Genomic DNA, 144,179 nt, shown 5'->3' with positions numbered 1-144,179 from the left:
ATGGAGGCATATGGAGAGAAGTATTACAAATGTGGCTTGTGTAGAGTTTATATTTTTCTTTTTCTAAAAAATTAACATTATATCCTGGATTATTTCACCAACTCTTTATAAATTCTTTCAAAACACAGTTTTAACAGTTGCACAATCCATTTTTGTATGGATATGCCTTCCATACAAATGTCAATGTGAGTCAATGTTTAAATTGAATTATTAAATTAAATTAAATTAATTAAAAAATTAAATTTAGGTTGTTTCCATTTAGAGGTGGTGGCAGGGAGGTGGCACCATATTTTAAAGTGGATCTTGACAAAGTAGCAAGCAATCCAGGGAGGTCAGCCAGTTTAGTGAAGGGTCTTAGAAATCATGTCATGAGAGGGGCAATTAGAAAAACTGAGAATGTTTATCCCAGGCAAGGGCAGACCGAGAGAGCTCTGATAGCTGTCTTGAAACCCTTGAAGAGCTGTCAAAGGGGAAAGGGAGTGAATTAGTTTTATGTTGTTCCAGAAGGTTGAACTAAGACAAGTGGGAAGAGGTTGGAGGGAGTCTGATTTCAGCTCCATTTATAACGATTCCTGCTTCCGCCAATGAACTGAGAAGCTTTGTGAGGGAGTAACACCTCCATTATGGGAAGTGTTCAAGCGGAGACAGGATGGCCACCTGGGGCAGGAATTTGTAGAGAGGATTCCTCCGCTGAGTGGGAGACTGAAATAATAACCCCAAACATTCCTTCCACCTGGAAGATTTGCTGTTTCTTTCCAAGTTATAAAATTGCCCTTCTTTGACCTTGCTCATACGAAGAATTTACGGCAGATAAGGAGCAAAGAAGTCAATGTCATTAATTTTACTGCTACAGTACGCGCCGTAGCTCAGAGATACAATATACATCTTTGTACTCCATGTTGGCTCACATCTAGATAGCATTTTACAGTCAACAAAGCATTTTTCACACGGACCTTACAATTTAAATCTTGTAACAGCTTTGTGAAGTAAGTATTGTCATTATCCTACTTTTAAAGGTGAGAAAATCGAGGACTAAAGTGCTAACGAGACAAAGCCCAGTCCTCCAGCTCGAGTTCCCTGACACTTGCCACCATCCGATGTTGTTCTTCTGGTGTGAGTCCCTGGGTGTGCTCTGTTACGGGCTGCCGTATGAGGGGCCTCCGTCCTTTACACTGAGTGTATTTAGTATCTGTGCAACTAGATTTGTAAAATCCTTTAGGGCAGGATTATGTGATGCAGATACATATCATATCACGCTGATGTGATCAGGCCAGCCGCCTGCTTAGAATTCTTGAGCTTTGCATTGCCTCCCACAGTAACTCTTAACCCAGTCGGGAGGGAACTCGGGAGAAGAGACTGGTGCATGTAGCAGAATCTTGGGAGGAAGAGAAGAATGGTTAGAGGCATCAGAAATGATACAACATTACTTGAAAAGAAAAATTAAAGCAATTGGCTCATACATACGTTTCCTGCTTGGTAGAAATATGTAGGCAATACTATAGTTCTCAATCCTTTCAGGAGAACATGTTATTTTGAGGGTGCGGAGGAGTGAATGATATTTTTATTTTTAATCAAAGGGAGCCACAGATTTCGTCGTTGTTTGAGAAACACTGATGTAAGGAGCGAAATAATTCCACCTCTGTCATATGTCAAATTTCCAGAGATGTACGGGCCTGTGTCTGGACTGTCTGTCTTCTATTGGTCTGTGGTTTCTGCATCGAAGCAATTCCGTCTTAATTATTATGACTTTATAAGATATTTTGATCCCTAGTAGGACAAGTGCCCCCAATTTTTTTTCCTCCAAAATCGTCTTAGCTCTTCTTGGCCCTTTGTTCTTCCATATTAATTTTAGTATAAGCTTTTTTCAAGGAACTTGAAAAAACTCATTTCCATTTTGATTCTAATTGCACTGAATTCATAGATTTAAATGGAGGAGAGCTGACAACCTAATGATATTGAGTCTTTCCATCCATTTATTTGCCTGTGGCAGGGCCTGTTGATCACCTGCTCTTCAGCAACCTGCCCTACCCCATCACCTTTCTTGTTGGTAGAGTAAGCCTCCATGATAGAGATTGAAATTATGAGATACTTTCCCAGCATCCCTTGCTGGTGGGCATGGCCTCATGACTCAATCCTGGGCAGTGGGACATGAGGTGAAGTTTTATGAGAAAAGTTTAATAAAAATGGATGTCTGAAAAGATGCTGTTTTTACTTCCTTCAGAACAGGGCTGTGTGAAGAGGACTTTACACATAGACTGTAGCTAAGACATCTAACCTCCAACCATGACGTGACAAACCGAGGATGAAACCTGGGCTAGAGGTGATGCAGCAGAGAGATGGGAAAAGCCTGAGAGTTTGATGACATCTTTGAGCTATGGCATTAACCAGCCTTGGGCCTGCCTATGTTGGACCTATTGTTATGCAAAATAATAAATATTTTTATATTTAAGACATTTCTGGTTGGGTATCTGTTACTTGCATGTGAAAACATCCTAATTAATATAACGTCTTTTTTAATTTCCTTCAATAATATTTCATCATTTTCTCCCCAGGTATTCTATATATTTTTATGAATATGACATTTTTAAAAATCACACTTCTAGTTGTCTATTACTGGTGACTATTACTATTACTGGTGTCTATTACTGGTGTCTATTACTGGCTACTGATTTGTTACTTGGTCTTATATCCAGCTGAATGATCACTCTTGTTAATTCCAAAAGTTTATCTATAAAATCTCTTACAGACCATCCTATCATCTGCAAATAAGGACAGTTTTCATTTTGCTTTTAAATTCTTATGTCTATTATTTATTTTCTTCATCTTATTGTATTAGCTAAGACTTCCAGTACAGTATTGAAAAGAAGCAGTTATGGTGAGCAGTTCTGTTTCCTCCTGCCTTTGATAGGAGTGCTTATTAACTTTCATTTTTCAGGCCTCAGCATGGCACAACTCCAGGGGGTCCCACACACATTACTTTGTCATTATGTGTGATTTTCTAATATATTTTTAGAAATTTTCTTTATTAGGTTAAAGCGTTCCTTTTGTGTGTGTGTGTTTGTGAGGAAGATTAGCCCTGAGCTAACATCTGTTGCCAATCCTCCTCTTTATGCTGAGGAAGACTGGCCCTGGGCTAACATTGTGCCCATCTTCCTCCACCTTATATGGGACGTCACCACAGCATGGCTTGACAAGCAGTGCATAGGTCCACGCCCGGGATCTGAACCTGTGAACCCTAGGCCACCCAAGAAGCGTGCGAACTTAACTGCTACACCACCGGGCCGGCCCCTAAAGTGTTCCTTTTTGTGTAAGTTTGGATTAGGTTTGGATGCAAGTAATACCAAAAAAAACTAAATAGCAGTGGATTAAACACAATAGAAATTTATTTTTGATGCTCAAGATGTCCAGAGGTATTTCAAGACACAAATAATGCACCACAGTCTGAAGGATCCAGGTTCCTTTGTCATGTTGTTCCACCATCTTACCAGTAAAGGTAGAAGAGACAGGCTTTTCTCAATAGATGAAGAAAAAACATTCAATAGAATTTAACACTGACGTGATTTTTTAAAAACCTTAGTAAACTAGGACTTGGACGTGTGGCTGAGATTGTTATTTCACCCCATTATTTGTTCTCCCCATATTCCACTGCAAAAGAAACTTCAATCTTTTCTTCTGAATTTTCAAATTTATTTGCATAAATTTATCTATTTCTATTATGATTTATTTAATCTTTATTCTAATGTGGTGTGGTCCTGTTCTCTTTTTTGTTCTTAATATGTATTTATTTACACTTGTTTTCTTCATTAGCCTTGCTAGACATTTTTCTTTTATTCAAAAAATCAAGTTTTCATTTTATTGATCTTTTGTATTGTTTGTTTTCTAATTCATTGATTTCTGCTTAACTTTTATCATTTCCTTCCTTCTACTCTTTTTAGGCTCTTTCTGGGTTTTCCCCCCTTGCTTCTTGAATTGATTGCACACTTATTTACTTTTAATTTTTCTTTCTTTGTATAAATTAACTTGAGGTTCTGATTGTACCTTTTAATTCTACTCTAGCTGTATCACATGTTTGTATATGATGCTTTCATTTTCACTTAGTTTAAAATATTTTGGACTTTCCATTGTGATTTCCTCTCGAACCCCAAAATTATTTAGGAGGGCATTTTTAAGCTTCTAATGATGCTTTTTTTTTCTTTTTTTTTTTTTAAGTAAAAAAACCCTCTCCCCTTGGCTTATATGTATCTAATTTAATTGCATAGTGATCAGAAAATGTGTATGATATAAATTCTTTGAAAATTGTTAAAATCTTCTTTGTGATATGGTCAAGTTTGCAAATGTTCCATGTTAACATAAAAATAAATTATAATCTTATTTATGGTGTGCAGGGTTCTATATAAAGCTATTAGATAAATTTATAGATATTTTCTTCAAATATTCTATAGTCTTACAGAGTTTTATTTTTTGTCCATTTGATTCATCATTTTCTGTTAGAAGAACGTTAAAAATCTACTATGTACATAAAATCATCGGTTTTCTCCCTTTATATAACCTGAATCCATGTTGTTTGGTGTGTGCAAGGTCAGGAGTGCTGCATCATCTTAGAGGATGATTCATTTTATTATTACATAGTGTCTCTTTTTCCGTATTTGTTCTTTTTGCCATAAATTCCATTTTGTCTAATATTAATATTACTCCTCAACATTCTTTTGGAATTTGAATGATCTTTTATTTCCCACCCTTTATTTTCAACCTTTTGGATTGGTGTAGTTTTAGACATATCTTTCCTGTCAATCATATATCGTTGGGTCTCTGTCTCTCTCACTCTCTTTCATTCATTTTGATATTCTCTGCTTTCAATTGTTGGTTTCAATCCATTTGCAAGTATCGTGAGTTATTATTACCTTCTTTTGTCTTTTTTGTTTACTATATTTTTTATTTGCTTCTTTTTTTCTGTTTTCCTATGTTCTTTTGGATTGACAAAGTTTTTATCATTACTTGTGTCTCTGCCTGAATTGGAATCCATAGCATGCATGTCTATCCTTTAAATGATTATACTTATCCTTAAACATTCAACAGTCATACACTTTTTTTTTTTTTTGGCAAGGAAGAGTGGCCCTGAGCTAACATCTGTTGCCAATCTTCCTCTTTTTGCTTGAGGAAGATTGTTGCTAAGCTAACATCTGTGCCAATCCTCCTCTATTTTGCATGTGGGACACCCCCACAGCATGGCTTGATGAGCGGTGTGTAGGTCTACACCTGGGATCCAAACCCGTGAACCCCGGGCCGCTGAAGCAGAGCGTGCAAACTTAACCACTGTTCCACTGCGCTGGCCTATACACTTTTTATTAAAATGAATAAATCTAAACTTTTTCAGTATTTTTATTCTCTCCCTAGCCACACTTATACTTTGTCTATGAAACTCCTCTCTCCTCTATTTTGTTATTTTCTCTAATTCTACTTTCACTTTTTTATAAACACAAAAAGTATTCTTTCTGTAGTCAATAGTTAATTACATTTAATAACATATTTTAATTTCTGTACACTCCATTATTTTTTCCTTTGTTTTTTTTTTCTTGCCAAAATGTAACTTATAATAAATTCTTGTCATGAGGATTAATTGGTGGTAATATTTTTAGCCTTTTTATATCTGAAATTTTTTTATTTTACACCTCATTCTTGAATGAGGGTTAGCTGAATACATATAAATTTTCCTTAGCACTTTGAAGATATGACTCTGTTATCTTTTTAGTTTCTACTGCTACTGATGAAAGTTTAAGTGAAACTTCAGTCTAATTGTTAATCTTCTGTAAGTAATTTAATTTTTCTTCTCTGGTAGCTTTAAAGATTTTCCTTTTATTGATGAAGTTGTGCCATTTCCCTGTGCTGTAGATATACCTTTATCCTGCTAGGTACTCAAAGTGCACTTGTGATCTGAGTTCTCATGTTTTTCTTTAATTCTGGAAAATTCTAATCTACTATCTTTCAAAAAAATGGCTTCTCCATCATTCCTTCCAGTCTCTTTTCCTTTTTCTGGTACTCAAATTAGAAGTGTGTTGGCAACTTTCAGTTAATCCTCCATGTCTCCTAACTATTCTGCTTTTTTAAATTTTATATTTCTTTGTTTCTTTGTACTAGATCTGGGTGAGTTTGTCAGTACTATCTTCCAATTCACTAATGATTTCCTAAACTGTGCCCAGTCAAGAGTTTATCCTGTCTATTGAGTTTCTTACTTCAATAATATATTTTTAGGTTCTAAGGTTTTCAATAGATCCTTTTCCATACCCACAGGTGGTGGTTTGCAAAATGGCCACAAATTTGTCCCATTCTCACATGCATATGCCCCTTTGCAATGTGACCTTGATGCTCTCCCCATCAAGAGAAGAGAAGGGTTTGAGAAGAGCTTGTACATTGGAGCTTGCCCTTTTTTGGCTGCAGGAAACCTTCTACCACTGTGTAAACCGCTGGACTGGCCTCCTGGAGGATGAGAGACCACAAAAAGAGAGATCCTAGCTGTCCCAAAGGCCCCAGCTGAGGTCCCAGACGTGCAACTGAGGACATGCTGGACCACTGACCTCCAGCCAAGCCAGCTCAGTCAGAAAAATTGTCCAGTTAACGCAGAATCATAAGAAGTAATACAGGTTTGTTTTTTAAGCCACTAAGTTTTGGATGGTTTGTGATGCAGCTGAAGGTTATTGATATGCTACCTCTCTGGTTCAATTTCTCCCTGTTTTGTTTCACAATTTTTGTTCATTTTAATGGATCTAATTCTTTTTTCATCTTTTCAATCATCTTAAACTTACTGTTTAAGTTTTTGTCAGACTGCTTCATAAAATTTTTTTAAGCTGGAGTGAGTTACTGATTTTGTTGATTGTCTTTCTCAGCACTCATTCTCTACATATATTCTGGAATGTCTGCAGGCTCATTTGAGATGGGAGGCTTTTTGTTCTGTTTGTTTTGCTCTTTCTTGCAGCCACTTGAGTAGGTTTGTGGATGCTTCCACACAGCACCCTGCACGCTCAGTCCATAGCCAGGTTTACGATGGTTTTCTAGGCTCCTGCCCCACAGCGATAATGAGAATATTGCAGTAGGTCACAGAACCTGGGTTAGTTTGCGCTTAGGAGACTGGGTCTTTGATCTCCCACGTCCCTAGTCCCACAGCTTCTGAGAGAGTCAGACCTGGTCTTCAGACAGTTTGCCCGCTTCTATCATCTTTTGCGTAGACACTCACTCTGTCGCCCCACAGGAACCAGGCTCCTTTGAGCTACTGCTTGATTTGGGCCCAGAGCCCTGCAAGCCCACGGCTTCAGCCCCCCTCACTTTTATCTTTCTCGTTTTTGAGTTTTGCTTTATCTTATAAGGTTTGTTTTTTCTTTTTTTACTTTGTCATTCATCGATTTGTACTTAGAGCACAAGAAATATCTAGAAGTATAAAATTAAGGGGAGCCAACTTGACTGGAAGTCCATTTCATATAATTATTTTTCCTAAAAATTAAAATATAAGCCCCTCAGGCTGGCATGCCAGGTCTTTCACAATTCAGATCTGCTCCCAGTCCACTGCCAGGAGCCCTGCACTTCACTCACGTGAAGTTACCCGCCGTTCCCTGCATGTGGCACGTGCTTTCATGCTCTTATGCGTTCACGTATGCTGCTCCTTTGTCAGGACACCCTCCTGCCACACTGTAATCTTCAAGACCTCAATCAAAAATGTTTTCAACTGGGAAGTTGGCTCCCAGATCCTACAAGCTAAGTTATTTATTTCTTCTCTATGCAATGCACTCAATACACGTGGACTAGGGAAGGAATGAATGAATCCTGGTGTGCAAGACTGAGCAAGCACACAATACATGTGGTTTACTGCCTATTGTTACCTGCATTGTCAATCGTTGTTTATGTTAAGTGTCTGCTCTGAGCAACTGTAATGAATTTTATTTATCCAGGGCATTTAGAAATAAGCGGAAAGCAGTGGACACAGTTTTTCCATGAAATTCGTCTTATATCACGGCCGTTAAGCTCACTCTGCGTGAAGCCAGTTAAAAGAGCCCAATATACTTTTTGTAAAAGTGTGGCTTTTACAACCATTAAGGCAAGGTGATTAGAGACAAACGGTCTCATTTCCTTCCTCAATTTTATGGTATTCTTTTAAAAAGAAGAGAAGAGACGTCAGCATGAACTCTATTTTTTTCCTTTTAGAAAAGTTAAAAATATGATGGAAAAAAGCTCAATTACTTCAAGCTCTAGTATGTTTAAATGCTTTAACATCTATAAAAACCCAATTGTATCTGTCTATTCATTATGATTCTATCTCAGAAGGGTTACATTTTTTGGTCCCTTTTTGACAGGGAGAAGATAATTTATCAGGGACAATGGTACCAAATGGCATGTTTTTTGACCAAAAATATTTACTGAATTGTCCAACTTTTCTGGAATCCCTCAGGATACTATTTCTTCCTCAGGAACAGAATGAAGGCTCTGTGACCTGGAAGAAACAAAAAGGGTTTCAGCCTGGTGGGAGTTACTTGTGCTTTCTCTTCCTTCAGCCCAGTTGCACGGCGATGACAAAACCAGAAATTCAACTGAGTAACATTTTTGTTCTAAAAACATCTAAAATGCATCTCAAATCTGTATCTTTCTGAAGAGAGAAACTAAATCCATTCTAATGGGTAATTAAAGAAATAAATCCCCTAAAACCACAGCCTCCCCTGACACCTGTCTATACTGCCTTCCTCCCAATCCCCCCACCCCCAAAGCCCTGTCAGTGTGCTCTCTTCCTCCACAAGCCCGCTCTCATCTGGTCAGGTCATTACCACGGGAGGGCTCGTGCTGCCCCACACATGGGCTTACTGGGCAGAAGCTACATAGGGAAAACATGGGTAAGAGAATTAGAGTGAATAGGAAGTTATCAACCCATTTAACTTCAGAACTTTGCTCCTTAATGCCAGTAGTCATCACAGATTTCTGAAAACTCGAAATGTAACTTATGTGAGATTTCTTCTCCCTAGTGAGTCAGTTGAAAAAAGACAAAAAAAAAAAAAAAGCCTGAAAAGCCCTACCATTTTTGAACTCATGGGCCAGTGGAGGAGACAGAAAGTATGTGAACCATTTCAGTTCAGGGTGCTAAGAGCCATGATAAGTCCTGTAGAAAGAAAACACAGCCACTAACTTTAGCTAATGAAACTGGGGAGGTTTCATGGAGAAGATTTTTGAACTGAATCTTAGAGAATGAACAGAAATTAACCAGGTGGGAAAGTGAGGGAAGACAATTCTAGGCAGAGGGAACAGCATGTGCAAAGTGCCAGAGAGAGTGTACTGGATGTTGTATAGGGAGATAGACACCATTCCTCCAGGACACTTCCTCTCCATCTGAAAACCTGGGAATTAAAAAGACAAGTTATCTATCCCCTCTCCCCCACACTCAACATACAATGGCAAGACAGGCATAGGATAACTGCCATAGACACTTCCATCCAAAAAGGGGAAAAATAGGAGGGCTACGGGAGTCCCTGATCTACAGCACTTCTGAAATCTGGTGGGGCACACAGGGTCAGTTTCTTGGTTAAAGATCAAGCCCTGGGAATTATTTGCTATGGCTCTTGGTTCTGCCCTCTGTGCCATTCTTCCTTTTTCATAAAAGGTAGCCCATATTCGCAACTAAGTAGTTTTCTCAGACTATTTTCAGCTTATGGAAGTTTGGGGATCCAAAGATCTTATTTTTTTGTACTTTCTCTGGTGGTCCAAGCTGGTGGTGTTTCTGCTTCTACAACTCTCTTAAAACCTTTGGGAGCCTCCTATGAATCTTATTGTGGTTCTTGCCATTAGGAAAAAAAACGCCACATCCACAAATCTCATCATGATAAACAATTCTCTTTCTTGGGCTTCTGCTGAAGCTGCCAATGATTCCTAAAAGTCCTGTTTTTTTGTTTGTTTTCATTTGTGACTAAACAGTTTTCTAAAACATTACTTTAAATCTTTCAAAGGTCTTGACAAAGGATGCTATAATCACACTCTCAGTTTCGTCATTCCACCACGTTTTCCTGACTGTTCCCTGAAATTTATTTTCATCTAGAAATCATTCTTCTTTTTTTTTTTTTTTTGGTGAGGAAGATTAGCCCTGAGCTAACATCCGTTGCCAATCCTGTTTTTGCTGGGGAAGATTGGCCCTGGGCTAACATCCGTGCCCATCTTCCTCTACTTTATATGGGATGCTGCCACAGCGTGGCTTCACTGGTGTACACCTGGGATCCAAACCCACGAATCTTGGGCCACCAAAGCTGAGTGCGCGTGCTTAACTGCTGGCCCCTGGAAGTCATTCTTAATTTAACATTGGTTTTCATCTGGAGAAGCAGGGGATTTTCAAACCCTGCAGATTCTGCCTCCTTTATATTTAACATTTTTTTTCTTGAGCTCATCCCTCTGCCCTCAAATTTTAATATAAGCAGCAAGAGGAAGCCAGGGTAACCTTTAACTCTGCTTGGAAATCTCCATTTTCTATCTTTCACATTATTGCAGGTAAGAGTTTTGCTAAGCTTTTTGCTACTGCATAACGGATCTTCTTCTCTCTAGTTTCCAGTGACATTTTCCTCCCTTTTCTTTAATCTGTGACAAATAGCCTTCTCGAGGAACATCAGGCTTCTGCTATCAGTCTCTTTGAAGCACTTTAGATTTTTACGAATACTCTCCTGAAGGTCCTTCCAGCTTCTGTCCTCTACTGTCCCAAAGCCACTCCCAGATTTTTAGGGTTTTTTTGTTACAGCAGCACCCTACTTGTCTCTCACCTTCTGCACCCCCACTTTTGATTCCCTCGCTTATTTACATCTCCAGCTAATGCCCATCAGCCTGCTTCTGATCCCCATCCATGCAGCGCGTAGGCAATTTTCTTCCAGAACTTCTGCCCCTGGGAAATAATTTTAACATATCACTCCAAAGATCAGTTCACCAGAATAGTTCTCTTGGGAAAGGGCTGAAACATAGGGTTAGTGAAAGATTTTATTACTGTCTTCAGAAACAAATGAACAGAAATCTTTTCAGGATACCAAATATTTCACCTGGAGAAAAGTATTAAATTTCTGTGGGAACCATTTTTAGTTCTCTGTTTGAGGGGAAAATCGAGAGAGTGAGATACACCTCTAAGGTTTTAGGAGAGAGACAGAAAAAAATATGGGATTAAACTTATGTTAGGCTAATGTGGGTTATTATTATTTTCCTTTTATTTTGAAACAACATTAGCTTGACAGTGGAAGGCATGCATGGAGAGTGGGAAAGGCCGTAGGCTGAGGACTCATGCAGACCTGGGCAAGTTTCCTAATCTGCATGAGGGCCAGTTTCTTCATCTCTAAAGTGGAATTACCGTCATAATTCCCTCGTAAGGTTGAGGTGAAGTCACAGGAGAGTCACATGTAGGTGAAGGAGCCATTCTGAGCCTCCAGCAGGTGATCAATAACCTGCTCTGGACTCACTAAACTGGAAACCACAGACGAACTCCTCACGGTTTCCCTGCAGGCTCCGTCTGTCTTTCTTGAAGTGTCTGGAATCAGGAATCTACGCTCCCACTCCCTAGGGAGGGTGCAGTGGCCAGGAAGGGGTAGGGGGAAGGGCAGCCTCCCCTGCCCTCTGAGGAACTAGGTTCTCTCCCATACTAAAAAAAAATCCCAAATTTAGGACTATGGAATGTGGAAATCTCCAGGGACCACATTAAATCTATTCCCACTGGACTATTTCAGGGAAGAAACAAAACCAATTTAATTTTACTTCTGCCTTAAATCCACCTTTGATCTGTCTCTCTGGGTTTCTCTCCTCCCCAGCCCAAGATCCTGCATCTCAGAAGAATCTTTCACCTTTTCTCCCAAGCAGGCCTGAGGCAAGAGGCTGAAAGCGTTCATTTCTGCAACCAGAAAGAAGCCCCAGCTCCCACTGCGGTGTCAAGCTGGGAAAAGCATGAAATTGGAAAAAGGAAAGAATATAGAAGGTGAAAATGAGATTTGGAGGAGAAGGAATTTTAGGAGATTAGAGAGGAAAAGTTGTTAGGAACCATGGTGATGTGTGTATGTGAGAGGAAGGTATGAGAGGGAGACTTGAACGTGAATGAAAGGATGAGAGATGCAAGGAGAGGGAGTCGGAAGGAGAGGAGGTGGAAGTACACTTCAAGGAAAAGAGCTGTGGAAGGAGTGCATTGGAGGAGGGAGTTCATTAGACTTGCGAGAATTCTGGCGGCTTCCTTGCCTTGCTTTTCCCATGCCTTCCTTTTTAGATGATGCCACCTTTTTAGATGGTTTGTCTTCTTTGACCCCTTCTAGCTTAGCTCAGGCCAGGTTGTCTCTTGCCCTGGAGATGACAACAGCCTCCTAACCAACTGACCTCTCTACCCCACACCCCACACCCTTGCCCACCAATCATTCATCTCACAGCCTGAGTGACCTCTCTTTAATCTGATCTTGTCCCGGACCCACCTCGTACTCCAAGCTCTTTGGTGGATCCCTGTACCTTCAGGATCAAGGCTGAACTCCCCATTATGGCATATCAGGCTTTTTGTGAGCTGGCCCGTCTACCTCTCAGCCTCATCTCTCTCACATCCTCTGCTCCAGCCTCTTAGGTAATGTCATCCCCAAAGCTTGGCTGGCTTCCTCACCTGTTCTGCTTTTGCCCTGGCTCTCACTCTGTCCTTTCTCTCTCATCAATCCAACTTCTGTGCCTTTGAACACGGTATTTCCTCTTTCTGTCAGATCCTTTTCTCTTCTTCTCCGTCTAATTCCCATTTGGTTTTCGTATTTCAGCTCAACCACTGTCTTCTCCTAGAATCCTTCCCTCTGTTGCCACCTCTCCACACACATCACAATCTCTTCCCTCCCTGCCCCCACTGGGAAGCTGACCCACGCACACTGTGCTTACTCTATATTCGTCCTTGTCTCAGCACCAGTTGTCCCTGACGCCAGGAGAAGAACCCTTCAGGTCACAGGCCCCACCGTATTAGCATCTAGAACACGCTGCAGCTTTCTGGAAGGTGGACAGAGCAGGAGTTCCATGATGTCGACTGAGTGAATGGATGAGTGGATGGATGCTTACCTGGTGGCAGAAAGAGTTAGTCAGAAGTGATCCAGTAAAAGAAAGAGGTTTGGTGAGGAAGAGGGATATGAGAAAATACGGAGAAGAAAACAAAGTGTCTGGGTAAAAGAAACATTTATTTTTGCTGGGGGTGGTAACTCCTATTTCGAGGGGGAAAGTGCCACATCCAAGCAGCACGTTGGGTTCTTTCTGCTGCCTGTGAAGGAAGGATGGGGGTGGGGAGGGGTGTGGGTCCCAGACGCTATAACCAGCAGCACTCAGCCCCCTCCAGGGCCTCACTTCCTGGGCCTCCTGATGTCTAACTTCCTTCCCTTGATACTAGCTCTGTTTCTGTCACTCCTTTCACTGCACCCCCAACTGTCAGCCCACCACCAGGAGTGAGCGTCCCGGTCTTCTCTTGCTCCAGTGTCCCCACTTTCCTCCTCCACCTCCACCCTACCTTACTTCACATGCTCACGCCTCCTCACCCCAACGACCCCAATTCATCCATTTTTCCATGTCCTAGGAGCTCACGTTATTCAACCACTTGTCCAAATCCCCCACCCGAGGTCTGCTGACTGCACTTTTCAGCTTCCTGACCCTACCAAAGGCTCCCAAGTCCTATTAAGACAATCAGAATATTTATGGACAATTATTTTTTAAAACCTCCAAGGCACTAAATTGTATCTATCCAAGATACCACTTTGACTGAACTTCTCTAATGTTTCAAGGCTGCCTTGTGGCTGAAGATTAATGTCCCTGCTTGTGGAGGGTCAATTACTCATGGGGTTTTATCAGCACAGGCAGAGTGGAAAAGGTAATGGAGAACCAGATCAAGGGACCCCCTTCCCCTCCCCTGCTGCCTCTGCTCCTCTCTCCTTCGGGGCAGATACTGTCCACAGAGCCGGAATACCACGGTGTATTTTTATCTGTTTATTTTGCAATTAACAAAGAGAAGGAGCCTCTTTTTTGATGTGCTGGTTCAGGGGTTCAAAGTGTCTAGCTACCTTGACCCCTTTACCAGCCTCCGACGTCGCAGTAGGGCTGCCCAACTGGGAAAGATTTATACTTATTTTTATATAATGGAAAACTCATTGCTGGACATTGAGTTCCTCACTTTGATTTGTTTTCTTTGGAAGAAGCGCTGGCGGCGGCGGCAGCGCCCCAAGCTGGGTCATTAACATGGCAGCAACAGCAACAAAGACCTTTACAGCCGCTGCCTGTAAACCGTGGATAAAGTTCAAGCATTTATTCTGTTTGAGGCCTCCCAGTGTCTATAAAAGCCCAGCACGATTATATGATCAGTGTCAAGACCCACTTTCCCCTCTTTGTGCTCCGGGATGCATTTCCTTGCCCTGTCCCTCCGTGTTGCCACCGCAGCTGCTCTGGCTTTAATAGCAACCCAAGGCACACACTATTGGAGTGTTCCTTGGGCTTTGTTTTAAACATGGTTTTTGCTTGTGTTAACTACCGCCTGGCTCTCTGACACCCGTGAATGGGGCTATGCGGGGCTGTCAATCAACAACAATAATAATGCCATCTGGGTTTGAATAATACTAATGAGAAGAAGAAGAAGAGGGATACTGTGTATTAACATAGCACCTTTGTCCCAGAAGCTCCGAGGGCGTTCAGGATAATAATTCATTCATGCTCCGAGCACTGCTTGGCGGTAGATATTATGATCCCACCGCAGGGGACTGAGACACAGAGAGGGCAAGTGGCTGGCCCCAGGGTCACACAGGAAGTCAGAAATGGCATAAGACTTCGTCGCTGTGAGTCCCCCAAAGCAGGGCCCCACGGGATCACACCGAGCTCTAACTCTCTGCGTTTGGTTTTTAAAATCTAGCTGTAAAAGGAGCTATAGGACCTAGTTGTTCCATATCTTATGGGATGAAGAAAAGGAAGAAATGAAGAGAATGTTCTAGGGTCGAGGATATGGCTGAAGACACCAAGAATTGCCGTGTTTGGTCTAAAATCCCACTCTGCACTTTGCCAGGGCCCTGACTCTCCCTTCTTAACCCCCTTAGTGCACAGGGTGGGGTTTGCATGTGTCACTTCACATCAATAGAATCTAACCTAACTTCTCTGTGCCTCAGTTTCCACCTCTGAAAAACCAGTTAATAACATTCTCTTATTGGGTCACCTAGCACATTGCAGTAACTTCCAAATTGATTTCCCCAGCTTCAGCCTCTCCCTGATATCTATCATTGGGTTGTTCTGAGGATTACGTGAGTTAATATAGCAAACGTTGAGAATCTTGCATGACACATAGTGGCACCTCATAAATGTTGGCTATTGTTATTACAAGTAGTAATAGGATTGTGATTGTTGTCGTCCTCCTCTTCTTCCTCCAGTTTGCTGGCCGCTTACTCCTGGACACATAGGGCATGAGCAGGCTCTGTGAGGGAAGAGGTCAGTTGTACAAAGACATGTAATTAAACCGCCCAGGGCCTCTTCCCCTTTTCTGTGCTTGTGTTGCTTTTGGGAACTGCACCCTGCAGACTAGCACTTCGTTATTCTCACTCGCTGCATGTGTTAATTTTGTCTCCTCCAATAGACTAAACAAATGCACAGCGACACATCTAATTCTGCTCTGTTTCCCACCGCACCCGGCACTCCCCTTGACAAGCAGCCTTTGCTCAGAAGATACAGGTCACCTTTCCACAATTTCTAGAACACCTGCTGTGTGCTACCCTCTGAGCTGAGGGGCTACGAGGATGGATTAGGGAAGGATGTATTAGGGAGGGATCTTGGTAGAAGAGACAAGCCATAAGGGAATACTTCACAAACCTTAGCAGGCCTCAGAATCACTTGAAGGGCTTTTTAAAACTGACTGCAGCTATAATGACTTTGAATGCCTATCGAAATTTTACTTTCATTCTTTTTCAGGGGAACTATTGAAAGTCTGTAAGAAGAGGAGAAACGTGATTAAGCATTGGATCAGGAAAGCAACCTCGCGATACTGTGGAGGATAGCGGACACGAGGGAGAGAGTGCAGTTGGGGAAATCAATTCGGAAGTAGTTGTAACATGCTGAGAAGAGAGTAAAGTGCTGAACTAAATGATTAATTGATTTATTGGTTTTGAGGTCTCCCTACAGCGCTCATCAAATCATCACTTTCCCTCTTCCCTCTCCCTCGCAGAGAGCCCCTGAATGCTTGCACTGACGCCTCCTGCCCTATAAGTTCGCGGTTTGTGGCACTGTCCATCCTTTGTTTTTGTCCCTGACCCAGTTTAGAGACACTTTATCATGGGGCCTGAACCTGAGGCACTCGCTAGTTCCCAAGGCAGGCATTCTTTGGCCATAAACAAATATTTGCAGTTCCTCCCCAGACCTTCAAGGCAGAGAGACCATGCTTTCACATCTCCACAAGCTGGGGGAAGCGCTCCCTCCTCTCCATCTCGCATCACAGGTAGGATTCTGACCTTGTATTTGATGTTCTGGCGCATGTCTTCTCTTTTCCTGTAGACCCGGAGCTTCTTGAGGACAAAGCCCACATCTGCTCCCATGTCTGAGACACAGCCTAGGTGCTTGAGGAATCCTTATTGAAAAAAAATAAGGACAAATTTGATTAAAAGAATCTAACATTCCTCATGTATTCAAATATGTAATGCCACATCCCAAGGAGATATCTTGTGAAAGCATCTGGCTAATAGGGTTTCTCTTTCAGACAGAATTTATTATAGCCACATGAGAAAGTAGTATTTGTAAGGTCTGCCTTTAAAAATAAGAAATCACCTCATTAAACAGAGTAGTCCTCAAAAAATATATAGGAATTCCTCCTTCCTTACTTCTTTCCTTCCTTCCTCCCTCTCTCCCTCCTTCCCCTCCTTCCTTCCTTCTTTTTTTTCCTTTCTTCCACCCACCTGTTCTCTTTCCCTCTCTCCTTCCCTCCTTCCCTCTTCCTCCTTCCCTTCTTCCAACAGGCACATGATGACCAAGTGGGAGGCACTTACACAAGACTCTGGGGGAGACTGGTTCCTGCCCTTAAGAAGTTTGACCTCCAATGAAAGATACACAACCATCCATGATTTTATTTTATAAATTGAATTTTGTATTAGATTAAAATAAGGTACAAAAAACACAGTGCAGTCATGTGGACAAAAGGGATCATGGCTTAATGGTACTAGAATGGGCAATATGTGCGTCGGCTCTGGTGGGCAGGCTGTGTTTTCAACTGAGAAGGAGGGAAGGGCTGTGGCGCTGGAGGCAGCACCGCGGCTGTGCTGAGCTCAGGGAGGGTGGCGAGCAGCCTGCGGGAGCCAGAGCAGGCCGAGAGAGCGGCAGGTGAACTGCGGACGGCGGAGAGACGGATCTAAATAAGCCACACGAGGCCTTCAGAGTCTACTCCCAGGCAGGGGCAGTGATGGAAACGTCTGGAACAGTGACGCGTACCCCAAATCCAGTTTGGACGCCATTGTGCGGGCCTCGGTGGTCAGCGGGCGTCTGCCCTGTGGCTTGAGGTCACGGGTCCTTCCTGCGCCTTTCCCCACGGCTGCAGGAGAAAGGAAGACCCTAGCCGGAGACGCTGGGCACTGCCCTCTGCGGCCTAGTGCCTGCGGATTTCTCTGGCTTAGGGGCAGATTTATTTGTCCTGGGAGGGTTTTTCTTGAGGAAGGGGTGGTCCCTGAAGATCCTCTCTCCCTTCCCTCTCCTCAGCCTGGGGGTTGTCCTGACATCCAGCCAGAGACTGAGCTGAGAGGTCTCCAAACCTCTGTGGTCTCTCGAATGGATTGACCACCACAATGGGCAAAGGGCTCCAGAACGCTGCCCCCTTCTCTGGCAGACCAGGCTGGCCCGTTCCTCACCATGTCGTGAATTTTCCTGGAGGGAAACAGTGGATGCCACACGGTCATGGCTTGAAAAGATTCCATGCTGTCTGCACAAACAGAGCCTGGAGCCTCTGGGCACAGCCTCCCTCTCTCCTCACTCCCGGAGAGCCTCCCTGCCCTGGCCCATGCGAACAGGCCGTGGATTGTTGCTGCTGCTTCTGCACACTGATGTACTGTGGGATGGAGGCTTGGGGTTTTTGCCTTAAAAAAATAACTCTCTCCATCTCCTCTCTACCTTGGGCATGCTTGTCTTTGAGGATCTTTCCTCCTCAGACCGCCCCAAGCAGCACAGACAAGAGGGTTCTCAGGAGGGGCCTGGCCTGACTGCAGGCACCCAGGCATCTCCCGTGGGGTCTGAGAGCAGAGAGAGCCGACCTCCAGCAGCCACCCCGCCACGTCCCCCAACACGTAATGAACGTTCACCAGACACTTATGCCTTTCCACATTCCGGCCCCTCTGCCCAGAATGCCCTTTCTTTCCTGCTCTGCTTGGGGAACTCCTATTTATTGTTCAGTGCTTAGCTTTAAGGGCACTTGTGCTGTGAGGACTTCCTCAGCTCCCAAGTAGAGAGGTACTGGCTTCCAACTTCCTTGTACTTTTTGGATGTGCCTCTGTGACAGTGCTGATGAGACTGAATTATGGTTGTTTGCTTAGATATCATTTCCCTAACTAGACTATGAGCTGCCTGAAGGAGGGATAATGAAGCCCTCAGGGGACAGTTGTACAGGTTGTACACTGCTCAACCCTCTGGGGTGCCATTCACATAGTAGTCTAAATATATCCCACACAATCCTAAGCAGCAGCTTTGAGGATAGTTAGATCTTATTTTTAATGGGGCCTGGCATACAATAAACATTTGTTTATTTAACCTAGGGCCACTGCTCAGATTTTTGCTCTTTCTGCCCAGGTCCCATAAAAGAGGGAAGAAATACTAGTTAGCCCAACAGCCTTGCAGTGAGAAAATGTCCAGCTCCCCTTGGAGACAGTATACCGGTTCTGGATCTAGGAGGGAACTGAAGGCCCTCTTTGCCTTTCACACAGCTAATGGGGGGTTAGGGATGTCAAAAGGGTTTTGTCTCATGGATCAAATCAGATTAAGAAGTAGTGACTCCCTGAAGCACCAAATGGAGAAGTCTTCGGAGGCAGCATCCAAACTTTGTAGGCAAGAAGGCCCTGATGGGTCTGTGAGGTCTGTCCTGGTGTGTGCACGGGAAGTGGAGGCCTGTGGGCCATTGGCCGCCGTCCCTGTCAGTCTAGTCCTGGACTAGTGACACGGGCTGTGTGGTTGGTCCGACTAGATAACAGGAATCCCTTTCCTGTCTTGCTCTGATGTTCTCAGGGTCCCATGAGTGCTGCACAAATTTTTGTCCCAGTGCCTCAGTTTCTCATCTACACAATGATATATCTTTCTTGCAGAGTTTGGAGATGTGAAGCAAAAGGTCAAAGGGGAGCTTGTAATTCCCCCACTAAAAGAAAAAGACTATGTGGGAGATGGAGATGCCCAGAACCCCTTCAAGTCATCAAACAATATAGGATACTACCCCATCCTAGCTCTGATGTCCGTTTTTTCTCTGCCAGTCCCATCCCTATTCTATCCTGAGATTAGGAAAAAGTGAAGATGGGAGGGTAGGAAAGGACCTCTGAAAGGCAGTTGTAATAATAACAACAATGCTTCTTATTATTTGAAACGCAGGAGATGCGCATCGAAGGGGTAGGAAAAGGGTTCTGGTTTGCCCTGTATCACTGAGGAAGACCCAGAGGGTCGTCACCAGGATCCCAGGCTCTGAGACCGCTCCACCTGGGCTCAACTCTGATGACCATTAGCTAGGGGACCCCGGGCAAGCTGCTTGACTTGCCTCTCTAGTTTCCTTGTCTATAAAAAGGGGCTGATAATTGCACTTACCTCGTAGAGTTGTGAGGATTCAGTGCGTTAATAGATATGAAGTGCGTAGAACAGAGCCCGGTGCACGATGAGTCCCCATCTTCACCGTTGCTGTTGTGGTTACTGTGATTGTATTATGTCACTTCTCCAGCTCAATGAGGAAAGGAAAATGGGTGCAGATGATGTAACACAAACTCCTGAGAGCAGACCAAGGGCCGCTCAGTAGACGACACGACTCCCTTTCATTATATCAGCCCCATGCCCCCTCCTCTGGTTATTATTCTAGCTTTCATGGAGTCAGCTAAAGCATTCATGAGCTCACTTTGGAACCTCTTTTCTCAGAGTGGTCTGTGAACATGGGAATGACCAGTGCCCTCAGCAAGCTGGGCACTCTGCTGGGACCTTTCAGACTCACCATCAGTCTCAGATGTTCTGTCTTGGGCGCCAATCAATTAATAAAAGACCCTATGGGCACTTGTACCTGTAAGGTTTTCAAATCCCCTGGATAATTCTGTGAAGTGCTATGCTATTTATATGTTCATTCATTCATTCACCATTCTTTTAGCATATGTTAAGTGGGCTTTATGAGAGGAAGATCTTGGAGGAAATAAGACGGGATGCTTGTCCATCCTTCATGCATTCACACCTACTGATCCCTGTGCCTACAATGCCAGTTCCTCCCTTGTCTACCTGGCAAACTCCTATTCATCCCTCAAAGCCCAGCACAACCATAATCTCCTCCATGAAGCCTTCCTTACCATCTCCCAACACCCAAGCAGAGTTAGTAACTTTCTTGTGAATTCTTTTTGCGTATATTTTATAATAGACTTTCTGATATTATGCTTTAATTGCTTACTTCACTGTGAGCAACTTGAAGGCAAGAAAATCCTAATTTCCCTCTGAATGCCAGGAGCCCGACATAGAGCCTAGCACACTGTGGGCGTTCAGTGTGTTTGCAGGGTGAGGACCTTTCAGCCTATAGCACCTCTTAGGGGCCGTGGGTTCCATAAGCTTGAGACTTGCTTTCAGGTTGTGAACACCAGGCTGCCAGAGGGATTAAAAGCAAATACGATGGAAAATTTGTTGACGGTTATAATCAGAAAATTCCAGAACAACTTACCAGAGATTCTGGAATCTTTTTCTTGGGTAAGCTTTACACACGAGAAAAGATGATTTATCTTGTTGTGATCCCGTTTGGAGATGGGGATAGACCAGTTGGCTCACCATTGGCCTTCTCAGCTCCAGGAATCTTTAAGTAGACTTCTGGACAGATGTGGGATGCGGGTAGGTAAGAGAGAGTGGCTCATCCCACCTCTGCACTCTTGTGCACCTTTCACTCCATTGACGGTGCTCAGCCCTCACCTTTCTGCCCAAGATACATCCTCTCTCCCAGCCAGCTGAAGTCCACCTTCGCTACAAAGCCTCTCCTGACCAGCCCCATCCAAAGAGAATTCTCCTTCCTCTGGGTTCTGGGCACTGTGACATTTACCAAGCCTTTAATTGGTTCAGGAATATGTTACTTGACTTCACAATGGGAAATTCCTTTGAGAGAAAAAGTTATTTCTCCTAGGCCCCTTGTTCCGTGCCCAGTGCAGAGCACAGTTTGGGATATCAGCGTGTGTGTGTGCGCGTGTGTGTGTGTGTTGGCATGGCAACACAATATGTATAATCCGAGTCAGAGATCCTGGTGTCATACATCTGGAACAAAACAAACTCATTTATGACATCTTCCAGCATGCACAATGTCTCTGAAACCTTGAGATCTCAAAGAAACAAAACAGCTCCCAAACAGGGTAGAGAGCCGGCATTCTTTCTCGGCTGCCGGCTTGCCCTCCCCCCTGCCCACCTCCCCATATACAGAATGGAAACTTTCAGGGGAAAAGAATTCTGAACAGCTGTTGTGAGAGACCACACAGACTTCCCCACATCTGCTAGCATACAGCCGGTGAGCTCATTTCCCCGGGGCTCGCAGTCTGAGTCTGTGGGGTCCACTTAAGTACACCTTGGGAGGGGCTGAGGAGGAAAGAGGAAGTGGCCCCAGGTGGAGGGGGAAGTTTCTCACGTCAGAAAATTCACAGGAGACAGCCTACAGGGTGAGTGATCCCACAGAAGCCTTCCTTGACTGGGAGAGTTTGCTTTCTAGAAAGTCCCTTTGTCCATTATGGTTAGAAGGAAGTATTATCAAATTCACAATTGATTTTAAAAAGAACCTTGACTCCCATCAAGTACTTCTCCCCTCCTCCAAAAAGTCTAAGTCAAGAAGCAACTGCTGGTTAGAAATAATCCTACAAAGGAATACAGCCCCCGGGCCATGACAGCTTTCCCCAAGCTTTCTAGTGTTAAAACTAGTACTCTAATTTGTACAGTGCTCTATCGGCTACAAAGATCTCTCACTCCTGGTGTTGCATTTGATCTCTGAGTGGCCCAAGTGGTTAGCACCAGAGCTGCTGTTGTTGAGGATATTGACAGTGGCATTAGCATGATTCCTGACCTTCCAACATTGAAGCTGAGCCTTGTGGAGGTTTCATGGATTGCCCACGTTCACAAGACAGAACAGAGGACTTGCACTCTTACACTTGACTTGTAAACCCATGTATTTTTCCTTTTGCAAAACCATGAAGTAAATGGTTTGTTTCTCACTAAATAGCAGCTCGTTTGTCAGCTAGCTTTTACTTCCCCATTTCTTGGGGTGCCAGTCTCACAAAGCCAGCTGAACCCTGGGATTCTCACGCGTATGGCAGTGAGAATGACTCACGCGTATGACTTGGGAACGGTCAATTCCCAAGTTGAGTTCTGGCTCCACACCCTGGCAGAGCAGCAGGGGGAGGTTCTGTGAGAATATCTAACCTCAGCTGCGGCACCAAAGGTGTAGCAGACCAGGAGGTGGGCGACCCGGGCGCGCAGGCAGCCTGGCCTCCACAGTCAGGCTGCGAAGTGTCCCCTGTCCGGAGCCTCCCCTATCCGGAGCCTCAGCCTTTTTCACCTGCCAAGTGAGGGAGTTAGACTAGGTGATTTCTATGGACACTCCCAGCTCTAGTCTTCTATAACTATGACAGACAGGGGACAAGGGTGGAGAATTTCCCTGGAGGGCACCTGTGCTTCTGGGACCCCCTTCCCTGCTCACTCGTCCTCTATCCCCCGCCTGCTGTTAGCCTGGAGCTGGCCTGGGCCTGCCTGGTTTGGGGACGCCATTGTGCAGTATCCGTTGAAGGTTTGGGTGAGGGCGGGCTGAGGCCAGCAGGGGGGAGCCCCACTGGGGTATTTTTTCAGATGCATATGTCCCCTCTCAGGCAGCCCTTTCAGAGCTCTGGACAATGTGCTCTTTTTGTCCCCAGCTCTTTCAGCCGCCTGTTCATTCTCTTTGCATCTGCTGTCACACAGGACATCCCGGCTGGCAGGCGACCACGGGGACACATTGTGCTCCCTTAATGAAGCATGGGCTGGTGATATGGGGTGGTTGGGGGCCTGCGGGGGCTAGGGGTGAGCAGAAGGGCACCCCATCTTTCTACTCCAGGCTCCTCTTCAGGGAAAGGACAATTGGCCCCTCTTTCACCTCCCGCAATTCAAATGGATGTGCCTGTTAGAAAGGAACTAGTCCATGTCAGAGACTTTGGGGTGCTGGGGGTTGAGCTGGAAGACAGAGGGTTCAGTTTTCCCTCAAAGGGTGGCGCTGCCGTGCAGGTGGGATGGAGGTCCTGGGAGAAGCACCATCAGCCAGGAGCAGTTGGCCTCCATCCTCCCCACAAAGAGATTCCCCAACATGTGAGTGGGTGAGACAGGACCCTGGGGAATCCCCTTTCATTCTCTAAAAACTTACTGTGTCATCACCCACCCGGGGCTGGTTTCTGAGGAGCAATTCTCAGAGCCAGGAGGGTTAGTGAAGTGATCTCTTACAGTCCCTTCAGGCCCTCAGGTGTTATAGTTGGAGGCCGTCTCTGTCCAGGTGAAGAAGAAAAGAGGCTACAAGAGCTCACAGGAAGTGGTGAAAAGCAGTACAGTGTGTGACCTTACACAAACGAGCAGTGGGGTTAGCTGGTGAGATGATGGAGGAGTCTTCTCCTCACCCCAAATGTTCCTGGAGAATGTCCTCTTCTCACGCCCCCCACCCCGCGATAGTAAAGAAAAATGGTATTGGTGGAATCCTGGGGAGGAGAGGTTTTCCTCCCTGCGTGGCTTGTAGCCACGAATCTGTAATCTCTGCACCAGACGGCAGTGCTGTCTGGACAGGCTGAGGACAACCTACACCGGGGTGTGGCCCGCAGGCGCACCCGCTTCTCCCCCCGCGGCGCCAGCTAAGGCGGCCCTGGTGTCTTCAGACAGGGCTGCCCTTTGAGGTTTGGGCTCCACCTGTGCTCTCAGGGCCAGCAGGAGTCCTTTTAGCAAAAGAGAGCCCCTCACTCCCAGGCCCCTTTCCTCCTTGCCGCAGAGTCACCTCACAGAAGTCAGGCCCACTCCAGTGCCCTGGCTTGTGCGGATGCCTTCCCAACTGCTACTGCGACCTGGAGTTTGTCTTTCTGGTATGTTTACTGCACCCCCGCCCCCTGGTCCACCCCTCACTCCTCCTGGCCTGCTTACCCGCCCACCACCCTAAAGAAAAAAGCCTGGGCCTTGTCCAACAAGGCCCCCTGTCCCCTTTAACAAGCGAAGTGTGCTGGCATTGCAATTGGTGGTCTTCTCCCGAAGGTCGTTAATTAGTACAGAATGTAGACTTCAGTTGTCCTGCCAGCCCCGATGAAAACGCAGCTGGCAGGTAGCCGAGACGGAGGAATTTGTCATAGGTTAGATCAGCCCAGCTCTAAGAACCAAGTGGACGGCTTATGCAAATAGTTTTGCTTAGCATGGATCCTGTGTTCCTATTCCCCCTCACCCCCCCAACAACTTTTTTTAACTGAAGGGTGGGGAGGGAGTGGGGGACAAGGGAAGGACGGGGAACAAGCACTTACTTGCCAGATCTCATTCTAAATCAGAAAGGAGCAAATTGCTTTCCCTAAAAAAGAAAGAGGCAGGGGGAGAAAGAAGACAAAACACCCATCCTTTGGTCTAATGTCCCGAGCATTTGAAAGCTGAATTGCTCCATCAGAAAGGCTAGCAGTGAGTGTATTTGGATAGACTATTATCCCCATCAAAACCCATTCACACTCTCTGGGAGGCCTGCAGAGCCCCTGCATGAGGACTCAGAACATTGGGTTCTATTCCTCTCTTTGCCACCATGGTGTCACCTCCTCAACCCTGCCTCGGCTTTCCCAGCCTTGGCAGATGCAGATGCTAGCCTCAGTTAGCCAGAACATCTGGGTACCACAAGTCTCAGCAGAGAGAAGAGTTATGTGGCTTCTCTCAGCATGCATGTCTGACTGACAAGCCAATTCTGAGCTGTGTGATTTGGGATACATTGCTTAACCTCTCCGAGCTTCAGGTTGCTCATCTGTAAAAACAGGGATAGCAATCCTTCCCTCGTATTGAAGTAGTGTACCTGGCACACAGTAAGAGCTCAGTTAATGTTTAATGAGAATGAATGAAGCGAGATAACAAGAGAAAGTTACGAGCATACTGCTTGGTGGGCCATAGACGGTAAAATGTTGGCTGAATCTTGACTGGCATCCTAATAATAGTGAAAAGACCAAAAAATAAGCAAGAGAAAAGTTGAATTTCAAGGTTGTAAAGAAGCATTCAAGGCATTAGGTTGATTCAACACTGGTTGTATTGAAGATGGGGTGTGGGGTGAGATTGGGGAGGAAAATCTCCAAGCTAATCTAGGACATGGTTTCTCGACCTTGGCTAATGACATTGGGGCTGGATAATTCTTTGTTGTGAGGGGGCTGTCTTGTGCAATGTAGGATGGTTAGTAACATCCTTTACCTACTAGATGCCTGTAGCAGCTTCCCAGTTGTGACAACCAAAGATGTCTCCAGGCATTTCCAAATGTTCTCTGTAGGGCAAAATCTCTCAGTTGAGAACTACCACTGATCTAAGATGATTTCCTCCAGGCAAGCAGATTAGTGATTTGGTGAGCTCCACAGACTGTGGACATGTGATACTTACATTTCAGCTGCTACCTAACACTATGGCAGAAATAGCCATGCCTTGATTAAGAACTACTATGAAGGTCTAAGGAAGACGTGAACCAGATTTTTGTGCATATCAAGAATGGAAAGGTTATCATAGACTTCTGGCTTCTGATCTGGCACGTAAAGAGCTTGGAAGTCGTCGTTCCGTCCTGACAACAAGTAAAAAGCTGAACAAACTGAAAAATCAACAAATCTGGTTAGATGCATCAGAGAAGTGAAGTCACAAGGCAAACTACTGCCCCCAAATTGGAGAGACAGGCAGGTGAATATAGAAAATCACAACTTATCGGAGGAAAAACTGACCAGCAGAAATCTCCGTGGAAACCAGTCTGGGGCAGGAACACCTAAAGTGTAACTGAAAAATTGCTGGAGGTTCAGGATAGACAAGACTGAGTTAAAACTCCAGGGGGCCCCCTGAACTTTGTCAGTTTTACCTCCAGGATCTTGACCAGGTTCTCACAGTGAATATTGGAGAAAAATCTCCTCATGCGTCAAAACTACAATGAGATATCCCCTCACACCCATTAGAATGGCTACTATAAAAAAAGAAAAACTAGGGGGCCAGCCTGTGGCTTCGTGGTTAAGTTCAGTGCGCTCCGCTTTAGCAGCCTGGGTTTGCAGGTTTGGAAACTGAGGACAGACCTACACCTCTCATCAGCCATGCTGTGGAGGTGTCCCACATACAAAATAGAGGAAGATTGGCACAGATGTTAGCTCAGAGCTAACCTCCCTCAAGCAAAAAAACAGGAGGATTGGCAATGGATGTTAGCTCAGGGTGAAACTTCTTCAGTAAAAAAAGTAATAAATAAATAAATAATTAAAAAAAGAAAAAGAAGAAAAAATAAATTAAAAAACCAAGAAAATAACAAATGTTACTGAGGATGCAGAGAAATCGTAACCCTTGTACACTGTTGGTAGGAATGTAAAATGGTGCAACTACAGTTGAAAACAGTATGGAGGTTCCTCAAAAAATTAAAAATAAAACTACCATATGATCCAGTGATCCCACATCTGGGTATAGATCCAAAAGAGTTCAAAGCAGAGTCTTGAAGAGATACTTGCACTCCCACATTCATTGCAGCATTTTTCATAATAGGAAAGAGGTGGAAACAACTTAAACATCCATCAACAGAGGAATGCATAACGAAAATGTGGTATATCACACAATGTAATATCAGCCTCAAAAAAGAGGGAATCTTGTCATATGATACAAAATGGATGAACTTTGAGACATTATGCTTAGTGAAATAAGCCAATCACAGAAGGGCAAATAATGCATGACCCCACTTATATGAGGCATCTAAAGTAGTCAAACCCACAGAAGCAGAAAGCAGAACAGTGTTTGCCAGGGTCTGGGGGGAGAGAGAAATGGAGGAGTTGCTGTTCAACGGGTATATGCTTTCAGTCATACAAGATGAAAAACTTCCAGAGATCTGCTGTACAACAATTTGTACATAGTTAACGCTACTGTACTGTACACTTAAAAATGGTTAAGATAGTAAATGTTATGTTATGCTTTTTTTATCATGATAGAAACACACACACATAGAAGTTAGAAAAGAAAGCAAAAGACAAAAATGAGAACAAAGAACAAGGACAATAGATAGAAAAGAGTAATATATGTGGCAGATATTAATCCAGCTATATTTATAAACACTTTAAATGTTCGTGGTCTAAATACATCAACTAAAGACAGAGATTGTCAGAGTGGATAAAACAGGAAGACCCAACTATATGTTATCTACAAGAAAACAACTTTAAATATAAAGACACATATAGATTAAAAGTAAAGGGAGAAAGATATACAGTGTGAACACTAATCAAAAGAAAGTGGGAGTGGCTATATTAATTTCAAACAGGGCAGATTTCAGAGCAAGATAATTTATCAGGGATAAAGAGGGGCATTACATAATGATAAAGAGGTCAATTCTCCAAGAAGTCATAGCAATCCTTAACGTGTTCACCTAACAATAGAAGGTCAAACTATGTGAGGTAAAGACTGAAAGAACTGCAAAGAGAAATACATGAGCCCACTATTAGAGCTGGAGACTTCAAACTCTTCTATCAGAAATGGACTGATTTGGCAGACAGAAATCAGTAAGAACAAAATCGAACTCAACAGCACCATCAATCAACTGGATATGATTGACATCTGTTGACTACTTCATCCAACAGTAGCAGCATACACATTCTTCTCAAGCTCACATGGAACATTAACTAAGATATACCATATTCTGGGCCATAAAACATATCTTAACAAATATAAAAGAATAGAAATCAAACAATGTCTGCTCTCAGACCACAGTGGAATTAAACCAGAAATAGGTAACAGAAAGGTAGGTGGAAAATCCCCAAATACTTGGAGATCAAATAACACACTTTTAAACAACACAAGGGTCAAAGAAGAAATCTCAAGAGAAATTAAAAAAAATTTTTTTTAAGTAAATGAAAATGAAAATACAACTGTCAAAATTTGTGGGATGCAATGAAAACAGTGCTTAGAGGGAAATTTATAGTAGTGAATGCTACTATATTAGGAAAAAATATTATATTTTAGGAAAAAATATCTAAAATCAATAATCTAAGCTTCTACCTTAGGAAACTAGAAAAAGAAGAGCCAATTAAATCCAAAGTAAAGAGAAGGAAAAAAATAAGAAAAATTAGAGCAGAAATCAATGAAATTTAAAACAGGAAATCAATAGAGAAAATCAACAAAAGCAAAACCTGGTTCTCTGAAATGATCAATAAAATTGATCTTCTTAACCAGGCTAACCAGAAAAAAGAGAGAAGACTCAAATTACTAATATCAGAAATGAAAGAGAGGACATCACTACAGACCCTATGGACATTAGGAAGATAATAAAGGAATATCATGAACAACTCTATGCCCACAAATGTGATATCTTAAATGAAATGGAATAATTTCTTGAAAGACAGATTCTGCCAAAACTCACATAAGAAGAAATAGACAACCTTAATAGGCCTATATCTATCAAATAAATTGAATAAGTAATAACCCTCCAAAACAGAAGTCACCAGGCTCAGGCGGGGTCACTGGTGAGTTCTTCCAAACATTTAAGAAAGAAATACCAATTCTCTACAATCTCTTTCAGAAGATAAATGCCGAGAGAACACTTTCTAACTCATTTTATGAGGCCAGCATTACCCTAATACAAAAACCAGACAAAGACATTATAAGAAAAGAAGACTACAGACCAATATATGTCATGAACACAAACACAAAAAATCCCCAACAAAATATTAGCAAATTGAATCCAACAATGTATAAAAAGAATTATACACCATGACCAAGTGGGATTTATCCTATGTATGCAAGACTTGTTGAACATTTGAAAATCAATTAACAAAATCCACCAAATCAATAGGCTAAATAAGAAAAACCATATGATCAGACCAACAGATGCAGAAAAAGCATTTGACAAAATCCAACATGATTCCTGATAAAAACTCTCAATAAATTAAGAATAGAGAAGAACTTCCTCAAGTTGATAAAGAACACATACAAAAAACCTACAGCTAACACCATATTTAATGTTCAGAAACTAAAAGCTTTCCAGCTAAGATTGGGAATAGGCAGGAATGTATCCTTTCATCACTCCTCTTCAACATTGTAATGAAAGTACTAGCTAAAGCAATAAAACAAGAAAAGGAAATAAAAGGCATGTAGATTGGGAAGGAAGAAAATAAAACTGTCTTAGATGACAGATTGCATATGTAGAAAATTAAGAATACCCCGAAAAAAAACCTCGTGGAAAAAAATAAGTGATTATAGCAAGGTTGCAGGATGTAAGGTTAACATAGAAAAGTCAATCACTTTTTTATATATCAGCAATGAACAATTGGAATTTGACATTAAAAACACAATATTATTTACATTAGCACCCTTAAAATGAAAAGGTATCATAATTTTTTCTAATCAATATACCTAGAGTCGAATGAATGAAACAGTACAAATCATTCCTTCCTTTGGAGGGCTGGGTTACCGAGCAAAGTAAGACAACAGTTACATGGCAGAGTGGACAAATTTTGATCGCATCAGGTAAACAGACTAGGAAGCAGAATAGACAGGATCTCAAGCTCTTGCTGCTCTCTCTTTCCTCCCAACTTTATACAGGAAGGTTTAATAACATAAAATAGAGCTGGTGGCATTTATGAGGTCAGAGAGGGCGTTTTGCTGTCATCAATGGCTGCTTAGGGATTCTGCTGTATTTGTAGAGTATATTTGAAATGGTCAGATGATCCTCAAAACATTCAGTGGGTTTTTAACGCATGGTAGGAGTATAGTGAATACAATCCAATTTACACAGAGCAACAAGAATAAGATTTTAAAAATGTAAACCATTTATCTGCTTAAAATTCTTCAATGGAGGCTCTGTTTTCAGTGATGGCTGAATAGTTTCCATCAGACAAACCCTTTCACAGACAATAATCATAAACTGGACAAAATACTTAAAAACAATTACTTCACGGAACTGAAGAATGACCAAAATCAGGCAGAAACTGGAGGGACGTCTACACTTGGGAAAAGGAAGATGAACTGAGTGATTTTCTCTCTCTTTCTCTTTTTTTATTGTGGTAAAAAGCACATAACATAAAATTTACCATCTTAACTATTTTTAAGTCTACAGTACAGTAGTGTTAACTATATGCACATTGTTTTATTAATGGAGGTATAATTGGCATATAACATTATATTAGTTTCAGGCATACAACATAATCATTTGATATTTGTATATATTGTAAAATGATCATGACAATAAGTCTAGTTAACATCTGTCACTATAATAGTTACAAAATTTTTTTCTTGTAATGAGCACTTTAAGGATCTATTCTCTTAGCAACTTACAAATACGCAAGACAGTCTTATTAACTATAGTTACCATGCTGTACACTTTATTTATTTTTATTGAGGTATCATTGACATTATATGCACATGCTTGTACAGTAGATCTCTGGAACTTTTTCATCTTGCATGACTGAAAGCATATACCCGTTGAACAGCAACTCCTCCATTTCTCTCTCCCCCTAGACCCTGGCAACCACTATTCTGCTTTCTGCTTCTGTGGATTTGACTACTTTAGATGCCTCATATAACTGGGGTCATGCGGTATTTGCCCTTCTGTGATTGGCTTATTTCACTAAGCATAATGTCTCAAAGTTCATCCATGTTTTATCATATGACAAGATTCCCTCTTTTTTGAGGCTAATACTACATTGTGTGTATATACCACATTATCATTATGCATTCATCTGTTGATGGATATTTAAGTTGTTTCCCCTCTTTCCTATTGTGAAAAATGCTGCAGTGAACGTGGGAGTGCAAGTATCTCTTCAAGACTCTGCTTTGAACTCTTTTGGATCTATACCCAGAAGTGAGATCACTGGATCATATGGTAGTTCTATTTTTAATTTTTTGAGGAACCTCCATACTGTTTTCAACAGTAGTCACACCATTTTACATTCCCACCAACAGTGAACAAGGGCTACAATTTCTCCTCATCCTCAGCAGCACTTGTTATTTTCTGGGGGTTTTTTTGGTTGGTTTTTTGTTCTTTTTTTTTGGTGAGGAAGATTGGCCCTGAGCTAAGGTCTGTTGCCAATCTTCCTCTTTTTGCTTGAGGAAGATGTCACTCAGCTAACATTCGTGCCAATCTTCCTCTATTTTTGTATGTGGGATGCCGCCACAGCATGACTTGATGAGTAGTGTGTAGGTCCGCGCCACGGATCTGAACCCGTGAACCCCTGGCCACCAAAGAGGAGCGCGTGGACTTAACCACTATGCCACTGGGCTGGCCCCTGTTTTTATTTTTTTAATAGTAGCCCTTCTAATGGGTGTTAAGTGATATCTTATTGTGATTTTGATTTACATTTCCCTTATGATTAAAGATGTTGAGCATCTTTTATACATCTATTTACCACTTATATGCCTTCTTTGGAGAAATGCCTATTCAAGTCCTTTGCCCATTTTTAAATCAGGTTTTGTGTTTGTTTGTTTTTTGGCTACTGAGTTGTAGGAGTTTCTTATATTTTTTATATATTAATATCTTATCGTATGTATGGTTTGCAAATATTTTCTCCCATCCCATAGGTTGCCTTTCAACTCTATTGACCGTACTCTTTTTTTTTTTTTTTGTGAGGAGATCAGCCCTGTGCTAACATCTGCCAATCCTCCTCTTTTTTTGCTGAGGAAGACTGGCCCTGGGCTAACATCCATGCCCATCTTCCTCCACTTTATATGGGACGCCACCACAGCATGGCTTGCCAAGCAGTGCGTCGGTGCGCTCCCGGGATCTGAACTGATGAATCCTGGGCCGCCGCAGTGGAGTGTGTGCCTTAACCACTTGCACCACTGGGCTGGCCCCTGATTGTACTCTTTGATGCACAAAAACCTTTAAGTTTGGTGTAGTCCCATTTGTTTATTCTTTTGATCCTGTGGATTTTCTTGTTTTTTATGACTTTTGTCTCAGGGCGGGTCTCAGTCAGCACCTACACAGGTAGCTAAAATATGATTAAAAACCTGTAGTCCAACTGGCTTAAAGAACCAGAGGCTAGAGTTTGGGACATCTAAAGCATCTGGAAATTGAAGGGGGAAATCCAGGAATGGGGAGAACAACAGAGAGAGAGCCCAAAAATCTGTATATAAACTTTGGCTGGTCCCTGAACGGCAAATGCATATAGCTGACTCTAAGGAGCCCAGCAAAAGTTGAAATAATTGGACAGTTATTTTGGCTGCCACTTTACCACAGAGGACACAGAGCATGGGGTATGAGTCCACCTGAGTTAGGTGTCCACTAAAACAAAACAATAAACATTATTCAGAGGATTCCAGTGTCTCTACCACATATGATTAACAGTGTCCAGGAAATAAGCCAAAATAACTAGACATTCAAAGAAACATGAAAATGTGATCCATATTCCAAAGAAAAAGCAAACTCAAAATAATATAGATGTTGGATTTGGCAAGTAGGAATTTTAAAGCTGCTATTATAACTACATACAAATATATAAAGGTAAATATGCTCATAATGAATGAACAAATAGGAAATCTCAGCAGAGAGATAGGAACTATATAAAATAATGAAATGGAAATATGTATTTAATAAATATATATAAAATTAAAAATTCACTGGATGGGATTAGCAGCAGCTCTCTCCATTTCTATTCAGCATTGTACCAGAAGTCCTAGCCAGTGCAATAAAGCAAGAAAAAAAAAAAATAAAGAGCATAAAGTTTGGCCAAAAAAGAAATAAAATTATTTCTATTTGCAGAAGACATTTTGTTTATCTAGAAAATCCTTTATAATATATAAAACAATACAACACCAAAAGCATTATCTATGAAAAAATTGATGAGCTGAACTTTACTAAAATTAAAAACTTCTGTTTCTGCAAACAACACTGTTGAGAGAATCAAAAGACAAATTATGGAATAGGAGGATATACTTGCAAAACACATCATTGATAAAGGACTTGTATTCAAAATATATAAAGAACACTTAAAACTCAACAACAAGAAAACAAACTACTCAATTAAAAATAGGCAAAATATTTGAACAGACACCTTATCAAAAAAAACATGCAAATAGCAAATAAACATATGGAAAGATACTCAACATTATCATTAGAATTGCAAACTAAAACAATAATAAAAATGTTATTCTACATTCTACACTACACACCTACTTGAATGCCTAAAATCCCAAACTCTGACCATACCAATTGACGGTGAAGATGCGGAGCAGCAATAACTTTCATTCATTGCTGGTGGGAAGGCAAAATTGTACAAACACTTTGGAAGACAGTTTGGCAGTTTCTTACAAAGCTAAACATTTATGCTACTAGATATTTACTCAACTGATTTGAAATTTATGTCCACACAAAAACTTGCATACAAATATTTATAGCAGCTTTTTTAATAATCACCAAAAACTCCAAGGTGTCCTTTAGTAGGTGAATGGATTAAACAAGTTGCAGCACACCCATGCAATGGAATATTAATCAGTGATGACAAAAAAATAAATAAATGAGAAAAAAAAGTGGCCAAAAGACCTAGATGAACCTTAAATGTATATGGACAAAAAAAAGAAGCTAGTCTGAAAAGGTAAAACTATAGTAACGATAAAAAAAATCAGTGGGGGCTGGTCCCGTGGTGTAGAAGTTAAGTGCGTGCGCTCTGCTGCTGGCGGCTGGGGTTCAGATCCCGGTCGCGCACTTGACCTACCGCTTGTCAGGCCATGCTGTGGCGGCGTCCCATATAAAGTGGAGGAAGATGGGCACAGATGTTAGCCCAGGGGCCAGTCTTCCTCAGCAAAAAGAGGAGGATTAACATGGATGTTAGCTCAGGGCTGATCTTCCTCACACACACACACACACACACACACAAAATCAGTGGCTGCCAGGGGCTTGGGGAAAGGAAAGAAGGCAGAACAGGTGAAGCACAGGATTTGGGGTTTTTTTTTAGGGCGGTGAAGTTATTCTGTATGATACTGTAATTGTGGATACATGACACTATGTCTTTGTCAAAACTTATAGAACTTTACAGTACAAAGAATGAACTTTAATGTATGTAGGTTTTAAAAAATCATTTAAGAGTTTGGAGAATGCCAGGACGGAATGTCAAATGTGATAAAACAATATAACTGTAACAAATGTGTGTAGCAACCTTACCGAAGGGGGTAGGTAATGTGTTAAACTAAATAACTTTGGAAATGATTGGTGTCTGTAAGACTAAAGGCAAAACATACACTAGCTGATAAAGTTGTTTCCTATGGGAGTAAGGGTAATCAATCTGATTCTGCTATGCAAGTACACTAGAAATGGACAATTAAATAAATGGGTGGTAGGTAGTGAGAGCCAGGTTTTCACTACTGGAGTGGGAGATTACAGATAAGCAAAGGGAGGAGGCCACAATAAACCATGTGGTAATGGATTAGAGTTGGGGACGTTAGTATAAACTCATGTTCACACACAGTTATACATGGAAATATTTGTAGATACTTGTACATACATGGAATAGTATATACACACACATCTCCTTGGTCTGCCAGCTGAAAGGGCCTAAAAGCAATGGCACGCCAGTGGCAGTGAGCACATCTAGCACCCAGATCTTGATTTCTGATACCATTCTCCAATAAACTAAACCAAGCTTCTCAGAGAAATAGCTGAGTCTAGGATGGGGTTAGGAAACACGCAAAGTTAGCCTGGTGTATCTTGTATTTCCAGGAGGTAAGGAAGTACTCAAAAATTAAAGTGAGTGAAAACTAAAGTGAGATAATGTATGTAAAAGCATTATGGCTTATAAGAATTGTATGTCAGTAAGAATAAATGGGTGTGGGCCGGCTCCGTGGCTTAGCGGTTAAGTGCGCGCGCTCTGATGCTGGCGGCCCGGGTTCGGATCCCGGGCGCGCCCCGAGGCACCACTTCTCCGTCCAACGTGAGGCCGAGTCCCACGTACAGCAAGTAGAAGGATGTGAACCTATGACATACAACTATCTACTGGGGCTTTGGGGGGAAAAACTGAATAAATAAAATCTTAAAAAAAAAAAAAAAAAGAATAAATGGGTGTAAGTATGCCTTGGATCTGAGTACGGTCCTGAGTCTCAGTGCATGGAGACCATAATGTCTATCTGGTCTGCTCTGAAGCTTTCCTGGTTCTAGGTATTCGAAGTTACAGAATAAGTAATTCTGAACAGGATGGATATTCACTGTATTTAGAGAAGGACAAGTCCTTGCTTTTGTAAATATCTTACTTGGTACACAAATTGTCAATTTCCAATTCAAACAGAGATAAATAGCTAAATGTGCATGTTTTAGATTTATCAGAGTTGTGAAACCTAGATCATAAACTCTAAGAAGCCTATCCTTGAAGTTTAAGGCAATAAGAACCATTGGCAAACATCTGAGAGGAGTTTTGTGCATTCTAAACACCATGGTATTTTCTTTCCTGACAATGAGGCCAATTCATTGCCCTCAGTGTCCCCCATCTAATCCTGCTCCACATAGAACTACATAAAAAGGTCCGATCATTTTATTCTCTTGTCTAAAACTGGATAATAGTTCCTCATGGCCAAAAGGAGTACTTGTTTTACATTGCTTTGAACAGCAGCACAATTTTTCCACATGAAATATGCAGCAACCCATTCAATATAACAAGTAACAGATGGAAACAGCCTGATTCACCAACCCCTTGATACTAGTAAGTGCTCCTGAAGTGCCTCAAAGGAACCCTGGGCTCCCCGGAACAGACAGAACAGAGCTTGAGAATCCTTGGCCTAAGGGAGAAGATGCCAGCTCCTTAGCATTGCATACAAAGCCCTTCAGATCTGGTCCCAAGATTTCCAGCCTTCTATTGTGCTAAATCTCCCATCCTCATAACCTCCCTCCACACGTGTGAACATCTCAGTACCTCAGTTTCCTCATCAGTAAAATGGGGATAATAACGCTCACATGACTTATCAGAATGAGTGTAATTAATACATTTAAAGCACTTAGATAGTGCCTGGTACTTAGTAAGTGTTCAATAAGTATAGGCTCTATTTATTTTTTACATTAGCCTTTGATACAGTCCTACAGAACTGCTTATTAGTCTCCAAACAGTGTTCTTTAGAACATCTGTATTTTGCATATGTTATTTCCTTTTCCTAAAACCCCTGTCCCTTCTCTTTCCTTTACTGCCTGGCAAACGCTTACTCATCCTTCAAAATCCATCCCAAATATTTCCTTTGTGATGCTCTCCTAGTTTTCAAGGTCAAAATCAATTTTTCATCCTTTGTACTTTCATAGCTCCTCATACATACGTCCATCATGGCCTCACCACACAGTACTGAGAGTCTGTCCAGCCCAGCAGTGAGCTATGAATCCATATAACCATGAGTTCTGACATCTAGCAGTCACGCAAAAAATGTTTATTGGGTAGAAATGCAGTGAGAAAGGGATGAAAGCAAAATGGTCTGCTTGCAAACTGGAAAAGGATTAACTTTAGATTTTATCATAAAGAAATGCCCACAAGAGGGCAAGACGTGCTTAAGAATGATAAAAAGAGGCAGCTTCGATGGCCTCAACGGAAAGTGTTAGCCCTGGAACTATGACCCGGTGGCAGCTCAGCAAGACCTCTGTCCCTACTGGCTCGGAGGCTCCACAGACAAGCTGTGGTATCAGTGGATCTTGGCTCCCCTGCCTTCCCTCTTGGAATGTGTCTCTCTGCTCTTAGACCGCCCTGGACACCCAGTGCCCATATATCCCCTGCCTGGTCAGGGTCCCCTCCCCTCTGGGCCTGCCGTCCTCAGTACTGCTCTGACTTGGAACCTTCCCTGTCCCTACTCATCAAAACGTCCTTGTCTGATATCCTATCCAGTCAGAGCCTTTAAAACATCTAGCCAGAGTTTTTTAAAACAACGTTATTGAGATATCTTTGGCATATAAAAATTGTATATATTGAAAGCATACAGCTTGATGTTTGATATATGTATACATATCCACAGAAAAGTTTAAGGGGTGGGGGTGTCGGGTAGGTAGACAAGACTGTGGGCAGCTCCTTGCTGGCTGGAGGGCCTTTTGCACACTTCCACCTGTGGACTGGACTAGCCCATCCTGTGGGAAACCCTATTGCAGGAAAGTTTAGAACTACTACCAAAGTAGCTTCTCTATATCCCTATTTCTAAGCAAAGATGTGACTAACCACTCAGATGTTAATCGTCTTGCTGTTAGTTGCCTTGTCAGTGCAGGCCAGGTCTGACCAGCCATTCCAGTCAGAAACGTCTTACTTGCATGTCTATTGAGGGAATCTGAAAACAACAGTAGATTCCAGAACAGCAGGAGTAAGTCAGTGATTATAGGCTCACTCGTGTCCTTGAAGACTTCTTGATCTCTTCTCTGAACTGAGTGATTTTGGTGTCTTGCTTCCAAAATCCCATGTTCTGCTCATTTGATCATTTCTGGAACTTTCTTCTAGATCTCCTGTAACCTCTCATCCTTGCATATAGTTGCAATCCCTTCCATTGCCTTACAATAAGCACCCCAAACCATTAGTCCACCACCTTGCCCACTACCGCTCTCAGCTCCTATATCAATAACCTATTGAAATCCTCAACAGAGGTAGATTATCCACCTGTGAATCTGTTTTCTTTTACTTTAATAGCCCTGGTTGGCTTCCCCTTTTCTGAGACTACAAGTCTTGCTCCTCTCTTTCACACTCATCTATCGATTTGTGGCCAGTGATGCAAAATAATTCTTCTATGACTCTAGGCAGAACATGGATGCACACAGATAATTATTGCTAGCATGACCCTTTATAATAATAATAGTGACAATGATACCAGCACCAAATGGTGCTGCCTGGATTTCTTTCTTATGAGGAGGGAGAGAAAAAAAGTAAACAGCTAATATCATACAGTGTTTTAGAGTAGAATGAGGGCTTTTATATCTATTTCAGTAGAACCCTTCGGATTGATTTCTCATTTCATAGTCAATTCCCTCTAAAAGTAAAACAATTCTCTGCATTCCAGTGCCCTAGAGAGGGGTTCCAGGCTGATCATTCAAGCTGACTGAGCCCGACACGAGGTGAGAGAGCAGGCACTCCTCGGTTCCCCTTATGCTGTCTCTCTTCCTTGGGGGAGAAGCTGACAGCAGCCGATACTAATTGTGACCCAGGAGGAGTGGGTGAACAGACAAAGTGTCCCTTCCCCAATGAGGTCTCCTGCCTTTGGTTAGGGAGGAGAGATTCCTTTGTCTGTTGTTTTCCTTTGGAGCCTCGCAAAAAGAATGTAGCAAGTGTGAATGCTTGTGTAGGAGGGACTCAGGTCTGGTTGTGGTAAGTCTGTGGGTGTGGGAAGATTGAGAGGCATGGAGGTGCAGGATGGGGTGAGGAGAAGCAGGATGGAACTTCAGCGTGGGTCAAGTATACAACCACTGCATGGGGTGATTGGAGAGGAAGTGAAAGGCATTTGCTCAAAAATATCCCTTCCAGCAGCCTGAGAGAATGGCTGGAATGCCCTTGTTACTCATCCTGCTTCTTTAATACACTAAAAGCCTCTGATAAAATGCAAAGATTTAATCCAAAAGAAGTGTCACCTTATACTTAATTTACTTAGCTCTGAGCCAAGCATGAGGAAATGAGACACCGGACAGCTCAGTTCTGGTTAGTGGGGGCAGGGTAGGGAGGATGGTTTCTGGAGAGATGCCCCACGTGAGCAACAGGTGCAACGTGAGAATCACCTGAGCCCAAGCTGGGGGACATGGCTTTGAGAGAGGTGGAAGGACACCTAAGACAAGACTCACCCACTCCCCTATTTTGCTCCAGCCGTCCCCAGCCACATGTGAGTCTCACTTCATGTGTCACTTACTCAGGGAAACCCTGAGCTATGGGTTTGGGTCAGGTTTTCTGTGCTCTCTTATATTCAGAGTACTTCTCTCAGACTGCAGTCACACACTCCATCGTGAGATTGGTTGACTAATGTCTCTCTTCCCCTCTGGACTGTGGCCGAAGGAGAGTGGGGGCGGGGGCGGGGGTTGTCTGGTGTTACCCCTCACTTTATTCTCAACACCTGGCAAGAGACTTCCGGCACTGTGATTGAATGAATGAATGAATAAACAAACAAGCAAAAAAAAGAACACACAGCATGGTAAAGTAATTGCCGAGAGAGAGAGCAAAGGCAAAACAACCTAGGAATCTGGAAGGGAGAAAAGATCTGGAACACTGATGCTGTCACGGAATCGTGTAATTGCAGAGCTGAAAACACTTCGGAGATTGACTGCATGTCTCAATGCATAATTATTACCTCAGATGCTAGCCCTTTCCATTGTTGGAGGACTTCAATCTTTGGAAACATCCTTCTCATATTGAGCCAAAGATTGTCCCTATTTATTTCTACTTCTTGGTCCTAGTTCTGCCTTCTGGAGTTAGCAATTTAATAATGATAGCTACAATGTATTAAAGACTATGTGCCAGGCCCTGTAGTCAGAACTTTGTGTGTGTTATATTAGTTAGCCCTTGAAATGATCCTATTATTAGCCACATTTTACAGATGAGAAAAATAAGGCTCAGAGATGTTAAGTACCATGTGCAAGGTCACACAGCAAAGTAAGTGGTAAAGCCAGGATCCAAACACAAGTCTGTCCAATTAGATCTAAGCTCTTATTTTCCACACTCCATTATGTAAGAATAATCTCTTTACATGACATCCCAAATATTTGTCAGCAGTTGTGATATCTGCCCTGACAGTTCTTACTATATTGTCGCTCAATTGTTCACATGTCAAAATAATAGCAACCACTTATGTATTTAACCACATGCCAGGCACTGTGCTATGTTCTTTAATACATTATCTCACAACAACCTGTAGAATAGATATTATTCCCCTTTTACATATGAGGCTCAGAGACTTGGAGCAAGTTGCCCAAGATGAGACAGATAGTAAATGATAGTCAGGATTGAAACCTGACTCTCTCTCACACCAAAAGGAAGGTTTTTAATTTTTTTTGTTTCTCAAGTTACTATCTTGACTTGACCAAAAACTGAGGTCTTCTAGAGAATAAATTTTTAAAACCGTAAACTTAACTTAACCAATAGTACAAGAAATTGGATTATTGAAAAGATCAATAAAATAGATAAATATTTGCCAACTCTGAAAAAAAATAAAATATTTTTAGAAACTTAAGAATGAGAAAGGAAACATAACTAAAGATATGCTAAGAATATTTTTTTAAATTATGAGAGGATATCATATATAATTTTATAACAATAGACTTTAACTTAGATGAAATGGATGATTTTCTAGGAAACTTACTCAAAAGATGTAGAAAATCTGACTTAGAGCAATAATCACAGCAAAAATTGAAAAGGTAGTAAAGATATAACTCTTAAAAAGCCAGAGCAATTAGGTAAGGAAAAGAAATAACAGGCACCCAAATCAGAAAGGAAGAAGTAAAACTGTCACTATTTGCAGATGACATGATTTTATATGTAGAAAACCCTAAAGACTCCATCAAAAAACCATTAGAGGGCCGGCCCTGTGGCTTGGTGGTTAAGTGCGCGTGCTGCGATGCTGGTGGCCCGGGTTCGGATCCCGGGTGCGCATCAAGGCACCGCTTCTCTGTTCACCCTGAGGCCGAGTCCCACATACAGCAACTAGAAGGATGTGCAGCTACGACATACAACTATCCACTGGGGCTTTGGGGGGAAAAAATAAAATAAATAAAATCTTTAAAAAAAAAAAAAAAAAGAAATGCTTTAAAAAAAAAAAAAAAAAAAAACCATTAGAACTAATAAACAAATCCAGTACATTTGCAGGACACAAAATCAATACAAAAAAACCTGCTGCATTTCTTTACACTAATAGCAAAGTATCAGAAAGATAAATTAAGAAAACAACCCATTTACAATTGCATCAAAAAGAATAAAATATCTAGGAATAAATTTAACAAAGGAGGTGAAAAATGTGTATATTGAAAACTACAAGATATTAACGAAAGAAATTGAAAAAGACATAAACAAATGGAAAGACATTTCATGCTCACAGATTGAAAGAATTAGTATTGTTAAAATGTCCATACTATGCAAAACAATATACAGATTCAATACAAACTCTATCAGAATTCCAATAGCATTTTTCATAGAAATAAGAACAAACAATCCTAAAATTTGTTTGGAACTACAAAAGACCCCAAATAGCCAAAACAATCTTGAGAAAGAAGAACAAAGCTGGAGGCATCCCACTCCCTGATTTCAAAGCATATTACAAAGCTATAGTAATTGAAACAGTATGGTATTAGCATAAAAATGACACATAGATCAGTGAAAAATAACAGACAGCTGAGGAATAAACACATGCATATATGGTCAATTAATTTATGACAAAGGAGCCAGAAGATATCACTTTATATCCTTTAGAATGGCTATTATCAAAAAGACAAAAAATAACAAGTGTTAGTTAGGATATGGAGAAAAGGGAACCCCTGTGCACTGTTGGTGGAAATATAAATTGGTACAACCACTATGGAAAACAGTATAAAGGTTCCTCAAAACATTAAAAATAGAACTACCATATGATCCAGCAATTCCACTTCTGGGTATTTATCCAAAGAAAACAAAAACACTAATTCAGAAAGATATATGCACTCTCATTTTCATTGCAGCATTATTCACAATAGCCAAGACATGGAAACAACCTAAGTTCCCATGGATGGATGAATGAATAAAGAAATTGTGGTATAGGGGGCTGGCCGCGTGGCATGGCAGTTAAGTGCACACTCTCTGCTACTGGCGGCCCAGGGTTCGGATCCCGGGCATGCACTGAGGCACTGCTTGTCAGGCCATGCTGTGGCGGCATCCCATGTAAAGTGGAGGAGGATGGGCACAGATATTGGCCCAGGGCCAGTCTTCCTCAGCAAGAAGAGGAGGATTGGCATGGACGTTAGCTCAGGGCTGATCTTCCTCACAAAAACAAAAAACAAGAGAAAAACAGACACACGAGTGATCCAAATATTGCTTTAGTATACAAGGCTTTAAAAGAACTATGATTAATAGGTTCATGGAATGAGAGGAAAAGATGGAGAAACTATATTAAAATGGAGATTTTCACCACAAAAAAATTGAATTCTATAAAATAATCAAATGGAAATTCTGTAATAAAAAAGTAAACTTATTAAAAACTCAATAGATGTGTTAACAACAGGTTAGAAATAGCAGAAAACACAATTGGTGAACTGGAAGACAGATCAATTTCTGAACAGAAACAGAGAAAGAAAAAAAAAGAAATTGTGGTATATATATGTATGTGTATATATACACATTTTATACATATATATATAATGGAATATTATTCAGCCATAAAAAAGAATGAAATCTTGCCATTTGCAACGACATGGATGGACCTTAAGGGCATTATGCTAAGTGAAATAAGTCAGTCAGAGAAAGACAAATACTGTATGATCTCTCTTATATGTGAAACCTAAGAAACAAAAACAAGCTCATAGATTCAGAGAACAGACTGGTGGTTGCAAGAGGCGGGGGGTGGGGAGTGGGAAAAACAAGTGAAATTTTTTTTGGTTTACATAAATTGACCCACATTTCAGTTCAGCAAAAGAGGCTTGTTCCAGCCTGTTTTAGATCAAACTTGTCCCTGAGAACAGCTAGAAGAGCTGGATTAAAAGTTAAATCAATCAGGGCCGCCCCCGTGGCTTAGTGGTTAAGCGCGCGCGCTCCGCTACTGGCGACCCGGGTTTGGATCCCGGGCGCGCACTGACGCACTGCTTCTCCGGCCGTGCTGAGGCCATGTCCCACATACAGCAACTAGAAGGATGTGCAACTATGACATTCAACTATCTACTGGGGCTTTGGGGAAAAAAAAAAAAAAGGAGGAGGATTGGCAATAGATGTTAGCTCAGAGCCGGTCTTCCTCAGCAAAAAGAGGAGGATTAGCACGGATGTTAGCTCAGGGCTGATCTTCCTCACAAAAAAAAAAAAAAGTTAAATCAATCAATCAATCAATAATAAGTAAATAAATAATCTATTTGAGGTACTCAGGGCTACCAGAGCAGCAAATATTTGTAGGAACAAGATCCTAGAGGGAAAGGATGTCCGGATTGGTGAGTTCAACATCTGATGTGGCTCTAGAGACATTTGATTGAAAATTGTGGCTGAGCCGCTGAGAAGAACTTTCAGCAACCTCTCAAGGTTTGGGAAATAAAATTCAAGTTCAGAATCCCCCAACAGGAAAGTCCTAGTTAGCCTCCCAGGTTTTCAGTTGGGATCCCAAAAGACTAGAAAATGTAAGACTAATGGGATGGGTGAAAAGATCTTGTATACATTTCATTGAAATCCCTGGAGAGAAAAAATGAGGCAAAAACAATATTTGAGGAGATATGGCTGAGAATTTTCCAGTGGAATAAAACATCAAGCCACAGATTTAAGAAACCCTAGGAGTAAGGGTGAACCAGAATTAGGCCAGCCCTCACAAACACTAAAGCCCATCTTCAAATCTCTAGTTGGATTAGTTGATCAACCCTAATCTAACTGTCTGCAAGGAACAACAACAAGATTCTATGGAGGAAAATACTATCTAGAAAATCAAATTATCTCTCCAATGTTTCATACAAAGTATCTGTCTGGTATTCTACTTTCCTCTCCCCTGCCAAAGAAACAAGCATACAAAAAGGCAGAAATTGACTGAAAAACAGGAGAAATAACAGACAATAGATATGGATCCACAAGGCATTCAGATAAAGTTATCAGACACAAACTTTAAAGAAAAATAATAACATGTAAAATAAATCAAATAAAAAGATGCCATCTTTGGTAGGGAACCGAAAACAATAAAAAGATTCAAATGGAAATTTAGAATTGAAAAATGCAATAACTGAAATTAAGAACTTAATGGATAGATTGAACAGCAGATTAGATTAACACAGTGAAAGGAAAAATTAGTTAATTGAAAAATAGTAAAAAAAAAAAAAGTCCAGCCTTATGCAGAGTAATAAAAAGATGGACGAAGAACATGTAAGACTAATGAGATGGATGAAAAGATCTAGTATACATTTAACTGAAATCCTTGGAGAGAAAAAATGAGGCAAAAACAATATTTCAGGATATATTGGCTGAGAATTTTCCAGTGAAATAAAACATCAAGCCACAGATTTAAGAAACCCTATGAACTTTAAGGAAAATAAACCAAAGAAAGCCCCATTTAGACACATTATAGCAAATCTGCTGGGAAAAAAAAGACATACAAAAATCTTAAAAATAGCAGAGCAAAAAAGACATATTACCTTCAAAAGAGCAAAACAACACTGATAGCTTTTCTCAATACAACTGATAAAAGCCAGAAGGTAAATGAATGATATCTTCAAAGGGCTGAAGAAAATAATTGACAATCTAGAATTCTAGATCCACCTAAATATCCTTCAAATGTAATGGTGAAATAAACAAATTTAAGACAAGCAAAAATTCGAGAGAACTTACTAACAGACCTACACCAAAAGAAACAGCACAGGTCAGGTGGAAGGAAAATGATTCTAAATGGAAGCACAGAGATTTAGGAAGAAATGAGAGCCATAGAAAGGGAAAATATGTGGGAAAATGTAAATGAATATTAACTGCATCAAAAGATATAATCTTGCTACACTCAAGTAAATATGAAATTAGCAATAGTACAAAAGATGGGAGGGAATAAATGAAGTTAAAGTGTTCTGAGGACCTGAAATTATCTAGAAAGTAACAAAAGTACTCGTTTATATTAGACTATGGTAAGATAAAGATTGCAGGTTGTAATTTCTAGGTAAGCAGTAAAAAAATATATAATTAACAAGCTAGTAGAAATCGAATAAAACAAATAATTTCCGAAAAAGTTAAGAAAAGAAAGAAATGGAATCTGCTCTCTTTCTGGGACTCCAATTACACATAAATTATGCCTTCACCTATCCTGTAAATTATGCCTTTCACCTATCCCGCACGTCATCTAATCTTTTTATATATTGTGTATCCTTTTGTTTCTCTTTGTTTCCATCTTTAACTTTTTCTGACCTATTTTTCCATTCAGTTATCCTCTTCTCAGCTGTGTCTAATCTGCTGTTACGTAGTAAAATGATATATTTAAACCCAAATATATATACAATTACATTAAATATGCAGTTGATAAGACAACCATTCTCAGACTGGATAAGAAAACAAAACCCAACTCTCTGTTCCTTACATAAGACATACCTGAAATAACAGGATACAGAAAAATAAGTGGACAAAAAAATATACCATGAAAACACTAACCAAAACAAGACTTGTGGCTGTATTCACATCAGACAAAGTAGATTTTAAGGCAAGAAATATAGAGATATCTCTTTAGTAGAAAAAAGGAAGATATTTTATATGACAAAGGAAATCCTTTCACCAGGAAGATAAAAAAATTGTAAATTGGAGCGACCAAAAAAACCCATGACCTCAAAACACATGAAGCAAACGTTGACAAAACTTAAAGGAGAAACAGACAAATTCACAGCCACAATGGGAGCTATTTAGTGAAATCCCTATCAAAATATATCATATACGGAAAAGTACAAAAATTATACATATAAAGCCTCATAGTGGGAGATCATAACATGTTTCTTAGGAACTATAGAATAAGCAGATAAAAATCAGTAAGGATGTAAAAGATTTAAACAACATAATTAGCAAACTTGACTTAATGTGCTTATATGGAGTACTGTATAGGCATACCTCGTTTTATTGTGCTTTGCTTTACTGTGCTTTGCAAATACTGCGGTTTTTACAAACTGAAGGTTCCTGGCAACCTTGCATCAAGCAAGTCTATCGGCACCATTTTTCCAACAGCATTTGCTCACTTTGTTTCTCTGTGTCACATTTTGGTAATTCTTGCAATATTTCAAACTTTTTAATTACTATAATTACATTTATTATGGTGATCTGTAATTAGTGATCTTTGATGTTACTATTGTAATTGTTTTGGGGAGCCATGAACTGCGCCCACATAAGACAGCAAACAATTTATAAACGTGTGTGTTCTGACTGCTCCGCCAACCAGCCGTTCCCCTATCTGTCTCCCTCTCCTTGGGCCTCCCTATTCCCTGAAACACAAAAACTACTGAAATCAGACCAATTAAAAATCCTAAAATGGCCTTTAAGTGTTCAAGTGAAAGAGTCGCACGTCTCGCACTTTAAATCAAAAGCTAAAAATGATTAAGCTTAGTAAAAAAGACATGCTTAAAGCCGAGATAGGCCGAAAGCTAGGTCTCTTGTGCCAAACAATTAGGCGATTTGTGAATGCAAAGGAAAAGTCTTGAAGGAAATTAAAGTGCTACTCCAGTGAACACACGAATGATAAGAAAGCAAAACAGCATTATTCCTGATAGGAAGAAAGTTTTAGTGGTCTGGATAGAAGATCAAACCAGCCACAACATGCCCTTAAGCCAAAACCTAATCCAGAGCAAGGCCCTAACTCTCTTCAATTCTATGAAGGCTGAGAGAGGTGACGAAGATGCAGAAGAAAAGTTTGAAGCTAGCAGAGGTTGGTTCATAAGGTTTAAGGAAAGAACTTGTCTCCATAACATAAAAGTGCAGGGTGAAGCAGCAGGTGCTGATGTAGAAGCTGCAGCAAGTCATCCAGAAGATCCAGCTAAGACAATTAATGAGGGTGGCTACACCAAACAACAGATTTTCAGTGTAGACGAAACAGTCTTATATTGGAAGAAGATGCCATCCAGGACTTCCACAGTTAGAGAGGAGAACTGAATGCTTGGCTTCAAAAGACAGGCTGTCTCTCTTGTTAATGCAGCTGGTGAAAATGAAAATTGCAAGGATTTTTAAATGTATCTTCACAAATTGACTCTAAAATTAGTCTAGCAGAGAAAATAAATCAATACAGACAGGCAAGACTTTTTTGACATAGAACGATATTACAATAGAAGCTCCCTAATGAACTTCAATTAGGCCTGCTAACTGGTGGGTTAATAGAAAAAAGTTAATAAAGTGAGAAATAATAAAAAATAATCTATATTTGCTTTAGACATTGAAAAAATATATGTTCATATTCAGTCACTAAACTTGACGTGGGGTCAAAGATTTTTTCTTGGAGTATAGGTCTGCTGATTGGAATTCTCCATAATCTTTCTTGCAAAAATCATACAAATAATATAACATGAAATTTTCAGTTTCAGGGTTTTGTTTTGTTTTGTTTTTTAAGTAGAGTGAGAATTTAAGCAAGCATGTGCAGAACTCTTCTAGATTTTAGTGATTGTTTTTCTCCCATATTTCAGTTGTCCCAACCACTTCTAATTGAGCAGTGATTTTAAATGACATTTTTATTGGCTCTTTCCAAATCATTCAATTTCATTTTCATAGAAATAAAATTGAAAGTTGCAACAGGATTTTTAATGTATCTTAACAAATTGATACTAAAATTAATCTAGAGAGAAATAAATGAATACAAGCAACACTTCTTTGACATAGGACAATATCACAATAGAAGCTTCTTTTTTTGTTGAAGTATAGTTGACATACAATATTATATTAGTTTCAGGTGTACCGCATAGTGATTTGACATTTACATACATTATGAAATGCTCACCACAACAAGTGTAGCAACAACCTGTTACCATACAAAGTTATTACAATATTATTGACTATATTCTCTATTCTATACATTACATCCCCATGACTTATTTATTTTATAACTGGAGGTTTGTACCTCTTAAACCCTTCACCTATTTTGCCCATCCTCCCATTCCCTGAAAGGCTTCTTAATGAATTTCAATTAGGCCTGCTAACTGGTTGGTTAATAGTTTGTGTCACTTATAGTTTACCTAACAATTAAATAACGTGACTACAATAACAACTGATTACAACTGGCATTCATAGGTTTGGGAACAAACAACTGACTGGTAGGCATACAGCTCAACGGGTAGGAGCAGAATAATGTGGGTGTCCTAGACAGTACCTACAATCAGTGAGTATTCAGTGTGTCATATACTTAATGTACTTTACAGAATGGAAAGAGTAGATTAATCAGGTCAGTGCAGCTTCCTTTAGTGAACTTGTACTGTTCAAAATCAGTCTTAAATACTATAGGAACTCCCCACTCCTTAGGTATGGGCTATGCACAGGGACTTGCTTCTAAAGAGTACAGTACGGAAAGAAGGGAGAAAAGAATAACTTTACAGGGCCGGCCCCGTGGCTTAGCGGTTAAGTGCGTGCGCTCCGCTCCTGGCCGCCCGGTTCGGATCCTGGGCGCGCACCGACGCACCGCTTCTCTTGCCATGCTGAGGCCACGTCCCACATACAGCAACTAGAAGGACATGCAACTATGACATATAACTATCTACTGGGACTTTGGGGGAAAAATAAATAAATAAATAAAATTAAAAAAAAAAAGAATAACTTTACAGCGGAGGAACCAGAGCAATTCTGCTGCAGCAGGGGATCCTGGTCAATGTCAGCAGTAGTGAAGTCATGTCGCTAACGTGCACCCTCGATACAATGTGATGACCATGGTGCTGTGTCTCTGCCATCTTCCTTCTCAAATTTATAACCCAAGTTAAACCACAAGAAAAACACCAGACAAATTCCATGAGAAGAACATTCTACGACATACTTGACTAGAACCCCTCAAAACTGCCAAGATTATCAAACACAAGAGAAGTGAGAAATTGTCAAAGCCAAGAAAGCCTACGGTGACTCAATGACTAAACGTAATGTGGTCTCCTGGATAGGATTCTGGACAGAAAAAGAACATTAGGTAAAAACGAAGAGAATCTAAATAAATTATGGACTTTAGTTAATAATGTATCAATATGGGTTCATTAATTGTAACAAATGTATCATATAAACATTAAGATGTTAATAATAGGAGAAATTGGGTGAGGAGGTATATGGGAACTGTGTACTACATTCTCAATTTTTCTGTAAATCTAAAACTGTTCTAAAAAGTGAAATCAATGTTAAAAACAAATAAACAAACAAACAGTATAAACAGTATAATTGCAAAGGACCAGAAAGCTCCCCCCCGGGTGAGGGACTTAAGGAGAATTTTTGAATATCTCTTCTTTGCATTTTCTGCCTATTTAAAAGTTTCCACAATGAACATGCATTACTTTTGTGCATTAAAAAAATACAATTTAAAGCCAAAGCAAACACAAACTAACACCCTTTTGTCCCCTCCTCCTCTGCCCCCTCACCTCCTCTCAGTCCTTGCACATTTTGCCCTGTTGTGTGCACTGGGACCGGCTCTAGTCTACACCAAACCCTGCAGAGGGGCCCCAAGTAAGGCAGCAAAAGAAAAAGCTGACACTTGGCTGGAGCAGAGTTTGTTTATTTAAAAAAGAAATTGTGCAAACAATGCACTTACGTGCGTGCTCATCGCGGCACTATTCACAATAGCCAAAAGGTGGAAACAACCTAAATGTCCATCAACAGGTGAGTGGAGAAACAAATTGTGGTCTAGCCATACAACGGTCTACTACTCAGCCTCAAAAACGAATGAAGTTCTGATACGTGCTACAACATGGGTGAACCCTGAAAACGTCATGCTAAGCAAAAAAGCCAGGCACTATAGGTCACATAATGTGTGATTCCATTTATGTGAAATAAACAGAATAGGTAAATCCATATAGTCAGAAAGCAGATTGATGGTTGCCAGGGGATGGAGAGCGGGAAATAGGGAGTAACCACTTAACGGGTACGGAGTTTCCTTTTGGGAGGATGAAAATATTTAGGAACTAGATAGATGTGGTGGTGGCACAACGCTGTGAATGTACTAAATGCCACTGAAGTGTTCACTTTACAATGGTTAATTTTATGTCATGTGAATTGCCAATAAAATTTTAAAATTCTCCATAAAATGTTAAAAGGAAAAGAAATTGTAGAGATGAGCTCCCTTGGGCCCTTTATTTTCCTGGGTAACTGTATACATCAGTTTTGAAAATCCTGGATACCTTGTGAGAGAATGCATGTTAAAGGCAGAACTTATGGCTTATAGTCTAAAGACTTCACAACCTTCCTATGAGGGAAAGGTGAGAAAATGGACCAGAGAGAGTTAGAATGGTGGGGATGTAGGCACACAGATTTGCGGTGATGGCCGAGATGGCTGGAGGGAAGGAGAGTAACTCCCTGGTAAGAGTGAGGGCTCTAGATTCAGAAAACTCTGGCTTCGTATTACAGCCCTGTTCCTGGCTGTGGAAATCTCTTCATTTCTCCAAACATCAGTTTCCCACATGTAAACTAAGAATACCAATATACTGCAATCTCTTATCCACAATCCCCAAATCCCAAAAGCTCTGAAGGTAAGTTCTATTGTAAGTTTCGTGCAAACTCGTTTGGTTGCAAAACCTGGCCTGACCTGAAGGAAAGCCATTTATGGTCTTTATTTATTCCATTTATGGTCTTTATTTATTCCACTTAGTGTGAATATTTGGACATTTCACCATAGAAATATTAATACATTTGATTAGAGCACGCAGACCAAGCTGAGGGTGTTTTATTAATATATGGTACAGGCACCTCATTATCTTTCTAATATCTGCAAAATAAATAAATTAATTAATTCCAAAACTCATCTGGCCCTGAGGGTCTGGATAAGAACTGAGGAACTGTGAATGCTAAAATCTATTAAATGTTTGTTATGTGCTAGGCAGGGTGCTTCACACTTTGCATACATTTTCTCACTTGACGCACATAAATCTGTTACAAATTGGAATTTAATAAATGTGACCTGCTATTATGGAGTGGCATTAATATGGGAAATCTCCATTAAAGAAGTAAACTTTAACCAAGGATTTAACAGTGGCAAATTGGGAGGGGAACGGTGGAGAGCGTGGGAAGCGCTACTACAGGAGGTGGGAGGAGGGGGCTATTTCTGTTCTCGTTTTTTCCTCGCCCCAACTACGGAGAAAAGAAAACAGTCAGTAACAGGTTATGAACTTTTGGTAAGAAGTTTGGATTTGCTAATGGAAGGTAGGAGGGCATGAGGAGGAATGGCTGTGTGTTATGGATTTCATAGTCCAGCTGGAAATTGGATTAAATTTCCAATCACAAAATCAAATGCAGATAAAATATAGACATTACCAGGATGTTTTGTAGCTGGAGAAAAACCATATGTAGGTAGTTCTTTAAGGATGTTGAATACAAAGGCCACATTCATTTAAGACTTGTTTTAGAAGGTGTCCTTCTCTAGGAACCTGAAAATATTTAAATCTTAGCCATGTCACCTCAAGGCATTCCTGGATAACTGAGAGAGGGCAAAAAGAAAAGTGCTCATTTTGCAGAGTCAATATTGAGGACCACAGATTCAATATCCTGCCCAAGGCCACAGGTCTGCCTAGAATAATGCCCAGGAGAGGACTCAAAAAGCCTTCCTCTCAACAATAAGTGCATTCACTGCTCTAGGGTGCCCTGAGAAATCGTTGATTCAAGGGTAGTTCTGGGGAGGAATCATCAGAGAAGCCCCACCCTCAACGTCAATCCCCAGCAACTGTTCCAAGTGTCCTTTTTTGTCATAGGTTACATTATCCAAGGTTAAACCAGGCCATGAGGGATCCAGAAAGTTCTCAAAGGGGAGCCCACAAAGTGATTGGCAATGAAAGGCAAAACGGTTTTGCCTCTGTCTCTTTGGATATGTGGCCTCCCAGCCAAACTCCACCACTAGCCCCTTGGAATTCCTCAGGAATGACCTCAACCATCAATAAGAGGATTTGACGGCTGCTCTCTAAGACTGCCTTTAAAAGCTTTTAAAATATAACTTCAGATATAAAGAAAAGTTATGAAGATAATACAAAGAATTCATATATGCTCTTCATCCAAACATTTCACCATGTTTGATCTATCTTTGTGGGCGTATGTGTCTGTGTGTGCATGTGTAAACTGTGTGAGAGGAAATTGCAGACATGATGCTCCTTCACCCCTATGTACTTCAGAATGTCTTTCCTAAAAACAAGACATTCTCTAATATTTCCATAGTACAATTGTAGAAGTCAAGAAATTAGCAGTGATAACAATACTGCTATCTAAGCTACAGACTTTATACAGATTTCAGCAATTGCCCCCAAGAATGCCTTTTATTGCAAAAGAAAATCCAGACTCATATTGCATCATTCATCACGTCTCTAATTTAGTCTCCTCTCCTGTGTAACAGTTCCTCAGTCTGTCTTTGTGTTTCATGCCATAGACATTTTTCAAGGGTACAGCTCAATTCTGTCGTAGAATGTCCTTCACGTTGGGTTTTTCTAATGTTTCCTGGTGATTAGATTACATATTTGGCAGGAACACCACAGAAGTGACATTGTGTTCTTGTTAGTGCATCATTTCAGGAGGCACATAGTGTCAATTTGTCCCAGTACTGGTGATGTTATCTTGGATTGCTCATTTAAGATAGTGTCAGCCAGGTTTCTCCACTGTAAAATGACTATTTTCCCCTTGTAATTAGTAACTGTCTTATGAGATTATATAAAATTCTAATACCCCTCAAAATTTCACCCATTAGTTTTAGTGTGCATTGATGTTTCTTGCTGGAATCAATTATTATTATGATGATTGCCAAATGGTGATTTTCTAATTCCATCATTTCTTCTACATTAGTTGGCTTTCCACGGTAAGGAGGAGGTTTTCCTTCTTATTTATTTCATTGTGGACTCATGGATTCTTACTTATTAATGGGTTATATTACTTTAGTATTATTATTTATTTTGATGCTCAAATTGTCCTAGGCTCTCTAAGATCTTCTTTAACTCTAATATGCTGTGAGAACAGAAGGCTGAGTATTATCTGCTTGTAAACACTCAAGATTATTTTTTAAGGGTGATGTTTAAATTGTAAACCAAATGTTGAGCCACTGCTTAAAATTCACCAAGGAAAGAGATGCCATAGTTGACTGCCCAAGCCTTGAAAAAAAAGATTGAATGCTTTGAACCTAAGTGTTTGTGTAGGGTAGAGAGAAAACAGTTATGTGAAGGGCAGGCCCTTGAGGACAGCTAAGTCCGTGAACTGTGGAAACCTCTCCGATATGATGGGAGGTTGGAGTTTCCTGTTTCACTCAGGTCGTAGCTGAAGGTTATTTATCTAACCTTTTCCAAAAGCTGAGTCTGATCAGCCGTGCAACTCTTCCACTCTCATGTTTATTCTGACTATATCCAGTTGGCTTTATTTTCCCCCCAGTTCTCCCTCTACACCTTCCCCTAATTAGAAGGAAATAGAGCCTCTGGCTCTCACTGTGATGCTGAATAAATTATTTGGAAATCATTCCTTCAAGCATGTGGAATGGCATTTGTGACTTCTGGGACTGGTTCACGTGAAAAACAAAAACGAAACCTCACTGAGTAGAAGAGCCCAAAGGTACTCTACAGGGTTGGAGACCCTGTGTTGCGTGCCCCTGTGTTGGGCAGAGCTTGAGAGGGTCATGCACTGTCCACCCGCATCCTAGCCCCAACCTCAGGTAAATCTATATATGTGTTGGTTCAGACAGATAAGGAGCTGTTCTCTTCTTAAACTGGGCTCCACTAGGGAATAACAGCATGCCTGAAAATCGCCTGGAAAAAATGAATGCCTCTGCCAAAACCCAGCCATCTAAATTGGTTTTACATTTTTGGGCTGAGGCAGAGGACAACTGGTTGCAGGTGCCCGGGTAACCTGCATTTTCTGGACTCTGGACAGAATGAAGTGGTGGGGCGCATGGGAGGGAGCAGCCTCATTCCCTCCCAGTTACCCTTGGAAACTTAGCTTAGTGGCCTGGCAGCACAGGAATCTGCACATGTGCTTGGAGGAGGCCAAGGAAGCCTGCACTTTGGTGGTGGCATTTAGATGTTTCTCTGAAATGCTAATGAAGAGTTGATTTCAGAATTGCCAACAAAGTTCTCAGACTTGTTAAGTATCACTCCCTCTGAAGGCCGGAGACAACAACACTAAACAAATGGCTTGAAGTACCTAAAAAGGAATTATTGCCTTAATTGAAAGACTTCCAGACAGTTGCTAGTTCTCTTTGTTGCTGCATTTTGCTCACTCAGGTCTCTGGCAGCCAATATATTGTTTGTTTCATCTAACCTACATCGCTCCGACTGATTTTAACCTAATTTCCAGCTCATCATCCTTCTCACGATAAACACCGAAACGCTCCCTCTCCTTTCACATTATCCCTCTCTTGGATTAAGAAGAAAAGGAGAGAAGGTAGTTGTGGGGTATGGAGGACATGGAAACTGATACTGGGCACAGCTACTGTCAGGTTCTTCACACAGTTATTGCATTTAATACTCACACCTAATGAGGTAAAGCTAAATAAACTGAAGCTTGGAGAAAATGTGACTTGCCAGAGCTCTGAAATCCAACCTTCTTTCCCTGTTCTGAGCTGCCTCTGATGAATCAGTGGACCAGTCTATAGTCATAACTTGGACGCAGGTTTTCTATATGGCTTTCAGCAAATTATATAGTTTCTTTGAACCTGTGTTCTCAACAATAAAATAGGGATTTGGATGTGTGTAAATGGATGTATATATAGAGATACATATGAATATCCACATGGATATACATATATACATCCACATATATTTGTGTACACACACACAAATCCCTATCTTATTGTTGAGAAAATAGGTTCAGAGAAACTATATGATTGCTGAAAGTCATACAGAAAATCCTTCTGGGAGAGACAAGGAGATATGTATGTATATCTATATATCTATATCTATATATATCTGTATATATCTATATATATATCTCCCAGAAAGGATTTGCAGAGCCTCCATCTTCTTACCTCCCCACTCCCTAATCGACCCACTTCAATTTGCCTTCTATCTCATCACTTTAGGCAGCAGCTTTCACTAAAGTTGTCAGTGACCTCCATGCTGCTAATTCCAATGGATATTTATAGTCCTTATTTTTTTCATTATATTATTTTTAGTTGTACAATATAATGATTTATTATTTGTATATATAGAGAAATGATCATCATAACAAGTCTAATTATCATCCATCACCACACGTAGTTACAAATTTTTTTCTCTTGTGTTAAGAACTTTTAAGATTTACTCTCTTAGCAACTTTTAAATATATGATACAGTATTATTAACTATAGTTACCATACTGTACATTAATCTCCATTGCATTTATTTTATAACTGGAAGTCTGTACCTTTTGATCCCCCTTCACCCATTTTTGCCTGCCCCCTGCTTCTGGCAAACACCAATCTGTTCTACGTATCTATGAGTTCATTTTTTTTTTTTAAGGTTCCATATATAAATGAGATCATACAGTATTTGTCTTTCTATGTCTGATTTATTTCACTTAGCATAATGTCCTCAAGGTCCATCCATGTTGTCACAAATGGTAAGATTTCCTTCTTTTTATAGCTGAATAATATTCTATTCAGCTATATATGTGGTATATATATATATATATATATATATATATATATATATATACACCACATTCTCATTATTCATTCATCCATCAGTGGACACTGAGGCTGCTTCCATATCTTGGCTATTGTAAATAATTTTGCAATGAACATGGGGGATGCATATATCTTTCTGAGTTAGTGTTTTCATTTCCTTTGGATAAATACCCAGAATTGGAATTGCTGAATCTTATGGTAGTTCTATTTTTAATTTTTTGAGAAACTTCCATACTATTTTCTGTAGTGGCTGCACCAATTTACATTCCTACCAACAGTACACAAGGGTTCCCTTTTCTCCACATCCTCATTAACAATTGTTATCTCTTGTCATTTTGATAATAGCCATTCTAACAGGTCTGAGGTGATATTGCACAGTGGTTTTGATTTGCATTTCCCTGATAATTAATGATGTTGAGCAGCTTTCCATGTACCTGTTGGCCATCTGTATGTCTTCTTTGGAAAAATGTTTATTCAAATACTCTGCCCGTTTTTTAACTGAATTGTTTGTTTTTTTGCTATTGAATTATATGAGTTCTTTATATATTTTAGATATTAACCCCTTATCAGATATATGATTTGCAAATATTTTCTCCCATTTGGTAGGTTGTCTTCTCATTTTGTTGATGGTCCTCGGCTGTGCAGAAGCTTTTTAGTTTGATGTAGTCCCACTTGTTTATTTTTGCTTTTGTTCCTTTCTTTGCTTTTGGAGTCAAATCCAAAAAATCATCGTCAAGACTGATGTCAGGGAGTTTACTGCCTACGTTTTCGTCTAAGAGTTTTATCGTTTCAGGTCTTACATTCAAGTCTCCAATCCATTTTGAGTTAGTTTTTGTGTATGGTGTAAGGTAATGGTTCAGTTTCATTCTTTTGCGTGTGGCTGTCCCAATACCATTTATTGAAGAGATTATCCTTTCACTGTTGTATATTCTTGGCTCCTGTGTCGTAAATTAATTGACCATATATGCATAGGTTTATTTCTGGGCTCTCTATTCTGTTTCATTGATCAATGTGTCTATTTTTATGCTAATACCATACTATTTTGATTACTATATCCTTGTAATATAGTTTGAAATCAGAGAGCACGATACCTCCAGCTTTGTTTTTCTTTCTCAAGATTGCTTTGGCTATTTGAGGGTCTTTTGTGGTTCCAAATTTAAGAATTGTTTGTTCTATTTCTATGAAAAATACCATTGGAATTTTGATAGGGATTGCATTGAATCTTTGCTTTGGGTCATATGGACATTTTAACAATATTAAATCTTCCAGTCCATGAGCATGAAATATCTTTCCATTCATTTGTTTCTTCTGCAATTTCTTTCATCAATTTCGTATAGTTTTCAGTGTATAGGTCTTTCACTCCCTAAATTTATTCTTAGGTATTTTATTCTTTTTGATACAATTATAAATAGGACTTTCTTAATTTCTCTTTCTGATTGTTATTAGTGTGTAGAAACACAACAGATTTTTGTATATTGATTTTGTATACTGCAACTTTACCGAATTTTTTTATTAGTTCTTTGGTGGAGTCTTTAGGGTTTTCTATATATAACATTATGTTATTTGCAAATACTGAAAGTTTTACTTCTTCCTTTCCAATTTAAACACATTTTATTTCTTTTTATTGTTTAATTGCTCTGGCTAGGAGTTCCAATACTATGTTGAATAAAAGTGGCCCTAGTGGGCATCCTTGTCTCGTTCCTGATCTTAGAGGAAAAGCTTTTAGCTTTTCACTGTTGAGTATAATGTTGGCTCTGGGTTTGTCATATGTGGCCTTTATTATGTTGAGGTACTTTCCTTCTATACCCGTTTTTTTGAGAGTTTTTATCATAAATGGATGTTGAATTTTGTCAAATGGTTCTTCTCCATCTGTTGAGGTGATCATATGATTTTTATCCTTCATTTTGTTAATGTGGTGTATCACATTGATTGATTTGTAGATATTGAACCATACTCACATCCCTGGAATAAATCCCACTTGGTCATGGTGTATGATCCTTTAATGTATTGTTGAACTCGGTTTGCAATATTTTGTTGAGGGTTTTTGCATCTATGTTCATCAGGGATATTGGCCTATAACTTTCTTTTCTTTAGTGTCTTTGTCTGGTTTTGGTATCAGGGTAATGCTGGCCTTGTAAAATGAGTTTGGAAGTATTCCCTCCTCTTCTACTTTTTGGAAGAGTTTGAGAAAGATAGGTATTATTTTTCTTTAAATTTTTGGTAGAATTCACCAGTGAAGCCATCTGGTCCTGGACTTTTGTTGTTTTTTGTTTGCTGTTGTTACAGTCTTCATTTTACTTAAACTCTCAGGAGCATTTGCCCCCTTTCCTTCTTAGAATACTCTCTCCCCAGGACTCTCACCACCCAGAATCTCCTAGTTCTCTTCCAACCTCTTTAGCTGCTACTTCTCTCTCTCCTTTATAGGCTCTTTATCTTTTATCCAGCAATTAAACACTGGACTTCATTAAGAAATTCCCTTCTCATTCTGGATTCTCACCTTAGGTGATCTAATCTTTACTTCTGTTTCCCCCACATAGAGATGAATGTAAATTTCTATCTTCGGTCTTCTCCTGTAGCTAGACTTAGATACATACGGAAATCCAACTTGACTCTTCCATTTATGTGTTCAAAAGCACCTTGAACTTAAAATTTCCAAAACCTAACTCAGGATTTTTCCTTCTAAAACATAATTATTTTCCAATGTTGCCTATTTCAATGAATAGAAACATCATCCACTCACTTTTACAAGCCGGAAATTAGATGTCATCCTTGATTAATCATTACTTTCCTTCCATATCTAATCTATTAACAAGTTATAAGTATCTTCATTTCCATCATCACAATTCAAGTCAACTAACAGCATCTCCTACCTGGACTACTGCTGGTCTTCCAAATCCACTCTTGTTCCCCTCCAATCTGTTCTCTACATTGCAGCCAAAGTTATCTTTATGAAACTTGAATCTGATAATCTCATACTCCCTGCTAAAATCTTTAGTAGCCTTCCTTGCAACCATTGCAAACCCCATAATTCTTAACATGATCCACAAAGCCCGTCAGGTCTTCCCCTCTTGACTTCTCCAGCTCATCACGCCCCATGATTCTTCTCATTCTGTAGATTCCAGCTATACTCACCTTCTTTCTGGTCTCCAAATATGCTATGCCCCCACTCTACCACAGGGCCTTTGGACATCCTGCTCCTACAGCCTGGAACACTCCTCTCCCTTCATCTAGGCAACCCCTACCCTTTATTTATTTTTTTTAAGAGTTCATATCAATCATAACTTCCTCAAGTAAGCCTTATGTGGTCTCCTTGACCTAGTTGAACTAGGGTATATGGTCTCATAGCATTAACAACAGTAGAAACTCTCTTAACCAACTTCCACTTAACTGACTTCCCAGATTCACCAACACTTTCTGCCTCTCTGTGAAGCACACTCATTGATGCCCATAGTACTCTGAATGCTGGAAGCTGGTAGGCCACTCTTTAATACGGTTGCACATTTCTGCTTCTCTCTTCTTTAGTTCTTGCTTATCAAGAGTCATTTGTATCTGTTCCCAAATTGATTCGTGCTAGTTGTGCACGCTATTGTAATTTACGTAATTGAATTAAATTTTATATAAGTCAACGAAATGTGAGGACAAAAAGGTATTTGTTTATATGAAAACAAAATTGAATAATTTGGAAATATTTGATAAAGGTAAGGCATCAAAACTTGCTTAGGAGTGAACGAAACAATTGTAAAAGATTAGAGAGGAGATTATAAAACTATAGAAGGATTCTGCAGTCAGATTTCTTTTCAAATGTGTCTTTCACTTCTCCTTCCACTTTAAAGAAATGAAAACAGGAAATCATAGATGATGCATTAAGGGTGTGTTTTATATAAGGAAGATGACAGAGAAAAGGCATTGGCTCTGTATCAAAAGATTCATGCAGATATGTGTGTGTGTGTGCGCATGCACATATATATCTTTTATGTTAAGAAAAATATTTATGGTATGTATCTTTTTTTATGATTCTTTCCTCCAGTAGATCAAAACCTTCATGCAGGTAATGACACTGGTACATTCCCATCAGGACTGATCATAGAATTCACAGAGCCTAGTGTAACATGGAAATGTGGGGCTCCTTGTTCAAAATGTGTTAGGAAGTTCAAGATGGTGACAGAGGAGCATTAAACCACATGGGGGGCCTGCCTAAGTGTGGGGCCCTGTGAACCTGCACAGGTCACATACCCATGAAGCTGGCTCTGATTCCCATCACCTAGCACAGAACTTGGCATGTAGCAAGTGATTCTCTCACTCAATAGGTATTTATTGAGGGCCTTCAATGTGCCACACACTGCTCTAGACTCTGGAAATACAGCAGGAACAAAAGAGGCAAAACTCCTGCCCTCATGGAGCTTAATTTCTATTGACAGTGTTAGGGAGTCAGGGGAGATACAAAATAACAACAAGTAAGATATGTGGCATGCTAGATGGTGTTAAGTGCCATGGAGATAAAGAAAGCATCGAGGAGGAATAGGGAGTGTGAGGAATAATAAACATTTGTTGAATGAATGCAATGAACTTCTAACCAAAACTCAAAGGAGAGTAAATATAATCAGAAATGATAAAAAGACACCCAGGGAAAATAGAAGTATAGGCAAAAATCAAAACCAGGAAAAAATAAAATCAGTGATGTTGAGGTACATTTGGTCCTGAGCTTCCTGGTAACCAAAGCAAAACACAAAAGCTGATCAATCACATAATTCTTATTATCAGAAAGAAGGAAGCATACCAATGTCCCAGGCGTAAAAAGAGAGGGCAGTAATACCTCTTACTTCCTTACAGAACCAAATGAGATCGCAGCTGCGAAAATAAATAAACATAAGGTACACGATATGCAGGGAGGTATCAGTATTAGAATTCTTTCACAGGGTAAAAGAGAAAACTGTTCATTGTAACATCTTTGTCTTTCCTGGAAGGCTGCTAAGTAAATTCATCTTTGTAGGCAAAGAAACTTTCAAACAGGCTAACAATTGAAGTTGAAATCTAACAATCACTTCAGCCCACAAAAATTTCAACTAATCTGTGCAAGTTCCACCAGTCTCGCTTTCTGATCCTTACTAAAGGAAGGCGACCATCCAGCGCCAGGCGGCAGTGCCATTAGACAAGATGTCCTTGGTCTCCATCCCCCCTCCTCCCCACCTCCACTCCATTCCAATTGAAGTTAAAGGTGCCAGCACCTTTTCCTTCTGCTCCTCCCTCATAACACCAAGGCGCCAAATGGGTACAGCCGCAGGACACCAGGTAGATCCATCCTTAGTGACATGGACATGTCCTGTCCACAGACAGACCTGGAGCCAAGAAACTGCTGGCTAAGAGCAGAGAAAAATAGCCACACACTCTCCTCACCTTCCTGCCGTTCTCCCTCTTTCTTCCTCTCCTCCTCTCTTGCTCCACATCTCTTAGTCTTGCTCTCTGCACTCCCCTATCCTCGCCACCACCGCTGCCATTTACTTAGAGGAAGTCCTATTTATTCTAAGTTTCACAGAGACAGTCAGTTCAACAGGTCAGACAACTGAACAGAGGAGGCGACATAAACAGACTAGTTGCTTGCCTCTTTGCCTTTCTTCATGTCTGTTATCCTGTGTCTGTAGGTCTCTCCCACACACTGACAAGCCAAATAAAGATCTGTGTATACTTCAGAGAGACAGTGATGGGAAACAAATGAATAAAAAGTACCAGCTACCTTGACTAATAGATTGTCTTTTATCTAGATGGGAAAAAAGCCCCTGTTAGGTCAGAAATGTCTCAGGAACCTGAAAGAGGCCCAGAGAGGTTAATTTCCTTGACTATCTTAAACATTATTTTAAACAATGAGCCTACAAGTTCTCTCAGGTGCCTGTTTGAGGCTCTTCTAACGGTCGACCATCAATTCGCGGAGACCAGCCATAGACAAAGGGAGAAATATCTGAGCATTTCCACCAAAGATGTGGCCAGACTATGAATCTGGTGCTGTCTGAGTTTCCGCATACAATGTGGAAGAGAAAACGTTCCTCACCAACTCCTGTTTCTGGTATTAACAATTGACACCGCGCCTTCATGGGTACCCACTTAGGTATCAAGGACACCATTAATGAGAGAAGAGCTTACTGTGGGATTTCTATTTTAGGCCTCACGCTAGTAAATATAACTCTGTTTACACAGATTTGAGTCTGGGACCAGCTCGAGCTGCACAGTGGCTGTTTGAAGCACACCTTAAATGTGGTCTTTGAAACTCTGAACTGTGGTACGTGTGGTTGTGTCTCTTTCTTTCTTTTTCTCTACCACCGTGGAATTGGAAACCATTCTTCAGTGGCTTGCACCATGTCTGTGTGAACAAGGCAAAGTCTTGGGAGCTAGTGAAGTCCAGCCCACTGACACCGCCACCTCGGGTGATCCTGTATTTGATAATTCATGAAGAGTATCTTCTCCCCACTGTCTCCCTCTCTCTCTGGGACCCTGTGTCCTCCAGTCTTCCCACCTCCCAGGACAAGCCCTTGACCTCACTTCCTCTTTGGGGACCCATGGCAGTCCAGTCATGGTTCTTTGACTCAGTTCTCCGGGGCTGAATGTTTATGGCTGCCCATGCACGGTCAGCCCCAGGAGTCTACTATGGTGGACTAACACAGTTGTGAGGCTTTGCAGCTGCTGCCCTGGGGTGTTCCTACAGAGTCACCTCATTGTTTCTACCTCTCTCTCTCCCTCACCCATCTCCAAATCCTGTTAATTTTACCCTAAAACCGTTTTCCCTCTCCATTCCTGTTGCCACTGCCTTAGCCTAAGTCTCCATTATTGTCTACCTTAATTACTACAATAGCCTGCTAACTTTCTCTGCCACCTTGCTTCTGTTTTCTGTCCTCAACCGTGCCCATACAGTTATCATTCTTCTTTTCTTATATAACATTCAGGGCCACAACTCTCCCTCTAAGTCAGGGTTTCTCAACATCGGCACTATTGACATTTGGGGCCAGATAGTTCTTTATTGTGGGTGGCTGCCCTTTGCACTGTGGGATAGCAGCATCTCTGGCCTCTCCCCACTAGATGCTAGTAGTATCCGCCCCTCATTGTCACAAACAAAAATGTGTCCAGACATTGCCAAACATCCCCTGAGGGGCAAAATCGCCCCCAGCTGAGAATCACTGTTCTCAGTACTTCTTAACTATATCCTGCAAGTTTTATTAAATAGAATTGTAAATTTTGTTCTAAGTATTAGTTCGTTTCTATTATGATTTTTTCTTTGACCTATGAATTAATTAGAAATGTCTTCAATTCTAAACATCTGTTGTTTTCTTAGTTACCTTTTTGTTGTTTGTTTATAACAGATTTTTGTCAGAGAAGGTGGACTATATGATATTTATTTTTGGCATTTGTTGAGACTTGCTCTGTTGCTTAGTACCTTGTCAATTTTTGCAAATATTTATTGTGTGTTTGAAAAAATGTGCATTCTTTAATTGTTGGGTACAAGATTCTATTAATGTCTAGTAGATCAATCTTGTTCATTGTGTCATTCAAATCGCATAAATTCACACCAATTTTTATGCCACTTGATCTATCAATTATCAGAAAGGTGTATTTTAAAATCTCCTATAAAGATTTGTCAGTTCCTCCTTGTAATTCAGTCAAATTTTGCTTTTATACATTTTGAGGGTCTATAATAGATAAACATGAATTTGGATTTGTCACATTTTCCTGATGAATTGTTCCCTTTATCGATATATAATGACCATCTTTTTGCCTTAAAGACGTTTTCTCTGCTACAATCATTGTAGCTACAGTTTTGTGTGGATTAACGTTGGCCTGGAATACCTCTTCTTATCCTTTTACTTTCAACTTTTTGAATCCTTCTGTTTGAGGTATATATTTTGAAAACAGTATAAGAAGTTTCCTTTCTATTTTTTTCTTTTTACATTGAAACTGACAATTGTCTTTTAACTCGTGAGGGTAATCTACTTAAATTTATTGTATTTCCTAATATATTTGGACTTGTTTCCACCATTTCTTTTTGTACTTTCTGTTTACTCTGCTTTTTAATGTCTTTTCTTCCTCTCTTCCTGTCTTCTTTTGGATCGATCAGGTTTTCTGTATTTCTTCCTTTCCCTCTATTAATTTAGAATTACATGTTCTATTTGTATTATTTTAGTGGTTAACCTTAAACTTTTGTTAAGCATGTTGGACGTAAAGTTTAAAGTTAATATTGCTACCCTCTTCCCAACTATTATAGGGAATTTAGAACAGTTTAACCCACCTTATGTGGTATCGCCATCCAGCATTTTAGATACGTCCACCCTACTTTTATAATCCTAAATTTTATTATTATTATCATTATTTTTGTTTTGAGCAATTAATGCATCTTGTGGCTTTGTCTAAATGTTTACCAACTTCTTTAATTACCATTCCATCTTGCCTCTGAGTCATTCCTTCTGAGTTCAATTTCTTCTTTCCTAAAATACACACTCTAGAAATCTTTTCTATAAGAGTCCTTGAACGGTAAATTTTCTTAGTTGTTGCTTAAAAATATCTCAATTTCATTTTTTTTTTAAACGATAGTTGAAGGAAGTAAAAATGAAGGCTGACGGTTATTTTTTCTCAGCACTTTAAAAATATTACTTCATTGATTTCTGGCTTCCATTATTGCTTTTGAGATATCAGTTATCAGTCTAATTATTATTTCTTTGTGAGCAATCTATATTTCTTTCTTGTTGCTTTTAAGATCTATTTATTTTTTGATTTTTAAAAGTTTTTCTATGACCTTTCTTGGTACAGATATCATTTTACCTTTCTTAGGACTTATTTCCTGCCTCTGAAGATTCATTTCTTTCATAGATTCTGGAAAATTCTTGGCCTTTTTCTCTTTGGTTATTTCTTTTTCTCATTCTCTTTCTGAAATTCCTATTAGTCATATGTTTACCCTCATTCTCTTAATCTTGTTTTGTATTTTCTATATCCTTATGTCTCTTTGGTGTATTTGGGGCAGTTTTCCGAAATCTTCCAGTTCTTAAACTCTCACTTTAGCTATGTCTAACCCATGGTGTTAGGTTGGTCACAATAGAGAGCAAATAGGCTCAATATAGCCCCTGCCTATAATTTTTTTAGATGTTAGTCCTGATTCATGACTAAATTCCACTTCTATATCTGATTGAGTAGTCACTTATAGTCTAGGACAGACAGTACAGCTGCAAGACATAAAGACAACAATACAAAAACTCAGCCAGACTGTCTTACTCATTGCTGTAACCCCATAGCATCGTGACTGGCGTGGAGCAAGTGCTCAATGAATACTTGAATGAACATGAACGAGTAGACAAGAAATTATATGATAAAGAGAAGATGCTTTAGCAAAGTGGCAGGCAAAGGAAGTTAGAAGACTTGTCTGACTCCACCACTGGATTTAGGGCTTGGATTGTGTCTGATTCATCTTTGTATGTGCCTGGCATATAGTCACTCAGTGAGTGTTGACTAAACAAACGAATGAATCAATGATTGAAAAAACTTAATTAGGTAGAGACCGAATGCAGGAGAAAATCTAGAGTTATGGAGAGGGAAACCAAAAGGCCATCATCGTGAATAAAGAGGAAAAATTAATTTTCATAAATTTTTTGGGTTTTGCCTCATTCACACATGCTAGCCTTACTTGTTTGATCCTCTTGTCCATCCATCCATCCATCCATCCATCCATCCATTCATCCATCCATCCACTTATCATTCATTCACTCAAGGAACATTTTCCAAACATCTACTGTGAGCCAAGCACTGTGCTTTGGGTTTGGGGATTTTAATTTGGCGTTGAGAAAAAATTTTAATTTGGCGTTGCTGATTCTATAGCAGTAAAATGGTACCATTGGAGTGCTGAAAGGTGATGTTTCCCAAAACTTTCATCCTGTGATCCATCCACTCATTCATTTATTTATTCAGCAAATATCTTTGAGCACTTCCTCTCTGCCAGACATTGTGTGAGGCAACAGGGATTCAGTCCTTATTTTATGTATTCATTCATTCAATAAACAATTCTTAAGCACCTGGTAAGTGCCAGGCATAGACAGCGTGTCTGCTTTCAAAGAGCTTACATGATAATAGTGGTAAGCTTCAGGCAATAGACAAGTAAACAATAAATAAACTAGTTTAGATAATGATAAGGCAAAAAAATAATAAAATAGGGATGTGATATATATATATATAAAATTAATGTGGTTTCTGCCCTCAGAAAGCCAGAGATTTCTAAGAACACAGAGCTATCACCAGATGATCTGAGTGCTGCCTACCTGGATTCTTTTGACATGCAAAGCCCTATGTGAGCACAAGAGTGTGTGACCTGGCCTGGGGGCAGAGAAGCGGGGTCTTGGAGAGAATGGAGCAGAAGGACAAGCCCACATGGAGGCCTCTCCAGCCTGCACAGCATGTCACCAGGGACAGAGCTCCTTGCCCTGTGGCCAGGCTGACCTGCCTGAACTGTCTTCTGAGAAGCCAAATATCTGCCTTCAAGCCACTCACATGAAACCCCCACCAAGTCCCCTTTGGTCAGGAACTTTGACTCCCTGTTGACCTGGTTTTGAACTAGTGACCTGGAGGTGAATGACTCCGTATCTCATTACTAATTCTCCACAGCCACACGCTTCCTCCTGCCAGCCTCAAGCAGGAGGGTTTGGTGAGGATGGGGACAGAAGTCCAGCTGGAGGCCCTGAACTCATCAGCCTCAGCTTCCACCCCAGTGTTAGCCCCTGCCATCTGGCCTCCTGCCACCCCCCATTCTTTAGCTTGGCCTGACTGAACAGGTTTTGGAAGAGGCCAAGGTCACCCTGGGGCCGACCTCCACAGATGGATTCAGCCTGAGACTGCAGCTGTGGTCCAGCTTGACCATGAATGCTCAAAGCCTGTTGGCTTTGAGCCACTCCTCCCTCATGGAGGACTTAAGCCCAGTGAGGTCTGGGCCTCAACCAGGTAGGATCTGACTAAATCCAGATACTGTAAAATCACTGTCTTACCCTTTTCTCCACTCCATTTCCTTCCAGACCCCAATTTCCTCACTCCTCAGTCCTGCTCATTTTCCAGGCACTCTTGTGCCTCAAGACACCACCATCACTTCTCCGAGGTTAGTGTTCAAGGGAGATGAACTCCATCTAGGAGCCTGGGCAAATACTGATGAGAAAAAGTCATTGGGCAACATTCCAGAGCTTAGTCAGGAAAGCACAACAAGTGCCAGTCCCCACAGTTCACTGGGGCAAGGCCCATCACCCTCAGGGGAAGCCCAAGCTTTGCAGGAACACTGGCCCTTCTGGACCACAACCCGCACGGTCTCCTCGGAGGAGCCAGGCTGGAGCTGTTGGAGGTGAGTGGGGTAGCAGTTAGGGCGTCAGAGCACTGAATTCTTACTCTAACGGGCATCATTGCTCTGTGCTTCATATTGTTACCGTAGAAATTGGCACAAAATACATTCTTTTTTGTGGGGGCTTATGATACAGGGAAGTGGAAGTGCTTCATCTTTTGTAAAAATTATTGTCTTAACCATCATACTTTGAGTATCCTTCTCTAAGAACATATATTGCATTGTATTGAAACATTTTCTTCATACATCTATTTCCTCCACTAGACTGTGAACTCCTCAAAAATGAGGGTCCTTTCTTATTCATTTTTTGTTCTCTCGTTGGTGACCGAGTAAGTAAATGATGAAGACGATAGCTATGTAGAGAGCTCATACAGAGTGAATTCAATTTTGTTTCCTCGTCTCTTTGGATTTACCTTAGAGCTTATTTCAACTATGGTCATATCTAATAGTTCAGACACTAAAAATAATCTTGTGTAAAATAATGAAAATCAACTTTTACTGAAAAGACAAATTGGGATGTGATGTTTTGGTTTATAATAGATTAATTGAAAATGGTGGGCTTCAAAACTGTGTATGATAGAGTTCAGATAAATTCAGCTTGCTCCCAGTCTTGCGCTATAATGCTCAGGTTACATGTAAAGAGAAATGAGTGTCACCAGAAACCAGCTGGCAGCACGTTTCTTGTGATCACAAAGGATACTCTTGGCTCTAACACGCCACTGGACTGTGTGTCTCCTAGGAGCTTATCATCCACCATCCTCAGATTCATCCTCAGATTCACCAAGCTCAGATAGTCAGATAACCATGCAAGGGCGTTTTGCTCTTTATCACACGGCCAGTATTTGAGCAAGGACTTTATAGGGGAACAACTTCCCTAAACTTTGTCCCAGTATCATTGTCCCTGCTTTCATTCCCACCTTTGTTCATATTAAGGAAATCATACTTTATACTGGCTACTTCTCTGAACGTAGAAATTCTCACTATTCCTAGATAGAGAATGAAAAGCCACAATGGGGAATGAAAGACCCGCTCAGGTTCATTTGGCATCGACCGCTCAACCTCTGACTTTTGGGCCTCCAAATGAGGCTTTCTTTCCTCTCTTCTCATCCTTAATCAGCCCTTTTGTCCCCTTCATTCACAAAATTCAGCTAAATATGCTAAATTAAGTTCCACAGTTCATCTTCATGCTCATCATGCATCAAGGGTATTTTATACCACTTCACTTCCTCTGCGACCTTGAGCAAGTCACGATGCTTACCCCTTTTGACCTCACTTTCTTCATCTTTCAATGGAGAGTGAGCAACTCAGTAATTTCAGAGTTCCCCTCCAGTTTGGCGTGTGTTTTTCTGTTCACCACAGTATCCCTGGTTCCTAGCACAGACCCTGGCACAGAGGGAGAGCTTAATAAATGTTTGTTGCATCAGTGAGTGAATCCAACGATGTACTGAATCCACCAATCAAGTGGTACGGGAGAGGGAATAGGGGCTGAGCTTTAAGTCCTGACTGTGTCACTAGCTGCCAGAGAGGGAATGAGATTTACCCAAGGGTATACAGCTAGTAAGAGCAGAGCTAGGGCTACCACACAGGTCTTCAGATTCTCTTCTACTAAGACGCACTGTTTAGAAATCAGGTCTGTTTTAAATTGGGAGAGGGCATCAAGGAACCATTGACATCACTTTTCTATCCAGACCCTGGATTTAGAGCAACAACAACAAGCTCGAGAAACTGCACACACCTTCAAGAAAGGAGGCCTCCCAAGGGCCTCTAACTAACCAGTTCTCCTTACCGCCAAGTGGAGATAAGCAACCATCAAGTGTACTGAGTGACGTGGGCTGATCCGACAGCCCTGCTCAGCCAGGGTTTGCAGCTTCCTCCCGGAGGCGGCTCATTTCCCGGCTGGTGGCAAAGGTATCTGCTTCTACTGCCTCCTATTGTGGGAGCCAGAAACTAGAAAAGGACCCTGAGAGTAGGAGCCTAAATCAGAACAGTTTCCTTTGACTTAAACCTTCCATAAGGGCAGAGATGGCCTCCAATCCTATCGACAGACCATGGCCCTGATGGCTAGCTATCCACTTCAGGCGACCTGAGCTGGAGTGGGAATGCTTGGCATCATTTGGGTTCCTCCTGTAAGCTTGTCTCTACCTTCAGCTTCCCCCACTGTCCTGCAGGAAGGATCGTCTTCACCTTCTCCTTAGCCAGTGCAGTGACTCAAGTGTGGCCTGGGAAACAGACCCCAGTACACCGATTCCCAGGCCACAGTCTCATTGTCGGAGGGACTGCAGAGTTTGCTGTGAAAGACACAGGCTCTGGTATCACACAGACCTGGATTTGCATCCCAGTTTTGCCTCACACTAGCTGTGTGACTTGGGCTAGCTATTCAACTCTCTCTGTACTTTGGTTTACTCATCTTCAAATGGGCATAATAACAGCTACCTCATGAGACTGTTGTGAGGATTAAGTGTACAATATTTCTAAAACACCTGATACAATGTCAGAAATACAATAAATGCTGAAGAAATACTAGCTTAACAATTCTTTGGTGCCATCTAGTTACCCGGAGTCCTGAGACCTTTCCCAGGAGTTTAAGAGCCCCTTGGGTGGGAAAGGGAGCAGAGAGAAGAGGAAAAGTGAGCTGGGTTATTGGCTCCCTGCTCTAGCTAGAGCAAGTGTTCTGTTATCTGTCATCTATGTCTGTCCACTTCTAAGAAAAGTCTGAAAGCTCTACTCTAGTCAAATCCCCTCATGTGGCAGATGAGGAAGCAGAGGCCTGGGGACCTTAGGAGCGTCACGTGGCTAGTCCAAGATGATGTTGGGGGGCGCTATCCTGTGGTGTCTAGGAGCACAAGCTCTGTGGTTATGCTGCCTGGGTCAGATGTCTGCCCCATCACTGCCCAGCTCTGTAATCTTGAGCTGGTTACTTAACCTCTTTGTCTCTCAATTTCCTTATCTTTAAAATGAGGGATAATGACAGTGCCTGCTTCTAAGGGTTTTTGTGAAGATTAAATAAAATTTTATATCTAAAGTGCTTAGAACAGCATCTGACATCCAGTGTTTGTTAAGCACTAGTGATTATTATTAGGACACTTGACCCTACTTCACGGTCTAATAAAATGTAACTGCGAGTAGGATATTGACCTTCAGTATGTGCACATCATTCACTGCAACCAAGGCGCTGCATGAGGTAAAGGGAGCAGGCTCTGACCTACACGGAGACAAGTAAGTGTCACGTCTCCTCCAGCCCTGAAGCTCCCTGGCTTGGGCCAGGCATCGTTGCTGAGAGTGAGTGGTGGATAGATTTAGTTGAATGAAGGGAGAAAGCCCCTGGAGGGCAAAAAGGGGAAGCTGGAAGAAGAGAGGCTCTATTCTAAGTAATTTCTTCTTCAACAGCTATCACTGGGAGTAGACTTGCGCAACAGGGGTATGTGGGACTGTGTGGGGGGCCATTTTGACCACTAGAGGTCAGTGGAATGTTTTCTATCCTTAGAGTGTGGGTTCCTGAGGAGAGGTAATGTCCATAGCACCACCACCCCTTCCCCTTGCTGGACCTAGGTTTAGTCTGTTAACCAGAAATCAGTCATACACATTTGTTCCCTGGTCCCTTCACTGACGAGGTAGCATTGACAAGGCAAGGCTCCAGGCCCGAGATGGAGAGTGTGGTATGTCGCTAGAGATCCCTTTCTTCTTTAAAGCCAACTGGCCCAAATGTTCAAGACTGTCAGTGACCTCCATTTTCTAACAAATATAGTCCAAACTCTTCAAGGGCCTCCTGAAACTGCCTTCCCTGACTTCCATCCTTCCATCCCAACAACAACTCATTTGACCCTCTGCCTACCTCTGCTCACTCTCTGCTCTCTCTTTCCCTGTCACGACCCATCTGCAAGGCTCTCACCCGTTCTCTGACCCCTGCATCAAAGACCATAACTGGATGGATTTTCTCCATACCAGACATCCTATAACACAGCGCCCATCTCCTACACCATTGACCACATCCTGCTGTGCGTGACAGTTGTTTTTGTAGTTGTCCCAGCTCATCTACTAAACTGTGAGCTCCTTGAGGTCTCAGACTGTGAATTATTCGTTTCTTTTTTTTTTTTTTGTAGATCCATAGTTCCTTATCTAAATTTGATGTTAATAACTATTTGCTGAATGAACGTATGACTGAATGAACCAGCATGGTGCACTATTCAAACACATAACATATTTTTCATTACAGCTCACTGGTCTAAACTTGTATATGAGAACGATTGTGCAGAAGGAGGAGATCCAGAAGCTTCCCAAAGGCTGTCCATTCCAGACTCTGCCTCAAGGCAAGTTGATGCCTCAGTACCCCTACTTTGCTGGTGCTCTCCCATGGCCATGTTCTCTTCCTCTTCCTCAACACATAATTAAGTTACATATTCTAGCCTCCCTTGCAATTAGATGTCATCAAGTGACTAAATTATGGTGGATAGAATGTGAGCAAAGTGATGTGGCTTCTTCCCAGCCTGGCCTGCAAGCAACCTACTATGTACCATCCCCAATCTCTTTCCCCTAGAGGACTAGAGAAGATGGAGCCATGAGTGGAAAAGTGCCTGCATCCCTATATGACCACGAGGAGAGCCCTTCTGCTCACTGGGAATAAGACATTAACTCTTCGACAGAGCACCAGCCTCGGGTCTCTGGGCAATAGGGAGGTGGTACCCTGGAGGAATTCAAGTTCAGGGATTCTCTTTTCCCCTCACTGTCACAAAACATATGAATCATGGAACTTTAGAGCAAGAATGAATGTACCTAGCCCCCAAATTTTATTTAACAGATAAACAAATTGAGGACCAGAGAGATGAGTCAACTCTCCCACGGTTACACAGCTATGTGGTAGCCAAAGCAAGAGTAAAATGTAGGCCTTCTTGCCCTTCCCCATATCAGGCACTGAAGGTTGTCCCAGCGCGAGTCGGACCAATTCCTGAGAGGCCAGACCATGCAGCACTGCTTTCCTCTGTTATGGTCTGTCTCTGTCTTGCAGCATAAAATAATCCAAGTGACTTCACAACTACTGAGAAAATGCCAAATAAAGATGTTAAGTTTTTATTATGATAAGAAAAAAATAATGGTTTGCAGCCCTGGGACACTAGGATTGAAAGCTAAGTATCCAAAATCAAAACATTAAGCCAAGTTCAGCAGGACTTATGGCTAGAATATAAGGAAGTTTGGGAGAACGGTAGGTAAGTTAACTGAAGGAAAAAGCGTCCTAAACATGTCCTTTGGCTCAGTTTTGACCCAGTCCTTGGATCTTGTCACGGTAATGACTGTGTGAGTCTGAGGAGACCTGTAGAGGAAGCTTCCATCTTTTTAGAGAATACATAAATATTCATAAACAGAATGTTGGCAGAAATACGGATGGTAAAGGCATTCTGGTGAGGTCTCAGATGGAAATGGGGAACATGTTATTGGAAACTGACAATCCTTGTTATAAAGTGGCAAAGAACTTGGCTGAAGTGTGTTCATGTTCTAATGTTTTGTGTTTCTTGTGTTTTGTAGAACTTTCAAGTGATGAAACTGGATATTTAGCTGAGATTTCTAAGCAAAATGTTGAAGGAGTGACTTGATTCCTCCTGACTGCTTACAGTAAAATATGACAGGAGACAGATAAATTGAAGATGGAATTGTTAAGTGAAAAGGAACCAAAACTTGGAGGTTTGGAAAATTCTCAGCCTGTCCATATTACAAAAAATCAAGTTTGTCTGAAGAGAACATTAAGAGTGTGGCTGAGCAACCACATGATAAAGAGATCGTGGGCGTGACTATGAACTTAATCAGCCATTTCAGCAGATGCCAGGAAATAGAAATGCGATTATACCAGCAGAGACACTAGCAGTTTGAACTAAAGGTGACAGAGAAAGCAGGAGGGAATGAATGAAGGCTGTTGGACTTCTTGGATTCTACAAGATGAGACCATAGAGCTATTTGTCTACCAATGTGTGCTATCCTTCCAGAAAAGGGAAGAAGGACCCCAAAGGCGATTCAGAGATTATCAAGGCTGCCACTCCCAACACACGCCCAGAGTGCACAGGCCAGGGGTCTGGGGCGGGCAGGGGAAGTGCAAGGCTGTCTCTACCTCTGTTTCAAAGGACAAGATCACTACCCGCCACGGGGAGTCACAGCAGGGGCTTCCCCCCAAACCTCCAAGAGCCAGCACATGGGCGGGGCCCCACGGAGAGCCACTGCACCTTGCATAGTCATGGGGATGATGTTGCCACCCCAGGGGCCTAGAGGGCAGAGCGTTGAGCCAAACGATTACTTTCGAGCCCTAATATCTCATGGAATTTGCCTCGCTGGATTTTGGACTTTCTTGGGACCCGTCACCCCTTCCTTCTTCCCTATGTCTCTCTTTTGGAATTAGAATGTCTATCCTATGCTTGTCTCACCATTGTATTTTGAAAGCACATATCTTGTTTGGTTTTGCAGGTTCACAGCTAGAGAGGAATTTGCCTCGGGATGAATAGTATCTCAAATCTCATTCATATCTGATTTAGATGATGTTTAGATGAGACTGGACTTTAGACGTTAGAGTTGATGCTAGAATGAGTTAAGACTTTGGGGACTATTGGGATGGAATGTATGTATTTTGCATGCAAGAAGGACATGATTTTGGGGGCAAGGGGCAGAATAATATGGACTGAATTGTGCCCCCCCCCAGATTCATATGTTGAAGTTCTAACCCCCAATATGATAGTATTTGGAGGTGGGGCCTTTGGAAGGTAATTAGGTTTAGATGAGGTCATGAAAGTGGAGCCATCAGGATGGGATTAGTGTCTTTATAAGAAGAGGAAACTCTCTCTCTCTCTCTCTGCCATGTGAGGACCCATCAAGAAGACCACTGACAACAAGCCAGGAATAGGGTTCTCATCAGGAAGAGAATCCTCCAGCACTTAGATCTTGGACTTCCAGCCTCCAAAATTATGAGAAATAAATGTTTGTTGTTGAAGCCACCCTGTGATGGCATTTTGTTAGAGCGGCCTGAGCTGACTAATACAGTAACCAGGGATCCTCATGAAGAGAACCACTGGCTACACGACTTACCAGAGACAAATCAGCAAATGGCATGGATGGGCAGAAATCCAAGAAAACACATGGGTCTAGGAGTAGAAATGAGAAACACAAGTCATGATTTAGTACTAGCATCTTTACAGGGCTCAGGGACAACTGAGGTATTTGGGTTTTTAAAAAGTGAGGTTAAATGATGAGAGATTGGGCATCTCAAGTGTTTTTCAAAATCATTTCCTTCAGGAAGTCTTCCCTGGCCTCCCACTAGTTTCTCTCTGAAGGCTTAGCAACTTAATCTACAGAAATATTTCCAGTGACAGAGTCATCTACCAAGCCCTGTCTGTGCATGGTAGGAATGAATGTGTATTCCTTTCCTGTCCCCACTGAATGCCACGGAGAGCAAAAGCAGAATATTTTATTTTCATCTCATTCCAGGCTGCTCTATAGGCAGAAATAACCCTTCACATTTTTTATGGCACTTTATATCATCTTCATTGATCCTCATAACAAACTCTATGAAGTCGTTTGTACCATCATCCCATCTTACAGATAAGAAAACTGAGGCTCAGAAAGGTTAAGTAACTTGCCCAAGGCCATTCCATTAATAAATGGAAGAACTGGGACCCTAGCTCAAAGCATCTAACTCCAGGTCATACACTTCTCACTATGCAGTCCGTCTCTCTGGGCATGTGTACGTGTGTGTGCACGCGTGCGCGCGCCTGTGTATACATGTGCACAAGGGAAAGGCATGTGGTGAGAGGACAGAGGAGTAATTTATTTTGGTCCACTCAAATTCTTTGAGTGAAAGTTCCACACCTAAGGAGTGGATTCCTATTGCTTATTAGTAAAATAACAATTTTTAATTAATACTTGTGTTTATAAAATACTCATTATTTTGAAAAACTCTTTCTACCAGAAATGAGGACTGGGAAAGCGATATGACACGGAGGCAGTAGGGTTGGTCATTGCCATTCCCATTCATTCATTCAGCAAATGTTCATTGAGTCCTTTTCCTGCGCTGAGCACGGTGCTGGTGAAACAGGCCCTCCCTGGACAGAAGATCCTCTCTCTGCGCTCGCCAGCACCATGCTCAAGACCCTATACTGGAGTCCATCTCTCTACGATGCTGACTGGCAGTCTGGCAGCGCGGCCCCCGGCCAGCCTCCCAGTACCTGTGCAGACAATCTCTGTGGCGGATGTAGCCTTTGCCCTGGCATTCAGCGGCGACAAGAAAAGAATGTGCTTTCCTTCTTCCCAGGCTCTACCTGGGTGTGGTGGGTGCTGCTGTCACCAGAAGGCTTCTGTAAATAAAGCCTGGTTAATCTCCTTAGCCGGAAGGTGGTGTCAGCCGGAGTGGAGCCAGCAGGAAAGCAGCACCATGCTTTAGATTCCCCAAATTGTTAGAGGCGGTGGGTGAGCAGCAGCAGATCCTACACGAACGGAGGGCCTGCGTCAGCTTGCCTGAGGGAGGAGAGTTGAGTTCAGGGTTTTTGCTCAGTCTGCTGATCTGGGTGTGCTCTGTGAGGCTTCTTTACCAACACACAGAGGGGCTGAGCAAATTCCCTGGACACCAGGCAACTGGGCAATTTCCAGGAGCACCCACATTGCCACTTCTTCCCAGCTGGATAGCTCTCCAGGGCTTACGAGAGAATCCCAGCTCCTCAGCCTATGAGGCTCACCACAACATGCTATACCCAGAACTGGATATCGCTGGGTCTCTGAAGCTTATATAATTTGTAAGGCCCTCTTTAAGAAAAAGAATACAAAATTGCTAGGGCTTTCCCAGCATCTTGGAAGGGGTCCATGGCGGTGAGGGGCCTGAAGCTTAAGCTTCATTAGCACCATGAAAAGACCTACCTTTGCCCACTCTTACCTTTTTCGGGCTCTCTCTTGACTCCCTCCATTCCAGCCAACATTTCTACTCAGTGGGCATCTTCCATATCCTGTTTGACATTCTTACTTATGCTTCTGTGAGATAAGTCAGTATGTAAAATGGCTGTTAGCTCGAGATACCAGATTAACAATAATTATTACTAGAGCGACTATTTCACTAGGTTCCTCCTATGTGTCAGCATTGTGCTAGATGCTTACGTCCTGCAAAGCAGGGAAATACTGAATATTGTTCTTTTCATATTATGTACTACCTCTTAGAGATGTTAAATGACTTGCCATTGGTCCCATAGCTAGTAAGTAGCAAAATTTAAAATTTTTAAATTACATCTTTCCGACTCCAAGTCTATGCTATTTTACCTATGCCAATCTGCCTTTATCTTTTCTGTGTCCTCTGTAATGTCCCCCATAAAGCACAGTGCCACACACGTAGTATTATGGCATCCATATTCTCCAAACCACTTATACCTGGATGAGAATGTCCCTTAGAGGGAAATAGGGCCAAATATTTGCAATTGGGTCCCAGAATAATTCAAGACAATATCACCACCATATTAGATCTTCTAAATGTTTACTGTTTATTAATTGGTTGTTTTATCAGGTATCCCATTTCTGTTTTTCACATGCACTGACCTATCCTATGTGTATAACTGTACCACAATAATGCTGTGGGAAAAATCACCCTGAATTTCAATGTTATACGACTATAAGCATTTACTTCTCGCTTATGCATCTATGTGTCAGCTGGGGCTCGGCTGACCCAGGTTGGGCTTAGCTGGGCTCGGCTTGGTTTCTGGTTGGCTCCATGTGTCTCTCATCCTCCTTGGGCTGGTGGTTTCCCAGGGTAAATTCATCTCAGGGCAAACACAGGTGCACAAGAGAGCCAGACCAACCATCTAAGCATATTCAAGACTTTGCTGCTCATGTCATGTCTTCTAACATGCTGGCCAAAGATCGTCGTACGGCCAAGCTCAAAGTCCAGGACAAGGAAGTACACCCTGCCCGCCATGAGGCCATGTAAGGGTACAGGTACATGAAATCACTGTAGGGGGTGAAGAACCGGGACCAGTGATCAACCTACCAGTGTAAAGCCTGTGAGAAAGATGCCCCCAGCTAATCTTCAAACTCTTGAGATAGGCTTCCAGTCATTCAAAGGGTGTCATGGTATTCTTTTCAAAATTCTCCAAATCACTTTAATTTCAAATGCAAATAGATATATGCTATGTAACATTTTTAGAGAAAAGTGAGAAGGACATGGAAAGCACCAAAAAATCAAAAATGCCAGGTGACGCAGCTCCAAGGCAAAGCAGGCCACGTAAGTTGAACACTACTTTTCAGTGGTACCACAAAGGCAAATCTTTGAGAAGGAAGCTCAAGCTCATTTCCAACTCTCCTGGTCTCATCTTGAGCAGGTCTAACCATAGTTAGAGGAGAGTCCCCCCCTCTCCACCCATAAAAGATTGTTAGGGAACTTTTCAAATGATTCAATATCAATAAGTGAGGCAGTCTGCATTCTTCACCTGCACCGTACTCTGATTAAAACTTTGGTGTCCTGCCCATATTTGAACTAGCAATCTGTCTGTTAAATTGGACTAACTCTAGCTAGGGGTGTCAGGTGAACAGAGGAGAGCAGCTGGAATGCACTCACAGTAAAACAAGGGAACAAAGGGGAAAAGCTCCTTGGAATCCTTGAGGAAGAACCCCATACTTAAGCTGTCAGCAAACGCATTCTCCTTTTAAGACTATTTTTGTCACTGTCACTGGAAATTAATGTCAATGACCACTGAAAAAAATATCTTCTGAGAAATATGTGTAGTAATTATGTATTTTTAAAAAGTCCAGAAATGGAAACACTGAAAATAGTAAGGGCATTATTTCTATGTAGTAGAATCTTAAGCAGTTTTTATTTCTACTTTATTTTATTTTTACTTTCTGTTTCTCGTCTATTGAACATGTGTTAATTATACAATAAAAAGAAAAAAAATTAAAAGAAAAAGAGGAATAAACTTAAAATCTTTCTTTTCTAGACATGGCCAGTCATGGAGAAAATGTGTTTATGTGTCCCAAGGCATATTCTGCAGACACTGGTTCTCCATGCTATTAATAGTTGTGTGGTAGCGGTGATGGGTTCCATGATAAATAAATTTGTGAAGAGCTGTCTCAGACCAAATTAAAACTAAAAAAAAACAAAAAATCTCTGCAAGAGTTAATAGCCAAGAAGAGAGCAGAGTAAGCAGCATTCCCAACCATACTAGACCAATGATCTCTTTTTTCAAGAAGCAGCTCTCTAGAGTAGTGTTCCCTGGAAATTGCTGTTCAAAGCCATCAGCGCCAAAGCATCAATTCTGGTGTAGAGAGTGATAAACCATTTAGGCAAGACAGGTGGACCGACTGCTGCTAGCCAGGATGCCCGAGCAGATCTGTGATGCCCTCTCCTGGGCCTTGTGGACTCTCCCCTTCTCCATCCTGCACACCCTCCCTTCTGCCCTCACAAAGCTTTGGTGTCAGAACAGAGCTGGCAGACTGGACTTGTGAGAGCTCCCCAGCTGAGGCTCAATGCTGCTGCTCCTCTGTGCTCTCAGAGCAGCCTGGGCTGTCCTTTCACACGTTATATATCGTTCATCCATTCGATCCACTATTCACTGAAAAATGTGTGCCTTACACTTACATGAGCTAGATGCTGTGCCAGGCACTAGTGATACAGTGGTAAGAAAAACACTCTCTTTGTCTTCTTGGAGTTTAAATTCTACTCAAGAGAATTAATAGGCAATAAAAGAATCAATAAGATTGGTCATGAGTTGGTAATTGTTAAAACTGAGTGGTACACACATGGAGTTTATTTTCCCTGTTCTTTCTACTTTTACAAATATTTGGAATTTTCCATAAACAGGGGTTTTTTTAGTAAAAAAAAATTAGAGGCAGAATTACCTGTGGCAAATATTCCGAAGGAGAGAGAGATGGTGCAATGAGAGCACAAATTAGGGAGAATCGTGGGAAGCCGGGGAGGTTTTCTCGGGTGAAGCAAAGAATGAGTTGAATTCTAAAGAGTGAGCAGTCACTGAAAAGCTGAAGGACAGTGGGAAGAGACTTCCAGCAGAGGGGACAGCGAGAACACAGGGCTTGCAGTGGAGGGAGGCAAACATATGGGGCTAAGGGAAGCCAAAGTGACTGGGACCCTGGGGTGGAGAGAGACAATGCTGGGGGAGGACCAGAGAAGTAGGAGGGGCCAGCCCGGGTCTGTCTCCTCCACTAGTCTGGCCCACCAAAGGTGGTGGAAGGTCCTGTTCACTTCTAGCCTTGCATAGTCTCTACAGAGTCTGTGGAGCAAACCTGCAAATGAATAAACAGAGAATGAGTGAAAAGATCAAGGTTAGGCAGAGGAGGAGCCAGTGCCAGGCACAGTCAGGTAGTCAGTGTCCTCAGGTGTTCTCCTGTCCTTTAGTGACCCACTTCCCGGGTCTTACCAGTCCCGCCTCTGAGTCTAGCAGTGGTTGGTAGTGGAGAGCCAGCCTCTTCACCCCTGGTGTTCCTGCCATGTGAAAAGCACCTCCCTGACTCCAGGCCTCCCTACATCCCCTCACGCACTCTGTCACGGGGAGGTGGAGAGGCATACTTGAATGGCGGGTTTGGGAGGAAAAACAGGACAACATTTTCCTCTCTTTTTCTCTGAGGAGTCGGCTGCTCCCACGAACATGCTCTCTGCCCTGCTCCTCCTTGCCTTTGGTTTCACAAGAGGCCTGTCCCCCCGAGAAGGCAGCGTGGCCCAGAGCTGCTGTGCCTAAGTGGGGAGTCTGCCCAGTACCGGTGTTTCATATTAGCTAGCTCTCTTGCCCATAGATATAAACCACATTCTTCCATTTATCAATAATGAAAGCACCAGTTTAGCCCCTATCTCTTCCTCCTCTGTCTTATTTCTCTGATGGTTCTGAATCGGGATGGAGAGGGGAGTGTTGTTTATCGAGACCTCTCAGAGACCTCTACGTCGATGCTCCCACTATCCCTCCTAAGGAATGCTGCCCTCGGGGCTCCCCACTTTGGCTTGGTCACCTGTCTATGACCCCCAGGTCACAGCCCTTGCTTTCCCTGAAGATTCTGCTTAAACGTCCCATCTTGTTGCTTTCAGTCCTCCTGGAAGGAATATCATTCTTTTAATAAGTAAGTTAGAGAAGGTTCCTTCTCCCATGGGGCTTATAGTCTAATGAGAGTCAACCACAAGAAAGAAACACTTAAAAAAACACGATAATTTCAGATAGTAATAACTACTTTAAAAATAATATAAGGCAATGCGGTGAAACAGTCTCTGTGGGCAACTTTTGAGTATAAGCAAGTGGTATTTAAGTGGAAACCTGAATGACAAGAAGGAAGTAGCCATACAAACATCCGGAGGAAGAACATTCCAGGCAGAGGGAACAGAATTTGCAAAGGCCCTGAGGTGGGAATGGGCTTGATGTGTTTGAGAAAGAGAAGTAAAGATGTTATGGCTGAAGCGCAGTGAAAGAGGAGAGCACGATGCAGGGTGAAATTAGGTTGGCAGGGGCCAAACCCAGTGGGGTCTTGTGGGCTGGTGACTAGCTTGGCGTTTTGTCAGAGTGCAGTGGGAATTCCTTGGTTGCTTTCTTGACTGGACCTTTGCTGTTCTTGACCCTAGACCACACTTCATCTGCTTGGAACCCTCTTTGGTAATGTATCAGGAAGAACCTTGGGCATTTCTCATGATAGTCACTGTTCTCGTGACGAGTCATCACTCTTGTCAAATAGAAAACTGAGATTATAAATCATTAAGAGTTCAAAGTTTGAGTTCCACCCTTTCAGGCATATCCATGGTTACTTGTTGGGTTTCTATTTGCTCATTTTTGTTTTGATTTTTAAGAATTATGGTAAATGGTCAATGCTTAACCCAAGAAGTGAGTCAGTGATAGTAGAATATCAGGCAATTCTGGGGAAAACCCTTTGGGATCCCTTCAGGTCCGCAGATGAGGCAATCCCCTCCTCTGTGTATGCATAATTCTAGAATCAGGGACAAGCCCTGAAAAAAAAATACAGTAAGAGTGGGAGGGAAAAGCAAAAAGGAGTGCCAATTATTTCAGTAAAAAAGCAAAGAAACTGGAAGTGCACCCCCCAAAGAGAGAAACACACTGCCACACTGCCGGGAAATCCCCTCCTCAACCAACTGATCCCCTCCTCAACCAACTGAAAGGCAGACCCGAACAGAGAAGAGGAGTAAAGCAAGTTGTCTGAGCTGCCCTGTGGAGTCATTCTTCAGAGCAGATACTGTTGGGGAATATGAGTGGGGGTAAGATTCTCAAGCTCAGCTGGAAAATATCCCACCCAAACTAAAAACTCCATTTTTCTCACTCTGCCCTGCCAAGAACCAAACTCCAGGCACTGTAGACACATGGGAGAGAGGTGCCCACTGGGAAGCCCAAACCCTTACAGCAGCCGGGAATCGGCTTTACACCTAGCTAACTTGATTGGCTGGAGAGCCTCCAGACTCACCTGTCACTTCCTGCAGACGAGGATGAGGCATTTGTTTCTAGGAACCGAGTCTCCCAACTGGGAGAAGCTTCAGAGCTTGTAGTCTGTCTCTATCACAGGACGGCTGAAATTTCCCCCCATCTTAAGAAGTTCCAGGATCACAGGGGGTTCTGATTCATAACCCTTTCAAGAACCTCAGTGAGGTGCCCTCTCCTCTTCTCTAGGCTGCAAACCTTCTGCATTCACACCTTTTCCAAAGAGTTATTGTGTAGCTGGAGGCAGAAGGTTTCAGTATTATTTCGAGCACTTCTTGCTTTGATCTGTGTGCCATACTATCAGGAGTAGAAATCAGAAAGAAGTATTCTGCTTTGCTACACAGCCAAACGAGGAACCATGAAATCCCCTGGAAGGTCCTCCTCACTTGCAGTGCCAGGGGGCAGCTTGGCGGGGAGCCCAGCAGAGGAGGCTGCTAGCCTCTTCTTCCCTTCAAGATCTCTATCCACACACTGCAGTGTGAAACCCGCCATATAGAGATAGTGAGAGAGAAAGAGCTCATGAAGAGACCTGGACCAGCCAGGTACCCGTGCACTCAAATGCGCGTGAAACTATCATGAACGTCCCCCGCTTGTCTGAGTGTAGTCCTGTCTGAGCTCGAGGCAGGATGGGGTTTCTGAAAATGCCTCCTTCTTTCCAAGTTCAATGCATTTCAATCCAGCAAACTTCTACTAACTGTCTGTAATGTGCCAGGCTGCCTGTGGTAGGGTCTCTGCCCTCAGGGAGCTTATGATGAGGTGGAAGAATCAGCTGGCAAGAGCAGGGGTTGGCAAACTATGGTCCCCAGGCCAAATGCGGCCCTCTGACAGGTATTGTATAGCCCGCCAGTTAAGATTGGCTTTCACCTTTTTACTTTTAAAAAAAAAGTCGGAAGAGGAATTATACGTTGTGGCATGTGAAAACGATATGAAATTCAAATTTCAGTGGCCATAGATAAAGTTTGAGTGAAACATAGCCAAGTCCATTCGTTTACCTGCTGTCCACGGCTGCCTTTGCCCCACAGCAGTAGAGATGGGTAGTTGCAGCAGAGACCATACGGCCTGCAAAGCCTGAAAGATTTACCATCTGGCCTTAGACAGAAAAAGTTTGCTGAACCCTGAGAGTGAGTTATGTCCCCAGCTCTTGCACAAAGAATAATAATATCAGGTAATTTCCAAAGTTAAGAAAAACCCCATGCTATCTAAGCATTCTTGTGTATCCTATTATTTATAACAATGGCTTACTAGCAACTTGGTTTAACTGCCACTCTGCTATATGTATGCTAGGTTTTTAATATTTTGGGGGCGAAAAGGACTCGACCTTCCAAAAAAAGTTTCCGAAGTGAGATTAGAGCAAGTATGGGGTGAAGCAACAGGTACCGGAGGCGACACCCCGAGGTAGACCCCCTGAGTTCAAATCTGAGCCACACCACTAACGACGGTGACCTTGGGCAAGTTGCTTAACTTCCAGCTTCCTCAGTTTCATGATCTATAAATTGAGCATAATAAAAATATTTACCTAATAGGGTTTTCCTAAAGATTAGTTAATTAAAAAATACAAAGCACTTAAAAGAGAGCACATTATTATTAGCATTAGCCATTATTATTAGTAAGAAATGTCACAACTCTTGCATTCTTTAAAGCTTCCATACTTGCACACTATCATTTAGTGATTAGTGATGCTGGCTATGTTTACGATGCTCTTCTAACGAAGTTGGTTTGTTTGCTTGTTTTAAAACAATCTTTGGCAATAAGTTAAAAACAACTTAACTAGTTATAAAATGAAGCTGAAATCTCTCTAGAGAAAAACCATCACAAAGACATGATGTAACTTCATTTTCTACAACGTAGACACAGATAGCAGCCAGCTGAGTGCTAAACCCAGCAAGATAAGCAGGATGTGTTTGTCTGTTGAACATTAAAAGAAGTTTCTTGTGGTAGCAAAATATAGAGCAGAAGGTTAAAAGAGTTAAAAACACATTAACCCTGATAAACAACCACAGCAGAATAGAAAAGCTAGTTAGTGGCTGTTAAAAATAAATCTGGACACTCCTAGTCGGTGAAAATTTTATTCAGAACTCTTTGATTAATCTGAGGTTAAACACCAGGATACTTAATATTTTCCTGTGCATTATATTATTTTGAAGTTTGATTTAATTTGCACAAGTAGAAATTAGAGAGTAATGTAAACGGATGTTAAGAATTTCATAAAAAGTTACACTTTTGTAAAAAATTCACTGAAGAGCCAATCCCAATTTTTTTTTTTTTCGTGAGGAAGACTAGCCCTGAGCTAACATCCATTGCCAATCCTCCTCTTTTTTTCTTTTGGCTGAGGAAGATTGGCCCTGGGCTAACATCTGTGCCCATCTTCCTCCACTCTATATGGGACGCCGCCACAGCATGGCCTGACAAGTGGTGCTTCTGTCCGCGCCCGGGATCCAAACCTGTGAACCCCGGGCCGCTGAATCGGAGCGCACGAACTTAACCACTATGCCACTGGGCTGGCCCCCCAATTTTTTAAAGTTATCTTCACCTGTAGAAAAAACGTGAAGCCTCTAGACTCATGCCCAGGCATCAGCATTCTTTGAGGTGGCAACTCCCCTAAATGCACAGAGACTGCTAGAAAGAATTCATCAGTTTCTGCACAGGTTGCTTTGTTACCCCCAACCTTTTGAGTGACAGTCAATATCATAGCGTGACAAAGAGGGTGGTGACTCCTAGTTAAGGAGTCACGAACACCAGCTCTTTCACCAGCTGGCTGTGTGACCTTCAACAAGCCATTTACCTCTCTGACCTCAGTTTTCTCATCTGACAGAAGAGGGGAGCCGACTGGTTGAACTTTAGGTTTCCTCTGAATTATTAGACACCATGACCTTTAAGTTGCAAACTGGCAGCATGACTCTTGTCATCTTTGCTACTGTATTTGGTCAACTTTTGGGGGTCTATAGCAGGGGCAGGTGCAGGGAAAAGAAATGAGTAAAGTGACGAAGGCAATTTACAGATATTCTAAAACTTTATTTTCTCTTTTTGTGAAAGAAACTCGCAAGAAACCAAGAGGATTGGTTTCAGTTTGACCTTTCTAACTTCTATTAAACATCTGTTGTGGGCCGAGCTGAACAAGACATGGTCCCTGATGGAATGATTGCTTATAATTGTGTCCATGGCGGCTTTCTGGATTAATTGATTGCACTATGGCCAGGAAGGAACCAGGGAGACTGGGTAATCCATGAACAGGTCGCTTTAGTTTTATAATCTACAGCATTTATGATTTTTTTTTTTGGAACCACAATTTGGCATGTCCCATTTCTCTCCCCACCCTCCTCTCTTCCTACTTGCCCACCTGCCTCTTAACTTCAGTCAAGCAGATCTGCTCCTCTCCTTTGCCTTCATGAAGGTCAGACTATTTTTTGTATGTTAGGATATGACACCTGCCCTGCAGGGGAAGTGGGGATGATTGTAGCCACCGGTTGCAATTACATTTCTTTAAAAAGACAATAATAAAGAAATGCTGGGGGGGAGTGCTAACTACAGTCATGTTAGAGCTGAACTTCTCAGACTGAAACAAAAGAAAGAAAAATAATAAATGTCCTCAGAGAGAGATGGACTCCTGGGATGAGGACTTCTACCCCCCAGATTGTATATTCGGGGCAACAACTGGACAGGGTGGGAGTAATCAAAAGGCAAAGCAGACTTTAAAAGGTGAATCATTATTTCATAAAAGAAATGAAACCAGAAAGTGGTACCTGCATCCCTGAAGGGAAGTGTTACCTCCAGAAAAGTGAGGATGGGCAGCTTAGTGCAGGACCATCCTCTCTGAAGAAGTACTGTACTCCCAACCCTTGAAAACACCTGTACATCCCATCCTACTTCTATACTTTCCACAAGGGCAGGGATTTTTTTTAATCTTTGTGTTCATTGATATTACTCAAGTACTCAGAACAGTGCCTGGTACACAGTAGACGCTCAATAAATTTATTGACTAAATAAATGATATTAATAACCAGGAAACCATCTCTTTGAGTTTTTCTGAGTCTTGCTAAAACACCAAGTCACATGGAAGAGAGACAGGTGCCAGCAGAGACTGCTCCTTCTTGTGGATCAGTGTGGATCAGGGTGGGTGTCTTAGGTCCGTTCCTGAGACACTCTGAGACTGAGATTTACAGAAAGTTTATTGAGGGGTGATTGTGGGAAAAATACTTATGGGGAAGTAAAGGAAGTAGGGCAGTCCCAACAGCCCCGGATAATCCTATGGGGAGTTCTGGAACTGAGATGGCTTCTGCGAGTTGTCCTGCCTTGGGCAAAGCGGGCCTGGGCTTTATATACCCCCATCTACCTGTTGTCAGATGTGGGCTGCCCCCTGTGAAGTATGTGACCTTGAGTAAGCTGGTTCTCTTCAGCAGAGGGTAATTCCTAGAGACGGACCAGCCACCTACACTTCCAGCAGCGGGGAGAACGAGTGCCTCATCCTGAAAGTGGCTTCTGGGCAGTATGTCACAGCACTCACCACAGTGGGCTCTCCCTGTGAGTTTGGAGAAGGGGAGATTTTCATCATTTGAGTACCACACTGGAGGTGGCTGTTTCACCTTGGGTTCCTTGGTAGCAGGCCACAGAAACCAATCCTGCCTCCCTTAATCTATTGATAGGACAAGAGGGAGGCCACAAATGTATAGGAAGCTGCTGAACTAGGCAAGGACACAGAAGAGGAAGCAGAACTGGCATCAATCACTACAGCTTCTAGACACCTTTTCTGGCCACTGCCCTGGTAATTTATATACTCCAATCTTCTGTTGTTGTTATTGTTGTTCATCCTTTCAGCTCTCTGCTCAAGATCTTAAGTATTAGGAAAGAGAACCTGGTGCTTAGTTGAGTTCATGCATCCACCATTTAGCTAGGGGTGGACAAGCAATGGTCCCACCAAAATTGCACACAATGGGGATGGGATGCCATGGGGAAGGGGAAATGTATGTTGAGACACACACACATTCACATACATACACACAAACCCACAAATGTCCAAAAGAGTGGCCAATAACTAGCCAGGAGGATGCATCTCTTTTCCCCATCTAGTCAAAAAGGCAGGAACAATGGACTCAGACATCACTCTGGTGCAAAGGGAGTGCAAAACACCTTGGCAAGAGTCACATCACACCTCCATGTCACCAAAGGGAATGGCATTTTAAAATTAGCAAGATGAAGTTCTAAACAATCCCAAAAAGATTTCTTTCCTGAGGAAGAAGAAAAAGAAAAGGCAACGTCTTCTAACTGGGAAGTTTTACATCATAGTTTCCTAGAGAACAAAATGGCAAAATACTTTTTCAAGAGAGTAAGCAAATTAAAATTAGACTTTCCCTGCAATTTTTTTTCTGCCTTTTCCCTTAGTCTTTTTAGTTGAATTATCCTATGGAGGTTAAGATTACATAAGGCAATGAAAGAAGATGAAGTTCTTGGCCATTGCTTATGGGTGCTAGGTGGGCAGGCTCATGTAGGGCAGTCTTCAGGTCACTTCTCAGATGTTTCATGCAGCTGTTTCCCCAAGAAACAGGGAGACCTCCCCACTAAGTCCAGCACAGGGTGAGACACAGGGTAGGTACTCAGGGTGTGTTGGAAGGAAGGAAGGAAGGAAGGGAGGAAGGGAGGAAGGGAGGAAGGGAGGAAGGAAGGGAGGGAGGGAGGGAGGGAGGGAGGGAGAAAGGGGCAAGGAAGGTTACCCTTGACTCATCAGTGTTTAGACTAAGGAGGATCACACATCTTACTCAGACATGACCTTTTTAAACCAGCAACCATGTGGAGAGATCTAGAAAGAGACTTGGGGGAAGGGAGGCAGAAATTATTGAGGAGTCTCCCTCTGATTAGTAGGATTTTATTCGGGCATAGGGCAGAGCTTGTTCTGAGAGTCTTCTACTGAGTAGGGATTTATTCAGAGGACTAATTATTGACAGACTAACGGTTTGAGGGGAAGGCATGGAATAATAGAAATTTATAAACCACTTCTAATCCAACAATCTTATTTTACAGATGAAGACACCAAGGACTAGAAAAATTACGTGGGCCGAAATGGAGCAGCAGGGACCATATTGACCATCCCACTTAAAAGAGAGAAAAAAGTCCCTCTGGATCAACATTTGCCTCTCTTCTCTTGGAAAACCACCTCAGGATTTAAGAGCAGGGCTGGGACTAGGGTGAGGCAAGGAAGGCGCACTTGCACAACTCTGAGGGCAGTGCCTCCTTGAATCTGCACCCTTGTCACTTTGCTTGCCTCCAGGGGACAACTGTGTGTGGTTGAGGTGAAGCTCCAGGTAAAGAAGTAAAGATCTGAACTGAGTGCTCAGAGATCCACTTTTCATCTGCTTCTTCTGTTATGTGGTTTTGGGTTGGACTCTACGTTTGATAAAAACGTACACTCACACCAGCCTCCCCCACCCCCATCCGCCTCCACTCAGCTGCCGTCATGCGGATGCACCAGTGTGGCTGCTGCCTTGAGCCAGGCTGTGGTTGGAGTCACCTCCCCCACACGCTGTCCAGCTGAAGCTCACTTTCCTGTCTTCCTGGAGCATCAGCCACCTGGCCCTTCCCAGAGTCCACCCTGCTTTTCTCTGCCACCATCGCATGTTGTACTCAAGGCCTCTGTCATCTGTGTCAAGAACCTGCCTTTCACCTTCTGCAGCATGTACTCCAAGTACAGAGAAATTCCCAGCAGGTGGGATTGGACTGGCCTTGTCCCTTTCTCAGAGAGGATGATATGGGCTGACAGAGTGGAGTCTGGGAAAGGCAAGAGTGGAGGGAGTATGCTAAAAGGCAAGCTAAATGCCACTGTGGTTAGAAGTCTCTGTTTTCTAGCAATCGTGGGACAGCGGGACTGCCCCTCTCTCTAGAAGTCAAAACAAAACTTAGAAAACCAAGTGCAAATAGCCTCTATGTCCTGTATTTCCCAAGGCCCTCCACTGCTTTGCTTATAGCTCAAGTCCTCCACAGATACCAGTTTCCAGCAGGCAGCCTGGGTCATTCCCCTGCCCAGATGGAGGGAGGACAGATGCCTTTCCCTTATCAAAGCCAAGGACATGACTTATGATAACAGAATCTTGGGTTGGGAAGGCCCCCTCAAGGGTCATTTCATGCATTCCCCTGCCTCCAATTAAGTTTTTACATATTGTCTGCAGATACACCCCTGGCTGTCTGCCCTCCCCTGAGTATTCACACACTTGTTAGTGATGGGCAACTCCACCAACATGGGACAGACAGGGAATACCTTTTTGAGATCTGAATTGGGTGTCACATGCCCTAATGCAAGATCAGTTTCCCTTGTCTCCTGTCTGGTGGAGAAGGGAATAGAAAGGCAGTAGGCTGGAGGAGGACTGAAGGGAGGAAGAGAAGTCAAACCAAGACAATCAAGTCCAAGGCTGAGGGCACTTGGCTCTGTCTAAACACTTGCTACTCAAATTGTGGTCCACGGGCCAGTAGCACCAGCTTCACCTGGGAGCTCAGCAGAAATGCAGAATCTGAGGTCCCACCCCAGATCTACTAAGTCAGCTTCTGCATTTTTATCAAGATCTCCAAGTGATTCATTTGTACATTACAGTTTGAGAAGCACTGGGCTAGGCCTTATTCTCTGTTACTCATTATAAGCTTTGGGGCAAGAGCCTCAACTCGGAGTGAGATTTTATGTCGAAGTGTCTGAATCTGTCCCTACGGCACAGACATTTCCCTGAGCCCTCCCTGCCGCTCAGCTCCAGAATTATCCCAGGGGTCCAATGCCAACCCTTTGATTTGGAAGGAGGGTGGGAGCGTTCCTCCAGGTGGATTGATCCATCTGTCTTTGCTCACACTAGAGAAGCCCTTCCTACACCCGCAGCTATGGCCCTGCCAGCTGCACCCCCAACATCACCCCACTTTGGAGCTGTTTTTGAACTTAGTGCAGGGAACTTCATTTTGTTGGGTGGAGATGTTCCTTTCTTTATGCATGTATGATTCATTTGGATTGCTTTTTTTGTTTTTTAACAAGGGGTTGTTTTTGTGTCTCTGAATGACACCACTGTGGCCCCCGTTACCCCAGCCCCCTTTGATGCAAGGCCTCTGTTTTTAAGCATCAGGGTTCTGCCACCCGGACCTGGTGAGGCATATTTAAAGCTGTTTAAATTGACAGACCAGGCAAACAGGATTAACTCCGTGGGCCCTGAAGGGGAGGTGGGGGGCAGGGGCAGAGCTGCAGAATGGCTTACATGGATGAGCAGGAGGACAGCCGGCTTGGGCTGGGAAGCAGCCTATCACTCGAGCCGGCCAAGAATTCTCGATCTGGGAGGTAGGCAGAGAGCTTGCAATCTGCCGGTGATTGGATTAGACATGGTGTGAAATTCGGAGCAGGGCTGCACGGCTGGGGCTGGGGCCCAAGCTGCTGTGGGGCCAGGCTGCCGAGGCCCTGCTGAGGAGACCGTGTGGGGATGCCTGTCCTTGCCCCAGCAGGCCTTGGAGACAGCCTCAATGTCACAGCCCTCGGAGGCCCCCCCACCGCTAGGCCCCGCGTCTTCCTCGCATTCTCAGGGAAAGCAGAGGCGGTCTCGGCCCCTATTCCCAGGGCTCCTGTCCATTTGGCCTCTCATCAGTGACCTGGGCTGCCGAGGAGTGGGAAGCCCCATCTTTCAGGCCTCTGGGTCCTGAAGAGCTCTCTCTCGAGATCTTTCTTCACCTTTTTCTTTGTCTCTCTCTCTTGTCTTCCTCTTTTTCTCTTTCCCTTTTGCACAGTTGGGTTCATTCAGCAGGATTCCACTCCATCTGGATTTGTTCAAGAGCCCAATTCAACTTGTGTTTTCCTCTTTTTCAGGGATTTGGAGGTTCTGATTAACATCTTTGAGGATTTTGAAACTTCTTCCTGAAGCCTAATCAGGCAACTGGGGCTGAGGGGAGCGGGTGGGTGGGTTGGATTTATTATTGCTGAGAAGTTGACAAGGTTTAAGCCTTTCTGGCAAAGGCAAGAACACCAGGTGCAAGTCTAAAATGGGAGAAAAAAATGACAAGAGGAAGAAGGTGAGGGGATGGAAACGGATTTTAATGGGCATTCCTAAACCCCACCCAATGATCAAAGGGGCTCTTTTTGTCAAGAGAGCCAGCCTCTGGCTGGTGTTGGTGATACAAGCCGATAGCCAGAGTATGGATACCTGAATCCCAGACAGAGGGCTGAAGCCAGTCATCTCTTGACCTCCCTCTGACTTCTGCCATAAGAGGGAAAATTAAAAAAAATCTCTTAGCCTGCATGCCTACCCGGAGAAGTCTGTGGTTCTAACTCTGCCTCCTTAGCTGCTGCATAGAACGACTTGGGTCAAGTGTTCTTTCTTCTCTGTCTCAGTTTCACTGTGTATGAAGCAGAGAGGTTAGTGATCACATTACCTCCATCTGCTTTGAGAAGTCACCAATCTCTCGATATAGGAAAGACCTCAAAAGTTCATCTAGTTATATGACCACAGCATTTTAGAGCTGGGAAAGATGGTAGAAACAAGCACCATTACTTTATGGACAATGAAATCGAGAACGCTTGGGCACCAGTACTACTTCGGAGTGTCCAAGCATCTCATCGGCTTCCCCTATTAAATGGCCTGTCCTCTTACTAGTTAGGGGAAAGCTTGAACAGAACAAGGTCTCACGCTTCCTGTGCAGTCTCCTTTCCTCTTCTGCCCGCCGGCTCCATGATGCTACCTCCAAGGACACCTGAGCATGGCTCCCAACAAACCACAAAAGGTGCCTTGCTCCTGTGATACCCAGGACAGTGCCTGTCAGGAGGGCTCCTTGCTTTCTCCCACTCTCCTCTGTTCTCTTTTGCTCGGAGTACAAACCCAGATCAAGGAGAGCGTGGCCTGACTTTTCCCAGTCCCAGATGCAGCTAGACTTTCTCTCTTAAGGAGGACTATGAGTGCTCTCTGATGCCTTTTAGAGTAGATACCCTTTATTAGTCAATAGATTTCTTTGTGTGTGCCAATTCAGAACCATCTGCATTGTCTACCTAGGTTCTGTGTTAACAGGAATTCCAAGTCCGAATCTGGGTTCGCTAAGGAAGTGTTGGCACTGGTTGAAATGTCTGCCATGGATGAGGGAGAATGGTAACACTTAAACTGCAACCTCTGAACTTGGCATAGAAAGAGGCACACTGGTGCGCCCCTGGAAGAACATATGTCCCCAAACCCGCACACGCTCCACCCATATTTCCAAAGCCAGCCCCTCCTCCTTCTAAAAAGGCTCCCTCCCTCTCTTGCCACAGCCTGCAGCAAGCATACCCAAGCCTCCCCAGCCTCTGCATGGCCAGTGAGAGGAGTGGTTTTCCAGTGGACAGAAAAAGCCTTATGAATCCTTCAATCCCCAACATGCAAATAAAAACCCAATGACAGCCAATGGGTCTTATTCGAAATGTCCCCACGTTCTGCAAGCATCTTCTACCCACAGTTCTCAGTCCACTGTTTGTGGTAGCGAGTCTCCAAAGTCAGCCCCCAACAATTGTTCCCTCCCTGTACTTGCATATGTTCCTCCAATCAAGAGGGGGAGATGGAGTCTCTTTCCCTTCTTGATGTGGGCTGGCCTATGATTTCCTTTGACCTACAGAATTTGGCAAAAGGAACCTTCTGGGACTTCCAAGCCCAGCTCTCCAGAGGGCTGGTAGCTTCTGCTCCCTCTCTCTTTGGAAGCCAGCAGGGATGTAAGAAGTCCAGCTAGCCCAAGCCCACATGCTATGAGGAAGCCCAAGGAGGCCATGTGGAAATGTTCTGTGGAGGGGCACCGAGCAGCAGACATGTGACTGAGATCTTCGTGGACTTTTCCGCCCAGTCCACTTGTCAGGGGAATGCAGCCAAGTGAGCGACCGCATGACACCTCATGGTCAGAAGAACCGACAGCTGAGTCCTGCCCAAATTCCTGACCCACAAAATTGTGAAAAATAATATATTATTGTTTGAAGCCATTAAGTTTTGGGTTGGTTTGTTACGCAGCAGTAGACGAACTGAAACACTGCCTTCTGTGATCATGGATGTGACCCAGTCCCAGTGGAAGCCATCCCTTCTTTGGTCATCTTGTTTAGCTCTTGTCAGGGTGATAGGCTGTGACTGTCTACAACAAAACCGACCAGGTGTAAGCTGAGTCTGAAAGTCACCACAACTTGTTTAAAAAGCCAGTTTATCACCTGACTGCCCCATAGGCTGCAAACCACCAACATAACTGCCTCAGTCCTTGGAGTTGAGGGAAGCACCCAGCTGTCCTGACAGTGTGTAGAGAGGACCAGGACAGTGTTGGAGTGCTGTGGTACAGCTTTGGAAAGCACAAGTTGCTCGATTCCATTTCTTTTAAGCCCACTGGCTGATGTTGTTTCAGTCAATCCTCATTTCTTTTGTTCCTTCACTACTTGGGCTCATGTGCCTATCCAAGGACCACACGGATTCAATTTCTTACAGCTGACTTCTAGCTCATCACCAGAGTCATCGTCTTTATCCATCTTCCCAGAAAGTCCCATCATTCCTCTCAGAGGCATTCTAGAATCAAAACTCTCTTCACCATGCCAGCCGCCAGAGTCCAAGCAGATTTTGTCCTCAGATGCAGTGTTCTGCCCATGGCCAGGGAGAGCTCAGTCCTGCATTCTGTTCCCCTGGGGACATTCACAGAGTTCTTAGTGTGTAGTTGGTGCTCAGGAGTGAGTCCCCAGGAAAGGCTGGGGTATGTATCAGGCAGGTAAACCTCCAATGGTTCAGTAACATTACTTTAAACTGTGTTAAATAGTGGTTAAGACTAGGGAGAAGGAGGGAGCAAAAATATTTTACTAGTATGAGCTCAAGAGTACTTATTCTAAACAAACATAGTTTCCATCAGTAGCAGACTGGTTATATAAGCCATGATATTATCACACAATGGAATATTAACAGCTATAAACAGAATAAAGAAGTTTTAAAAATATATTGATATGGAAAGTTATCTAATATATACTGTTACGTGGAAAAAAAACGTTCAAAATGTATACATAGTGTGCTTCCTTTTTGCTTAATGGGAAAGACAATAACGTACATTTACATGCATTTGCATTTGCATAAAGAAATACTGAGAGAATACACATGAAATTAATAACAATGGTTTCCCTTGGCCGAGGAGAGAGGAAAGAGGGGCGAAAGGGTAGATTGGTGACATGGTGAATTGAAATTTACCATAAGCTTCTTTATTGTTTTGATTTTGGACCATGTGAATTGCATTACCTAATCCAAAAAAATGTTGGAGAAAAAAAGGATACGTACTTTGCCTAATTTGATTAAAGAAGAACACAAGAAGAAAAACCAGGATCAGAAGCTTTGGACGGAACTATGCCTAGTTAAGTCGCCTGGAATAACCTCGGGATGAACAAAGAGCTTCAAAATCATAGGAAGGAGGTGAGGCGAAGAGGATGCTTTATCATGGTTTCCAAGAATCCAAAGCCAGGGTGGTGCCAGAGGCGAGAGGTGGAAGGAACAGGCTTCCATAACCTGAAGGTTACGTTAGACTGTAAGAATTGCTAGAATGGGTTTCCACCTGGACTTGGGAATCTCACACTCTGATTTATGTGAATTTTGACTGACCTTCCAGACCCATAATTCCACGATAATCATTCCAGTCCCGATGTCCCTTGACAGTGAGAAAGAATTCCTCTCTCTAGCTGTATCCTAATGAAGGTCCAACCCAGTAGGTCTGAAGCTGTGCTCTGTGATTCAGGGGGTTTGTGACGTGGGTACTAAACCTGGACAAGGTGAAATAAATTGTACTCAAACTGGCATTCCTTTCCCCCTTCGGCAATATAATATTAGCTTCCTTGAGAACAGAGACATATATATCCTACACATTTCAGTTACTATTTGTTGGATGAATGAATTGCCCAAAACCTATGAAATACACTTTATTTACAAGTTGTTTGAAAATTATTTGCAATTAGTATTCAAGTTATTTTCTGAAGCAAAGGCACCAGGCGGTTTCTAACACTGGAAAGAGATGATGCAGTTGCCAGTAGAGGGCAGTGGTGCCTTTGTCAATTAATACAAGAATGTGAATGCACGCGTGTGTGCCAGAGCGCATACCCTTCTCTATTCCATGTCTCCAAAGTCAGCTTCTTCCTGCTGTTTCTGTCAAGAAAGAATGACCTGCCTTCAGTCAATGTGTATACATCAGTGATGGACAGTTGAGGTCATAGTCCTTGACCCACAAAACCCCCTTGGCTAGACTTGGCAAACCCACTGTGTGCCGCGATGAACTTGAAGTCTACGTTGATACCTTCTTAATAACATTCAGAAACTGTGGGGATTGTTTTCTGGGAAAAGAAGATACTGCCTCCTTCCCTCTCCTCCTCAGGGCCTCTGACCCCTCTTTATCTCCTGACAGGCACCATATCTAATCACAGGAATGAGGGTAGCCTCAGCAAGACCTGGGCTCTTTCTGGGTGGAGGGAGCAGGCAGCGACAAGCACTGGGCCACGATTGTAGGCTGCTCAAATATTTAAGGGTACAGAGAAGCAGCTGCCGAGCACTTGTGCACGCGGGGAGGGAGAAGCAAGTCAGACTGATAATTAGCCGGCACCGTTCTTGCCGTGAGGACCTCTCATCCCCCTGCGGCCCCTTGTACCCAACCTACTGCATTCAAACCAGCACCAGATGAGGTTGTTTATCCTGCATTCCTTTCTTCAAAAACTCTGGGAAATCAGACTTTCTACTCTAGAGTAATAAACGAGCGCTCCGTAGACCTTGGGGAAGTCTTTCAATTTTGAGTCTTTCTGGACCTTGTTATTTCCTCTGATAAACAGGGAAATTGAATTCATCAATTCACCACTTCAAACCTGAGAGTGTGTGTGTAAGGTCCCATGTGTACAGTAAGTGCCCACATCGAGCGCCTCCGTGTACCTGAAAGGCACAGGTCGACAAACTCACGAACCACGTGGCACTGAGCAGAAGGCACATATGAGACACTAAGACGAAACTAATTCTGGAAAGTCAGCTATATGTAAAGTCAGGTTAGGCCTAATGGGCCAAGTGCAGTGTGGAATACAGCAAGGGCGCGAGGGAGCTGTTAGGAAGGAAGGGGAGAATCATCGCTGTATCTGATTAATAACCATCCTTTATGTCTGTGTCACTGCTGACAAGCGTCTCCTCACACTGGACGGCGATTTAGGCCAGCACAGGGACAGCCCTGTCTCATTTTTTATTTTATTCTATCCTTTTGTCTTTCCTTTTATTGAAGTATAACTGACATATAGTATCATATTAGTTTTAGGTGTACATCATAGTGATTTGATATTTATATACATTATGAAATGACCACCAGGATAAATCTAGTTACCATTTGTCACCATACGAAGTTATTACAATATTACTATCTTTCCCATGCTGTACATTGCATCCCTGTGACTTATTACTTTATAACTGGGAGTTTGTACCTCTTAATCCCCTTCACCTATTTCACCCACCCCCCAACTCCTCCCCCACTCTGGTAATCACCAGTTTGTTTCCTGTATCTATGAGTCTGTTTCTGCTTTGTTTTATTTGTTCATTTGTTTTGTTTTTCAGATTCCACATATAAATTAAATCAAATGGTATTTGTCTTTCTCCATCTGACTTATTTCACTTAGGATAGTACCCTCAAGGTCCATCTGCATTATCACAAATGGCAAGATTTCATTCTTCTTTACGGCTAATGTTCCACTGTATATATAACCACATCTCCTTCATCCATCCATCCATCAATGGACACTTAGGTTGTTTCCATATCTCGGCTACTGTAAATAATGCTGCAATGAACATTGGGGTAGATATAGCTCTTCAAATTAGTGTTTTCATTTCCTTTGGATAAATACCTATAAGTGCAATTGCTGGATTATATGGTAGTTCTAATTTTAATTTTTTGAAGAACCTCCATACTGTTTTCCATAGTGTCTGTACCAAGTTACATTCCCATCAACATTGTACAAGGGTTCCCTTTTCTCCACACCCTAGGACAGCCTCATTTTAAAGATGAACTTGGTGCAAACACAGGTTAAGCGACCTCCCTATGGTTATACAACTCGCTGACTTCAGAGCCAGTTCTCCTGGGTCCATCCTTTCCACTTGTAATGAATGAGTAGAGGCACACGTGGAAACAGACAAGGATCCCAGGTTTCACAAGAGATGACAGAAAGCTCAGTTTGGAGGATTCAGGCGAGGACTTTGGGGGTGGGAGGCCCCCACAGGCACCCCAAACCACTCCCAAACAGTGTGGGTGGGAGAGTGCTCACCAGCTGTAAGCTTGTGCTGCTGCAGAGCTGAAAGGAAGAGCAGAAAAGGAGGAAGCCATCAGTCTTGCTTTTGAGAGGTACAGACTAAAGGCTGCTCGGTGTTTAGGGTTCATTTTACGCAAACATCACGAAAAAACTACAACCCTATGTATACCGAGCCTGAAAGAAACTATGTGGAGGAGTCAAGGGTACAAGGCAAGTATCGTCTACGGCCCTCCTATCCCCAGCAGCAAAGGCCTCTCCTCTCCCTGCTGTGCGCTTGTCTTCACTAACAGGAATTACTGGGGGCCTGTAGGATTACTGCTGGAGGCATTAGCTTAGGGGTGGCCTGGGGAGGGAAGGTGTGGCTGGGGAAGGGAAGCCACTGTAAAGGTAGGTGGAGTCAATGTAATTGTGAGTGGTGCCAATTTTAGCCAAATTTAGCTGGTGCTAAAGTGTTTTAGAAACCCTTTAGAACACAGTTGAATGGGTATATTACTACTCTCAGGTAAGAAATTACTGAAAATGATAATAAAAATAATTATTATTATATTATTATGCCTTGACAGAGGTATCACATTTCATAGTTAAGAGCTTTCTTACACTTATTGTCTCACTTGATCCCCCAAAACCTGGGACACACACAAGGCAGAAATCATTACTGTTCTTTTGCAGGTGAGGAAACCGAGGACCCCAGAATTGAAGTGATTTGGCCGCGGTTATGCAGTTGGAACATCACTGGGCTGAAACTCAAACACAGGACTTGTGACGCCACAGAGACCCAGTTTTCTTTCCGGGAGGAGTAATGTTGGCAGGAGGAGGAGCTGGACCGGCAGCACGAGCCTCCCAGCCCTGTCTGAGGGCCTTGTTGGGTCCAGCTCCCAGTGGAGGTAGTACAGCGCTGTCTGTGCACAGGCTGGGACAATGACAGAGGCTCCCCAGGATGTCGAGAAGCTTGGCCTCTCACTGTGGAGGCAGCGTGAGGAAGAGGGAGGGAATTGGGGGTAGGTGATGGAGGAGTATACAGAGAAACTAGACGACAAGCCACGGCCTGGGAATCCATGAGACTCTGGTCCTGACTGTGCTTTTAGCGGTCGCATGGGGCAAGTTGCTCATCTCTCTGAGTCTCCGGTCCACTGTGTAGAATAAAGCCTTGGAGAAAATGACTCTAAAGTCCCTTCTAGCTCTAAAATGTTGGGATTAAATATTCATCTGTATTCACACACATGCACACACACAGAACATTGCACTCGGATTATGAATATTAACACTAATTAATTCATTAAGGAGGTATCAAATGCCTGTTGTGTGCAAGGCAATATTAGTGCTCAGTAATGGTTTAAAGGTGAGCATAGGCCAGATGCATATTTGACTTTCAATGTAAATCAAACTGCTTATGCTGGTATACCAGTCTGGGTGTACCAGGAAGAGGGTTGAAAATTTAGGATAGGTTATCAGTGATTTGGGCTTGCAGGAAATGCTAAGTCCCCACTCTAATGCTAGCTATTAGCAAGTTAACATCTTATATATTAGTTAAACCGTGTATCTAGGGGCACGTGAAAACATAGTGAAACCAAATGCATAGGCTCAATGAACTATCGCACATGCCAAATTCCCCAGCAAGAGCGCATTGCCCTCAAGACACAGATACCATGTTATCTGAACTTTCTCCTGCATTAGTGCAACATAATGACTGGAGATGGGAAGGGGTTAATACATGGTGGTAGTTTGCTGGTAAAGATGGTTTTATGAGCCCTGGCAGGGTAAACATCTCTCCTGCCCACTTCTGCCTAGTGCCACTGCGGAATGAGACACTTCCTTCTACTTTCCAGCAGTATCTGCCTCCTAATCCCACAATGAGGCTGGAGTTGAGGGTGGAAGCCAGGAAGGAGATAGAGCCAGTTCACCTAAGACACAGAGAGGTTGAGCCAATTGTCTTGGCCCACACAGGAAATCAGATGCAGGGGCCACGGCGCAGCCCTGGAATTCATGAGCTCCAGGCTTTGCTTCTAGACAGACGCTTGTGTTTCCTCCAATGTTTGTTTAATGGTAGAAACATTTTAGTAGAAACCAGAGACCTGGCTTCTCTGAGGCTCACCTGTTGCTTTGGAATGTATTTATTTGTACACGGGCCCCATCTCAGTAGACTGTTCCCTTCCCAGAGCCAGAAGGCTGATGTGCTCACGTCACAGTTTCCATGGCAACTCACTGTAATATTACAAACAGCAGATTGTGCCTCGAGGTAGATAGCAAGTGGCCCCAGCAGGTAAAGTGGGCCAAACAGACTTCCTGTTTCCAGGCAAAGGTCTAAAAGAAGAACAGTAAAATGTTCCCTCACTCCTCCGCTCCCCAGACGTGCTCTTCTCTGGAGCAACAAATACCTTACAATTGAGGTCTAATTTTTTTTCTCTTATTCTTCTTGCAAAGACAGGCAAAGCATTTCTGCCTTACCTTTACTGATCACCTGCCCCCATCTCTCTGCCTCTAATTTACTCATAAACTAAAGACAAAGAAGGAACTCCAGCTCCCCTTGGCGCGGTCATGACTGAGCGTGAACACTGGGTATTCAAATGTGGGTTCCTGTCATAATCATGATGAACCATTGCGGGTCTATACTGAGTCATCCTCACAGGAAAAGAAAAAGAAAAACTAGAACTATGGAAAGCCATGCCTCCACCAGTCAACACATCTATTTATCATGAAGACCAGAATGCCTGGGGCCCTCCTCATAGTTGGGCTCCAGTATCCCCAACAGCCCGATCACCAGTTTCCTACAACCACAAGGCTGTCAGTTATCAGGCCCCCTTACAACCTATCCCCCAGGCACTTTCATCTGCTTTTGGTGTTTCTCATCTCCCTAAGCTTAGAGCCACCTCCTATATCGTAACATTGTTCCAGGGCCTAGGAAATGGAATAATGGAGCTCAGAGGAAGTTGAGCTGAGCAGGAGGTGTGTGCCATTCCAAGTCCTCCCCTATTCCCCCTTACAACCACTTACCTATGACTTCTTCTAAGTCCTGCTTCTAGGGCATGGCCACAGCCGGTAGGGCATTCTCAACAGGACTTCTGAGCCTTCAGTCCTGAGGAGCTCAAGGAACTGAGCTAAGATGCGAATCAAAGTGTGTCTAACTCAGAAACAAAGAGCTTACTGGCCTTTCATCCTTCGGCTTTGGACCATAACATTCCCCAAAACACCTGCATTTCATACAGAATACACTCTTGCCCATAGCAAACAACTATAGTATCCATATTCTTGGAAGGGGGTAGTTGGTCATCACACTACAAGGAAGTGGACACTTTAACAGTGGTTTGGAGAAGGAGGGACCCCATAGAAGGCATTCCCTGTCCCCACCAGTCCTGCACGTCCAAATCTTACTGATCTTGCAAGACCACAGACAAAGGTCCCCTCCTCCACAAAGCTTCCCTGAAACATACCTGGCAGGGACCTGCTCTCCCTCTGCAGACCCACAACACTTGAACCAAGCCTTTCTCCAGGTGTGTATCACTTTATATCGTGTTCACATGTAAGCTTCCTCTTACTTTCCCTACTAGACTTTTTAAGCTACCTGAGGACAGATTCTATGTCTGATAGTTGTATCCTCTTTTGCCTTGAACATAATAGCTGGTTAATAAACTAGAGTAAATGAAAAAATGACTATAATCCAATGGATTATGTGTGACTTCATTATCTGGACTATTTCCAGCCACTCCTCCTTTCACTTCTCAAAGGGCTCTTCTCCCTGCCTGCCACACAAAGGCGCTATTTCACCCAGCTGATGATTTATGCGCCATAAGGCTCCCCTCTCCACTTTCTCGATCCTAAGTGAGCCATGGAGGTTAGTGAATCCCATAGCTCCGTTGGGGCAGTAACTTCCCCCAAAAGGCATTTCTATTATTTTTCAATCAATAAAAACAGAGATCTCTGTATGAGATCTTTGCTAAGGGCTCTAGAATCTATCCTTGAGCTGCAGGCAAAAGACCTCCTCTTCCGAGATTACTTGATCATTTCTTCCATACAAATTAAAGTCTATTCTAATCTAGCAGATCTCTAGAACTGGCTATTACTTCTAAATGCACCATATACTGTCTTCTTGTAACAATTAGTTTTAGCTTTGGCTACAAGTGATAGAAACCCAAAACATTATTGGCTTAAACAAGATGGAAAGTTTTTTCTCCATCTCATAGAAGTCTGGAGGAGAGAGTGCAAGGGTGCTAGGGGAGCTTCCTAAGGTGACCAAGGACCCAGGATCCTTCTACCTGGTCTGCTATTCTCGCAACCTGCCTCCTGCCTCATGGCTCAAGATGACTGCTGAGCTCCAGCTTTCACGCCAGCAGCCCACCAGCAGAAACAAGGAAGTAGTGAGGAAAGACATACTTCCTCCCTTTAAAGACACTTCCTGAAACTGGCCCACCACACTTCCCCTAAATTCCACTGGCCACAAAGTAGATTGACAAATGTCATCTTTCTTCTGCTTAGGTTGTAAATCCTAGAAGTCAGGATTCTGTTCCTAGGGAAAAAGGAGATAATGGCTACCGGGGACAACCAGCACACTCAGCTTCAGTTTCTGCCCTGAATTATTAATTTTCCACCTTTCGGAGACCCATTTTCTCATTCTTCAACAGTCAGGATTGCCAGAGTCTCTATGTCCACCTTTGCTCTTCATAAACCAGGAGTTTAAATTGGGCTGGGGGACCCCAAGGTATAGCAGGTCAAGTGACTTTCTCAAAACATACAGCAAAGTAAAGCCAAGACAGGAGTGACACACAGCCATCCTGACTCCCAGCTCCACAAGATTCACCTCTTTAGGAGGCTCAGCGGGGTCTGAGTCAGGAGAAGAGGCTGTCACTGCACAAAGCAGCGGGGCCGATGACTGCCAGGATGGGGAGTGGCGTGGGAGTCCTGGCCAGAAGCAACCTCAGGAAGCTGCCGATAAGAGATCTGGGCCCAGGGCACTGGGTTCCAGTGTGCTCATTCCGGGCACGGCACACGGACCACAGCAGGCCTCCCTGGCACCATCCTCCCCCTCAGTGCACCACCCTCCTCTCAGGGCAAGAACTGCAGTGCCTGGACCAGGCGACCACCCTTACGAGGCACGCCAGTCTCCTACCACCTGGCAGGTAGCTTGGGACCGCGACAGGCAAACCACACGGCTGCACCCATTCTTGGGGGCCCTGAGTTTCCAGGTAAATGAATCCCTGCCTGGGCTGGTGGCTACATGCAGACTTTCCTGTTATCATCCTGAATCTGGTCCGGGCCCTCCAGCTCTGACGCTACCTACCTGAGTGGGACCTGCCCTCCCACTGATGTTTTCTCCTCCACAGGGCCTCAGGAAAGGAATTTGGGCTGGCAGTTTGCCTGCCTCCTCTTGCCTGGTGCCGGGTCCTCTGAACATCCCACAGACTGTGGGGGCGATGGCTCCAATTTTGAAACACCTTGCACACATAGGGTTGTAGTATCCTGGGGAAGCTGGGATATGCCTGGTATAGGACTATCTTTGGCTGGAAGGTAGGGTGCCAGGGTTCTATTCAGGGGTAGGTGGACCCCCAAGGGAAGAAAGACACTGTCCTGCCTGAGGTACCTTTCTGGGGGACAGGGTGGCACCTGTTCAAATGGGGCAAATGGAAGCTCTCTAGCTATCCATCCTTAGAAATGTATTCTCCCTTCCATGGGTGGGATGACCATCTCCCGTCTTCAGACAAGTAACTTATTCTTATTCCCCTTTCACAGATGAGACTACTGAAGTCCAACCACTAGGATGGGGGTACAGTTTCCCATTCAATCTATATGTCCTGGCACAGGTCATATACCCTCTCTAAAGAGGTAGCTGGGGCCACTGTCGAGTTCAGCCCTAGTGCTGGATCTGCAGTGTTGGATTCTCCTTTTTTTCTTTGAAAAGCCCAGGGTCGGAAAGCTAACCTTTGAGGACAGAAGCTTCTTTATCATCAAACAAGGTTCCTTCCTCCTCCCACTCCTACTCTTCCCCCCTCCCCCTCCCTCCCACCTCCCCCTCCTCTTTTTCCTCTTCCTCTTCTTCTTCCTCTTCATGAAAATGTTGTCCTTGTAAAAAATGAAATCGTCACCTATAAGCATAAAGGCATCTCTGATCCCCTGCCTGAGTCCTGCTCTTCACTCTTCTCCCCAGAGGAAACACCATTGCCAGTTCGGGCATGTCCTCCTCGCCCATGGGTGCACGTGAAGTCCTCTTTTCCCTACAAAGCAACAGGTTTGATGGCACCCTTTCTGCTCCAGATACAGACAATTTTTTCCTCCTCTTTCTGTCCTCAAAGAATCCTCCAAGAACGGGTTCACTGCGACCCTTCCCCAAGGTACTGGAGCTGAGCTCTGTCTCACACTATCCTCTTCACACCCCAGATCAAGAGGGGCCGGCGAGAGGCCGCCTGGCGAGGAGAGTGAGTGGCCGTTCGCCCAGCCGCTGAGGAGGAGGCCTTTTCCAGGGTGTGGTAGAGAACCACAGAGGCCTTTGATCCTGCAAAATAATGTCCAGGGAGCGGGTGTCATGGGAACATCCCCAGCCTGCTATGGAGAATGTCATCCCAACCTGGAATATGGTTGCATGACCCTTCTTCCCAGGAAGCAAAACCAGAAGAGCAGATCTGCCCGTGGACATCCTGACTCCTAACCAGCAAAGACCTTGCCAGGACTCCACAAAGAAAAGGCCTGCTGTGGGACACGGTATGACTGAGGGTCTCTTTTGGTTTTAGGAAATGACGTACAATAGAAAGACCATTAATGACGACCATTAGGGCTCCTGGGTTCTACTCTTCTTGTACAGTTAGATCTTAACTAAGAACTTTCCATGTCTCGTGTTGTCTCCATATGAAAGAGGAAAGGGAGTATATCTTACACCTCCTTGAGATTTCTAGGTTCACAAGATTTAAATTTTGGAAGGGAGAGCTAGGAATTAAAGTAGCAACATGCAATGGAAAGAGCCTGCTCTTCAATCCTGGTTCTTCTGCTCCCTAACTGTGGTCCTCTGGCGGGTTATTATTTTAGCATCTCCAGGTCTCAGTTTCTTACTTGTCTACTTTAAAGTAATTAAACTGAACTTGAAAAGTGGTTCTGAGGATGAAATGAGATAACACTTAGAAAAGGGGCTAGTTTGTTACCTTGCACATGATAGGTATCTTGTAAACAGCGGCTTCATAACCAGTTTCATTTTCTTTGAGAGAGACATTGTCCTACCCCAATTAGTTTAATCCAGTGGACTTCATGCATTTAAAAAAAAATGGAATTCTTTCCATATTTCCAAGTCCGTGGACCGTCACTACCCCCAATCTTAGTGGCAGGCTGGAAGGTTTTAAAAAATGTTTATAACAATGGTTCACTGAGCAAGCACTGAAAATGAAATGGACAGCTGAGGCAATTTTCCGGATAATCCCCACCCCAAATTGGGTAATGCCTGGTCTGATTGATCGGGACAGTTGTCTCGGGTCTCTGCCTCATCTTGTCCACTGCAGACCTGGTTGCTTCACAGATTCTTTGGTTAATATTTTTTTAAAAATATAACATTGATTCACTACTTCAGACTGTATGACGGTAGCTCAAAGATCCTTCAAAGGAAAGAGAATGGTTGTGTTTCTTAGTCATCATCTCAAACGCTAGCTTTTAATAGAAGTAAAATCCAGAACAATAATCATAATGGCCTCACTAGTAGTCATCTTTGGAAAAGCCAAAAACACAGCCCTGTCTATTGCCTCATTTGTTTTACCATATGTCCATGAAGGGCCCAAGGCATATATGAGTACAATCAATTTGCAAGGAGAAAAGTGAAGCTCAGAGAGGGTATGAGACTGACCCATGGTCACACAGGGAGGCCAAGATCACATCTAAACCACGATCCAAGTCTCCAGATTTCAGGTATGTTTGAGGATGTTTGAGAGGCCTCCTCCTATCCTTCAGGGAGGATCCGGTCTCACAAGAGATAGCTTGTGTCCTGACAACCTGATGCAATGTAAGGAATGCTGGAGGACCATCTTTCCTCCCTCTCTACCTCTTTCAGCCAAAAGAATTCCTCCCACTTAGATGCCTGAAGTGATTCACTCCTTGGAGGATTCCCAATCACAGGTCCAAAGATGGCCTGGGGCTGGTTGCACACTGAGTCAGTATGCCTGGGGTGGAACCCCAGGATTCAGAGCTGTTAGAAGCTCCCAAGTGATGCACAGCCTGGTTTTAGAACCACTGCTTTGAATGGAGCCTTGCCTTCCCAGAGGTCCTCATTTGAAAAGGAAGGACACCTGGGAGGAATAAGACTTGGAATGGTTGGAACCTTAATGCAAAATTTTCCTAGTCCTGAGAGATGGTCCTCAATAAAAGGCTTCCCCGATCAAACGCACTTGGCAATGCTAATCACACTTTTTGCCTTCTTGCAGGTTCACAGTTCATGTTAGCATGGTAAAGGCTCTCAGAATTCTTAATAAAACCTGGTTAGCACAGCATCTCCCAAATGTAGTTGATCCAGAAACCAAGTATTAACTAAGAAATTAATACTTGGAGGTGAGTATTAATATCTCCATTTTATGACAAGAATACTGACATTCAGTAAACTTAACTCATTTGAGAACTGGAAGAGGCTCAAAAAGAATCTAGTCTAGTGGCTCATAAGCCTGAGTCCACATCAGAAATACTTAGTGCTCTTGTTAAAATCATAGGTCCCTGGAAATTCTGCTGTAGTAGTTCTTGGGCAGGGCCCAGGAATCTGTCCTTTTAATTAACCCAGGTGATTCTGATGCTGCCTCTGTCTGTGGACCCACATTTGCATCTAATCCTCTCTTTTTCAATTGAGAAAACTAAGACCCAGAAAGATAAACCGAAGCACCCAAATCACAGAGCCAGGACTCAAATATGGATTTGTCTCATTCCAAGTGTACTGCTATTGCCTCTGAATCCTCGATGCCTCGCACAGGGGCAAAGGACGTCATGGTGGATCACAGAGGTCCACATTAAGAGACTCAATGAGCACATCTGGAGGCAAGAGGCAAAGGCTCTGCGGAGAGTCAGCTAATCTTTACCAACATTCCCTATGATGACATCAGGAAGGGGATCAAAATCATTTTCCTAAAGGAATGAAGGAATATTTTCACATTTGACATTTAATTATTTTTCCTCCAAAAGTGACTTGGCCCCTCAAATCTGTCCCCACATTTACATCTTTCAGAAATCCGGCAAAGAATCACCCAAACCAACTCAGTCTTGTCCCTCTTCAGCCGCCGTGAGTCCTGCCGCCCTTGAAGGTGTGTTTTTGCTGATATGTTGGCTGTAAATGTTCTTGAGACCTTTTCATGATCCATGTGCAGCCTTCTCCACAGGTAAAATCTCTGTCTTCTTCTCCCTCTGGGTCCCACTGCGTCTACACTAAGTTCATGACTGGGTCTACACTAAGTTCATGACCATTGCCAAACAGCTGCAGAAGAAAAAGTTCTGGTGGGGCCAGGAACACTGGGTTCTAGTCCCAGCTCTGCCACCAATTCACCTCCAGCCCTCTGGCGAATCACTTCCCGACTTTCTGCTTCAATTTCTCCATCAGCAAGTGAACGCAGTGGACTCGATTAATACATCCCAGACAGGTTCCAAAGGACAGGTCCTCGGGAGGTTAATGACTGTTCAAAGAAAAAAGGCTCTTTGTGGTTAAATCCATTTCAGAAACACTGAGTTTGAGACAATCCTGCAAGGAGTTCCAGGAGGCCTCAGTGTGCTCCTTACCTGGGTCTGTAGTGCAGGGAGTCTCGGAGCCTTTAACGGGCAGTGTGAATCTCCCCCCGGGGATGGCTTGTACAGAAGCCTTTTTGAGGAGGCATCTCGTGAGTTTTGCAAAACTCGCTTGGCCAGAGGCTGGGCAGGGTGAGCTCCAAGGTCCCTCCCAGAACGAACAGGTGTGAGTAGAGCACCCAGCACTGGGCCAGAGTCAGGGGACTTGGGTTCAAAATGCTTCTAATACACGTTGTGTGATGGTACTGGGCATATCACCCCACCTGTCGGAGCCTCAGTTTCCTCAAACGCACCTCATAGGGTTGTGGGGAAGGTTATGAACAGTGCCTACCAGGTGCCTTGAATGAAATAAAAGCTTAAATTCTATTAGAACTTGGCTTTCTTGCTATCTGGCATTCGCTGTCTTATTCCCACCCAGGTCTTCATCAGCAGGTCCACTGGATTCCCTTCTGAAATAGCTGTGTGCACTGGCCCCGGAACTATCTACCTTTTAAGAAGAGTTTTGATACAGCCCTGACCACTGACTCACTCTGCCTCAGGATTTCAGTCCCTTCCGTTCACCCATTCTCTAGCACAGGGAGATGTTATAATCAGACGTGGCATTTAGCACAGCCAGATATGTGACTTAACCACGGGCTTGAAAATTCGTGCACCGAGGCCCCTGCAGCTCTTCCAACCAAGGTAGGCCCGTGGAAAGTTTGCTGGGATGACTCTGGTCAGCTGATGAATGGTTTTAGTGAGCAGAATGGATTGCTGCCAACACCCAGTATAGCCCACTCAGGCCTCAGGAATGTTATCACCTTTCCTCACCGGAAGGCAGGTGTTTGTCTCAGTTGACCCAGGGTCAGGCATACCGGGGCTGAATACAGCCAGTCTTTTCCCCAGGCTGAGCCTATGCAGTTTGACCTAGTCAGGGTCAGGGGCCACTGGAGATAAAGGTCAGAGGTTGGTGATGGCGGTAGGGGGTGGTTTTCCAGCACATTCTGCATTCAGTGAGGAGCCAGAAAAAGTTACTTCGATTAACAGGCATACCAGCATACGTTGTTGGGAACCAATACCTCAGCTACTTAGGATCGTAAGATTGTGGCTCTGAACTCGAGGATTTGGACGCTTCATCATGAAACAGCCAGTAATGCCACTATTCTGAGAGTCTTACATGTGTTAAGTCCTTTAATCCTCGCTATTCTATGAGGTGGCTGTTATGATTTTCCTTATTTGCATATGCACAGAGAGGTTACGTAACTTGCTTAAATTTCCACAGCTGTTTAGCGGTGACTGGGGTGCATGTAGGCAGTCTGGTTCCAGAACCTCTGATCCTGTCCACCTCACCAGGTGCCTCTTTAAAGCCAGTAAGGGTCTCATTCCTTGAAGTCCAAAACGCAGCTGTAAAAGCAGGCTCGTTCAAGAGCAGGGCAGTGTGACCTCACAGCAAGGACAGGCCAGGAAACCAGCCCTGGGGCTCCAAGGGGTAGCCCACGGGAATCCCACTCAGCTACATGGTCCTCCGACGATCTTACCTGCTGGACTCCCCTCCAGAGCCCGGGTACCACACTCTTGCCCACCTGGGGTTCCGTGCACACGGCCAACGTGGGCGTTTGAGGTGCCTTACGGTCCCCTCCATTCTCCCGGTGTCCCTTCTCACTGGAGGAGGCACAAAAGGGAGGAACACAAACAAACGACTTGGAGAGGTGAGAAGGCCGGCACAGATGACATGGCCATTTATTTCTTCACTAAGCACCTCCTGCAGGATGGCACAGCGAGGCACTCCACCAACCGAAGAAAACCAGATCAACATCCTTCCCGTCAGCAGCTCCCAGACTAGTAAGAGAGAACACAACTATGCAATAATAGGAATACAAAAGACCGAGAAGTAAGTGTTTCAAAAGGAACAAGAAGCTCTATAGAACTTGGGAACAGAGCATCTGGCTGGTGTAATCCCAGAAGGCTTCCTGGAGGAAGTGGAACTTGACCTTCTGCCATCACCAAGCAGCTGTTCCAAGCTCCAGAGCCAGGCACTGAGCCCTCCTGGAACTCCTTACAGGATCCATCTCAAACTTCCGGCTCCCAGCTGAGAACCAACACCCTTGGGCTGAGCCACCCCAGAGCCCTGCCAGCCACAGTTCCCAGCCATGATTCTGAGGGGCCTGTCAGAATTTCCTGAAGGAACAGCTGCTGTAAAGTGGCGGGGAACAGCTTTGCAAGTTAATCCACCAATATTTTGCCTGGCTCTTCTCTGTGTTGCCAGGCCCAGCCCCTAGGAGACAGGCTAGCTGCGCAATAAAGGAGAATGGACCCTGTCCTGGAGACAGGACAATAATGAAGTCAATGAAGCATGGCAGGAATGGAGATAAAGGCGCTTTCTTGGGCTTCCCTGCCCTGGGGTGACTTGTCCAGTTAATTTTTCCCCCTCCTCCTCTCCTTCCCCTCCCTCGGCTCTGCTTGCTCTAGAGGCCCCAGAAAGATATGTGATCATATTCACATGAGATTGGCCTAGGAGGTTGCTGGAAGGCCTATGTTCCTAGTCGAATTTGCCTTCCAGCATTCCTGTAAGGAGACACAGAGATTGAGGATTATGTTGCTTTATGGCTCAGATGGGGGGGATGGAGGCAGAGAAGGTAAAAGGTGGAGCCAGACCACACAGCAAGCTGGTACCCAGATCCCTGAAAAGTATCCACGCCTCCAACAGCTCACATGAGCATTGTTTCCATTGCTGATGGCTCATTTTCCTCAGTCATTCATCCATTTCTCCATTCCATAGACATTTATCGAATACCTAACATAATACAGATGCCAAAGCAAAATTCAGTTTTGTCAGTGGCCAGAGCTCTTTCTCAACAATTAATCTCCCTAAAAACTAACCCAAAATAACACAGGAAAGCGTTGATACTTTTTTAAGCCCAATTCAATCATTTTAGGGCATGGTTTGCATGTGCCTGGTTCAACTCTCTACAACACTGTGAGATTCCTTAATCACTGAACTGATTTACTCTCGGAGAACAGATGCCCACATGTATTTGCTGCCATTAGCAATGCATTTATTCATTTATTCATTCATTCATCTGGAAAACATTTTTCAAGTATTTCATGCTACTGAGTTCACTCCGGAGGGGAGAGCGGAGTTACTGGTGGGGAGGAGGACAGACATGTGGCTCCAAAACACAGAAGTGCTGCCTTCTTGTTGTCTAGCACTTGACATCTGCCATCTTGCTGCAGCTCCCCTGTAGCCCTATGAGGGGTGCTGTGGGCTGTTTTGTACAGAGGAGAAAAAAGTGGAGGCTCCGAAAGTTTAGCTAACTGCACCAGGGCCCCATAGCTGAAGGAAGTGACAGACACACCCGAAGAGATTCCCACACAAAGCAGGCATGTGAACAGTGTGCTGAGGAAGAGGAGGAGGAAGCAAAGACCTCTGGGTGGGAAGTCTGCTGACCGCATCCCTAAGAGCACAGACGCCCTCCTGTTGGGCAGCCATTCAAGGCCCTTGTAGAGAAAGGAAGGAAGTTATCTGACCTGAGGAAGGCAGATCAAGATGACTTAGCCATTCAGAAAGGTGTGCTTCTGACCTCGTAAAGTCCTTTTCCATCATCTCTGGAGGGGAATTTGTACAAACCCTCAAGGTTGAGAGAGGAAGGAGGGAGCTAGAGGGAGAACAGTTTGGTGGCTGAAATGGAAGCACCATATTCTCTGTAACTAAAGCAGAGTAGAGGAGGAAAGCCTTTGGAATAACTGTCATAAACAACTCAAACCAGAGCATTTAGTTGAGGCGGGGGGAGGACATAACCCTGACTCCACTGGGGGGTTAGTAGCAGAGGTGACAAAGAAGAAATAGCCCTCTGGCCTTGGCCCAGGCTTCAGGATGGATGAGGCCTGCCCCAGCAACCTCAAGGTCACCCCAGGGCATGTCCCAGGACCACGCACAGACAAGGCTCCCAATTACTCATTAGCCAGCCTGGGGACGGGCCCCCGTGTCCCTGTCCTTGGCCACAAACAGAGATGAAAGCTCGGCCGCCAGCTCTGGGAGAGGCGGGCCTGAAAGTTCAGTAGCTATCTCGGCCCCTGGCATTATCAAAGCCCGGGACAGGGGGAGGCTGGGCTTTCAAACATTTCTGCGCCCTTCACAATTCCTCCTCCCTCTTCCCCTCACCCAAACAAACACAAGCAAAAAACCCCATCATCAGTGGAGGGGGGATTTTAACAGATGGCTCCCAGGGCAAAGACTCCTTGTGCTTCAGCAAGGACATGCCCAGATGTGCTGATAAGAAGGAAAGAATCCTTCTGAAAGTCCTTTGACCAGACCCATGGAATGGACTGCTCTACCCTCACCTCAAGGCTGAGAAAACACATCGGATCCAAGAAAACACCTTGGATTCAGGTTCCAGAGGCAGCCAAGCCATCATGAGGCCACGGTCCTGCCCAACCCCTGCCTCCCCACCGCTCACCTCACTGAGGGACTCTGGGTAAGTGCCCATGTGACTATGACTGCCCTTGCTTCTCCAAGCTTCTCCCACCCCTCCCTCACCAACTGAGATCGCAGACGTCTAGAAAGCAGTAAGTCCCTCTTACAACATTGTCTGAAAGAATGTAATTGGCCGCCATAAGTCCCTGCTACCCTACTCGGAATGCAGCCCTGTGACCAACCACATCACTGGGCTGCTGTCTCGGCCCTGGGTCTTTGTCCACTGCCCCTATATGGAAACTGGAGGCTGGTATTCCACACAGAGAAACCAAAGCGGAGAGTTGGAAAGAGCTGGTGTTCAGAACCTCCAAGGTCCTTGTTCTTGACTCTAAAGCTCCTTCTTGACTGATAGCTAACAGTAACCAAATGCCCACAATGGCTAAGTGGTCAGGGCAGCAACAAAGAAAGACCAGAAAATCTTCATCCAGTCCATTTTCTCAGCACTCAAGAAACATTTAAAGACTGACCATAATGTGCCACGTGTCGAGTGGATGATTGGGCTAACTACAAAAACCTGGTCCCTGATCTACACTTGGGAAAGAACAACATCAATAAACGAGACTGACAACAGCGAGGGCCAGTGTTGACCGAGCACCTACGATGTGCTCTGGTTCTCACAGCAATCATGCAGGAGTGCACTCTCATCCCCCTTTCACAAGGGAGGACACTGATGCTCTGAGAGTGCAAGGCCAGGTGGCAGGGCTGCGAGTCACATCCCAACCTGGCAGGAATGAGTCGAGTCACATCCCAACCTGGCAGGAATGAGTCGAGTCACATCCCAACCTGGCAGGAATGAGTCGGCGAGGAGAACACACCTGGGGACACCGTTGGCCCCCAGGAAATGTCATTTTCTCCTCCCTCGGTATCCTGAGTTGCTTCTTGTCTCACCCGCACCCCCACTGCCTCTTTTCTGTCTCCTTTGCTTCTCACCTTCCCACCTCTGACCTTCGAGTCTAGATTTCATCTCTATCTCTCTCGTCTACTGTTACCACTGTTGCTTAAATCCATTCCTAGGGTCTCAGTCGTCACCCATGTACTTGGAATTTCCAAACCTGGCGCTCCAGCTCACACGCCCCTTCATGCTCCAGACCCACATTCCATCTCAAGTCGCTTCAGACCCTAATACCACCTTGCCACTCTCAGGCTACTTTGTCCGGGATCTCTGTGCCCCTCACTTGGACTATTTCAAGGGCTTGAATCTCCTGTGTCGTTTGTTTCTCCTCCTATTCCAGGGCTCCTTACTGATGACTTCTTGAGCTCTCTTCCTAAGGACTTCTTTTCTCACCTCACTATCTTACTCAAAAATCTCCCGTGGTCCCCTAATACCTATAGAACGTGTCCAGATGATGACAGAGCCCTCTGTGCTCTGGTGCCAACCTGTTCTCTACTTTCCTCTCAGATCCCATGCCCCAGGATGACTCACTAGTCCCCACCCACTTCTGTGCTTCTGCTCCCCGTTCCCTCCTGGACACCTCTCTCTGTAGAACCTACCCCTGTTCAGGATACAGCTGAGTAGGTGTCTTTTATGGAGCTGGTTTTGATTCCCACAACTAGACAGGGGCCCTCCCTCCCTGAATTCCCACAGCACTTCTTGGTTATTGCGTCCTCGGGTATTTGGGTTTGACCTTGCCTTGCTCTTTGGTGCCAGGGAAGGAGCTTGGGCCATGAAGTTTGAATGAGTGTGAATTCTGGCTCAGCAACTTCCAAGTAGTGTGACCTTGGACACTTTAATATGAGCCTTTTTTCCTCCCATCTGTAAAATGGGCAACAGAATATAACCTTGCTGTGAAAGTTAGAAATAAAACATGTAAAAACAGCCTACATGAGCAGTGATCAATAGGCGGTAATTGTTAATACTATGTTGTATCTATTTATTCTCCACTAGAACATAAATTCCTTGAGATTTAGGCTGACCAACCTCTATTTCTTTTTGCATCAACTTTAGTCACCAGCACAGAGCCAGGAATATGGAACTCTCTCAAGCAATGTTAGTTGAGTCCTGACTAAACTGGAGGAATCAAGATTTTCTCTTGTCTCCTTTGCTACTGCCTTGTGCATCTGAGCCCTCTGCCACCCTGGAGTCAGAAGCCTCCAAGATCACAGCCCCAGCCCTCTCCGACCGTCTGCCTCTGTTTCCTCACCCCAAAGAGCCTCAATATCCACATGCCGTATGTGTGAGATGTTCTTTAGTGTCATTGCATGAAGGAACTCAACTGTAGGTGGAAGTGAATGTTGAGGGCTTCTCAGTGGAGTAGGAATCATAAATCACTCTGAGGTTGGGATGAAACCCTTGGAAGCTGTGCCATGCAAACCACAATTCCCTAAACCTCTGTAAAAAGTGGCCCTGAAACCCCTGGAGACCTGGCAAGAGATTCCTTTCTCTCTGTTGCTTGGCACTTGGCTATTCTAATTCTGGCTGAACCCCAGCAGCCCAGAGGCATATAAAAACTAAAAGCCCCAACACCCATGCCTTAGATGAGAATGCAGTCTGGGCTCCATGTCACTTTCTCCCTTCATTAAAACCCTATGTGGCTTCAGGTTACAAACAGGGAAATACAGGGTGATGAGCCTTTCTGGGGTGGCTTCTTTATCCCATCCTCCTTGCCTCCTTCTGGCGGCTTTACCTAGAATCAAGACCTGAGGTTGTTCATATCTCAGGTGGGTGTCCCAGCTCAGAGTGACCACAGCGAACCCCAATCTCTGGCCTTTCCAGTAGTGCTAGGGAATGCTCGAGGCCAAGGCCCTTGAGCCTGGGAGGAGAGAACACTGGTTGCAGATGCGAGCTTGCAAGAAGCTTTGATGTTCAGAGCAGGATCGGGAGGCGTGGGAAGTGAGACTTCTGTTCCCCTGAGCTCCCACAAGGCAAAGCCTTTCTGTTATCTTATAGGCCTCAGCATAGCCTAAAGGTGCTGGCTAAAGTCTTTCTTGGCCCAGAGTAAATCAGGTCAGAACCAAAGAATGCACTTGAATCAAAGTGGAAAATTAGACACTGTGCAGGGGAAAGCTCTCCTCTCCAAAATATATATGCATCAAAGTGTACCCCTGTCTAGCTGGGACAGGAGCCATCAAAATGCAAATGTGGGTTTCAGAATGCTAATGTTGGAAGTGGAGAACAATACTGAGACAGACTTCTCGGGGCCAGGGAGAGGGCCCCAGGGCAGGATGTGGGAGCCGGGTGGGGGGCAGGGATGAAAGGGGTAAAGGAAGCAGTGTGAGAGAGCCTGGAGATGAAAAAACAGCAGGAGTCAATTGAGGTTGAAAGACTGCCCGGGGCAGGCGAGAAGAGGGGAGTGCTGGAGCGTCGGGTCAGAGGACCTGACCACCGACCACTGACCTGAGGCTGTGTGCCCAGGAAAGAGGAGGGTGAGTTCAGGGAAATTTCTCCGAGTGGCAGCCCGGGGGTGGAGCGTCAGGACGTGCCTGGAGTCCCGGGCTTGGACTTGAGGTCAAGGCCTGGAGAAACAAACAGAAGGCTCCGTGTTCCTGTGAGGGCGTTGAAGCCAGGAGATTTGCTCTGCTTGGGTGCAACTGGTTGTGAAGCAGAGACTGAGAGGGCTTGGAAAGCAGGGCTCGAGAGCAGGGTGATGGGCCAAAGCCAGGCTTGGGTGGGTGACCCTGAGAGCTGCTTCCCTGGGTCTAAATTCCTCTCTTGCCACTGCCTACGAGTTGCTTCCTCTCTATGCCTCACTTTCTTATCTGTAAAATGGAGATCACTGGTGCTGGGAGGACTGAATAAGCAAAAACAAAGCCTGGCACAAAGTAAATGCCTGATGGATGATGGTCGTCAACTTTGTGGATTAAGAAACTGAGGCTCGGCCCAGCCCCGGGGGCCTAGTGGTTAAGTTCACACGCTCTGCTTCAGCGGTGGCCCAGGGTTCACAGGTTCAGATCCCAAGTGCAGACCTACTCACCGCTCATCAAGCCATGCTGTGGCAGGTGTCCCACATATAAAGTAGAGGAAAATGGGCACGGATGTTAGCTCAGGGCCAATCTTCCTCAGCAAAAAGAGGAGGATTGGCAATGGATGTTAGCTCAGGGCTAGTCTTTCTCACCAAAAAAAAAAAAGAAACTGAGGCTCAGGAAGGCTTCATAACATGTGCAACTCTATACAGCAAGGGAGTCATGAAAACTGGATTCCAACTCGAATCTGTCAGACTTGGGCCAGTTTATGAAGCCGCACCACCTGCCTCTCCCCTTGTGCTGAAAACAGACACCCAGGGGTGGGCAGTGGGATCCCCGAGAGGTGGAAGAGTGGGCAAAGCTATGAAACCGAGGGTGGGTGCGAAGGAGGGAGCTCTGAGCCCCTGAGTGATGGTGGCAGGAAAAAAAGTGAATGCTAGGAGTGGGGACTTATCTTGGAGGGGTGGGGCCCTTATTTTGGTTTGGGGGCCTATTCACACCTCATTTCTCAGCAGTGCCTACACCAGCCCTGGCCCACAGTTGCAGCTCAATAAATCACTGCGGCAAGACTGTCTCCCCGCCTGGACTGTAAGTTCCTGGAAGGCAAGGATTTGTGTTCCCTCCCTGCTGTGCCTCCTCCAGGGCCCTGCACAGCACGCAGAGAGTGGTCGTTGAATGGGTTCATTCACTGAAGAGTCTGTGTGGTGCCAGGCTCTGTGCTAAGACGTGGGAATACACAGATGCATACGATCTGATCCCTACCCTTGGCTGACTTGTCTTAGTCTGGTGAGTGAATAAAGAAAGAAAGAATGAATGGAACCTGGGAAGGAGCAGGCCATTCTGCTAATTGCTTTGTGAACTGGTAGAGAGCACAGAGATAGACCCTCAGATACCTGCTTTCTCTCTGGCACCAAGCCCGAGCCACACTGACATGCTTGGCTGCACTGAGTGTTGGTAAGCGGCTGCTGTCCTGGTCTCAGGGCTCTGAACAAGTGCTATCTTTTATAGAAAAGGGGACTCACCACCCTGCTACACACACTCCAGATGGAGAGGTTCCAAGAGGGATGCCTGGGTGCCCGGAGTTACTCATATTCTCTCACCTAGACTCTCTTGGGACCAAGGACTGCCAGGGGCCACAGGAGGCAGAAGGCCAGGCAGCTGGGGCTTTCTCTGGCCTCTGAAGCAGCACACTGAGGAATCACTGAGATTCCCACCGGGGAGAGCCAGCCAAAGGAGCTCCGTGGCTCAGAGCTACCTGAAGCTCTACCTTTTCAGATGGGGAAGGTCAGTGGAAGTGTTCAACGAAAATGCTGGGTCTCGGAAAGGAGAGCAGTTTTGCAAAATATTCAAGAACGCACACATTCTCTCATGTAGACAAGGCTCATTTCGTGTGGGCTTAACCACAAGGAGCAGGTGATGCATTCCCTCTTCAGTGGAAACACCACAGCCTGAGGCAGCCGTGTGTGTGTGTGTGTGTGTGTGTGTGTGTGTGTGTGTGTGTGAACTGGGGAACCAAAAGTGAAACAGGCCAGAGGCAATTCTAGGGCACAGGAATGATAAGCAGGGGGGAACAGGACTGGCCTAGTGCCCCGAGCAGTGACTGACAGGACTCAAGTGAAGTGAGTCTGTACACCAAGGGGCCCAGTGTGGAAATGGAAATGGCCTGCTCACCATACCCTTCCCCACCAGCTTTGCCCTCAAGGAGTCCACACTGCAGGCTCTGAACCTGCACTGTGTTAACCACAAGGGGAGTCAAAGGACCCTGAACAATCCCTGCCCTGCAAACCACTTCAAGGTAGAGGCCAATGCAGCCTCCAACAGACGGGCCCGTGGAGGTGAGGACTATGATGACTGCTTCATACAAAGGAAGAGCGTGAGAGACAGTGCACCACATTCAGAAGACTTACAGCCCCAGGACCTACCTCCGAGGTCCATGTTCCAGAGCGAACGGGAATGGGAACAGCAAATACAGACCAAGCCTGGTGCAGTGTTAGTAGATGGGAAAAGGGCTGACACGCACTGTTTACTGGAGAAAATGGGAGGGATGGGGAGACTGGGCTTTGAAGATGGATCGGTGTTGATGAATTCTCTTCAATCTGAGGACTTCTCTCCCTTCTCCACCATTATCATCGTCATCTCTCACCTCCTAACGTGTCTTCTCACTTCCACTCTGCCTTCCTCTCTCCCCTACCTTAGTTAACTCATGCCCCCCATGCCTCAGCTGGTAATATTGTAAAAATAAAAACTGGAACACATAATCTGTATCTTAAAACCCTCCAGTGGCTTCCCATTGCTTTTAGGACCAAGACTGAAATCCCTAACAGTTCTCCAAAGCCCTGCAGGAGCTTGGCCCTCCTCTCCTCCTCTCTCTCTCTCCTCCAGCCACGCTGGCTTTCTCCGTTCCTTGAATGTGCCGGAGCCTTCCTGCCACAGGGTTTTTGCATGCTGACGTGATCACCCTCTAGCACTCATTTCAATTTGTAATTACGTGTGTAGGGTGACTGTTTGAGGAGTGGTTGTTTAATTGGATTGATTGATAGTTCTATCCGTCTTTCTCCCATTGGACTGTAAGCTCTCTGAGGACAGAGACCACAGCGAGTTTTGCTCCCTACTGTAGTCCCGTGTATTAAGAATCCTACGTATTATTCAGCAAACATCTATTAATTATCTGCTAAGCATGAGGCACTCTGTCCTGCACTGGGAGGGCAATAAGGAGGTTTTAAGGAGGGGAATGACAGGATTCCATTCACAGGTTAAGAAAAGCACTTGAGCTGCTGGGTGGACACCGTTTGGCACTGAGAAAGAAGAGCTAAATCTCAATGTTCCTCTCAGTATTGATATAAGAACCTGAATCCTAGAGCCAAGGACTTGAAAGATGAGAAAAAGAGACTTCGCCAGGATGACACGTTCATTTAGCTGCGGACAGGGTGAGAACCCCGATGTCGAGACCTGTCTCCAACACCTCTTGCACTATTAATGGTTCTGCGGTTCTTCTTGACTTCTGCAGTTGGGGTAACTGAGAAGTGACTAACACGTATTGGAGTTCGGAGGCAGCCTGAAAACGGACTGTCCTGGGCTTGCAGGAATGCGCCCCCGAGCCGGGCCCAGAGAGCCTGCGCGCGAGGCCGGGTGGGGAGCCTCTCGCAGCTCAGCTCGCAGCCAGCTCGCTGCAGCTCACGTTCTGGAATGGAAACTTGGAGCTCAAAGGCCCTGAGGCAGCCTCCTGTGTAGGTGGCTCAGCCCTTTCTTTTTACTTCCCTCCCAGGCCTTACCTGCCTAAACAAACAGCCAGAGCCTCCCACCCGCTTCACCCCCGCCCCCGAGACAGGAAACAAGCAGTGACAGCTACCCGCCCGCGCCTCCCTTTGGACCCCGGCGCGGCCAGGCTAGCAACCCGTCGCCGCGGCGCTCCGATTGGCTGCGCCCGGGCTAAACGGCGCGGCGCTCGACCAATCGGGGGCCGCGCCCGGCTGCCGCGCCGGGAGTCCTCGCCGCCGGGAGGCCGTGGGGAGCGAGGTTTTACATGCCTGTGGTATTTGCTCAGAGGGGCATGACCACTTTGGGCAAGTCTTTAAATGTGAGTCAGCTTTCGGCCGATCCCTGGGAAAAATTCCTTCGGTGTTGTCAGGCAGGGTTCGCTAGCTGCAGCCTTTTTATTTTTTTTAACAATTCAAAGGGATAATCCCACTGAATGAGGAAAGGCATTCGAATCCTGTCCCTGGAGAAGGGGCCGCGGGCAGTGCTTGGGGGCCAGGCACCCCAACTCTGGGGCACATGACCCCGAGGGGGCAGGTCCCAGGAGTTGGTTTTCAGAAGAGTCAAGTCATCTGCCCTTTCTTCCCTGCGCCCCCGTCCCCGTCTTGAGCAGGGCACACAAGTGCCAGAGGGCGCGTAGACTGCAGTAGGAACAGTGCCCCCTGGAGTTGTGCAGCATCCCTCCTTTAGCGCGGGAGATGCCTGCTCGCCTGCTTCCCTCTCCTCCCTTAGCTGTCTCTCTCCCGTCTCGCTGGAGTTGTAGTCTTGGACCGGGCACTTAGTAGCTGTGTGATCTTAGGTAATCTCCACCTCTCCAAGCTTCAGTTTCCTCATGGGCAACGGCAAAGGCAGACGGTAAACGAAGTGAACTGGTCTGGGAGTGTGGAAACGTGGAGTGTTCTCAGAGCTTGGTCTCACTAACTTGCTTGGGCAAGTCACTTCTGCACTCCCGGCCTCAGTTTCTACATTTGTAAGATGGAGTTGTTCTAGAAGAGTCCTTAAGGGACATTCCAGTTCTGTGAGCATAGTTCCACCATTGTAGTTCCATTGCTGTAACCCCTGCTGGAACCTGTGAGCTTGGGGTAGACAAAGCCCTGAGACTAGCCAGCGTGCCCCAGCACAGCTCCATCCAAGTTCCCCTAGTCGGCCCAGCTTTCATTCCCCACATGTCATCTCAGAGACTCTCAGCAAATGGGAGTGGGAGCAATGAGGGAAAAAAGACCAAAAAAGGCAGAGGGCTGCGGGAAATGAGCAGGGACTGGAGGGATTTATGTGCAATTTGATTTTAAATGAACATCTTGTGCAAAGGAAGAGGCACTTTGGCACCTGTTACTAGTGAGTTAATAGCTTAGGCACTCTTGGTAAGAGGGATACAGTACTGTGAAGACCAGATTAGCTTGTGTGGCAGCAAATTGTAAGAAGGGTTGACCAGAGAGAGGCTGTAGAGTCTCTGCCTGGCAATCTTTTAAAGATAAGGTAGGCACCACGCTGCTTCATTTGAAGGAGTTTGAAATCCAGGCAGAATGCAACTGTTACAGCTGAATCAAGGAGAACATGGGAGCATGGGATACTTTTGTGTGTGAAAAGCATGGTTCGATAAAAAGAGCACTGCACTCTTCTGCTAACTCAGGTGTGTGACCTTGGGCAAGTCACTTGCCTGTTCCCAGTCTCCTTTTCATTTGCTGCTGGATGGGGGATTAGACTAACTGACCTTGTAAAGTCCCCTCCAGCTCTGACACTCCATAATTAAATGGAATAATGTGTGAACAATTGCTTTGAAAACTACAGAGCACCGGGGGTCTTTTTGTTGTTATTTTTGTATAGATAAAGGTGACCTGAGAGTTTGTTAAGCTCTGTGACTGGCTGTAAATCAGGTCATCCTACTGCCGACCATCTGAGACTGCAACAGGGCATTTATTTGACAACAGGGTTTCACTGTGGCCTGTGAATCGGTGTTTTTTTATTCTGTTCCTCCTGTTAACTCTTACCCTGGTTTTGCAGCCTGAGCCAGCCACTGTTCTCACTCCACCTTGGTTTCTCCACCTCACCTTGCTTTTTCCAACCTCCCGTGATTCGGTTGAATTTGCCAAGCTGGGATTTCCTGGAAACAGAGCCGTCAGTCTGGAGGAAGAGGAACTAGAACCAGACTGGTTTGCCACCACTAATTTTGACCACCTCCCTTTTTCCTACTCTGATTTTCCCATTCTCCTGGGGTTCTGAGCTTTATGGAGATAGGGGAGGGGAGTAAGTTGAAGATAAAGAAAGAAGGCAAGAGCCAATCATAAAAGAAAGGAAAGACAAAGTCTGTTTTTTTTCGTTTGTTTGTTTTTTTAAATCGTTCTACCAATTCAAAAATGGAGAAGGATATCTATGCTCTGCAAAAAGAGAATTCCTACAGACCATGGGGGCCTAGTGGAGAGTTTGGTTCTGCTTGGGCAGGTCAGGGTAGTCTTCAGAGTAGGTGACATCTGGGGTACTTCTTGCAGAGAAATTTTTCCTGCAGGGAGAAGCGTGTCTAGGCTGAGGTTAAGGCATGAACAAGGCAGAGAGATGGGAGAGTGCATCGTGGGCTTGGGTCTCCAGGGAAGGTCAGGTGCCAGGTGTGTTGGGAGTGTAGGGTGCCTGGCAGAAGATGGCAGAACTGAAGCTGGAAGATAAAGACCATTATGAATGGTCTTATCTGTCATGCTAAGGAATTTAGACTTTGTTAGAAATGGAGAGCAATTGCAGGCTTTTAAATAGGTAGGAGAGATCAGCAGTGAAGAACATTGTTCAAACTTCGGGTTATACAGTGAAATTCAGGTCATGAGCGACATTTTAAAATGGAATGGATGAGTATAGAATGGAATAGAAAATATCAAAGTACATGCATGCAGTAAGCATTGTTTCATGAAATATATGTATTTGTGTGTGTGTTTATGTGTGTGTTCTGGGTCATGGTATAAATTGTACTTATTACTGTGGGACATACTTTAAAAGTCTGAAATCCATTGGGTTTGCAGACCCTTCAGGCTGCATCAGGGAGGGCGGGCTGGAGGGAGAGAGACAGGAAATTCTTGCAAACAGGACAGGTGACTCGCATTCACTCCCACTTCAAATTCTTGAGAAGGAAATTGCTTAACTTTTGAAGAGAGTTAACTGATCTCTTCCAAAGGTGATCATATTTGCCCTGCAGAGTAATGGAGGGGACTATTGAAGTGTTTGGTACCCTGCTTCATTGGCAGGGCACATAATGGCCAATAGTTGGAATTTGGTTCCTTCCAGTCTCTGCCATGGACCCACATGGCCCTGGTACAAATCATCATCCTGTGACTTAAAAACCATGGTATTTTTCCATTCTTTCAATGAAACATTATGCACTTACTATAGCCAGCATTTGGGGCCAGCAGATGTTTACAGTTACCTGACACCAAGGTGTCAGCCCAGTGAAGATGGGAGACATCATCCCCACACATGAGTCATGGCCTTGTGTTTAAAGCACTTAAAACAATTTCATAATGTCCCATGGTCAGTAATCCAGGACCTTAACACACCTGAGTGCAGGGAAGCCCTTTGGGGATGTAGCTCCCAACTGATGCAGTCGTCGCCCCCTCCCCTTATGCTGGCCTCAGAAAAACCGGAGAACCGCTGGCCGCCACCTGCCCTATGACATACCCAATACTTCAGGATTGGTTCTGAGAGTCTACGTTTGCCCTTCCTCAGGAGCCTTCCATGCACCAGGGGCCCATTTACTGTCCAGAGTCCAGCCATGTGGAGAACGCTGCTCCCTTGCTGTAATACAATGTGTCCAATCTCTTTCTTTTTAAGGTGACCGACACTGCGCCCATAGGATTACATACTGTGCACACCCATCCTCTCCTCACCCAAGCCAAACCCTATGCGTATGGTGCAGATACCAGTTCATTTACGTAACTCCAGACACATGGCCTCTCAGTTACACCTTCAGGGCAAATACACCCACGCCTCTCATTCAGACTCCATAAATCTGCTTATCCTTCCTATCTGAGCTGGGATTTTTCCAGTTCTTTTGTCCCTTGTTCCTGACTGGTAACAAATCTGTAATAGCAAGAGCAACCTATCATGGTCTGAACACCACTGTGTGCCAAGTCCTATACTGGGCACTTTATATATTCAGCAAAATTCCAAGAGATATTATTATCTCTCTTTTACAGATAAAGAAACTGAGACTTGGATAGTGTTAAAAATTTCACATCTAGTTAATGATCAAGTTGAGTTTCAAAACCAAGTTTCTCTAGATTGTAATCCTATGCTTTGACCCTTCAGATACACTACTTCCCCTGATTCTTTTCAATGCCCTCCTTTCACAAGAGCTGGGAATACTTTCTCTCTCCTGTCCCATTCCGTCTTAGAAAAACCGTGAAATCCCGCTCAACCCTTTTAGAGAGAAGGTCTAAATGGAATTTATTTTTTCATTGGGTGTCATACAGAGGAAGTTTCCAAAAGTCGTATGTTCAGATTCCTGCCTCTTGACAGTGTTCCCTGGCTGTGAGAGAAAGGATTGTTCTTGGTGTCAGATAGAGGAAGAGGGGGAAGGAAAGTGCCCTAGATCACACAGTTCCTGATCTGTTCAAAGAAGCTTGAACTGTGAGCCAACTGTATGCTCTACTGTACCCACCCTGTACCCCTTTCTTCATCGCTTATTCATTCCTTATTCACAGCTTTACCCTCCATCCCTGCCTTCCTTTGGACATCCACTATTGTGGAATGACCAATCAATCATTCCACAAATATTGGAGTGGATCTATATCAACCATCTTTGAAGTGAATGGCACTGCTTTTGGCATAGAAGTAATTATCCAATACTTAAGCACCAGCTGCTCTGTGGCCAGGGATAAGATCAGGGTTGGCCAGATGCATAGGGAGCATATGATGTGGGGTAAGTGTACATGTGCACAACTGCCAGGTTGGAAAACAGACCATCCTTTTGACCAGCCTGACGTAACAGTGTTTTCGCTTTTTTCCCTTTGCTTGGAACAAAGAATCATAGAATTCCCTGAGTTGGAAAGGCTCTTGTGGGTCACATAATCCAGCCCTTCCCCTGATGCAGGAATCTGCACCACAACTTCCCTTACAATGCTCACCCAACTTCTCCTTGAATACCTCCCAGAGATGAGCTAACCTGCTATTTTACGTGTTCTACTCACTCCATTTTTGGAAAGATTTAATGTTAGGCAATTCATATAATTCTCTAGCAAGCTTGATCTGATTCCCCAATACTTCCACCCATGGGTCCCATCTTTACTCCTTGGGGTGACAAAAGTTCTAATCCCTCTTCCATATGATAGTCCTTCAAATATTTGAAGGCAGATATGATGCCATTCTTAGCCTTCTCTTCCTCAGACTGAGCATGCCCAGTTTGTGCCAGTTTTGCAACTGTGTTGGTACTCTTGGTAATGGCAATCTCACGTGTAGGGCAGACTTGAGTAAATAGTGAACAGTGAGCTTTTACCATGTGCCAACTCCCCTCAAAGACGTTATCTCATTCAGTTATGTGTCCAGCCTGTGAGATAAGGACACTTTCCATTTTACAGAGGAGAAAACTGTAGCTCATGAGGTTAGGGGTTTAGGCCAAGGTCATATAGTTAGAAATTGACAGAACTGGCACATTACCCTGAGCCTTTTACCAAACGTGTGTGCATTATTTTTTTCCTTGATATATGAGTTTCACGAGGGCAAGGATAGTTAGTATGGTGCATCCAAGATCCAGGCATTGTCTGTCTTAACTACATGTGAACGTTGAGAAGAGCTGCTCTGTATCTCTGCCATGTCAGGTCTTACTTGCTGGGGCCCTTTCCTCCCTCTACTTCTCCCCCGCCTGATTCTGGCTATAGATTGTCACAAGATACAGGGCAGCCTCTTCATTTTTGCAGATACAGAAACAGAGATGCTGATGGTTTCTGTCCACACTGACTCAGGGCCACAGTATCGAAATCAGAATTGAATCTCCAACTCTCAAAGACAATTTTTTGTACATATAAACAGAAATTGCTCATTTCACATGTGTATGATTAGAGTGGAAAATATTGGAGACATTTGTCACTTTTCCATAATATTTTTGGAATACAGGAGCCCTCTGGTGGCGAAAATAGTGGGAAGGTGTTCTTGGGAAAGGCGGTCTGAGATTTCCTGCCAGAACTTCCCTTAGTGATCTCTGGCTTCATTTTGAGGTTACTCTTTTGCCAATTATCCTCTTTCTTCCTGTTTTCATGGAAAGTTACTTGCTTTTTGCACATCCTCCCTTCATCTTTTCCCCTGAATTCCTCTCTGCACCTTCCCCTCCAACCCCAGCTGTCACCCCCAAGACCCCTGGAATCTTTCTTTCCTGCAGTCTTTGGCCTCAGAGGACCCTGTCTGAAATCTGGCCAGGTCCCCTGTGGCAGGTGCTGAGCGACAGCTGCTGCCTCTGCTGCTGCTTCAGTAGTGTGGAATTCAAATCCCTCGTGGGTGTTTAGAGCCTGCGGATGGATTAACTAATGATGACTGTTCATCAACAAGCATTTGCAGCATCCTGCTAAGCACACGGGGGATGCTGATCATCACCCAGAACCAAGCTTTCTTAGAAGAGCAGATGAACTTCCTCTCCCTTAGACGCAAGGAGCTGACCACACATCACCATCACCTGGTCCCTGGGGTTGGCCAACTCTCCAGAGCCCGCCATTTTAAGTTCTGTGTATAGCTCTCAATTGTGCAGAAGTCTGCTTTCTTTGTTATAGTTTGCATGAAATGGTCCATCTTCTGTAAGTCCATGCCACACAGCAGCCAACAGCAAAAAGACCCAGAAAATAGCTATTCCACGTGAGGATAATTGAGAATTGACCGTCAATCCAGAGGCAGAAGCTATAGTGGTGGCTTCAGTGGACTTCAAAGAACCACATAAGAGGAAAGAAAGCTAAGATAGGGTGAGGCAGAAATTTTGGCTAAGATTTTAGACACAATCACTCCGGCTTTTAGTACAATAAGGTGATGGGGCAGTATACCACTTAGAAAGCACGTTGGACTCAAGAAAAAGACCTCCTATTAAATGAGCTGTTGACTTTATCACATTATGATGCTTAACAATTAGTGGCTTAATCATAGGGCAATCGGTGAGATAGGCTAATTCATCCCCCTCACTCCAGAGACAATCAGAAAAGCCCTCCGCAGGATCCAGAACATGCTGCAAAGAGGGCGACCAGTATAGAACTTAGAAACGGCGTTTCTGGGCTTGTTAGAAGGTGAATTAAGAGACAGGCTCTGGGAGGATCATAACATTTGGAAAGCTGCAGGTTTCTATAATCTGCAAAAGAAATGGCTAGAGAGGGTGGAGAGAGTTACAGAGGGCGTAGTTAATACGGTCCAACTCACTGGAGGGATTGTGCAGTAGTGACAAAATGCAGCTAGGTTTCTGTTTCCACTGCCTCCCAAGCAAAATGGATAAAGAACGATGAATTTGGCTCCTAACTATGAGGATTAAGGTACCATTGGAAAGTGTCACCTGGGAGGCTACAGAATTCTCTTCTCTTTAGATTTTAAGAAAGTGTAGATAAGTCTTTTCAGAAGACTGCAGGTGCATTTGGGTGAAGCCCTACCTCAAGGATGGGTGAGCTGACCTCTGGGTTTGTTCTTCCCAGATCTGTCATTCTAGAATCTCTTTGGGTTTCTTGTTTCCCAGCATTTGATGGATTTTTTTTTTTTTTTTTTTGCTGAGGAAAACTTGCCCTAAGCTAACATCTATTGCCAATCCTCCTCTTTTTTTATTTTTTGCTTGAGGAAGATTAGCCCTGAGCTAAGATCTGTGCCAATCTTTCTCTACTTTGTACATGGGATGCCGCCACAGCGTGGCTGGTGAGTGGAGTAGGTCCGCACTGGGGATCCGAACCTGCAGACCGGGGCCGCCAAAGCAGAGCACGCAGAACTTTAACCACTACACCACCGGGCTGGGCCCTGATGGATTTTTAAAGTACATCATTTCTAGGGGTTTGGAGTGAAAGGGCAATGCTGCAGTGTGTGCTAAATCGGTCATCTTAATCCAATTTCTCTCAATAGGCTGCCTCCTTGCCCTGTATCACCTCCCGCCAAACCACAGATACTCTCCCACCTCTCAGTTTCTGACATAGCTTACAGGATACACTATAACTTTGTCATCCTACCAAGAACCCTTGCGATAAAGCCAGTATATGCTTACTTAATTTTTCTATTGGTTCAGTGTATGTGCACTCACCGTGGGGTCCTTTGTAATAGAGCTGTCTGCATTGGTGTGGTCAGTTCTCTGTTCTCACACTAAGTTTTGGGCAGAGTCTGGACCATGTCTGTTCAATGTACTTTGTTTAGCAGCTCATTCCAATGATGGGGGCTAAATTATTTTTGTATAGTGATCCTGATGACATAATGAACAGCACACTAGATGGGAAATTAGAAGATCTAGTTTAGTCCTTGCCTGACACCAATTAGCTGTGTGACCTTGAATATCTCACTTTGCTTCTCCAGACCTCAGTTTCTACATTTATTTGAGGAGGATATTTGGACCAGATAATCTTGAATGGTACCTCTAGCTCTGAAATTTTCTACTTTTACAATGGCGCCCCCTCCAAAAGACTGTAAGCTCCTCGGGGGCAGGGAGAGGCCTGCCTGCAGTGTTCCCAGAATGTCCAGCCAGTCTGGTCCTTGAAGGTGGGGATGGAGGGGTGGGGAGTAAGGAGGACTCAAGATTCATCCTATCCAGCCACTTATCAGGAGATAGCTAATGGTACTTGAGGAATGAGAGGCACCAAGAAGAGGCTGGAGGAATTGGTTTTCCTTCTGATGCCACCTCTTGTTTGCATGCCTACTGTGCACTCCGTTCTTTACCTCCATCCACAAGGAAGTGCTGAGAGCCAACCACGGCCCAGATCTCGAGGAGAGCATAGATTGCAGCACACCAGTCTCACGCTCCAAACTAGAGGTTGGGGCTGAGCTGTCAAGACCTGTAGAAAAATGCTCCTCACCCCACGAGGAGTTGGGAGAACTCTCCTTTCTCATGACAAGGCGAGATTTATGCTTTTCTATGAAAATGTTCATGTAAATGGAAAGAATAGGCTAGAAAGTTTGGGCACAGAGCCGAGGCCTTTGTGAAGGGTAAGATTCCTCAGCTGTCATAAATATCAGTGGAAGGGGAAACAGGTGGTGAATCCCTGCTTTCCTTACACAAATATTTTAAGTGGATCGTAACCCCCCTCCATTCTCCCAACTAGTGAGTCTTCGCAGGGTTTCAGTGCTTGCGGCTTAGAACGCCAGAAACTTTTTTCTAAACCAAGCGGGAGCATCACTCTGCTGGTGACTGCTGGTGTTTTAGGTAAATAGACTTTGGTTGTAGGAGGCTGGCTTGGGTCCTAATTCCCTTACTCTGACAACTGATGAAGAAGCTGGCCCAAGAAGCTGGGCTTGATTGACTTAGGGGTTGTTAATGGAAATGCATGTCATTTTATTTCTGATAACCGAGCCTTAGCATAAAGGAGTTATGTTTGCCAGACAAGCAAGGTGGGAAGTCTTGGCAGCAGCTCTGGGCGAAACCAGGAAGAACATGATGAGGCCAATTGAAAGAGGACGTCACTGGTTTCTAATGAAGGGGTTCCTGTCAGAGGAGCAGGGCCTTGGGGGGAAGCCTTTTCATGAAGGGAGGAGTGAGGTACAAAGGGTAATGATGTCTTGCTCAGAGAAGGGAAATGCTCTGAGAAGTGGAAAGGGATATAAAGTGAGGAGACAGATTATCTGAGGATTGTCGAAAGAAATTAGATCTTGCCCAGAGAGAGAGGCAGATGGTGAAGCTCATTACGTGAGCATGGGGATAGAATCACGGAACTCAGAACTGCAAAGTATCTTAAAGGCCTCTCGGGCCAGTTCTTTCATTTTACAGGTGAATAACCAGGGCTTATTCCAGGAGTAACTGGGAAGGTAAGACTTTTTCTAACACAGGACATTTTTAGTCCAGAAGTGTGGTTTGGGGAGAAAAGCATGGGAGTCAGACAGACATGAGTTGCCCCAGTTACTAACTGTGACCTTGGAGGATAAGAACACCTACCTCTTGGGGCTCTTGAGAGAGGTAAATAAGAAAATGTATGTGAAAACCCTTAGCCCAAAACCTGTCACTGTGCCTGACAAGGTGATGAATAGTCATTGCTCGTCCTTTGTGATTATGATGCAGTTGGCGAATAGAGACTATACCGTCAGGAGAGTGAATGAACAAACATCAAAGTCATTCCTATCTGCCAGGCACACTCCTGTCATATTATAGGCACTTAATTAATTATTAAGGTCAATTAGTCTAATGTAAAAATATTATTGGTTATGCTAATAAATAAATAATAACTGGTGGTAATGGCAATGGTGACAGAAACTGCTCTAGATACAATAGATGGAATGAAGGTAAAAGGAGAAGTTCTCTTGGGACCCGGCCTTTTCGTTGGGTGTGGCTTTGCTTTTCGATGGCAAGTGATGTGGGGAACAGGACCTCTCTGTGGTCACTCATTCATTGGACAAACAGTATTGAGGGCCTCCTATGTGTCAGTCACTTTCCTAGGAACTGGAGACATAGTGGTCCACAAAAGCATGGTTCTTTCCTTAGATGGAGATTACATTCTAGAAGAGGCAATAAACCAAGAAATAGGTATACTTTTAGGTAGTGATACGAATTATAAAAAAAACAAATCAGGGCAAGAGGGTAGAGAATGCTTGGAGGGATAGCTATTTTACATAAGGGAATGTCTCTCTGAGGAGGTGACACTTGAGCCAAGAGCTGAATGGGGAGGGGAAATGGTCATGTGACCCCCATGGGCAGGGGTCGGGTGGATTCTAGGCAGAGGAAAAAGCCCTAAGGTGGAACAACAAGGTATTGATGCCTGGCTGGTGATATATGTTCTCTTGGTGCTTGAATGGAGAAAAATGAGGGATTCACTGAAAAGAGGCTCTCCTCTGGGGAACTTAGAAACAGGTCCGGGCCAGCCCTCTCAGGATAAGGCTAACAGTGAAAAAGCAGGGTACGGGGACCGTGCATCTTACGACCTTCTAGTAGATGAGAAGAGTCCCTGGAGGCAACCTGTGACTTGGCAGTGAGAGTCTGAGAAATGGTGCCTTGAATCAGACCACAGAGCCATGTGGCTCTGGACCAGTCCAGGACTCTCACTGTCCAGTCCTCAAGACATGTTTGGTGGAGGGAATGCAAACCCAATATCAGCCTCAGAGGACTGGGAAACGTTCCCCAACTCCCCACTTTTCCACACTAACCTATCTGGGATCATCAGATATGAATTTTCCCAGTTGCTTTTAAAGATATTTCTATTTCCCAATAGCGTTGTCTTTTAAAGTAGACCCATGAGGGCAGGGACCCTGTCTAATTCATAGAATTCCCATTGAAAACAAAGCAACTAGCACAGAGCTTATCACACAGTTGGACTGGATAAGTCCTACTATTTGTTATCCAATGAGCACCACAACCTCATAAAAAGGCCTGTCTTTTTATTTGTTCCGCATTTTATCTCATTAAAGCTTCCAGGGTTACCCCAGGTTATAGGTTTATGGAGGCAGTGAGCAAGCCCTTTTTCACCAGTTCTGGCCCTTCGTGACTTTCCAAACTTGTCTCTATTTGCAGCCTTCTCTCTGACACTGATGAATTCTTATAGATCCACGCATAGTGAGAAAAGCACTGGGCTGAGGCCATTTCTAACATTAACTGGCTGTTCAACCTTGTAACCTAACTTCTAGGAGCCCAGGTTTCTCATCTGAAAGCGCCAGACAACATTCCTGCATTTTATAGGGCAGTGTCATAGATGTTAGGAAGACTAAGTCAATGTCATACCCACTTTGTGAACTCTGAAGTCTACACTGAGGTTGCAGTCATACTGGTGACCTTCTCCCACCAACCTCCTGATTCGAATTGGCTCTTGCTGAACTTTTCCAGCTGTGAAGTTTTGTTTTTTTTTTAATGGACAAGTGAACACTGGATTTGTCCAAAGACTAAATATTTTTTCCTTTGATCCTGACATCTTACTTTATTCATCTTCCCCCTTCCTCTTTGGGAATCCCCAGAGCCCATTGGGCTGATGGCTTCAGGGAATTATCTATAATGATCCCCAGGTCTTTTCCAAGGACGTAAATATTGGGAGCCCATTTCCCTGTCATTCAATTAATTTCAACTTAGTACACATGGAATGAGCTCCTGGTCTATGTTGTGTATTATAACTAGAGACCATACAGAATGAAAAGGTGAATAAGGAGCAATCAAGGAGCACAAATGGGAATGACAAATGCACACACAGTGGTGACACCATGCAAAATAAAGTAGATGACATTCCACTAGAGCAAAGTGCTATGGAACACGGAGGAGTGAGCAGTCAAAAATTACCAAGAGGATTAAAGTCGTCTTCTCAATATGGCTACTTTTCCTACTGGCATTTGCCTCCCCAAAGTGCGGCTCTTATGTCCTCACCTGCAGCCTGGTAAATGCTGACAGAATGGGGCAGGCACCTTTCTTGCCCCGTGGGGAGTGGGTTATATAGGGAAAGTGTACCCCACCCGTAGAGTAGGAGGCCTCTGAACCAGTGGCTGGAAGACCAGGAGGGAGGGGAAGGAGAGTTGCATCAGGGCTTAAAAAAAGAAACAAGCTTGTTCCTGGCAAGGATTTGTCTTGTACCAGGACCTCTTGGGGTTTTACACCCCAAGGCCTGGACAGGGCCTGGACTGGGACACTGCTTAGCACAAGCCCTGGCAGGAGGCTTCAACTCGCCAGGGCTGAAAGGAGCCTGGACCCTGTCATTGAGACCATCCAGCTGGGCTCTCTCTGTCCTTTGTCAGGGCCCGAGAGGCTCCGTATCATTACTCCAGAGCATGCTGCTTCCCTCCGGCCTCATTACACAGTACATTAGCTGTGGGAACTAAACCCATTACAAAAAGGAGGGGGTGGAATTGGCACACTGGGAAAGAGGCCTTCTCAGATCAAACTAACAACTTGTGCCTATTAACTAAAGAAGATCATTAGAAAATTCCCATCTCCTCCTCTCCTCACCCCCGTCTCACCCCACCCTTGGCACTTGCCATGTCAGATGTGGAGAGCGAGAGAGCAGGGCTCACACGTGAACTTGCCTGTTTCTTGTACGCACACCCACCTTAAAGGGGCCTTGCTCGGGGCTTTGTAGAAGAGTAAACTCGGGATGGCGATGAGGAATTGCTTTGATGTCGAGTCAAATTTTAAATGAACAGGACTTTTCTTTGCTCTCAAAGATGGTTCTTTTTGGCTCAGTGGAGACAGTGACTGAAATAAATTAAGTCCCACTTCATGACGATTTTTCTAGCACCCCATAAGAAAATAGACAAAGGGGAATGGTTTTATTTCTACCATTCAATAATATGAATATTAGTGCTGGAAAGTCACTTTGAGATTAATCAGCTTAAACCTGTTTTTGCAAATGGGAACACCAAAGCCCAGAGAGGGTAATGATATGCCCACACCTTACAAGAACACACAGATCTTGTTTGCAAGTCTGGTGGTCTTTTTTTTCCCATCAAGCTTCCTCCAGTTTGCTCATTTTCCCTTTCGCTTTTCCTCCCTCCTTGACTACGTTCCCTAGCTGGGTGTTGCAGAACATCCTCAAAGAAATCCAGTAAAACACCTTTGATTTTAGGTCTATGGGATTCGGAGTATTAGCAGTGGCCTTGCTACGTGCTCTTCCTCTCTCCCCTGTTAAAAAACAAAGCAAAACAAAAAACCAACAACAACCAAAAAAACCTATACAAAATATGGTTCGTGCCTCTGGTCTCAGGGCAAAGGTTCGGCTGAGCTGTCTCTGTGTTCTCCTTGCCCTAATTGAAATGTAAGTAACCTCACTGCCTGTTCCTACCTCCCACACCCGTTTCTATCCTCAGTGGCAGTCTCTACCCAGACAGTGACCTGGTAAACGTGCCTTCAAGTCCATGTGCACTTCCCCCCGCTGGCTGTGTGAGCTCAGTCTAAAGCTGCTCAATTAAAGAGGGGACAGTGAAGAGGGCGAGCCAGGCGGGGGCTCTCCCCTGCCTGCCTTGGGTCATGGGAGGAAAGACGTATTGCGGGAATTTCAGAAATTCAGCCATCCTAGTAGTGTGGAATACTGAGAGAAGATATTTTTCTCCTTAAATCAGAGTCCTTTTTTATTCGTGTGTGTGTTTACTATACTCTCTAAAAAGGTCTGATTAGCATTTCCTTTTCAGTTGCTCCTTCTCCAACCCAGCTGCACCAATTGTGGTCAGTAAAACAGACTTGATGCAACAGCAATTCAGGAAAGCAGCTGAAGGCGAGAGTGAGGAAAAACAAGGGGGGAGTTTTCTTACAGCTTGAAGTAACAACTCCAATGAAAAAGATAGAGAAGAGATGAAATGAGATATGTGGAGGGAGTAAACAAAAAGATTCGGAAGAAACAGGAACCTGAATTAAACAATAAAAGGGAGAAAGGTGATTCAAACTTCCTATGCTGAGAAATAAATGAAAAAGAAAAAAAAAGCACATGTAGAAAAATGCAAAAAAAATGTTTTTGGAACAATGAATGGGGCAGAAAGGACTGATGTTTTAAGAAACGAAAGAGTAGAGATGGATATTTCCCTTGCTTTTTCTGGGTTTTCTTTTTATTAATGCTTCTTTTAATGTATTTTTTTCTAATGGAGGGAAATGCAATTGTCTGGTCTTCAGCCACAGAAAAGATGCGGCTTTTTCCCTTGGAGTGACTTTCACCACAGAGTTAGGGTTGATCTAACCATCCTTGCTTCAGGACTGGATCTGGAATCTTTTCTTAAGATTTCCCCTTGATGTTAAGCATACTTCCTTCTGCTAAATCACCTTCCCCTTCCCTTCAACATTATTGCGATATTGGGGGATATCATGAGTTTACGTTGGAGAAGTACTTAGAGCTCAACAGAGAAAAGGCACTGGAGAAAGTGTGAATGATGCTCATCATGATGGTTCTTGGGATCCTTTAAAAAGATTGCATGCAAAACCTTGTTGTGACTGCTCATTTTTATAGGCTTATAACTTACCCTTCGAAATTACCTAATTGAGACTGAAATATCTCCAGCTGGCTCTCCGCCCCAAGGAGGTTGTTCTTGGAAAGTGTGACCTCCTATTGTCTATTTTCAAACTTGTAAGAGATGCAAGGGGATATGTACTTGATTCAGAAGTGTCAGTACTGAAGTCCACATTGGGAGGAAGCTACCAGCAGTTAGGAAGGGACTTGGAGTGATGGACAGGACCACCCCCTTTGGTCATTATCACAAGCCAAAGCAAATGAGGTGTCTTTGTGAGGTCTCACAATGGTCCGAAGCCTTGTGCTCTCTTAAGGTCCAGGTCATCCAGCACAGTGTATCAGTAGTGAGCGAAGAGTTTAAGACCTTGAGTCAAACAGACCTGCGTTTGTATTTTAGCTCCAGGACTTACTGGCTAAGAAAACTTGAGTAAATTATTGCCTTCTTTAAGTTGCTTCATTTTAAATTTGAGATACATTATTTGCTACAGAGAATTGCTGAGATGCTTGTTAAAATGTATGTAAAATACCTACTACATATGTTCTCAATAACTTCTAGAAATAGTATGTAATGGACCAGGAGACGGGAAATCTGGTGTTGAGGTACATATGAGTTCAAAAACTGGCTCTGTCACTTTCTAGTTATGTGGGCCAGGACCTGTGAATTAACCTGTCAGTGCCTCAGTCTCCTCATCCGTAAAATGTGGTAAAACATCTACCTCATTATGTGGACTAAGATAATTTGTGTAAAGACTATGATCCCTGTTAGGTAGATAATATGTGGTGATGATCATCCTTATGTTTATTTCTTGGACTCTGGTGTTCTCCCTCCCATCAACTATGTTTGTGACTTTTAATAGGTTATCTAATTTTCAAAGACCTCAGTTTTCCTACCTATAAAATAAGGGTAGAACTAGATCTCTATCGTCCATTGCAACTCTATGATTATATAAACTTTCTATTTTTATGAGTTTTCTGTTTCAAAAATACCTAGTAAATAGAGAATTGACTTTCCAGAGCTGATCCCGGGATAGCCTATAGAAGACCCTGTTCCTTGGTGACCCTCTGCCTACCTCCTCATAGCCCATAAACTCACTGAGCTGCTACTGGCTTAGACGAAACAGAGACTGCCAGGAAGAAGTAGTCATCTCCCCACTTGGTGAGCCTGCAGTGTAGTTGAAGATCAAGGATAGCTAGATAGGAAGAAAAAGATTTAAGTGCAAAGCAAATCCCAATAAATTCAAATTAATGTGGTGATTATATAGAATTGGGGTTAAGAGCATGGACTATGGAGTCAGACCTGGTGATGGGTTCAAATTCTAGCTCCATCACTTACAAAGTTTGGCTTTGGGCAAGTCCTTTACCATTGACTGAGTCTCGGTTTCCTCTTCTATATAATGAGGCTTTTAAATATGGAATAGTTCTTGTGAGGATTAAATGAGATGATCCATGTAAGGTGCTTAGCACAGCGGCTAGCATGTCATGAGCCCTCACAATGTTAGCTAATACTGTTATTGATATTGCTGTTGTTATTATCCTAGTTAACTGAAAAAGCCTCACAGAAAAGATAGGTAGAGAACTGGATATGGAAGGTGGATGGAGACTTTGGCAATAGGGAGGGGTCAGGGAAATGGTTGGTGTCAAGCAGCATGTCCCTATGACTCTCCTACAGAGGAGCCCAACAGCTAGAGATTTTAAAAGCTTTCCAGGTAGTTCTGACATGAAGCCAGGGCTGATATGAGGACAAGACAGTCACAGGCAAGATTCATTAAGTGTGGACCCTGGAGAGGAAATGAGATTCCTGGCTTCTGTCTCTGCCTCTGCCCCTAACCTGCTGCCTTGCCCTGGCAATTACTTCACCTCATTGGATTTCACTTCCTTCATGTGTAAAAGGAGGGAGTATGATCTACCATAAGTGATCTCTAAGTCTCCTCCCAGCTTTAATGTTCAAGGATCTGAAATGGCTTTTCTTGGCTGGATGAGAATCCGTGTGCAGGCGTCATTACTCATCCTTCCTTTCCATTGCATCTCTTGGATGATTTTCTCAGGCTGATGGGCTCTTGAGTGAGCCCTCTGGGTCTTCCCACCACACCCTCCTAGGTCATTGTGTGGATTATACTAGTTCAGTCCCCAGTCCAACTTGGTCTCTACCTGGTACCATGGAAAGAGGCCAAACTGAAAGGCAGTGTGCAGGGACTTGAGTGACAATCCAGAGACTGGCTCATTGAGCAACTTAGAACTTTGCAATTGTGTAACTTGGGGCTCCTTATAATAGTAATCGCTTATATTTCTTGAGCGTTTACCATGTGTCGAGCACTGTACTAAGAGCTTTAAGTCTATTCTGGTTTAATCCTCACAATGGCACTGTGACGTCAGCATGATTATTCCCATTTTCTAGCTGTTGATGTAGAATCTGAAGCTTAAAGAGATTAAATAACTTGCCCAAGATCACACAGCTGGTATGTGGTGCAGGCAGGGCCCACGCCACAGTCTGCTGGGCTCCAGTATCAAGGCTTTCCTCCAACGCACCATGTTACCTCTCGCAAACCACACATCACAGTCATTTCTTTGTGCCAATGAATGGGTCACACAGGATGGGTGCAGGCTTGCCTCATGTATAAGGCACTGCATTTGTTACGTTAGGTCAAAAGGGGTCTCTATATTTACTCCTTCACCTGCCCTTAGAATCCTTCCCCAACCTGCCTCCAGCTTAGCTTGTCAATCTCAGCAGACTTCGTCCCTCTGTCGTCAGCCACCTACCACAGAAGCAGCGTTGCTGAGTGGTTAAAGGCACAGTCTATGGTCTGGCACTGCATTGTCCAATATGGTATCTACTGGCCATGTGTGGCTCTCAAGCAGTTGAAGTGTGGCTAGTCTGAATCGAGAATGTGCTATAAGCATAAAGCACACATCATATTTCAAAGACTTAGTATAAAACAAAAACAATGTCAAATACCACATTAATAATTTTTATTTTGATTATGTGTTGAAATGATCATATTGTGGAAATATGGGTTAAATAAAATATTATTAAAATCAATTTCACCTCTTATTACTTTTTATTTTTAACGTGGCTACTAGAATATTTAAAATTACGTATGTAGCTAACCTATAGCTCGCCTTATATTTCTCTTAGCAGTGGTCTAGAGTGGAACCATCTGCATTTGAATCTCAGCTCTGCCACATCCTATCTATGTGATCTCGGGCAAGTTAATTAATCCCCATGTCCTTCAATTTCCCCGTCTGGAAACTGGGGCTAATAATAAGACCAACTTTGTAAGGTTGTTGTGAGCATTTAATGACTTAAATTTCCGAAGTAGTGACTGGCTCATTTGTTTCCTACGTGTTCCTCCCTGGTGCCAGGACAAGCCAGTTTCACTTCTTGCCTGTGTTATGCTGTTTTCTGCTCTTGGAGAGCTCTCCACTTCCTCTCCACCTCTTTGGATTCCATATCCTCCAACAGCATTCCTTCTTGGATCTCCTGGGACTGTCTCTATATTGTCATTGACTTTCTTGCCTTATGAGTTGTCATTTCAGTGTGCATGCCTGAAATATAGCTTGAAGTAGACTGTGAGCATCTTGAACTCAGGACCTGTGTCTTATTTATCTTTGTATTTCCCTCCCTGTCAAGTCCTCCACGGACATAACACAGGGCCTGGGCAAAGTGCTATTGCATACATACTTGTTAATTGATTAACTAATTGATTAGCATGCCTCCTCTGCCCCCAGGCCAGGATGATGAGGATTTCCAACATTCTTTTAGACTCCTTGAAAGAAAGTGATCACCTTTCCTCTTGTCCCTCTGGAGCCACCATGATCTCTCTTGGTTATTCTCTCCAGCACAGAACAACTCCATCTCTTTCATTCCTATTGCCCCGCCACTTCTCATGCTTTCAGGATGGATGACGGCTTATTTTTTCAACATGTGAATATTGAGATCAGCTATAATTCGAAGCCTAAAAGAAGTGGCCTGGGTTCATTAAATTCTAATTGCGCTGATGGTAAGGCAAGATAGTTGTTTTAATTAAGGAAGACCCCTCTTGGCTGCTGCTGTGGTTATGGTGGCAGCGGTGCAGGGCGATGCTGCTGCTGCTGCACGTGATGATTATTTACGTGATGTTGAAGAGAGCCCAGAGAACCAGTGCACACCCTCAGGCAGCTCAGTCCTCACGTCTGCCAAGCATCCAAAGTCTGTCATTACCCTTCTTGGAAATTTACCCAGGAGGAGAAACTTTCACCAGCTTTGGATCCCACTCAAAGTTCAGGGAACATGTCTTCCAGGGAAATAAAATCCCCCAAAACAACATACCTTTGAGGGGAAGGTTTTGATTTCTCTTTAACAATCTGGTTTTTAATAGGCCTGGGCATAGACCCCTTCTAACACTGATATGGAAATTGCACCACTTATGGCCCTTTCTTCTGAATGAAACATGGTGGCCCTGAGGACCACCTTTAAAATTCTCCTTGACATTTAGGAGATGGCAACCTGGTGAGTCTGAACCCTTAGTATGGAATCATACTGAGATATTGAAGCTCCAGGATGCTAAAATGAGAGGGGATATAAAGGATGATGGGAAAGAATGTGAGGGGCGCCATGGGAAAATTCTGTCCACTACCTGTTTTCCAAGGCCAGCTCTGAGAGCAGGATCCAGCTGAGCTCTGAGTGTCTGATTGATAGGGGTAGTAGACGCTGTATTGCACTGCCCAGAAATCCCGTCAGGACTGCAGGGTTTGTTCCCCCCACCTGCTGAGAATGCAGCTGGCTTATAGCACTCAGCTGTCAGTCCTCTCTGGCGTTGCCCTTGCTGAAGAGAGATGCTCACCCATGGACAACCACCCTTCCCAGAGGCAACCTGTATCCAATGACTGGTCATACAAGGATATGAAGACTTGGCCCCATGACTCGATGGGCAACAACTCTCAAGGGCCGTGTCAGCTGTAAAAGATGGGTTGCCTGAGCCTTGTGACTGTACCACAGCCCAGCTTCTCCCTCTGTTTCTTTCTGCTTCCTTCCCTTACCCACAGATGTTGATACTAAGAGCACGTTCCAATAAATTTCCTTCACACTAATCTTCATTTCAGAATCTGCTTCCTGGGAAATCTGACCTGCACCAGTTGGTTCTCCTTTCGATAACCCAGGGCGACTCTATATTCACCTCTTACACCCTTGCCACACATCCACTGCCAGATGGCTTTCGGGATCCGCTTCCCCTCATCTCCTCCTGCTCTTCATTCACTGCATGGACCCCACACACTAACTCTGAGTTCAGTTTGTGTCTTGATAGACACATGGGTGCTGTTCACATCTCCCGCGTGCCTCTCACTCCACTACCAGCTGGGACCTGCCTGAGGGAGAGGAATGTGTCTCATATTCTCATTGTATCTTCCCAATGTGCTCAGCTTTAGACTCGTTCTTATTTGGGGGAATAATTAGTGGTGCCTGTCAAGCCTGGCTTCCGGAATCCTCTTGGACTTAATGATCCCCTGAGCCTATCACCAAAGAAGAATGTCATAGACGCTGGCTGTCATTGGGAGCTCTGAGGTCCTTTAGTTCTCTTCTCACTCTAACAGGTATCCTCCTTGGCATCCCTGAAAGGTAGTTGCACGTTAGTTGACTTTTTAATCAGGAATGCTCAAGATGTCGTCCAGTCTCACTGTAAGCACTGGTTCTGAACCGGCACCTCAGCTCCCTGTTATTAATCCCAAACAAAACAGCCTAGAGAGGTAAGTCAACTGATGAGAGCACTCAGGAAGCTAAGTTGTAAGTTGGAATCATAATAAAGGGCCAAACATGATGTATTTTGGTTCGCTTCTCTAAGAACAAGCTAGGTAAGCTGGGAAATGCACCTCTGAATCCCATGCAGTCTTGCGAATGTGGAATGACCCTCCAGAGGCCAGCTACAGAATCTTTTGCTTAAACCTTGCAAGTCCAGCAGCAGATATGCTTATTCTTTAGACTTAAAGAAAGAGATTTTCAGATTCCCTGGCCACCCCTCCTAGTGCCTTTCAACCCAGACAGGTAGGAAGTTCCTTCAGCTATCCAATCAAAATCCTCCTGGTTCCTGCAACACATGTCTTCAACGAAGGGCAGGGAAGAGCTTGTCCTTCATTCCTCATGGACTTGCCTGCACTTGAATTGAGTCCTTCCTGGGAAGATGGCTTCTCTGGTGGGGTGCGTATGTGTCCACAGCACCATTCCCCATGGCGAAGTGCCAAGTGACGAAAGTGTCGGGGCTTTGAAATTGTCAGAGAAACTGATTTCCTTGTCAAGTCTCGTCCTGTACAGTTGGAGGGCCAAATTCTACTTTCGTGTTAGCTGCCACGCAGATCAAAGGCTGCTGACAAGGAGCTGAAGGGTTTGTGCCTGGTCTGCTTCAACCTTTCCTCAGTCCAGCATGGGGAATGCTCCTGGCTTTCGGCTTTCTTGAACTCTCTTATCGATCCTCCTTTGTGGGCCAACAGATGAAGGGCCTGGGAAATAATTTTGAGAGACATAACTCAGAGAGAGCATTCTTAAATTTGCAGCAAGAGGGAGGCCATAGAAAAGAGAAGACAGGGTAGGGATGGGCAAAGTTATCCATTGCTTCAGAAAATGCAGGCATATTAAAAGTCCAGAATTGGGGGCCAAGCTTCAGTGGCAGTATCAGAGGAGGAGATGGGGTGAGAGATCAGCCCCTGGTGGAGACGAGAGAATCTCCACCTCTGCAGAGGAAGGGCTGGTCTTTCATTGCTCAATTTTGGGTATTGCATGAAGGTAGGGCACAAAGGAGATGACTTATGAAGGCCCTTCCTACATTATGTTTATCATAAGACCCTGAGGTGAGTGAGTGATGGACAACTTCAAGTTATCAGTAACCCCATATATATCTGAAGGTATATAAAAGTCAAAGGTAAGACGGGGGATGGGGTGCAGATGAGCAGTTGTAGAAACCATCCAAGTACCCCAGGAAAGAGGCATGGCCAGGAGAGCGTGGAGCGTGGGCCCAGGAAAACGTGCCTCTGGAGCCATGTTGGCTTTTTAATTCGAGCTTTCTCTTTGGTCTTTTGGGCAGTGCTGAGCACCATCCCTTGGTTGTCCTCTCCTCTATACCTACTTCTCCTCCCAAAGACCCCCAATTTTTCTGACCAGAAGAAACCCCTCACATGCATTCCTCTATTCACAGGCAATCTGCACACTTCACCTGAACCAGACAGGGGAAATTCTCTGCCTTTTCTTTGGAATCACATGCAGGCACTACTGGAGACACAAAGTCTCAAAATGGGAAAAGAAAACATCTCCAGTAGGGATTGAGCACTGGTGTATGAGCACACATTTAGCCCAGAAAGCTTCCTTTTCATCTAGCCTGACAGTTGGGAGCTATAAGATCCCATAGTCAGGGACTCTTACGTCTCCAGATGACCATTTCTTCCTGTTCATTCTCAACTCATTCTCCTACAGAGCACTTACAATAGTGTGCTATCCCAGTCTATGTGGTTCTTGAGCTATAGCAAGAGGTTGGATGGTAAATTTGCATAGAGAGGAGTCCCACCTTATCTTAATCTATTTGGTTTCTGCATTTCAGGTAGCAAGTAGTGAGAATCCAGATAGCAAGGTATCATCCAAAAATTTATCTGAATCTATTAAGATCCCAAGTTGAGGTAGCAAGGTTTACTTGTACTTTTATTTATTTCCGTAAACGAGTCTCTCGCTTGACAGTAGGTTTCTTGAGGGCAAGCACTATGTTTCTCTTTGTTCCTGCCTAGCACATAATGTACACCTAGGTATTTGATAAATAAATCAAATTATATAAAAAGGGTAGGAAACACCATTAGACATTGGGTGGATGAAATAATTTAGATGGGTTTGGGCACCAGACTATAAAAAGCACATGAAAAAATTGAAAAGAATAGGAAACAAAGTTCCCAATCCTGGCCATCTATCTACTAGAACCCTCCAGAGAGCTTTTAAAACACGTCGATGTTCAGGCCCCATCTCGGAGCAATTGAATCAGAATGGAGCTTTTGAGAGCTCCCAGATGGTTCTGGTGAGAATCTACAGTTGGGAACTTCTGACCTAGCATAATTTGCTGTTCCTGTTGGAAAGCTCCATGGTGTGCATGTCCTACTGGTAGTAAGTTTAGCCTCTACCAGTTGACACATGTTAGGGAAATCTTTCCATTCACAGATGTTTGTTTATTTGCATGGAGTCAGATAGGCAACACCCAGGTTTGGTGTACCATCTGGGCCATTGAGAACGTCAATATAACTTGATTATTGTCTCCATTTCATGAGGATTTACTAAGCTCAGCAGAATGCTAGGTGCAGTGAGGGTTATGAAAGGACTTAAGGCAAGGTGCATTGTTTCCAGGAGAGAAGTAACGCTAAGGCATAAAGGTAAGCCTTTATGATGCAATGCATAAGCAATTACATGCCACAGTGCATGGTGGGGATCAAAATGGTGGTAGGAGTTCAGAGGAAGGGGTGAGTTACACAGGGAGGTCAGTCTTGAGCTGAACCTCAAAGGATAAGTAAGATTTTAAGAGGTGGAGAGAAGGGTAAAAAGAATGCTTCCAATTCTAGGCACTAGTAGTGTAGGGCTGGATGTGATGAATTTCTCTGCCCCCCGCCCCACACCCCAGCCCTTGGAATGCATCCAGTTTTCCCTGGTGCCAGATGAAAGTCCGACAGGGCCAGCAACACCTTTCACAATCCCTTCCCCAGGTCCTCTCATCAGCTCCTCCCTGCTTTCACATCCTGGCCCTTCACATCTGCATTAGAAACAGCCTCACCACCCACCCTAGTTCCCCTGATTCAGGGATAGAGCTGGATTCCTTGGTCTTATGATCTGCTTGGTTCTGCACTCTCTTGGCTTCAGCATCTCTGAGAACATTAAGTGAGGGACAGTCTCTACTATGTGTGGCTCCTGGACCTCTCTCTGGCTGGGCTAGTCCACCCTCCTCTCCCCCCACCAGCCGTACCCTAGAATTCTAAGGCATTGTCTCAGCCAGAGCAATGAGGAAGGCAGCAATTGATGTCTGATCCTACAAAAGAGCCTCCCACCTTCTTCACATGGTGGAATGCATAAGAAAAATGATACCATTCACATAGTAAATGGAGCTACTTGCTTTCTTCTATCCTGCAGAGTTGACCAGCCCTGAGGACTGAAGGGATCCATACCTGCACACCTGGAGCTGAGCTGCTGCACACCAGAGAGAAAGCTTTGTCCCATGTAACTCTGCTGCCAGCTAATGCCCTAACCTCTGCCAGCCTCCAGACCAGCAGAACTGTTCTCAGTTAGCTTACCCTCACCTTTAAACAAAAAAAGAGGAAAAATTTAAAAAGAAATACAGATGTTAAAGCCAAAAATGAGACATTTTGGCTTCAAGAACTAGGCTGTGATTGCTTGGTGGGCCACAGAGAACTGGTTCAGACTTGAGCAAGAATGTATCTCTTGTCGCAGTTCTTGGAAAAGATGAAAATCCTAAAGGTGCTGAGCAGAGTTGCTTCTCCTAATTGGGGAAGGCCCTCGTCTTGCCAACATGACAGGTTGTCCAGCCATTTTCAGCTGGACGCTCTCAGCAGCTGTGGAGGAACTGTGATCTGGAAGTAGATTTCCATAACTTAGTGGGAGCAAGATGGGATGGAAGCAAGGTCCCAGCGCTGCTGCTTGGAAGTTCCATATGATGGGCAAATCAGTGCTCAGGGGTACGTACAAAAGTCCACCGGGGTCCTGGCAGGAAGTTGGTGAAAGTGCCTAAGACAAAACAGTAGAATGTACCAGCAGGTGGACGGAATGTACCAACAGGTGAGGGAGAAATGCAGCGAGTGACTCTAGAAACTTGATGTCCAAGCCGGAGGGTGGATAGCCAACACTGCAAGCCTCTTGAATCTCCAAGGCTAAGAATTAGCAAGGGGTGTGGATACCAGAACTACCTCTTCTCCCCCACACTGCCGCCATGCTGGGGAGGCACCAATAGGCAGGGATTCCAAAGCCAACCTGGAGAATCAGATCACCAGCCAGGTAGTCTGGATGAACGAAGCCAGGGAGAGAGACAAGCCTAGGGTTGGAGAAGAGAGGAAAAGCTACATTAAGATACCCAAATGGGGTCAGAACTAAAGCAAATGAGCAGCTGAGAGTAAAATGTACTCTTCAAAGTTAGGGATCGTGTCTGATTTATCTCTGTGTTCCTATACCCAGCAAGGAGCTGCCATGCAGTTGAATTATTATTATTTTTTTAATGAATGGATGAATCTAGGGCTGAGCCCAAGATCCTGAGTCATAAGGATCAAGTGGCTCACGCCACAGAGTCAAGGGCTGCAGGGGCTGGGAAATCAAATCAGAACAACTTGCTATGTGTTAGATGCTTGTAAAGGTCATCCGGAAGCATGCTGGGCTAATGGCAAGGAGAATACTGCAGTCTAGACAGAACCGAGGCACAGAGTGAATAACAGTGACAACACAGCCTTACAGCTCTGTGGTGTTTTCAGGTTCACAAATGGTGCTCACATACCTTATCTGGTGCATCTGATCTGCACAACAACCTCCTGAGGATATCCAAGAGTGGATTGGATGTGCCCTGTCCTCAGCCCAGGCTTTTTCTTTGAGAGCCAATCAGATGGAGTGGAAGCCAGTGGATTGTTTACCTGTAACACGTGTGGAGTGGGACGTCAGAAGGCCAATAGAAGAAACCTTGGCTCCATTTGAAAGCCAGCTGTGCAAGGATCCCTGGTGGATGAGGGACCGGCAAGCCAGAATAAATATTGAACTTGCATTTTGAAACACTGTGCTGGTGTGGCTGTCACCAGTGTGGTGGGCAAGCTGTGAGGGCTAAATATTTACACTCTCAAATTGTTCCCACCAAAATGCTGGATGCCCTACTTCTACTGTAAGTTATCTATCTGTTTGTTCGTTTGTTTGTTCTTTCATTCACTCATTCATTCACTTACTTTCTGATTTTTAAATTTTTTTTATTAGTTTGGGAAAGAAGTTGGGGGAGGGGGAGGAGGCAAACAGAAGGTGAGTAAAGATTCTCTTCCATCTCAGAGAGAGGAAATAAAACCACAGATGGAAAGTAAAGGTAGAGAAAGTGCTGACTGGCTTCTAGATCTTTTACTCATGATGTATTTTTTTTAAACCCTTTTTATTTTGGAATAA

Source organism: Ceratotherium simum, chromosome 17 (genome assembly GCF_057802395.1).
Source record: "Ceratotherium simum simum isolate JZ-2026a chromosome 17, ASM5780239v1, whole genome shotgun sequence".
In the NCBI taxonomy this organism is placed as follows: domain Eukaryota; kingdom Metazoa; phylum Chordata; class Mammalia; order Perissodactyla; family Rhinocerotidae; genus Ceratotherium; species Ceratotherium simum.
Note: the sequence above shows the minus strand (reverse complement) of the source record.